This window comes from Diuraphis noxia, unplaced genomic scaffold (genome assembly GCF_037042655.1).
Source record: "Diuraphis noxia isolate RWA-SAM2 unplaced genomic scaffold, SU_Dnox_SAM2 contig0002, whole genome shotgun sequence".
Classification (NCBI taxonomy): Eukaryota; Metazoa; Arthropoda; class Insecta; order Hemiptera; family Aphididae; genus Diuraphis; species Diuraphis noxia.
In genome coordinates this window covers 37,149,546-37,293,724 of record NW_028301712.1, presented here as the reverse complement: position 1 = coordinate 37,293,724, position 144,179 = coordinate 37,149,546, and the positions used below count along the sequence as shown (strand labels likewise).

Sequence of the window (144,179 nt, the reverse complement as noted above, 5' to 3'; positions counted from 1 at the left end):
AATATATTATATTCAATTTAGATGGCATTGTTATGATGTAATTTATAAAATACGTCTTATAAATAATTTATATTTAATTAAATTTAACATGATAATCGCATTATTTTATGCATTTTATGCATTTTTCCTACAACTGTATACAAATATTGAGCGCTTGCTCATTTTCCATATTAATATGCATTAAACAGTCAAACGTATATAATATGTAAGTACCTAGGTTAGTATAGGTACGTGCGTTGAATCTATACGAAGTATTTTAATTCAAATAGGTATACGTGCAATAAGTAAATAGTTCGTTAACGTGGAGTAAAAAACATGTGACTATAGTAAAAAATAATGAACTCGAGGGAGAAAAAAAGGCAAAGAAAAATCTCGCTCCTTAAGAGGATTGGAAGCGATGATTGTCTGTCATTGTCCAACCTCATACGCGGAACATAGGTAAGACATTTTAGAGCTCACATGAATGAGTACAGTGCTTAAATAATAGACTATGTAGGTAGTCCGAAAAATGACAAAAAATATGCCTCATTGACTGTGATATAGTCACCAAAAAACATAATACACGAAAGTGCACTTACACTTAAAAACTACCTATACATTTTTCATTTAATTCAGTAAAATATTAATAGCTATGTCTTCAAATAAAATCATCGAAGTTCCATAATGATAAAAAAAAATGTGTCATATAGGTATTATATAGGTACCTACGACAAAATAGTTAATTTTACTATTTTAGTTTATTTTCACAAAGTTAATAACTGTTTGTCTGTTTTACTGTAATAATTAGGTAGGTATACAAGTATTGAGTAGGTACCATATTAACCTCAATGATTTTTTTTTAAACGGGTAAAAAAAATTATATAAATATTCGAGTATCTCGAATATGTATTAATATAGGTATAGAGTAAATATTGTTTTAGTTGCATTTTTTTCTGTTTATTTGTATTTGTATACGTAATATATAATTCATGAATTAATACTTCATAGGTAAGATAATTTTTTACCTACCAGGACATTTTAAGAAGGACTTTAACATGGAAAAAAAGGTTTGATTCACATACAGATATTTGAAAATTAAATGTTATATTTTCTGTGTTAATTAATATAATATAAATTATTATTATAGATAATAATAATACATATTTTAAAACTATATTAAATCATTTTCCATTTAAGATAATAATGTAAAAGTAATAAGTTATAACTCAACTTTTAGTTTCTAACGTAATTTAGTATGTGAATCAACATTCTCCAGACTTCAGAATAATATGTCTTTCGAACTTCAGTAACAATACAATTTCGTCAATTAATTTTGACTTTAAGTATATCTGAAATAATTTTTGATATTATATTTTGTTTAAATAAAATACGTTTATTATATAATACATAAATATAATTAAACTTAACATTTAATATTAGATGCTTTATGTATTTAGTGTGCTTGTTGTAAGACAATAACTTCATAAATATAATTTTATAAACATATTACATAAAATTAGATAAACATTATGTAGATATAAAAAATTAGATACCTACCTACACATGATAATATAAATAAACCCTTTCATTTTTGATTATTTCCATTTTACCATTTTTTATGTTCTCAGATTAAAATACAAACTGTCTATAATTATGTATATAATTAACCTAGTGTATCTACTTACTGATCATGAATAACTTTGATGCTGATAGGCGCTTAACTTTTTTTAAATTATCAATATAAATTTGAAAAATTAACTTAATATTTTGCGTATTTTAGAGTTACCTTTGGGCTTTGGTGGAGTTCGTCTGCTTATAATAACAGTGTGTCAGTGTCATCAAATTTGTGAGCAAAGAAGTACAGCATTTAACATTATTATCACATACAAATCAAAACAACATTGTTAAAAATCAATGGTTAACCATCCAGCGGTGTAATGACGTTGGAGGGGATAACATAATACTATAGAGAAGACTTTTGGAAATTGATGAGCCATAGTTATGTAATTATTTAACAAATGTAAATATTATAATTTTTAGATAATACTTAAGTACTATGGTAAATTTCATAGAAATGATACATAAAAATAACCAGACTCTCTTATGCTTTCTAGCTGCAGTTCACGACTAAGATAATATTACTTCGTAATAAACACTTATCACAATTATATTGAAATATCTGTGACATATCAATGCAATTTAGCTCTTAATCGATTTTTGGACTTTTTCGGAATGCCATGTATTTCACCGAGTTAAGATTGATTTTTAGGCAATCAGGAATTGATAGTCGGACTTAGTTTCAAAGTTAAAATCTTTTAAAGATATTTTAAGTATTTTAAGTCTATGCACATCATTCATCAAATCTACATCATAACTTTATTAAAAGCATATGTAATTATTTAAAATGCATTTATACATGTGCTTACATCATATAGATCGTGATGGATGAACTAAAAAATGCTTATGATATGAACCAACTATATTTGTTTTATTTTATGTGGTGGAAGAGGGGTGAAACATTGTCATGTAAACATGGAGCAAATTACACCACTATTGCGACTTGTTCCAAATTTCCTATCTCATTATCACCATTGAAGATGATTTGGAGCAACTTGATTCCTGGTCACCTTCTGTTAAACTAGTAAGAAAACCTTCCACTACAAACATTTTGGAGTCAACACGGACAAGTCGTTAAGACCTGCAGGAAAAAGTGGGTATAATGGCATATAATTCGTTTACTTTACACACTTGAAAGTCAACATAGCACTAGGTACATACCTTATTAAAAGTGAAGATATATTTTTTTTGCACTCAAGGGATGACTTCCAAAACGCATCAAAGTGGGGTGAATACTGAATGAACGGATATAAAGTTAAACTTGACGTTAGCTCCGGTAAAATAGATATTATTCTTAAATCTTTCTTTAGAGACCAAACGACAAAAATAGTTATTTTAAATCTGTCTGTTATCGTCAAAGTTCACAACATGGCCTGTATGTCCACTATACTCGTATGATATTACATTAATACGACACATTTCTTGACGTAACCAAAACCCTTGTAACGCTGCTAAAAATGAGTTGATTTAGTTAATACTCCGACTGGTACTATACGTATAGTATTGGTTGAAACACAAATGTACGCTTTCAAAATTGGAATTGTTTTCAGATCTGATTACATTGATATAGGCACAGCAAAATCTACACCACAATAATTTTCGAATGCACAATTTGTTAGAAGTGTCCTTCAGACAAATCACCCATAATTGGTCCCATAACCGTTGGTTTCACTCTGAAACATTGTAAGCATTGATGCACGTTAAGTATATCGGGTAAAATTACACCCATTTTAAGGTCAAATCCGCTCTCTTAACCGGTGCAACACGATTTTACTTTTATCGTATTGCTTTTTTCTAAGATGAAAATGGTAAAAAGTGCACAACCATGTACACTTTATATGCCCTGCGTGGTGCCCTTGCAGCTTTAAACATACAAAAACAAATATTATGTTGTTATAAACATCCGGTATGTATAATAATCAATGCTTGCGAATCGGGAAGGGTCCCAGAGAGACGGGTCACTCACAAAATATTTAACAAGTCAAAGTATAAACCTCTTAATAATATTATTCAAAAAACAGAGGTTTATTGCACATGTTTATAAAAGAAACGTTTAATTATGACTTATAAATTACGATTACAAAATATCTGGTATTAAATTTGTTTCTAGTAGGTAAAGCCTACTAAGCGGCGTAAAATTAAACAATAAAATAACTATTCATAAAGTTATATACGTCATAATTATTGCATGAATAGTAACCTAACATTATAGTTTTGTAACTAAATTAGAGTTTCTCTCTACACATAGGTAAATTATTATTATTAAAATCTCGTCAGTGACAGCTGCAGAAGCGTTCGTCAACGACTACGTTTCTGCCCGTTTGGGGTGTCAAATTATAAAACACAATATGTAAGTATATAAATAAATTACCTACGGCGCGCTGAGTGTGCCGCTCGCTCAGAATTCCGTCCCTCGAATGCCACGCGTAAATCATTAATGTAAGATTTAAAAAAAAAAAGTGACAACCGGCCCAAATGGTCCGCTTCATTCACGAAACAATCCACACGTGTAGCCGTATGTGTACCTATATATATTCAGACTGTAGTGTATATATATATTATGCATGCGTCGTCTCTCCGCCTAGACGACGTTCGCCTTTACATATCTATTTTTACGAAGATTTTTGGTAGGTACGGTAACCACGCGTGCGGCTAGTTTTAATGCTGTGGCCCGAAGCGACGTCTTGAACTTTAGGTACTAACCTATAAAATTTTAACTACCAAAAATTATTAGAAGACTATAAGTTGTCCGTGGCCGTCGCAATATTATAATCGTTATGCACACACTAGACACACACACACACACACACAAACACACTTCGGGACACATTGCAAACCATTATACATATAATATGTACGTGTGTAAACTATTTTTTACTTATAGTTGAGTTATCTTGCCTCTGATTCTAGATATATAAATAATATTTAAGACTGTCGTAGACCACAAGCATGAAATTCATGATTACTATAATCCCACTTTGAATCATTCCTGTCACTTTTGAATTTTTGATCGTACATTCGTTTTACTAAAATCATCAACTCTTTTAAAACGTTTTATTAGGTACTAACATGATGTCATTGTACTATATAATGTTTCACCTCTCTCTCTGGTCTTTGTGCGCACACGCCAACACTGGCAGAATGGCAGATTTGTGTTTAAAAGAACTAATCTTATGTTGTTAACATAAATGTTAGAATGAATTGGACTGTTTTCAAACTTATCAAGTTATGAATATTGTTTCAATGTGTAGAAAATTATACAATTTAAAAATGATCATCCATCGCATAAAAATTAAAAACATCGTAAGGAAGCGATTGTACTTCCAAGAATGTGTCCGGCGATTTGGCAAACATAATATCGACGCGAATAAGAAAAATAAAAGAGAAGGTGGTGACTATGATTTGGCAAATCACGTGACCAATGACGATATTCCATACAGAATATATCGCGGGCTTATAGATACGTACTATACATCCGTAGTGCCGTACTGTCAATCGTAACATTCGATTCGGCCAACGATTGTAATAATACCTACACATAGGCGTAATACCGGAAGTCGGTACCTGTGTCACCCACCGAAACAACAAAATCGACTCCAATTGAAACGGCGTCAGACATCATGGATACCATGCTGGTACATGACCGTAACGTGGCCCAGGTAACGACGTCATCGGAGACTGAACCCTCAGCAGATATCGTCCAAACAGTCATTAGCTTTGACGAGGATGATGAAGAATTATCCATGGTCAGAAATAGTTTCGGGGAAGTTGTAGGCAGACTAACCAAGGGAGCAAGACGATCACGACCATCACTCCGTCGGCCTCTGCTGTCGATCGGCGTGAAACGATTCGGTGTAGTTGGCAGAACTCTTTGTTGCTGTCGCTGTGAAGAATAGCATATTACGCTATTATCGCGATATCGCTCCATCGTTTCCACTTCCCTCTCCATCAGTTGGCACAGAATAACACAGACATTAACTCACGAGGATCGAAGAGCGAGGTACCTACTTACGCAAGAGAGTAAAGTTAATGTGCATCACCACTCCCACATCTTCCACGGCTTTTCACCTTCTTGGAACACTGCTAACCGGGAACTTGGCATTTAAGTATCTGGTGTTTTTATCTTCAACACACTAAGTATCTGTGTCACTGCAGTATCCGACATCCGTCACTATCGCGGTCGAGCTCGCCTGCAGAAGTCACAAGTCATCGCACCCTGCAGAGTATTATGTGCACCCGCTATCTCCCACCCTGGATCGGTTGAATATAAACAATGAGACCGAGTACATGTAAAGTTATCGAGAACACTCCTCCTCATCGTATAAATCTATACCATCTGTCTTTTTGGTTTGTTGGACAACGTATTATGTTTGTTTTTTGTTAGGTACTCAATTATATTAAGCATCTATATATACAAATATGGTTTTTATGCATTTTAGTTTTGTTTCTGTTTAAAATTTTTGTAGAATAAAAAAATTAAGTACACAAAAAATATTATTTTTATTTTCTATACATAATTTAAGTGTTCACGAGGTATATAAGTATAATTTTTTGAAAATATATAGATTAATATAGGTACAAAGGTACACGCATATATATTATATTTCTCATAAAAAAAATTATCACGTAGGTATATTAATTGTAAAACAGTAAGCAAATGACCTGTAAGACAATATAATGATATACACGAACTATGTTTAAAGTAAAGTAGATAAAATAAACATAAAAGGCCGCTTAGTAAGTATTACCTACTCTATTGTTTATCTACTAATCAATAATTGTCATCGACATATTTTTGAAAATTTTACCAAAATTCATTTTTATTCATCTAACAACATTTTTCAAGGTAGTTTATTTCCTATGCATATTGACAATTGCATTTTTCAAAAACCATCTGCAAGATGTAAGGTTTACAAAATATATGTATTATGTATTGACAAAGGATTTAAATTAATTATAAAAAACCATTTAATGAGCTTTCAAAATATTCTAGAATTAGAATAACAATGTTATAAAATTTAATTTTACACACCAAGTGAAAATAGTTATGCGGCTTAATTAGGTGCTATTTAATATGATGATAGTATTGGTTATTATTGGCTATTGCATCTATTCAAATAATGGTATAAGAAAAAATTTTTTTAAAAGCATACAATTCATATACTATACTTGCATATATAGGTACATAAATATTAAAAAGCATAAGTAATTCATCTGTACTTAAGTGATGTATTAATGTTTTTTCGAGCGAAGTCGAGGAATTTTTTTATAGAAGGTACCTGTGACCTGTGTATTTTTAAACATTATTTTCTCCAAAAGTTAAACTCGATTTTCAGCTATGAACACCACACCTATTTGTTTGTTCCGGTCGATTAAAAAAACCACACATTACACGGGACATGAACGCACATATATATTTACAATATATTTATAGGTACATGACAAGGTATCTACCTACACGGCTACACGTGATTTGAAAATATATATAATAAAATTATATATATATTTATTTTGTATAACTATGTATATAACATAATATACATTATACACATCTATGTGTAGTACATAAATGAGTAGTATTCGAATTTATAAAACGTCATGTACATGTCTAAAGACTATTTATTTTCGTGTGCATGTTCGAAATGATACCTAGATGCAGAAGAGGGACGGTTCTGTAATGAAACAGAAAAACAACGAAAAAAAATGACTGGCTACGATATAATAATAGTATCCAAAAATAATATAAAAATACATAGGTAATTATAAATTATAATGCTCTTCTGACTATCGTGGATACTCCTTCCTAACAAAAAAAAATTTAAACAACAACGAAATAAAGCACATTGCACAATTGCTATAATTATAACCTTTAAGTACCTAATAATAAGTGCAACATTCATTATAATGATGTAATATATTAATATGTATCAGCATAATTAGAGATATCAGTGATGAAGACCAGCATCCTTCCTTGGGCATTCAAACCGAATTATTATAAAATGTTCAATATATGTTTAATAATTTATAATTGGATACCCACCACCTACAGAACAAAAATCACATATTTTAAGAGGCTTGGGAAGCCAAGCCCCCTTTTAAGTTTATTGAAACTCACCAAAATATTTGACAAAACTAAACCCTATACTACAATAATATGGTAGATTTAAGTCAGAAATAATATTCTCAAAATTACTGTAAAGTTGGAGTAATATTTATAAGGTATAAATTATTATTAAAAAAAATTATAATCTTTATAATCTTTGAATAATTTTTAGTTAAAATATAGGAAGCATAGTTGATAAGTAGACTATTTTATCTCCCATTGTTTGTACAATTACCTATGCACTTTAGTGCCATTTTGAGCAAGGTAACCCATAAAACAAATTTCAGGTTTAGCTATATTATTTATTTTGAGTGTGCAGGGAGAAAATGTATAGGTAAGTCGATTAAGTAATATTAAGGTGCTTTATACCCATAAATGTACTTACCAAATACAACTGGCTTCCACAATATAATATAAACTCATTAAAAGTACCTTAGTACCTACACATAATTTTACAAAAATAGTAATAATATTGTGATGTTTTCACACTAATATAGTTGGCATATTAAATAAAGTTTTTGTCACCATTTAACCCCCCCCCCCCTCTTATCCACCAAAAAAATTCCATGTGGCCTGGTAATGATTTGAATTTACCAATATTAGGTACCTTTTATTTTGTTTTACACGATTGTTGTTTTGAATTTCTGATAATTATCAAGTAACATTATCAGCTGATTATCAGAATATAATAAACGAATGACAGTGAAAATAAATTATAATGCCGATGCCGTGGATGCCGACGCATTGCGGCGATGACGAAAATAATTTGCTGAAAACAAGTTTAGTTATTTGGTTATGTGCTATACTGCTATGACGCTATGTGCACATAACGAATGGGTACATCAATGCCATTATTACGTGTGTTTCTCGACTTGTTTTAATTTTATCATTCTAAGGAATATTTTAATATTTTAATTTTTATCATGTAATATGTAAAATTTAGGCACAATTAGCATAATATGCGAGAAAAGTAATACAAAAAATGAGGGAAAAGAAAAAAAACAGGCGAGAAAAAGGTGATTAAATAACCCACCCATTAGTGACACTTTAGCTGTTGTTAATAATGTTAATATGAATCGTTACATTAATTTAGAGGTCGCGACACCAGAATCTTTTCAACCAGCGTTGTGGATTTCCAGGAAGATTTGGGATGGAGAAACATTTTATAAGTGGATTGTAGTGATTCGCAAGTTTGAGGTGAAATCTGTTGTAGAATGTTTTGGCTTCTTCGTTAATTGTTTTTATATGAAGGTCGTTATGGAGCGTAAGATTTGAAACGAAATAAGGGGCATTTGTAATTTTGCGAAGTGAAATATTTTAGAAAGTTTGAATTTTGTTGGTATTTTATTTTTTGACTGCTCCCCAGAGTTGTAGTCCATAAGTCCATATAGGTTTTAAAAGAGATTTATATATTATTGTTTTTGTTTTTAATTTTTTGCATTGGTTAGAATAGAGTGATTTTTGAGTATGCGGGATTGTGAGTTCAGTTCTAAGGAATATGAAATTAAAAATATAAATTTTTGAAAAAAAAATTGTAACTAAAAATAATAATATTAAACACAGTAAAAAGTATTTATGAATTTATTTAAAATAAAAAAAACAAATTTACTGATCAGATTAGATAAAATGATAAAATAATCACCTAAAGGATTTTAATAACGTACTGAGACAACTGTTAAAAAAGCAACTTAAAACAGTATAGTTACAATTCTTATTTAAAAAACAAGTTTGTAACAATAAATATAGAAACCATATTATTATTACTGATTGTAAATTATTTATGTATATAAAGCACAATTATAAATTAACTTATAATTTTATTGTAAGCAATGCAGTGATATTCCAAAAGTAAATTATTTAAACACTTTACAGTTATACATATTATAATATTTAAATTATAAGTATAATAACATAAACTCAGTAATATTATCTTTTTATAATTATTAATATAGGCTAGATAACAATTAGAAAAATACTAATACACTAATTTCTATTTGGTATTTGTAAACTTCTAATGATAAATTTTGATTAAATTTTTTTATTTCGCTGTGGACACTATGATGTGTATGTATGCTAGTTTGTTTTCTAGAATTTATATAAATTAATTGGTTTCATTTAATTTTCAAAAAAAAATATATCACTTAGATTAAAGAAATAAAAAAATGTATCATTATTCATTTAACAATTAACAAAAAAAAAACTATTCATTCTATTACAGAGAGACAAACAAACTTCAAAACCATTGCAACATCTTAATGATGACAAACGTATATATTAACAAAGCCTAATTTATAAACTTATATTTTTTTATACCTATATAAATATATATATATATTTAATAATATAGAAAAAGTGTTCATTCTGATGAAACTTTTGAATGAACACTATTAATGCACCTTTGATTTTTAATTATTGAGATGTAAAATTTGTAATTATGAATAGTAATTCACACGTTGACTGCCATGGGAAAGCATCCACACGGTATTAGTGTGTAAGAGTATTTATGTAGGCAAGTGGTGTCAGAATGACACCTTGTAACAACCTATAATTTTTTTTTTTATCAATAGAAGAATAACTGGGGAGTTAAACTAATAATGAATACTTTGTGACAATGGCATAGAGAAAATTTTGGATCAAATGACATATCACTTGCCTTCAAAATATTAAACATTATATAACAAAAAAAAAAAAAAAAAAAATGTTTTAATTCAAAATCCGGAACATCAAAAATAGAGTTTGACTCTGTGATCTTGCCATGTGATCGCAGACAGTCCTAAAGCAGTCGACGTTTTAAGTATCGTCAAAAACATAAAACTATACTCACGAAAGAACGGGACCGTGTCTCGACCAAAATCGGTCATTCTTGCGCATCCCCACACCGCACCGCACCACAGCACTACAATAACGACGACGGTCGTCGCTGGTGGTTGCCGGCGGTCGTGGTGAGGAGTAAACGGTGAGCTCTTTCTACATGCGCGAAACGGTCCCGTTCTTTCGTGAGACATACTATATAAGTTAACTATATGAAAAAGTAACAAATAAAAAATAATTTGGAGTATACTTAAGGTATAATTTTCAATAATTATTTAATTATTTTAAAATTCCTTTTCATCTAATTTAACCAATAATACAAACAACACAAATATACATACCAAGTAGTTAATAAATGAAAAATACTCTTCTAATTAACACTCACTATGAGTGGTCTGTAACATTAAATGAGTTGCAGTGTATTTAAGAGATGTTCCAAATGCTTTATTAATTCCTATATTAAGAGGACGCCACACCCGCATGTGTTGTCTTTGTCGTACAAGTGCGTAGCATAGCAAATTTTACGCTCAACAGATCACGTTTATCTCTGTTATTTTAAAATTTAGAGTGAATTGACCTATTATAAAAATTAAAGGCAAGATTATTACCGAGTGCATCTCATAGGCTTTTTATTATATTTTGATTATAAGCCGAGTTATGAGTATTTTTAGATATAAAAATTATTTACAATTTTAAAATACTCATTACTCACTTTAAAATTAAAATATAATAAAAAGCCTATGAGATGCACTCGGTAACAATCTTGCCTTTAATTTTTATAATAGGTCAATTCACTCTAAATTTTAAAATAACGAAGATAAACGTGATCTGCTGAGCGTAAAATTTGTTATGCTATGCACTTGTACGACGAAGACAACATATGCGGGTGTGGCGTCCTCTTAAGACTTAAATATAAAAATTTAATAATCTACATTTTTGTCAAAAATGAAATAAAGTTATTTATATTTCTGCATCATTGGTACATGAAATTAATTAAGGTTAAAAATAAAATATTTTAATGAATACTTTTTTGAAGAGGGGAGGGGGGAGGTATGATGAAGTATTATTTGTATTCCAATTCTGTTAACAAACAACATTTAGACGCATCAATAGTTTCTCATATCTAATAATATAATATACAAGATAGTAATATCAATATAATAAATGAATAAAATCTAGCTAGAATTTTCAAATGTATACTATGAACTCTTTTAATAATGAATACTATAAAACATATGTATAAGTAGTAAAAATATATGTAATTTTTTTTTATAATCAAAAGTATAATTTAAGTATATGACTACATAAAACAAAAACTAACTTGTAATGTAATCTTAAGTGATTTTTTATCTTTTGGTTTTTAAATTATACATTTTTATCTGAATTAAATAACATAATTGTATTTTAACCATCTCTGTGTCAGCACGGAAATTCGGTTCTCCTTCAAATTGGACAACTAACAGTTGTATAATTTTAAAGAAGTCCATCACCTACCAAACTTTCATACTAAACAACAGCAGGGCGTACTTCACATTCACCTTTGCTCAGTCTGTATTCTGCCATTTTTGTAATACCGTGATAATGAACAAATGCCGCAAGAATAACAAGTACATGGAATATCTGATGACTTTGGAACTATAAAGAAAAAAAAAGACATAATAATCTAATAATAATAAATAATATGTTTTCTAAATTTTGAAATTTTTATAATGTACACATTTTTGTTAATTTATTGTTTGGAATTATACAAATATAATATTAAAATACATTTCTGTTGTTAAGTATTTATTTAATCACCTTAAAATTAATCTCAGCCTATATTTTAAAGTCATACACTTATTTTCCAATATTTTGTTAGAGTTCTAGTTCTACTCAAACATTTAATTATATTAATAATTGATAGAAATTATAAAAATTTAAAAAATTAAGAATTATTATCACTATAAAAATTTGTACTTGTTTGTTAACTGAATGCTACAATAACATATAAAATATAACACCTCACCACCACCACTTCACCTATCATGGTATTTCTTATATACCATTAAAAAACATTCAAATCAAAATAAATAATAATAATATATTGTTCACAACTAATAGTAGCATAGTACAAAATTAATATTTCAAACTAAAACATAAATAACTTTAAAAAAATAAGACAATTTCCTAAAGATAATTAAAATATAATGCAGAAATAACTCAATAAAATAAGTTTTTAATATTTCTTAAATTATGTTAATAGAGTAAATATTAAATTTTAGATTAAAGACTGCTTAAGTAACATTGCCTAGTGGTGGGCAGATAAAAACAAATACTGAAAAATTATTCAATGAAAAATAGAGATGAACAATGTTTCATTTCAATATCATCTCAAGAGAAAATTATAAATTTATAACCAACACTGAAAAAACTTTTAAAAATAAATTTTGAACATCTCATATCAATATTAATACAGAATATAGCATTAATAAAATTAAAATTTGAGAAACTAACCTTATTGGAGATTTTAATATGGGATATTGTTAATAGAATGTGTATTGTTTCCAAATGAACAACTTATAAAATTACGGTTTAGCAGTTCAAATATTGTGTTGTTAACTTAAAAATTAGAGTGTTAGGCCTTTTATTTAAATTTGAAGGTAAAAATAAAATTATTAATTATAAAATTATAAATCTGTGTTCTCTTAAGAGGACGTCTCACCCGCATGTATTGTCTTTGTCTTACAAGTACGTAACATTGCAAAAACTGTTTTGCGCGGGACAGAACCGAGAATGCTACAGTTATAACTAAAAAACGAAATATTCACCACATAAAAAGGAGAATTTTGTTTGTGTAATATCGTTTTAATTTTTTCGATATCAGAACTACAAAAAAAGTTATTCATGCTTAAAAAACACAAAATTAATATATTATAAAACAATAAGAATTTTTTTGTATAAGTGATATCGAAAAAATAAAAACGATATTGCACAGACCAAATTCTCCTTTTTATGTGGTGAAAATTTTTTTTCTTAGTTATAACTGTATCTTTCTCAGTTCTTTCCCGCGCAAAACAGTTTTTGCAATGTTACGCACTTGTAAGACGGAGACAACAAATGCGGGTGTAACGCTCTCTTAATAGGTTTTACAATATTTGAATTTTTAAGCAAATTGTGAGCATTTTTCAAAATATTTGAGAATGTAATACAATGTTCCACATAAATTATTATTGCCAGAAATTAGAAAAAAATACTATATATACTATATAGTACTAAAGCATAAATATAAAATAAATTACTTAAATCACAATAATATCATCAAATAAGTTAATAATATAGGCTAAGTAGACAGTCTTCACTAAAATTTTTTATTCGTATACAATGATTTTGAAACATTGAATTAAAATTTACCACATCTATTAGTGACTCTTTAAACACCTTATGTACAGCAGAGTGTTACACACTTACCTGCTTTTTATGTCTGAAGGCAATATATCAAGCACACAAAATGCTCTGATCATCTAATCTGATAAAGATTTTTTGTAAAACAATTGGATTTAGTTGGTACTTTTGAAAGTCGAAATAGAAAAATATCAATAATTTTTAAAATAATTGGGAAAAACTAAAAATTATACATTTGTTTAAATAATATTATTAATTATTATAATAATTGTTTGGTAACCTTCATTACTAAAAAGTTAAGACAGTTCTAGATCATAAAATAATCTATAAATAAATTCAAAACACTTTTAGCACTTCCATTACAGTATCTACTCAATGACGAAATACACTCAATGATGAATTTTCCTTTTCAAAGAGGGGCTGAAGTCAAAAATCAAAGTATTATTTCTACTCCAAAATGTGATGACAGACACAAAATAAAAATAAAAAACTATACATCATTGTAAAGTTAATACATTCCTCACTTCATTCAGAATCTAAAAAATCGCCCAACTACTATGATTGATCAAATTATATATGAAAATAGATAACTTTCTATGTAGTTTTGTCATTGGTCACAGAGTTACTCTGATACAATACAATACATATTTATATATATTACTATGTATATTTATATTAAATGAGCTACATCACTGTGCCATGTCGGCATGCGACTATCAATACATTTGGTTTCGGTTTGGAAGGTCTATGCTCCAAAACGAAGAACTTGCGTTCTACATTGTAACGTTTTTATTTTTTAAACAGCACAAACCAATAATTTTTAAGAATTAAATGAAAAAAACAAAAAGAAACTTATGTTTACTAACTGATAACTTTAATTGTATTTATGTTATCCAAATAATAAAAATTCTAAAACATAGATAAAGTTATTCCCTATACATAGTAAAATTTTGGTAATTCTACTATAAATACAGAGCAAGGAAAGTTGTCTCGCACAAAACAATCTTAGCTATGTTGTATATTTGTAAGACGAAGACAACACATTTAAGGGTAGCATCCTCTTAAGAGGACATGATATCTGCATGTGTCTGCATCTTACAAGTGCATAACACCAAATTTTACGCTCATCAGAACAGAGTAGCTATGTTAGTTTAAATTTTTGCAATCTTAAAATACTCATCACTCGCTTTAAAATAAAAATATGATAAAAAGCGTAAAAGGTTGTCTAGATAATAATCTTTCCTTTAAATTTTAATAGAAGTCAACTTACTCTAATTTTAAACTATCAGAGCTACACTTATTTTCCTGAGCGTAAAATTTGCTATGTTATACACTTGTAAGACGGAGACAATACATGCAGATGCAGGTATCACGTCTTCTTAAGACTAAACATAAGAAAACTTGTTCCTATAACTTACATTGTAGGTTATGATACCTTTAATAGCATAATTCCAATCACAATATTAAAGTAAAAAGGGCAGTTTCTACCATACACTAGTTGTATTAACTAATATTACTATTAACTCAATATATTACAGTATATTCTTACCAATAAATCACATTTTCCAGGGAAAAATCTTTCTGGTACTCTTAATGCATACAACAAAGCACCAGAGATGTACAAGAAACCCATGAGTAATAGCCATCCGAGACTAATCAATGTAAAGTTGGAAAAGAATCCTTCTACAGCTCCATAGTGAAGTGCTGGTATAACACCAATCAATCCAAAGGTAGTAAAAACACCTGTAAATAAAACTCGGATTAAATTTTCCCCTGTAATCATTTTATTAACAAACAGAACAGCTGAATAGAAAAATTGTTATTACAATTATTTAAAAAATTAACAATAAATAATTTTGTGATTCCAAATAATAAACTAAATAATAAAGGATATTTATGTATGTAATAGTAATTACTACTAAGTAATAACTTAAGTCCTGATTTGTATGCAATACAAAAGTTTAAGGTAATATGAATATATGCATAAAAAAACATTGAAATTTGCAATTCTTTGATAAATATTAAAAACTGAATATTGATTTTTGGTCAAAATTTAAAGGGATAAATTAAATTATATCATAGATATAAACTTAACAATTAAAAAACACTGGAATAGGTTGAAACTTTTTTTTCAAACTTTCTGTACAGCCGGACTACAAAAGACAAGCATAATATAATGAAACATTTAACTAAACAACAATAAGGCATACAAAAATCAGTAGAAACTTAATAAGTGGTTTCCTTTTAATACAATCGTCTATACCTTTAAATTTACCCAGAATAGAAAAGATTTTTATAATCATGAATATTTATGAAATAAATTTTTATAATTTCTTTTGTTTTTTTTTTATAAACACAAGCAAAATCAAAAAAAAATCATCCTTTTCTTTTATAAATGCAAACATTTTCTTACCCTAAAGGCTTAAAATATACATTTATATGCACTTCTAAACATCTTTCAATGTATTCTCTGCCAAACAAATCTCAACTATTTTTATTGTACATAATATTCTCAACAAAAATATATGATATTTGGACATAAAAATCGAGATAGATACAATAAAAATGTATTAAAAAAGAAAATCCAAGATATATAGAAAAAATAATTTACCAATAGCAAATTAAATAATGTTGTGTTATAAAAATATAAAATTAGTAAGTTTCTTCAAATATATATTTAAAACATTGTAAATTGTATTATTATTTGAAAATGTATTACTTTAGCAATAATGTAATATACTCTGTTCAATATAAGGAACTTAGCCATGATGGTTAGGTTCCTAAGCCTACAACCAACTAAATTTACATGGATAACGGTACAGGGTAATTAGTAATAGCATTGATTATAAACTCTGATATTATAGTATTTATAATTAATGGTAATAATCAAAACTAACTAATGATTTGTATATAATTAAGCATATTTTTATGATTAGTATACCTGCTCTGAGTGGCCTAAGACCAGGATCACTAAATTTGTCCCATAGTGCTACGACCATTGCCACTAGTCCAAGTGCAACAATCAGTACTAAATACAATATCCAAGAATATGGCTCACAATAAAACCCATAGTATAACCATGGCACAAATGATCCCATAATCAGTATGGCAATTCCACAATAATCCAACCTTAATAAATGAATTAGTAATTAATTTACTATTAAAATAATAAAAATAATAGTTTTACTTGCTGAAAAATTTGCCAACAGTTTCTGAATGGCAATGAACAGTATGAAACACAAATGAAAAACCCATGCAAGTAATTGCCCCAATAAAATATATAATGAAAACTAATTTATCTTGAAATGATAATTCTTCTTCTGGTCTAGATGCAAAGTATAAAGTCATAACAAAAAATGCAATACATCCTGTAAAATAACGGAAATTAGTTTTTATTCTATTTTTTGCATAATATTAAATATGCAATTATTCATTTTTATATCACCTAATAAATGTGTCCATATATTTCCAGTTTCAGTGTGAATTCGAAAAATAGATTGAAAACAAGCTTGAAACGAATTCAATGGTGGCCTGTGTCCTGTATGCAAGAAATCATTATCCTGGAGCCATTGAGGTAAGTTGTGGAAATTACACACATTCCACATTTTGCGACCAAGATCACGGGCTTGAGCAGCAACATGTTGAAATTCTGCTTGGGCCATAGTACTAATATCCATGTTTTCATTAGTTTCATTGGATAAATTACATGCCACCCCCTAAAAATACAATGTCATCCAGCTATTATTTTATTTAACCAAGATATAATTATGTTGAAAAATTTAAAAAAAAATGAAAACAATAAAATTATAAATCCCTGTGAAAAATAATAATAAAACCAGTGATTGTATGTATAAAATAAATCCTTACATCATTGTTTCCATCTGAAGGGCCTGATAATAAATCGGTTTTCTCCGCTATTAATTCATCTGATTTCTATAAAACATACACATAAAATAGCACACAAAATGCAAACGTGATCAGTATTATTTTTTAGTAGTTCATTAGGTAAAAATAAATTCTAATTTTTCCAGAGCTTTTATTCAATTTAATGAATTAAAAATGTTTTTTTGGCAAATTTGTATAAAACTTTAATAAGTAAAAATAAAATAAATATCTTTTTTATTTTAGTGTCATAAACCTACCTTTTTTTGTATGAATAAATACTAGGTATAAATGTATAATATAAATATTTTTATTGAAATAAGGTCATTTGTTGTGATTAATAATTATGATTATTATTAGAAAAAGATTTTAATTTTCTATACAATTATTTAAATGTTAATATATGGGTATTTATTATTTATGAATAACATTAAATAAATTAATTATTAAAATAATATTAATATTTAATTAAAATTGATAAAATTTAACATAAAAATTTATAAAAATCATATCTTCAGTATAAAATGTTAGTAGCAACATGATTGACAATTTTGATGATGCGAAAACAATTGGAAACAATGTACATTTTTAAAATTTTTGATTTTAGTAATGGCCTATAATTGTTAGGACTGCTCACGCACTTTCTATATTAAAGCAATAAAAAAAAACACAGAATTGTAGGAAATATGCCTTTATTGACAAAATATTTTAACACAATATTATAAAGCAATTTGATAAATAGAATTAAATAAAATTGGTTATCAAAAATATTTTGTTATTTTGTTAAATGGAAGTTCCTCTTAACTATTATTACTAAAATATGATTTAATAAAATAAATATTAAGTTATTTAACTTAACATAAGCCATACTCAACTGTATTCATCTTATCTATATTCAAACTACATACAAATATGTGTTTAAATAAAAATCTACCCTCCCCTTTAATTATTTCGTTAGAATATTTAATCATTGATACTATTAATATAATATCTCCATTACAGAACAGAATTTATTTATCATTCCTCTGAACGTTATATTTCAATGTTTAAGGAATGTAAACAAATACATTGAACAATAACTTATCTAAATTCTAAATCAACATCAGATTTAGGCATTATGCATAACAGCAGGTATTTTTCCAGAATTTAAAATTTAACTGATAGATTATGTGCAACAAAGATTCATAGTATGAATAGAAAAAACACTAATAAACAGAGAATGAATTAACTTTTACTTCAAAATAATTACAATAATACATATTTTAAAATATGAGATAAAATTATTCTCATAATAAAATTATTGCTGAATACATACAAATAATTATTGCCATATTATGCTTTACTAACACTAGTAACATGAATTATTCCAGGGCATTAGTATTATTATTTTAGTACAAAACATGTATTTTCGGTGAATTTTAGTGATTATAATAGTATACAAAATTATTATAAGTAATACAATGAATTTGAACAAGCTTTTAAAAAGCTTGCTACTGGAACCCTATACTTTCCATTAATACCTAAGGCCAAAAAACAATTATTTAGAAGACATTTTAACTATAAATACATACACTATTACTTCATGATATAATATTTGAAATAATAACAACTGAAGTACCTATATCAGAGCTGACAATATAACAGATAAACAGTTAATACTTAATATAAAATTAGAAATAAATTATATATTTGACCTCTTTTTCAAATTTAAGATTAAAATATCTACTACTATTAACCATTTTTGTAGTTCTGGCGATAACTTAGACAGATATATATCTAATATTCATATTCATCTGTGATTTTTGATTACCTGAGATTAATTTACCACAAAACAGTGTTAAAACTAAACATAACCATTTTTTTTAAATATTTTAATATTAAGATATCAATATTATGATTGTTAAATTATTAGATATTATATAGCTTTATTAATTAAAAAATTTATAAGAAATATACTTACATTGTTTAAATCGGCAGAGGGTATTTTACGATGTCTAAGAATACTATTCTTTTTTGCTGTAGAAGGATTATCGGCTGCATTTTTTTCAGGCTTTGTAATTGTTTCAGTCTGTACATTTTCGGACATCTTGATATTAAATTCTATGTCACTCATCAACCTGTAATTAGTTAGAACTGATATCTTCAAACAGATAAGATAGATTTTATATAATGATTAATTTTGGGGCCTTAAATTTAAAGTAGTCAATGTTAAATTAACCACCTATTTTAAGTATTTATAATTAAAGCAATTACATTTATTTTACAAATTGAAATTACTTGGTAGTTGGAACTCTAATACAGAGAATACTATAATAACCGCATGTATAATGAATTTTTCAAACTTGAATAACTTTTTTGTATTATAAATTTGCGCAGTAAATGATTCTCCTATATATGTAAAAAATTTCCCACGTTCTTTGCAGTGAAAAACAGGTATTGATATGTTTTACATTAGTAAAACGAAGATAACACATACGGGTGTAGCATCCTCTTAATAATTTATAACAGCATTTATACACATTAAGTATCTCTATCTATCACTCAGTTTATAATTACATGAAATACTTAATAAATATAATCAATTTAGGAAATCTAAGCTGCATTAATAATCAATTTCAGTAGTTGAATTTTGACCTTCAAAAGTGTTTAATTCAATTTTTGCTAAACAGTTAAATTTATAATATTTATTAAAAATAGAATGGATCAAAATTGTAAACCGCCATTGTTTTAAACCTTGAAAATGTATGTTCACAAATGTTTTCATACATAAAACAAAAACATTTTTTCAGATAATTAATACAGACAATGTAAATAAAACTACTTTTAGCTAGGTACCTATAACATAACATTAGGTACCTGATATTAAAAAAAAAAAATGATTTATTATAAACCAATACTATTCATCTTTTTACATTCTATGTCTGTCATCCATTCCACAAATGTATTAAATCAACAATGTATTTTCCTATAGATAAATATCAATTTAGATTGAAAATTATTAACACCTATGAGTTTTGTATACATTTTATAGAAATGGTATGCTGATAAATGATCAACATTAAAAAAAATAAATAAAATAAAATAAAATAAAATAAAATGTCAGATATAACTTAAAAACTTAGATCAGAGCTATTTAAACTATGCGTCATAATGATGCCATGAGTATTTGTAGTTAGTAGTTGGAGCTTTACCACAGAAGGGAAAAAAATAATAATGATGACACTTAATGTATTGTTTAATTTCAATTTTATATGCATAATTATTAATTATTAATTTATTGTCTAATATAATTTATGTATTTATAAATTTAAAATACACTTTAAATAATTAAATGTTAGAATGTTATGTTTCTGAATCTTAAATAACTTAAATCATCAAAATGTTGTGAAGAGGCAAAGGAACTGTGTGATGAAGAAGTTTGAATACCTATGGTTTAAATGTGATATAAATCAAGTTTTACCAGTTTCATTTTTTATATGTTAAGTTATATTACACATAAAATTCAGATTTGATAGTTTAATACATCAGATCTGTGGCAGGTATAAGCAGTTTCTAAGTGAAAGGACTTTTTATACAAAAAACAAACTTGTAAAATTGTAGTAATAGGATGATAAAAATTAAAAATTAGAAGACGAATCAGTTTAAAGATATTTATAGTACCTAAAGGTAACGTTTTAAGTTATTTTTATCATGTTGTAAAGCTTTTGCTGTCATTAATATTATAATAAGGTTAAAGTTAACCATATGTATTTTCAAAATAAAATAAAATTCTCATATAGTATTTCTTATGCATCCTATAGAAACAGATATCCTAATAATTTATCAACATAAAATATAATAATATTAAATAATATAAGGTATTATATACAATTCATCAAGTTCAGAATGATAATGATATTCTAAGTTCTAAATTTAGCTTTAATATTTCTTTTAAAAGTACCGTAGGTATCTAAATACATTATATTTGATACCAATCAAAATAATAATTAATACTACTGCATTATTAATATTTTTTATTAATTACATAGTAAATAATTCTAATGGCCATCATAATTTCATAATTTTAATACCGTTGATAAAAGATTACAAATAAAACTACTTCTTATATATTTTCAACTAAAGTAAAGCAAATAAATTATAAAATGTAATAATTGTTCAATTTAACATAACAAAATCTTTCATACACAAACACAACAATATTCAGTACAGACACATATACAGGATGATTTTTTTATCATGAACCACTCATTATTTCAAAAAATATCAGTTTTTGAAAATATTTTTTTACAAAGTTTCATGTTGTTAAAAAACAATGTTTTTATTAAAAAATTACATTTTTTAATATTTTTATCCTTATAATTTTTTGTTTTTTACTATTTTGAATGACAACCTAGAGTTTTAATTTCATATTCCAAAGCCAAATATTTTTCTAAGTATTTTGATACGTAAAAATCGAATTTTGGACGAGTAGTTTATGAGTTATAAGTATTTAAAGTTTAGATTGGCGAAGTGGAGTGGTACGGGGTTACCTCACAAAATGTTTGTCCACTACTCCGTATAAAATACTTATAACTCATAAACTACTCCTCCAAAATTCGATTTTTACGTATCAAAATACTTAGAAAAATATTCTGCTTTGGAATATGAAATTAAAACTCTAGGTTGTCATTCAAAAAAGTAAAAAACTTAAAAAATTATAAGGATAAAAAATATGAAAAAACATAATTTTTTAATAAAAACATTGTTTTTTTTTACAACACTTTGCAAAAAAATATTTTCAAAAACATTGATACTTTTTGAAATAATGAGTGGTTCATGGTAAAAAAATCACCCTGTAGATAAATTAATACAATAATCTATTAGTTGTGTTTTACTGTTTTAGGCTGATTTTATCATATTATATTAGTGATAAAAGAATTCTTTGAAATTAAAACTTAGTAACAATCAAACTGTTAGAAAAATAAATAAGTAATTAATAGTCAACTATTATATTTTTAACCTTTTTAATCCTACAATTTTTTGAAAATAATAGAACAAAAAATTCTTTTAACTATTTAATCAAAATAATAATAATAACAATGATAATTATTGTAACATAGATTGTAACCTACTTAGCTTTTTAAATAATTTAATAATTTCTATTAAAAACTGTTAAGAGGATGTGTTGTCTCTGTTTTACAAATGCGTAACATGGTACATTTTTCGCTCAGCAGAACATGTGTAGCTCCGTTAACTTAAAAATTAGAGTGAACCTCTTATAAAATTTAAAGGTAAGATTATTATCTAGACAACCTCATATGCTTTTTATTTTATATCAAATTTAAAGCGAGTTATGAGTATTTTAAAATTGTAAATTTTTTGTGCATCTTAAAATACTCATAACTTCCTTTAAAATTTAAATATATTAAAAAGCATATGAGGTTGACTAGATAACAATCATACCTTTAAATTTTATAAGAGGTCAATTCACTCTAATCTTTAAGCAAACGGAGCTACACGTGTTCTGCTGAACGTAAAATTTACTATATAATGCACTTGTAAGACAGAGACAACACATGCGGGTATCACGTCCTCTTAAGTCATAACTAAAAATTATTTAAAAGATAATATATTTTATAACATCTTATATATTATAATTTATAATACTGGTACTTATTGTATTTATCTCAAATTTTAATATAAATAAATTCAGAAGGTAATATGCTTTAAGAGGACGTGATACTCGCATGTGTTGTCTCCGTCTTACAAATACGTAACATAGCGAATTCTACACTCAGCAGTTCAAGTTTAACGCAGTTAGTTTAATAAATTAGAGTAAATTAACTTCCCATAAAATCTGAAGGTAAGAGTAAGAGTATTATTTAGACGGCTTAGTGGGCTTTTTACTATATTTTAATTTTGAAGCGAGTAAGATGTTAAGATGTACAAACAATTTACAATTTTAAAACACTTTTATAGCTCACTTCAAAATTAAAATAAAGTAAAATGCCCACGAGGTCGTCTAAATAATACTCTTAACCTTTAAATTTTTATAAGAAAATTTGGTATGTTACACACTTGTAAGATGGAAACAGTACATCCAGATATTACATCCTCTTAACTAAAAACTAAATTAAACACAATACATATAGTATATCTAACAATATTTGGATAAATTAATTACATTAAATAGTAAATAACTACAAATTTGATCTAAGAATTATTTAGCTTTTAACATAGTGAAGTTAATTAAACAAATAATGACTAACAATAGAATTTATAATATAAGATTTTAGTAAATAAGCATGTAACAATATAATTTTAACAAAATATATAGTTATCCAAGTGAATGCCTACCTACCTAAAATATAATTGTAAAAGTGGGAATTCAAGATGATCTAAAATTATTATTTTGTACAATGTTTCTAAGGAGCTTTGTATGCATGTTTTATTGTTTTTAGTTTAATGATTTAATCAATAATCAATTTTTAAAACGCAAAAAAAAAAGCAATACAATATTTGTAAATAATTACGGAGATAATTACCTAATACTGATAATTTTCAACCACTTATTATGATCAGATTTTTCAAGTAAGTTGATATTTTATTAAATAATTACTTATACCTATAGGACAATATTTGACTTAATGATATGAACTATTCTTTACTAAATAATCTATTCTGTGATAGTAGTGTTAGTTACTAACAAAGCATAAATATATATATATATATATTTTCTTTTTAATTATGTATTATTATATTAATACAAAATATAGGATGAAGAATAATAAATCATTTTTTTAAGCATTAAATAAACAAATCACATATATATAAATATATTGTAGCTTATAATATTGTAACGCTTTGAGTTGCTTATATTGATTATAATCGACATAACCAACCTATGATGGTCAATAAATAAATTAACATCTCAACAATATATTATGTGCATATAGTTAATTATCTCCTATGTAGTTTTTTTTTACGTTCATTTAATATAGGTCTACAATAGAGGACTCTTACAAAATGACAAAGTTCAACTGAACCAACATCATAACTTACGCCACTTAGACACGAGTATCCGGAATTTTTAATAAATACTGTATTTGGTCGCGCTTGACATCACAACAGAAAAAATTTAAAGTGCAATCATATTAATAGAAAAAAACGTACCTGTTGTGATTAATTGAAAAGCTCCGTCGACTGGCCAGGAAATCTGAAAACCGTACACTACTATTACTCGATAACAGTCGTCGGCAATCGATCGACCGACGACGTGCAATAAATTATACTATTCGTCCGCTGTAAATACTAAAATATATTCGTTGCGGTTCGACTACAAAACAGACAAGTTACAACGTGTTATCACTACGGTCTACGACTTACGAGAGAAATGAACAAAATACGTTTTAACAATAATTTTATTACGTAAGACTCGTAAGAGCCTATGTGCGCAACGTTCGCTGAAACGAGTATCGAATATTAACGCCGTTATCAACAATGACAACAAAAGTAATTCTGTGATAATACTTTATACTGAAATGAATAATGAGGTTTGGTGAATGGTGAGTGGTAACCGGTACTTGGTAATCTGGAGGAGTCGGTTGGTCCAGCCTCCGGGACCCGGGGATCTGTGAATCTGTGATCTATCACTTATGACTTTTTTAGTCACTTTGACTTTATCAAACTCGCGAGTCGCGGAGCTGTAGCTGATGAAAGACACCAGGGGAAAATGAGTAGCCTAGGTGGTCCGGTGATTGGCGATACTATGTTGTTCTGTGGTTGGACATTGGTAAATAATATACCACGAAAAAAATGAAAACCGCGGGGGAGGGGGCTGCTAGAAAAGACAAGGAAACAAAGAAACCAACTGACCCGAGCGAGTTTTGTGACTTAGTGAGTTGAGTTTGTGACGCACGTGAATATGAATGTCACAGAAAAGAAACTATTATAATAGCTAATACAGTAATATGCGGCGCGGCACCAACAAGAAATATCAAATAATTATAATGATATAATTTGGCGATAACAAAATGATAGTATTCAACCATTTCGACCCGCTACCTAAGTGTGTATTTTTACAGAGCGGTCATTGAACATGATTTTAACGTAAACACTCATTATTTCGGGAACTATAAACATTTTTGAAAAAAAAAAATGTTTACCATTTTTCACTGTTAACATTTTTTTTAATGTTTTACTATTTTTAATGACAACATATTATATTGTCATAGGCGCCCGCAGGGGAAGGGGCAAGCTGGGGCATTTGCCCCCCTGGCTTTTTCAAAATATTTTTTTTAATTGAATGTTTTAAGATAAATTACTATATACTATACAACAAATTTAAAGTATAAAATAAGTTGTAATATAATAAAATATAATATATTGTATACGAGTATAATAAAAAAGGTTCTTATTTTAAAATACCTAGTAAAATTATAATATTTATCCTCAAATCCTAACATTGCCCCCCTAAAAAATTTCTGCGGGCGCCTATGTATATTGATAATTTCTTATTAAGCAGAATATTTTTTAGACAATTACGAAGCATAGAAATTGAATTTCGATGGATAATGTATGAATTAAGTACTTAATAAAGTATTTAAGCTTAGATAGGTGATGCAAGAGTACAAAATGTTGGTCCATAACTCTGTTTATGTGCTCATCTAAACATTAAACTCATAAATAAAATATTTATCACTAATGACCTACACCTACTTGAACTACTCGTCAGAAATATTATTTTTATAAATCAAAAAATTCCGAATAATATTCTGCATCATAATTAAAAATGTATTTTAAAATTATTTAAAAACTTAAAAAATTACATCGATTAAAATATTTTTGGTTTTCAAAAATGTGTCTTTATAACCAGTAAAAATCATGAAAAAATTATTTTTAAAACCGTCAATGTCTTCTGAAATTAAACACTATTGAGTGTCTTATGTTAAACCATTAAATGGACACTCCGTATACTAAATAGTAAATAGCAATTAATGTTGTTGACCGTAGTAGGAGGAGAATAACGTAAACTTTACTGAAGAGAAGTGGGGAACGATTCTTACAACATTATTAAAACCAGTTAAATGATATTAAAATATTTTAATGATGTTATGGTTTTTATTATTTGTGATCAACTATCGTAATATTTACATAATTCGACTCAGATTTATCATATTATGTATAGTCGTAAAATATATGAACACGTTGTTTTTAAATAACTGACAATTAACTATATACGAATACGAATTACACGAGTATATTGAGTAAAACATAAATTTGTAGAAGTGAGAAAGTGTGAAATGTGAATGTTTAAATCTAACCGTAGTTTTCGAGGAGTGGTTTTCCTTTTCTTGCTTTCTTGCTATAATATTAATATATCAAACATATTCTGTATATCATTTTTATCAACCGGTAAAAAATATACAGGCCATGAAATACCGGTAGTTAAAAAACTTCAAAGTAAAAATATGATCTGGAAGTCTAAAATTGTTAGAAAAAAAAGAAGAAGGCCTATAAAATTTATAGTCATGAGTGAAAAATTGAAAATCAAAGACATAAAATTCAATTATTCCAATATTCAATAATCCAATGTACCGTGAAAGTACTTTTAACAATATGAGATGATGAAAAAAATTGTATTTTAATGTTTGTAACACTGCATAACTATTTAAGATCACGTTTGTGATAAAAATTATTGAACAGTGTTGTCACCGAGAAAAATAATATATTATACTTTCTAGTTTCTATGTTTCTATCTCAGTTCTCAGATGTAGTACTAGTAAAAGTAGTCTAATTCTGTTTTTTTAATTTTCCTAGTGCTGTGGCTAATGATTTATGGGTGCTTGGTGTATATAATATGTCTCTAAATAGCCTAATTGTCTAAATGGTTTGTCAGTAACAAACATACGAAAAGAAGTAAATGTAACCGTGCAAGAAATACCATAAATTTTCTAAACAAATTCTATCAGGAGAATGCAACTAACTAAATAAGATTGGTCAATATAATAATAGACAATAACCTCTTAAATCTGCTTAAATTGTACATACATACTTTAATATACGTACTTGGTTCTTAAATTGTTTAATCTTAATTAATATATTAAATCTAATGTACCAACTAAAATGTATGATTTTAGTGTTATATCTGGTGGGTCCCTCTCTCGAGAGATTTCTGACAACGCCACTGTTCAAATCAGGGCCGGTTTGGGGAACTATGCGCCATGGACAAGGAAAACTAATGCGGTCTCTATTATATATCTATGGTTTAACTGGTTTAAGTTAAGTAATTGAATTAAAAAACTAATATCTGAACTCTGAAAGCGTCGTGTGCTGTCACCCAGCTCGTCTACCCCTAAAACCGATCCTGGTATGAATCGAATAACCGATTCTTGTTCGTTGGACGAGTCAGAGGTTAGGAGTGTTAGGACGGTTAAATTCTATCATCTTTACCTGCTGTCATAACACATTAATGTTAATTAATATGCCATCATTTTAATATGTTCTCAGGGTTTGTAAAGAATAATCCACCTGAATATCTGATGTAATAATATTAAGTATTATTGGAATTGCTTGACATATATTTAAACACCTTGATTGACGATGGCGAATGAAGATAATATTATACTCTGCTCAACTTAACTTTAAATGCTTAGGGCACGGATTTTAATATAAAAAGTGAATGATTTTTGGAAAAGTCTCAGAAATGCTTTGCGAGTTCTAAATCTATTTCATACATAGGAATCAGAAACAACTATTTGTCATTTTCGAGTATTTTACTAAAATTGTGATAATTTTAAATGCATATATGACGTTTTATATATATTTTTAGGTTAAAATTAAGACGTGGTAATCAAACAATTTTGTTCCAAACCATAGACGCAAATAGTGTTTGAGATTTGGGGGGGGGGGGGGCTGAAGCCCTATAGCTACTGAATGAAGCATTTATACAAGTAATTAACACCTACACATTTTTTTTTAATACAACATAGGTATATCTTAGACTGCGTACTTAATTACAACATTGACTGAAAATAAAACTAACTAAATATTTTTTTCAAATGTGCTATTTCATCTACTTATAATAGTTGTTAAAATTATATTTATAATTAAATACATTATACGACACATAACTTTTAGGACAACAATAAGAATTATTAATGCTGTAGCCTGTAAGTATGGCTTTAGAGCAACAAGTAACGACCAAATATTATAATTATAGAACAAATTTTTATTTAAAAAAAATGTGCCCAATATATTTTTAGAGCTGTATATTCGTCGATTGGATTAAGCAAATGTATTTAATATTAATATAATATAATAATAATATATTTCAGTATCTACTATAATATCTTTTTCGACATTAAATATTGCTAAATTAGTAAATCGGCCCTGAGTCATGTTAGCTCAGACATATTATGTGTTGATCCTTCTCATAGTTGAAAAGGACCTTTCACAAGTGGCCGAGCTCACTGGTAATGTACTAATGTTACAGGCTGATCTATTCAGCTCTTTTGCAAAGGTGACTTAACAGTTATTTGTTTTAAACAAAACTTTACGGGGTCAACTACGAAATCACAAATTTCATAGGTTAGGTTAGTTGTAGGTTTGATATATAGGCCGTTGTGCCTCATTAACTCTATTGGAAAGTTGTTTGAGAGGCTATTAAAAGTGAGAATAACGCGGCATCTGCTGGAACAGCCTGTTGGAATTTCTGAGTATCAGTTCGGATTTATGAGAGGTAGATCCACCACACAGGCGATCGAGGCTGTCATGGATATTGTAAACAGAGTTGGTAGTGGCCAATTGTATAATCGCAAACTGTGTGCACTAGCTTCGCTCGACGTCGCTAATGCATTCAACTCCGCACCGTGGGAGAAGATTGATGCAGCTCTAATACACAAAAGGTTCCCAGCCTATCTCATAAAAATGATTAGGTCGTATTTTGATGGGCGGAGTATTATAACGGAGAGTGGACGGCGCTTGGTGACTACTGGTGTACCTCAGGGCTCGGTCATTGGACCAATACTGTGGAATATATTTTATGATGGTTTGATGCGGCTGGAACTTCCGGACGGTGTACAAATCGTGTGCTTTGCAGATGATGCGGCGGTGGTTGCCACAGGGCATACTACCTGGATGTTGGAGAAAGCCATGAATGACTCCCTACAGCTGGTCTCTACCTGGATGGAAGAACAGGGACTATTGCTATCAAGCAGCAAGTCTCTTGCAATAATGCTTACAACGAAGCGAGGCTACGACAAGCCGACGTTCAAAATTGGCGACACGGTTATAGAACTCTCTAACGATGTGAGATACCTCGGTATGCAGCTTAGCTCTGTGCTGGGCTACAGGAAGCATATTGAGGTTGCAAGTGACAAGGGCACGAGAACAGCTTCGGCACTTTCTCGCTTAATGCCCAACGTTGGAGGACCCTCTGCCGCAAAAAGGAAACTGCTTACGACGGTTGTTCATTCTCAACTACTGTATGCGGCACCGATCTGGTGCGACGCACTTCAGCACGAGGTCAATCGCAACAAACTATCTTCTCCGCAGAGAAAGATGGCGCTGAGGGTTGCGAGCGCCTACTGCACGGTGTCGTACGCGGCTATAATGGTGGTAGCAGGCATAATACCCATCCATCTACTCGCAGCTGAAAGATCAGATGTTGAGCAGGCAAGGAGAGATGGCAAGGATCTAGCTGAGACTAAAATGGAAGCGAGAGATAGAGCGATGAATAATTGACAGGCTGAATGGGACCGGAATAGTACTGGGAGTTGGACACGCAGGCTAATACCTCGAATCGATGTGTGGAAGAACAGGAGATGGGGTCAACTTAGCTACCATATCACTCAGTTTTTGACGGGGCATGGATGCTTCAACAAGTATTTACTGCGATTTAAGAAGAGGGAGAACGCGGTGTGTATGTACTGCGATCACCCGAACGATGACGTCGAGCATACATTTATCTGATGTGACAGATGGTGGCAGGAAAGGCGTATCCTGGAAGTGGAATTGGGAAGCGAACTGAACCCGGAAATGATGGTGGAGTGCATGCTACAGTCGAAGAAAAAATGGGATCGAGTCGTCAAGTTCATTACAGCTGTCATGACAAGGAAGGAGGTAGATGAGAGGGCTGTTCAGACAGCAGCAGCAGCAGCAGCAGCCATACATTAGATTAAATAATTGTACTGTGGCTCGAAGAGCAAAATTACAGGGGTAGAGCCCTGTTATGCATGTAATAGTAACGTAATACTGTAAGGGATTGTGAGTGGGGGATTTGCCCACCACATCCCAACATATGTTGTATGTTTTGATTAATAAAAGATGGTCGACAGGGGCAAGGAATGTGTCGCGAAAGCAAACAGTGCGCCCCTGTCGATCGGTGCCGTTTCAAAAAAAAAAAAAAAAAAAAAGGTTTGATGAGGTGATTACCGAATTTTCACTAATTGACAAAATTAATTTACCGTCAGTATAATCCGCCACCATGGTTTGAGGCGTGGTGGGCTGATCAGGGACATAGATGTTGAATAGAGTTGGAGATAGAATGCCCCCCCGTGGGACGAAAGCATTAATTCTGGTTCTGAGAATGCAAAGCGATAATGCCGATAATGTACTTGGAAATGTCGATCGATTAAGTAAGATTTAATTAGGAGAAAGAACGGGTGGGGAAGAAAACTTTTTAGTTTGAACAGTAATCCGTCATGCCAAACTCTGTCAAACGTTAGGGATACATCAAGAAAGACACAGGTACAGTAAAGTTTTTTTCCAACGAAAGCGATGTTGCATCGACAATCCTATGGCCTTGATGAATGGTACTATGCGAGGATCTGAATCCGTACCTATTGGGTGTTCGGCAGAATATTGTTCCTGACAATATGTGGATTTATTTGTTTGAAAATAAGTCTTTCAAAAATTTTAGATAAGAAGGGAAAGAGACTTATTGGCCTGCATGTATGAGGATGGGTCGTCCAAAGGTTTATTAGGTTTAGGAAATAGTACAATTTTTGAGAATTTCCAAAGGATTAGGAAATAAGAGAGTCTTAGACTTGCATTAAATATATATGTTACCAATACTATTGCTTTTTTAGGGATGGATCTAGCTACTTCTGCCGTTATTATAGGTCATAGCCCGGCAATTTTTTTAAGGAGTATTTTTGGATAGCCTCTTTGAACTCGGTGGGCGGGAAATATTTTTCAAAATGATTGAAGATTGAGGGAAGATCTAAACCAGCCTTTATCTCATCAACACATTGAGGAAAGTGTGATTTAAGAACTTCGGCTTTATCGGTATCAAAAGAAGCAAGTGTATGGTTAGGTTCTTTAAAGGGGTAGGAGTTTTAAGACTAATTAAGTTTTTGGTTTCTTTCCATAAGCTACCATCAGAATATAAGAGATTGATTAGTTTTTGTACAAATGTATCCACTTTGTTTTTAGCTAGTTTTTTTTAGGGAGTTAGCTAATTTATTATAAACGCTTTTGTGTGATGGTAGTCGCGTGCGTTGATAAACTGCTTTCGCTCTACGTTTTTCCATTATTAGAGAGCGGATCTGTTCAGGAAGAAGAGTCTGCTTCTGCATTGACTGCTTGAAGTTGGTTAAGGTATTGGATAAGGAGGCAACATGATTATGTTTATAAAAAACTTTTTGTAATTAATGTGTTTTGAACTTTTTTTTTTGGATATATTGTAATTTATAATGAATGCATATTGCATATACCTATTAACAAACATAATTGGAAATCCACTATTTTTATAGTTACTTTCTATTAATATCTAATAGATATCTAAATAATTTCACAAATGTGTACTGGATATAAAATGGATATTTGAAATGCCACATATAATACATCCACTGGATAAGTTGTGTTATGTGGGTGTAGTTGTGTATATTTGGGCGGCGCCGCGGAAGCAATTGCGAAAGCAGATCCCGCGGCGTCGTCGGTTAAAACGGAAAAAAAAAAAAAAAAAGTTGTGTATATTTATTTATTTATTTAATTATACATTGTACTCTGCCATCGTCTATTTTACAAGCTAGCTGATCCCTTGCATATCGTTGCACCTAAAAAATATTATCTCAAAAAAGTTGTCATATTTTTGGGTTAATTCGCTGTAACTGTAAGTGCAACTCAGCCATCCTGGTAGCTAATTAGCTGACCTAATGAACTTTGTACACAAATAAGCTATTGACTGTTGAGGTTCCTCGTGAATGTAATATCAAGTAATAAGCAAATAAGCACATCGACGCCACTGTTAATATTTACCTACATTATGTTTATATATTTTATTGTCACATACTATATGCATCTCCTGTATTCAAATTAATTGTTGAGCTATAATAGTCTATAATAGAAGCTAAATAAAACAAAAAATTCATTTTTATGTGAACCCCCAACATACAGGGTTTTTGTTAATCCAGGAGTATCATCATTTGATATCTGTTAGATTACCAAGATCCTTCTGTATAGTATTTTTATAAATATTGTTAAAACAATAAAGCATGTGCACTATGTATAAGGTTTCAAAAATCAAAAGAATTTTATATTTCAAATTTAATTTACTTTTGATAAACTGGAAGTTAGATTTTGCTAAATTAAAATATTTTTAAATATTTGATAATTTAGTAACCATAAATGAATAATAGATTGATTTGAAAAATAACATTATAAGCTGGCATCAATTTAAAACAATAATATTTATAAAGTTTATAATATACAAAGTATTATAAAAACAATATAAAATAGGATGATATTACATTAAACCTATAACAAAATACAAATAATATTAAAATACAAAACAATACAGAAAATTATTATAAATCTCTATCTTTAATTATAAATTAAATTAATTTATATCTTAATAAGACTAACATATAAAACAACTTTATAAATAATACAAAAATTAAATTACTATACCCTAACATATATATAACCTAACATAAATAGCTAAGTAATAAGAATTTTTAAGTAAAAAATGAGAATTTACTATTCATTCATGTATGTATATTGATACCATGGACATATTATATATATTTTTTGTTATTATCAAAATTTGCTAAAAATTAAGAAATACATTATTTTTATTTAAATTTACTAAAAATTTAGAAATACATATTTTAATTTAAAATTACTAAAAATCTATAATAATACATCATTTTTATTGGCTAATATAATAAATAAATAATATATATTATGATAGTCAAAGGTTAAGCACACATCATTTTTATTTTTTTATTGGCTAATACAATAAATAAAAACATATTGTGATAATTGAAGGTTAAGCACACATTTTTTAAGCATCCTTTCATGATTTTTTAAATAAATACATTTAGAGTAAATTTTTTTAATGTGATATCTGATATTAAATACTCAAAATACTTTATTCAATCTATTTTAAAACATAATAAAAAATTGTAGAAGTAGAAAAGAAAAAAATTGCATTTTACATATGTGTGTCAATCTTCATGTTTTCAACATCTAATATAAGTAATAAGTAACATTTCATCAATAATGGTATTAATTTATTATCAGTTAGATATCTATACTTATTAAGTGTCATATAAATATTTATTTCTTTATGTTACCTAAATAAAATGTGTTTAAAATCAGTAATCAATAGAAATCTGTTAATAAGTAGCATACAAAGATCTAAAGACTAAATAATTGTTATCCATTTATAAAACAGATAGTCACATACAAATGTATTATAATTATTAATAGCACATATAGTTAACTAAAACTATTATTTAAATGATGCAGATCAGTACACAGAGTTTTAAATAAAAAATAAGTTAAGAGGATATCAGTACACTACTATTTATTTAATCTTACTGAAATACTGACCCACCCGACATAATAAATCTGTGTTCAGCAAAATCAATTTTTGAAAGTGTATTGTTCAATTTTTAAACTAGTTATAAATATTATCTCATTATATGTGATAGTAGGTATCATTGTGCATTACTATTTTTCTGCAATAATTAGGAAGATAAATAACTTGCATAAAAATTAAAATATTGTAAAAAAACCAATGTACAAAATAATACAAGTATGACATTGATAATAGGAACATATTAGTATTAAAACAAACAATATAAATATGGTTTTGCTAAACACAGATTTGCCATTTTGTGTATGGATTGATTGGATAGAGAAAACAAAGTGCGCTGATATCCTTTTAAGCAAACAGTACCTAATACAAATCTATTTATCTAATCTATATGGTTATGCATCTTCACATATAACATTTATACTATTACAATTATTCAACCCATACAGTGCAGTCATTATAACTGTAAAATATGATATACACAATACATACCTAAGACACATTTAAAGTTTATATTAGAATAATATTTATATTTATAATTTATAACATTAATCGAGTCAACATTTAAAATCCCATCGGACAAATTAGACTCCACAAGCTATTGGCAGTATCAACTGGTTAAAGAGTTATAATTACCCTTTACAGATCAAAAACAACATCAACAAAAACTTTCAAAGGTAACCCCACCTATTTTTTTTTAAGTTGCAGAGTAAAATTATACTAACAAGTTAATGACTTAACAAACAAATTCTTAAAACTTAGTTAACAATACAACCTTACATAGTTATAATTGTATTTAAATATTGTAAACACAAACCAACCAAATAATTTACATAAAATGATAATTATAAATGGATCAGATATAATGAATTATTGATAATTCATGTTTTCATACTGAACATGGTCTATAGATTTATTAATATGCATATAAAACTAATAACAAAATACAATTAAAATCATGGCAAGTGTTAACATAATACAATGAATGTGTTCCACAATTTAAAAAATATAAATTGGGCAAGGAGAAGAATATTTAAAACTTTTATTGTTCAAAATTATCATAGTTTTTAACAGTAACATACAAAATTTGTATATATATTTTTTTTAAACAATTCATAATTTAGTAAATTATATATATATATATTATATAAATACCTTAAAATAAATATAATGTATTTATTAAAAATGCCTTTACTATTTAATAATAATTTAAAAATAGATATTAGTTTAATCATATTGATATTTAAATAAATAACTACTATATTTAAATACAATATATTGTTCAAGTAAACTAAAATTAAAAATCACAGAACTTTTAACATGAAAAATTTTGAAGAAAACTAAATAATGTATTCTGGATAGAGAAACACAGGATCTTTACGTAATCACAGTTGGAGAAGTACGTCCAGTAAATTGTACCAATTTAGAAATCTCCAAAGCTATCTGTAATTTAAACATTTTGTTAATAAAAAATTAATACAAAAATCAAATATTAAACATAATTTATTTTAAATATGTAATATTAGTGCAATTTTTAAAAATGTGTACCTAAAAAACCTAAATGTATCTTACCAATTATTTTGCCGAATTCCATGTAAAAATATTATTTTGTGCCTGACTATTACTGCCATTATTTTTATAAACATTTAGTATTCAGTTGAAAAATTGCCGTAAAGTATTCATTTTATAATTTTTATTTGTGTACATAAAATAATAAAACGATTGCTAATTATACTTTATTTTGGCCACTCACATTCCAAAACCTTGGCTAGGTCACTATAGATTATTTTTTACAACATTATTTTTCAAATTCACACAATTTATGTTTATTATTATTATTATTATTATTTTTTATTGATAATAAGGCTTCAAAAACAAGGTCATTAGCCTGAGGTAAGTTTACATTGTTATATATGTTTAATATTATTTATTTGATTTTTTATTATTTAAAATTTTCCATAACTTTCCTATTAGTTAAAATATTATTATAATAATGTGTCTGCTTTCATGAAATTTAACTGTACCTATTTCCTAAATTAGTTTAATGTTACATACTTGGACAAGAGGATTAAGGGCCACTTGAGCGTCTTCTAAGATATTTGATGTTGGTGGTTCATATGATTCAGCATATAATCGAATGGTAGCACCACTACTGCCAGTACCACTTAATCGAAATACAAATCTAGATCCATCTTCAAACAACACTCTTATACCCTGTTTATAAATTAGATAAGTACATCAATAAATCTCGATTTTTGTTATAAATAAGTTTATTAATTAAGTTTCTCAATGAAAATCACAATTTTTTATGCTCTAAAGAAAAAATCAACTTGCCTGTTTTTTAGTGACACTCTTATCAATTGGATCACAATATTCAAAATTATCAGCTTGTTTAAATATATAAACCTTTGAACCATAAATAAATTTCTGTCCCTTAATTGCAGGATCAGTAACTTTTTTTTCCAAATCTGACATAAGTTGGTTAGACGGTTCGGATTCACAATTTTCATAATCATATCTGGTGAAGTAATTACGTCCAAAAGTTTTCCAGTGATTGGTAAGTATAGTCTCTACAGACTCTCCAGTATTGGCCAACACTGATAACCATGCTAAAACAGCCCATATACCATCTTTTTCACGAATATGATCAGAACCAGTTCTAAAAATAAAATTTAAAACATCTGTTGTGAATTAACTTGAAAACATGTTTGGTACTTCTCAATATTACCCAAAGCTTTCTTCACCACAGAGTGACAAACGACCTGCATCCATTAAATTTCCAAAAAATTTCCAACCTGTAGGCACTTCAAAAATTTCTTTTCCTAGCTTTGCTGCCACCCTACATATTTTATATTATTATGTAAAAAATATATTTGTAGAGATGGGATACTGAGATACAGTGAAAACTGTTTATAACGAAACTCGTTACAATGAAAAACTCTATATTACATAAATAACAATAAGTTAACTTATAATGGTTGGTTTGATTTAAAACCTATTAATTACTCTCAATAACGAAAGAAATCACATGGTCTGTTGAGATTTGTTATAGAAAGTTTTCACAGTATTAGAAAATATTTTACCTATCCACAGCTGCGCCTGTTGGCATACTTCTTGCAAATCCTCTGACACCGTTTACTTTAAAATAAGGGATACATTCCAGATTATTTGCTAAAACAGCCAACGAATCACTTGGGTTGATGAAAAATGCCTTTTTACCCAGAATCATGTTACGATCCTAAAATAAAATTTGTAAATTTAAAATTAGAGTCAAAATATGTCTAGTAAGAAGTATCTTATCGTACTGTAATGTATTGTTTTTTTTTTTTTTTAAACCATAGCCTCAAATAAATTATCATAATTTTTTGTTTGAAATATTTTTCTATAGAACCTCAAACCCAATCAACTTAAAAAACTTCCAATTTTATTCTATTTAGTAGTTTACAAATGTACTCTTAACCAACATCATTAAATTTAGTCCAATACCCACAGTAGACAGTTTTAGCTACAGTCCTGCAGGCAATTCGTTATAGCATTAAACATTATTATTTTTTTACAACTAAACCAGGTTAAAATTGTTGCTATAATCATAAATAGGTACAAAATTGTAATTTTAATTTATTATTAATTAATTATGTTCATCTTGTAAAATTTAAGTTAATAAGTAATATGTTGTTTGTAATCAGTATATCTTGAAAACTAAATTATTTAAACAAATGTCAAATGTCTAACTCCAATTGAGTTTGAACAGTTTTTAATATTTGTGTTTTAAATTATTAATTAATTTATATTTAAACTAGCAAAAGAACACACAGATTCTACGCATCCCAACTCAACATTATTACTGTGACTGATTTTATTATGATATAGTGTTACTTCCCATAAAAAAAGAACTGATTTCCATTTAGTGTTCTCTCACTGGACTGATTATAGTGTATAACTGTCTAAGTAAGTAATCTGTTCAAATTAAAAACGTAGTATGCAGCCTACTTACGTATAAAGGAGCAACAATACTTCACAGTATAAATTAAACACTCATTTGTTTTATTAGTTCATAGAATTTCAAATCACATTAAATTGTATAAAAACTTACACCATCTCCATCAAAAGCAGCACCAAGGTCATACTCCCCTTCTTGTAATGCTTTAACAAGGCCAGAAGCATAAGTGAGATTAGGGTCAGGATGAAGCCCACCAAAGTCGGTTAAAGGTATCACATTGATGGCATTATTTGATGGTGCACATAATTCTTCAATAAAAATCTTCTCAACATAAGGTCCAGTAACTATAAACAAAGTATTTTTAATTTTTATAGAAATAAATTATAAATATAAATTATAGACTAAACAAAATTTAAACTGTAAAAGTATAATTATATTAAACTAAAATATGTCGAATCAATTAAATTGAGATTATTCCAATTAATATATTTTATATTTAATACCTCCATTCATTGAATCAATAAGAATATTAAAAGGAGCTTTTTTATTAGATCCTTGAATTAACTTTCGAATAACATCAAAATCAAAAATACTTTTCATCAACTGAAGGTAATCCACAACTGAGTCAATGACTTCTACTTCAAATTCTTTACCATTAACCTAAAAATATTATATTATATTAAACTTTCAAGTTTATGTATGCATGTTGTATAAATTGTATACTTGGAAATATTGTAAACCACAATAATCTATAGAGCATTTCAAATGTGGTACAATGCTATAAGAAGAGATAGTTTTGGTTAGCTCATAAATGGTATCTGTAACAGATTCTGGAGCAGGACCTTTAAAACAGAAAAAAATACAATTTTAATATTAATATTGGTATTAGTAAATATTATTATAACATATTTTAATAATTTGTGCAATCACAAATTAAAACTCACCTCCATTGGCTGTGTTGTATTTAATACCAAAATCATGGTTAGGACCTCCTGGGTTATGACTAGCTGTAAGTACTATGCCACCAGTTGCTTTATATTTTCGAATGATGCAGGACACAGCTGGCGTTGATAGAATTCCTTTGTGTCCTACAATTAATTTCTTTACCTAAAAATTAAACGAACAATAAAGTTTTGAATTGATAATTCATGTGACAAACAAACTTAAACTAGATAACTCTAATAGTTTCACATTTAATAGAATTTAATATTACAGTATCATAGTCCATAAAGTATTAGTATGTTTTATATAGCAAACTTCATAATGTTCAATATTTCGAATTAGAGATTATTTATAGATTAACTGATCTCTTTAGTATTTTAAGAGAAAATGTAGAAGCCAAAATACCTATTTTCTTCCTAATTATTTCATATTATTATATCAATGACTATTGAAAGTCAACTTCATTTATTTACATAGTTAATAATTTATTACTGAGTAAACATTTAGATAATAAATACCAAATTATGTACATAACAAATACATTGATATTAACCAAGTTTATCAATTTTAATGACTATTTTTAATATTGTCATTTACCATCAATATCAAGGCTTATTTAATATTTATTTCAAAATATGTTAAACATTTTTTTCGAAAATAGTAACACAAAAGTAAAAATATGTTTTTTTATTATTAATTACATGGCTACACTCTTTTTTTTAAGCATAATGCGAACAATACAATATAATATAATATGTAGTATTGACTATCGGCCAGAGCAGACTTGAGATTTTTATAATATATATCTAACTACTAAAAAATACGATATAATTTCGTAAGAACCCATCGAAATTTTAAATAGTTTAGGGAGAGAGATAAAATATACACGTGAATGGCAATATTATAATGCGCAAGTACCTATCTAATAGTATAAATCTAATGTAGATTGTAGAATAGAATCTATTTCCGCATTAATCGTATAATGCATATTATGTGCAGTAAAAATTTAATAAAATTAACTAAAAATAATGTTTCGACGTCCGCCGCCCGTGTACTTATCAATAATGAATATTGAATATAGGTATTATACTATTATATTACGGACATTTACCTGTCATTTACCGGCATCAATAGGGAGGGAGAAGGTTATATTATAGTTTATCTTTTTATTATGCAGATAAAGATAACACGACGTCGTAACTCATAATCTATTCATAGAGCTCTGCTGATAATGCGTGCACATTAAGCTCATTGTGAAGTTTCATGATTCATAAAATCCAAAAAAATAATATTCAATAATTGTAATTCTAACTCTGCGTGTATTTCGGATTTGAAATCGAGGCTTTAACGATAGTAAACGACTTCAAGAAAATGAAAAAAATGCTTACTTACTATATATATATCAGGCAAATAATATAATAAATATTCCGAGCATACGTTTTCTAGTATCGAGCAAAGCTCGTAATGTACTACCCATTTAATAATACGTCTTACTGGTACATTAATAATATTATAATGACGACATTCATGTCTCACCACGGTATTATTGTGATAATATGTACGAAAACGTCACGAAACCTTAAAAAAAAAAAAAACCCCAACATGTCGCGCCCTACTGTAAACAGAACGAACGAATAAGAACATAACGTTTAATTCTAAAACATAAATGTACATTTAAAAACAATCTTTTAGGCGAGTATTGTCTATAATATTATAGTATTATCACAGAACAACAACCTATATGACCTATGTGAGTGATGCAGTATTGACCAAAAGCAACAGTTAAACAGTAAACGGTGTGGGGTTTCGTGGGAAGGGAAAAACGAAATCCGACAGTGGGTTGTGGGTGCCTGAGTTAGCTGAACTGTTCACCCTAGGTACTTTGGAAAAGATTTACAAATCTCGACGGTTCAAGGGCATTGGTGGAAACAATAATATTATTGTAATAACTGTATTGGCAAAGAAAAATTGTTGCTCGGCGCCTTTCTTAGATTTCCTTCAATCGTTACATTAATTTCTAATGATGTAATACTATGTTACGGTCACCGTCACGTACCCCGTTGGCAGCGGCGATTTTAATTATCACGTTCACGGCTTCGGTGCAGAAGAACCGACCGTCGCCGCCGACCACCAAAGTGCTGCCGGTGGCCGACGGTTGGATGGCGCCGAGCACGGCCTGCACGAAGTTCTCCGTGTAGTTGGGCTGCTGGAATACTTTGACGGCCTTGCGCAGGCCGCTGGTTCCGGGCTTTTGGCCTTCGTACGGCGTGGTCTGCACTATCACCGATTTCATGGCGGGACGGACGATAGACGGAACGGGACACGAGCTGGAACTACTGCAATACCGATGCACTCTGATGCAGCGTGCGGACAGAAATGAAGCGATCGACGTCCGTAACGGGCAAGCGATGAGTGCGGAATGACAACACTGGTCACTGAACAGTAATGCTGTTGAACGAACGAGATTACGAGAACCGTAAACAGTACGTCCGTGGGTTTTGACGTCCTCCAGTGCGTTCGGCACGCGCACGCCGCCGTCCCGACAGCTGATCGACGTCTGACAGTGGAGGGGGCAGATTCAAGGTTGTCAGTGACGTCTTTTTTAAACAATATCGTATCCCGCGTTCTGCCTAGTTGACTGTTGTCGTGCAACACAGTTTCCTTCGCTCGTAGCTTTTTTCGCACTTACAAAAACTTATCTACACAAACCTTACTTTTCAAGAAGTACTTCCAATCTGTTGAATATTTTCTCCTGAAATTCAAAAAGACTTGTGATTAGTGAACAATGAAATTTTGTACCTACGGGACAAACAACTTTATGTAACATACTAACATTACTCATGAGTGTATACATTTAATAAATTAAAACTTGAGATTTATACAACATAACGTATATTAGGTACCTTGTCGTCCCTTAGATATAATTTAATTGAATATTCCCATTCTCAAAAAAGTTCTTAGGTAACGTAACTAACTACTAATTACATAACAAAAACAGAAACACAGGTACATTATGCTTAATGTGTGCAACAGAAATGTGCATTGAGCAGTGGCATATTTATGGTGGGGGATGGGGGATGGGGGATAGATCCCCCTTTGGTATCTTATTTGTTACATATTTATAATATTATGATCTCGATGGAGTTAACTACCCTCTCTCCTTAAAAAAATTAAAGGTTTGCTAACGTATAATATCCTCCCCTTGAAAAAATCCTAAATATACGCCACTGGCATTGAGAATGTCTTATACTATTCTTTCTTATCCTTTAAACTTTTAAGAAACACGTTATGAAGTAAATTAATACTTTTTTAAAGGCAATTAGTTTTCTTTCATATTAAATCTGACATGGGAATCTATGCTCACGCCTCATGAGTCATGAAGTATCTACAAGACTCAGATTGTTGGAAAAATGCAATAATTATAGGCAATGAATATGAGATGATATATCATCTAAACTATAGTTTACCACAAGCAACATGACACGAAATCACGTGTACTGTGTAAAATGTTGGTAAATACGTATTAGCTTGATAGCTTGATTATACATAAACTATAGGTGCATATACTATATTAGACATTAGTATTCATCGAATAACTAAAATACAATATTTATAATACTAATGACTTATGATAATTCATAGTATATTATATCCAATATAAAGTCGACGAGGTACATGTCAACACGCTCATGCTACATGTATAAATGTTGTTTTAATGTCATTTCTATGCCTAAATAAATGTAAATTAAAACTATATCACGTGATGGGTACCGCGTATGCAGTTTTCACAATAGTGCGTTTGAAATATTATTCCCATGAAATTTGAGATAGGTAATACCATCATACTCCATACACCATTGTAGTATTAAACTATCAATAAATTAACATAAATTGGTTAAACCACAGTATTATACCTTAATCTTTGACACTAATATTTTGTTGGTTGAATTGGCATCAAAACAAAGTTTGACGTTTCCATTTTCCATCGGAATAAATATGTTTTATAGGATATTTAAAAAATAAAACAAAAACTAAGTTGTGTATTCTTAAGCATATTTTGACGATTTTAACTGTTTATTAGCATACATGTTCCGATCATTTTTAGTGCAACAAGTCATAAAGCCTATTATTAACATTCACTATTAATTGCGATTAACAATTCTTAATAAGTGAAATTGATTTAGTGAAGATGAAAAGCGATTTATCGTAGTTTCGCAATTATGAATTAGTATCTATAGCCCTATAGGTATACAGAGTGTCTCAGAAAGATCCGAAAAAAAATTATACTAATTAAACATAATATGACAAAAATTGTTAATATTATATGATAAGTAAATAATTTAAGAAATATACTTTCATATAATCAAATTCCCAGAAATCACATTTTTTTTAAAGTTATTACGTTTAAAATAAATCTAACAAAAAAAAAGCGGAAAAGTGGATATGGCTCTGCTGTACCTACAGTAGGTATTACGAAAAACGATTCTGAGCAAAGATGGTTTATCTGTCTAGAATATATTATAGATTATTAAAAATTTTAAAATCATAGATTTAAAAAGAACATTTTTATGAATTTCTAGCTTCAAATAGTTTGCGAATTTTCATGATCTTTATGTATATTGTAAAAATTCAAAATTTGAATGCTTGTAAAAAAAATTGTGACTATGTATTTATTTTATATTTCAACTGCTATTGTAAATATATGTTGGGAGCCTCGTATTAAATTTTCAAATCTTAGATTTAAAAAGAAAATTTTTTTATGAATTTAATATCTACAATAATTTTTTTTTTGAGTTACAATAAAAACTCCATAAATATTCCTGATATTTCCGATTATTTTGAAAAGTACTGCATCACATGTTTACTTTTAATCATTCCGTCAGAATTCAAACCTACTTCAATTTAAATCTTAGATTTAAAAAGAAATTTTTTATGAATTTCTATCAAAAATAATTTGAACATTGACGTAATTTTTACGTATTTAGTCAAAATTTGAAATGCTTATAAAAAAAAAATCGTGCCTATGTATATTTTTAATATTTTTCAACTGCTATTGTAACGATATGTTATTATGTTAGGTGTCTTGAATTAACTTTTCAAGCTTTTTCAAGCTTTTCTACCTAACAAATAAATTTTTATCGATATTTATAGAAAAAAAACTAAAAAAGTTGAAAAATTAAAATGTCAGTAAACAGCTCAAAACAAATCAAAATATTTGATGAAACTATTATCAAATGTAAAAAAGGCTATATAAACATTAGTGAAAATTTCAAGTATCTGCGGTCATTTGTTTTAGAATTACACCAAAATAAGAAAATCGCCAAATGAGATATATAGTGAAAATCCAATGTTGTAAAAATTTAAATTTCAAACGCTCAAAAAAATTTAATTTGAATTTCTGGTGGACATTTTTTTGGTGATAAAGATTGAAAAACTTGTAAGGAATCTTGTATTGAATTTTTAAATCTTAGATTTAAAAAGAAAAATTTTTTTATGAATTTTCAATATTTAGCTTAAAATAAAGCTTTGCAAATTTCCGTGATTTTTACGTATTTTGTCAAAATTCAAACTTTGAATGCTCATAATATGAATTTCTTTTATTTTTCAACTGTTATTGTAACAATATGTTAGGAGCCTTGTATTAAATGTTCAAGCTTTTCTACCCAACAAATGAATTTTTATCGATATTAATTTAAAAAAAACTAATAATGATCGAAAATTGCATATCTCTATGGCCTATAAATAGTTCAGCTTAAGCCGAAATTTTTGAAAATTGCATGGTGAACAGAATATACATATATAAACATTCGGTGAAAATGTTATGTATCTATGGTCATTTGTTTTAAAGTTACATCAAAAACCAAAATCGATTTTGTCTAAAATTGATTGTGCGTAAAAATTCCCGTTTTCCCTTAATTTTTAGTTTATTTATCCCAATTATCAAGAAAAATATTGTTAATATTTTACTTTTAACCCAGCCCCCCTCCCCAAAGGTTAGGTCACCAAAAGTACCAACTAGATTCACTTTCTGATCGAACGAGGTACTGAAGTCGAAAATCGAAGCATTTTACTGCCCCAAAACGTGATGACAGACACAAAAAAAACACGCGCACAAACATCATTGAAAAATCAATACATCCCTCGCTCAGCTCCGCTCAGAATCTAAAATATTGAATTTCGAAAAAATTCTAAAAATAAGCAACTTGCTTTAGATAAAACTTTTACCATCAAAATTGTTCTTATAATCAGATTCACAAATTGGCTATTTTATTTATCCAATATTTTTTCATCAATTTTCAAGTTTTTTATTTTCAGTATTAAAAAAAATATGTATATACTAAAAATGTCGCGCAAGTGTGTATGAATTATATTGAAAAAAAATGTATAAAATATTATATGTATACTACAAAAGTTATTCCATAATATGTCAGATCATCATGATGATAATGATGATCATGAGACGTTCTGTATATTATCTACTTAGTATACTAGGTATCAGTCATCAGTATTATCTACAACCAATTGGCGCAAATATTAGAGGGGGGCTTGGGGGGGGGGCTTTGTTCGAAATATCAAATTTACTATACCGGATATAGTATACCCGATAGTACTGGGAGGTGGTAATATCCTATCCCTAACAATAAAATATTGAAGCCTCTCCCCAAAAAATTCTTGTTACAGCACGGAATACTAAGAAAATAACTAAAAAAAAAACAGTAAGATAGTAAGAAGCAATAACTATAATAAAAATATATAATTAACTAATATTAAGTAATATATAGTAATATATTCTCACAATCTCAGAAGTCTATGGTATAAGAATGTTAAAATACCGAACCGAATTATGAGCATATGATAACATAAATACTTTTCTTTGAAATAAACAATTAAGCTAAATAGGTACTAACTGTAGTATAGACTCATACCAGCGGCACTTGCCATTCTTGACTCTATAGTATCCTGGTATAAGTTAATATGCCAATATGGTATATATTTAATATTAGTTATGTATGGGTATTTATTATATATAGAGTCTATACCCATGTTATCGGGTAACTAAATGAACTATGAAAAATCGTGACGCATTTCACTGCTCAATGATTATTGAACTGATTAAAAAGTGTTTTGCGTTTGCTATAATATCAGTAAAATATGTATGACTTCTTTCAATTAAGGTTTATATGTTATTATATAATGTCGCAATATTTATTGCCAGTCACAATTATAATGAATTTCAATATTTTTCTTTTCTTTTTTTTCATTTCATACCATATTTATTGAAAAAAATATTAACAATGTTTCCGAAAGCACTCACTAACTAGTATATAATTACCTACCTACCATCGGTTTTTATTCAAACTCTGAAAGTAATACCTATAAAAATAAAACGCATATTTTTTTAAAGTCAACGACCGCTCATATAACTTATCAGAGCAAAATAATCAATGTATAGAGGGTATAAATTATACAGGTATAGTGTATTAAATAATAAGTCTTCATTATTTCGTTGCATTCACTAAATCAAAAATATATTTTTACGAGCCCGTGGAGAAAATTAAAATTAATTTTACTAATTTATTTATTAGAACTAAAATGCCGAGCGGCTATTATAAAATACAACGTGTAAAATAATATGACCGACTTAATATAGAAATAAATAATGATAAATAAAATAGTTATAACAAAAAATTGATAATTTATACAAATGCAAAGGCTATTTTAACAGCTAACAAGAGTTCGTATTAAACGGTTGCCATAAAATAATTGTATGCAAACTGAGAAATAATACGTTCATAGGTAAGTATTTAAGGTGTAGAAAAAGATCATTCCATAATCCATATTACTCAATCTAAGCATTCTATGTAACGACTCACGGATGATTATGGTTATAGTGAGTTGGAATATATAAAAGGAGTTTGAAATTATCAATCACATTTAAACTAAACGCTTAACCATAAAAAGAAACACTTGAAACTAGAGCAATTTAAAAAGAAACAAGTATTTTTTAATATTTACAAAATGAAATAATAAAATTTAAGAATCCTATTTTATTCATAAGTATGTCATATAATATATAATATGTATTATTAAATATCATCATTTATTTATTTATGTTTCTTTTTGAAAGCAACTCGCCAATGTCTAACAGAAATCTATTATGGTTTATCTACCCATATCTTCACTAATAAAAAACCATGCAGATCAAATACGGTGCAGAATTGAAGAAAAAAATCTCTTCCAGAACTCTTCCACTTCCATTCCTACAACATTCTTCAACACTTCAACCTCATCATAATGACAGTATATTCTTTAAATATGTAAAAATTCATAGTTATTCCCCGGCTGCTTTATTTAAAACCTAAGCAGTTATCATCTGATGGCTGACGAAGTCCAGCACTACTTAGTACTTATAAATATCCCCCATTAAAAAATCATAAGGTTCTTATAAATCCCACCTCAACGGAGAATTTCGATTATAATCTTATTCGCTAGACTAATCTAGCTTCCAGATATTCTGCAGTCCTTATTGTGTAAAAAATTAGTTATAAAGCATATTTTTCAGTTATTTATGAGGAACAGTTAAACAAGCAAATATATATATATATTTGCTTGTTATATATATATTTAAAACAGTATTACAGTAAGTAAGTTCTTAAATATATACATAAATGGGTGAATAGGTCCTACTTCTGACAAGAATCAATTACAATTTATTTGCATTGAACGATTTAGTTTTTTTTTTTAAATATTACAATGTTGTTTTTAATTTTTTATACAATTACACTCGCTATAATTAACTATATCATAAAATATTATTTAAATAAAATATAAAATACACAAATATACAAATATTATGTATTGACGTATTGTGCATTAATAATATAATGTTTACCTATTATAGTATAATAATATAGGTATAGGTTATAAAACAACTAGTACGTCTTGCTTACTGGTTACTGCAATATTAATGATGACAATAATTACATAATACATTTTAGATAAGATGTATTAAAGTAGTAAACATAATATATTTTATTTATAGTCTATAGTATTATTTGTATCTATCATGTATAGGACATTCATTTAAATATGACCGAACGCGCTAATACAGTACACATAGATTAAATATAAAACCACTTTAATAATATTCAAGAACTTTATAAAATAGTGTTAAATAGATAGATATATTTTTAAACATTTATGAGAAATGTGTAAAAGTAGTTGATGTGACATAGATATTATTGTACCAATGTACTATATGTATAATAGTATATTAGTATAATAGGTAATTTGTTCAGCTAATAATTTGGCGAGTGCTTAGTGAAGTTAAAAACCATAAAATTATATAGGTAATACAAGTATTCTCGAATTGAGTATTTTTTAATTCATTATACCTACGAATTTCTAGCAAAAGTAAATATTTTTTATATCGACTTATTATATTAGGTACATTGATTATATTATTATTATGTACATGGTTGACGGATGATGATCGATGGAATTTGGAATCAGATTTAGTGTTGCTATCTATAATGGCCAATAATCAATAAACATACAGCCGTATAGATATGATGGTTTAAACACAACCATTATACTTTAAAACTAACATGAAACTATACTATACATTGAATATTAAATAGGATCAAAAAGTCACCTAGACACAGAAAACAAAATTCCAATCAAAATCAGTTGCAATGATCACGAATATACAGGAAAAAATAATATTTATGTGGCATATTAGTAGATATAAAATAAAAAATAACATAATTGCTACATTAATTAATATTGATTACAACAATTTAAACGCATTTATATACTATGCTGATTGCTAAACATGCATACTAATGATCTAATAATAAAGTTTTAATTTTAAATATATCATGAGGAATTGGTAATTGGTATATTATTCTATATAATACTATGCTTAAGGCATCCGGCGATAATTTGAAAAAATACATTTTATGGGACTAATGATCTTCTTTTATAGAAGCAACCAAATTTAATTTTTATTTAATTTTTTTTTTTCATTAATTGAGGGAAATATTTTACGTCCTGCATTGAAACTGAAGTTCATTTTTAATATTTTAATCTTAAACTTTTTAATTAGGATTTAAAAAAAGTCAGTTTGAAGCTATTTTTGCAAACTCTTTTAAATAATTATTTTAAATCAAATAAAAATAAACAACCGAAATAAATTTCTGAACTTTATTTCCATCAAAGTGAACATTTACCGTACGACCTCTTCAACATAAGACAATTCTAAATATTTCTAATTTCATCTTACGCCGTATTAAAGCAGATTTAAATTTTCTATACTCAGATTTAAATGATTAACTAGACATTCCTAACCTCTTTTATTTACGCTTAATAAGCTTCAACGGGCAAGTCATCTACCTACCTATTATGTATTCAAGTTTCATATATTAATAATGGTAATTAAAGATCTCATTATCATTATTTGTAATATTAATGGACCTCAAATACTTTAAAAACCTAAACTATGGGCTATTACTACTGGACTACTCTAAACAAAGTGATTATTTTAAAGATAAATACTAATTTATTCAATAAGTGAATTAATTAATTTAGATATATCCTCATTATATTATAATTTGAAGTTTTATAGTAGATAATATATAAATATTATATTATAATATAATTTATTTTTGAGCAATGGCCCAAAAATACATTTGCAAAATTTTAAATTAAATGAAGATAAATAATGTATAATATAATATTTAATGTATATTGTAATTTGTAAAATACATTGTATAGTGCTATTCTCAATATTGCCAATATAATATATTCAATTTATTTAATAATATAATAATATGATAGCTTTATGTTATAATAAGATAGGCAACTAAACTGACATCAAATTGAAAAAAAAACTGTGGTTACTGCAGTGTATAATAATATTAGTCAAGGTTACTAGTGTCTCATATATAAGTGGATCAATGTAATGAATGTAATCAATGCGTTAAAATTTACTAAACCATGATTATACGAAAATCATTTCAGAACAAAAATGATGCAAGTAATTTATTTTCCCATATAATATTGTATTCATGTAGAACAATTTTTTCCCCAAAACATCACATACCTAGGTTAGGTTATTTATACAATATTGTATACCTAAAAAGTCAACATCGAAGTACTTTAAAAGGGTGTAATAGAGTCTTGGTAAAAATAGCTAAAAATTAAATTAAGCTCTAAATATTTTGAAAATGTAATTATATATAATAATAAGTACTAATTTGCGTATTGACGATAAAAGTGTTAAGTCATTATACTTCATATTCTTTGAATTATAACAAATACCATATAATATCATTGTAAAATCATTGTATTCATTACTCTATTTATAATTTATTAAAATTGTAATACAATAAATAATTTAAAATCTGTTCTTTATATTAACCTATAAGTTAGCACCATTCACTATTCAACCAAATGATAAATATATATTTATTTTGATTATGATTCCAGTTCAGATCATCATCATATAGTATGTTAGGTTAATATTTAGATTTTAGTTAATGGTCACTATTTATAATATAACAATAAATAAAATTATGGAGTTATAGTATGATACATAATACTATGATAGGTACAACACATTCAACTATAACAGTATCAAACATTTTCCTGAGATTCACATTCACTAGGTCAGAGGTATTCAAACTGTGTGTGGCAGCTCCCAGGGGCGTCGCGAGAGTTTGCAAAGGGAGCCGTTACAAAGCACCGTATACTTAGGCCACCTAGGTCTTGTATAATTATTAAAAATATTATTTGCAATCATTATGGAAATGAAAACGACACACCTTATGATGCGACCATTTGATGTTTTATTTCTATAGTACTAAAGTCACTGTTATTATCATCTATGTACAATTTTGGCCATACTGTATATCCGTGTATTGTTTCATTTTTTAGATTCTGAACGAAGTGATGAATGTATTGATTTTACAATGGTGTGTTTTTTTTTTTTTGTGTGTGTCTGTGTACAGCATAACTAGTCGAAATAATGCTTCAATTTCAAATTTTGGGGGTGGTTTTCGATGTAAAAGTGAATATCCTTGGTGCATTATACAAGTCAAAAGTGAACATTTTCCAACAGTTTTCAAAAAAATCGAGAAAAACAAAAAAAAATGACAGAAAAACGGGAATTTTTACGCAAAACCAGTTTTCGACTAAATCGATTTTTATATGGTTGTAATTCAAAAACTAATCACTGTAAATACTTGAAAATATTTTCACCAAATGTTTATGTTAGTGTTATCTATATACAGTTTAATTTTCACAAATTTTTGACTTTTTTTGAGTTATTTATAGACCACTGAAATTTTCAATTTTTTTGAAGTGCCGGTAAAAAAATTTTGAATGACCAAAAAAACTTGAAAATTTAATACAAAGTTCCTTATGAGTTTTTCTTATTGTAGTTAAAAAAATTAAAAATCGTAAGTCATGATTTTTTTTAATAAGCGTTTATAGTTAAAATTTTTACGAAATCTGTCGAAAACGCGAATATTTGCAAGTAATTTTTAAGTTACAAAATCATAAAAATGTTTGTGTTTATAACTAAGGATTAAAAATACAACACTAAGTTTTCCATAAGTTTTCCTTCAATTAGCTATAGAGAAAACTCGAAACATCATTATAGGAAAAATTTTAAATGCGTTTGAATTTTAAATTTTTACGAAATAGCGTAACGATAACGATTTATCCTGAAACGATTTAAAATATTTGTTATTATTCAAAAAGTATATGTAGTAGATACTTGACAATTTTACCAGTTATTAAGATTGGCATTTTCTTTACATGATTTAATTTTCAAAATATTTTGACTTTTTTGAGATATTTATAGACAACTGAAATTTTCAATTTTTCAAATTTTGTTTTGAAGTGTCGATAAAATTTTTTTGGCCCTATCAAAATACTTGAAAATTTAATACAAAGTTTCTCATAAGTTATTCTTATAGTGATTAAAAAATTATAAGAATACATAGGCACAATTTTTTTTTATTAGCATTTGAAGTTCAAATATTAACAAAAATTCGTCAAAACCAAGAATATATATTTTTTTATGTCTGTCATCTCGTTTTGGGGCAGTAAAAGTGCTTCAATTTTTGACTTCAGTATCTTATTCGATCAGAAAGTGAATCTAGTTGGTACTTTGGTGGTCAAAATTCATTCTTATTTTTCTAAATAATCGGGATAAACAAACTAAAAATTAAGGGAAAAACTGGAAATTTTACGCACAATCAGTTTTCGACAAAATCGATTTTGATTATTGATGTAACTTTGAAACAAATGACCATTGATACACGAAATTTTCACCGAATGTTTTTATAAGTTTATTCTATCAGCCATGAAATTTTCAAAAATGTTTGACTTATGTTGTACTATTCATAGGTATAATATGCAATTTTCGATCATTATTAGTTTTTTTTAAAATTAATATCGATAAAAATTTATTTTTTGGGTAGAAAATATTGAAGATTTAATACAAGGCTTTTAATATATTGTTACAATAGCAGTTGAAAAATAAAATAAATTTACAGTCACAATTTTTTTTTATAAGCATTCAAATTTTGAATTTTGACATAATACGTAATAATCACAAAAATTTGCAAATTGTTTTAAGCTAGAAATTCATAAACAATTTTCTTTTTAAATCTAAGATTTGAAAATTTAATACAAGATTCCTTAAAAATTTGTCAGTTTCTATCACAAAAAAAATGTTCACCGGAAATTCAAATTAAATTTTTATTAGCATTTGAATTTCAAATATTGACAAAAATTCGTCAAAACCATGAATATTTGCAAATTATTTTGTAGTTCAATATTCATAATATTGTTGGTATTTATATCTTAGGTTATAAAATTTAACACTAAGTTTTCCATAAGTTTTGCTTCAAATAGCTATAGAGAAAATTTGAAGCGTCATTATAGGAAAAATGTTTTGGGCGTTTGAGTTTTAAATTTTTATGAAATCGCGTAATGATAACGATTTATCCTCAAACCATGTATATGTATATCTATGATAATATAAAGTATTATGAATTATGATAACTACATGCAATGTTTTTGGAAAAATTGATTAACCATGCCTTATTCAAAATGCGTTCTAATTGAAAAATAATTTATTTGTTTCAAAATAGAATATATGACAATATTTAAATATAATATATCCTAGACTGACAAATCATCTCCGTTCAGAATCGTTTTTCGTATACAATGATACCTATCATTGCATTCAAATTTAATCCCATCCATTACAGTAACCTACTGTACAGCAGAGCGACATCCATGACTTACCCGCTTTTTCATAATAATTTGGGAGCCGTAAAAATATTGTGAACACCCAAAGGAGCTGTGGGATGTAAAAGTTTTAAGTTTTAATACCTCTGCACAAGGTGGATGGTGTTTAAATATTTCATTATAATATTAAATTCTGTGCGAAACGATAGATAAGAAGCAACTTGGTGATTTTGCAGGCTACTCAAATATTTTGTGAGTAATACTTTGCACCTCTTCTTGAAGCAAAAGAGCGTGAAGAATAGTAATCGGAAACGGAAAATACAAAAATAGTGAAACATTAAAACGCGATACCAAGCGATATGATATTATTAGCTGAAGTAAATAATATTATTGGGATTTCTATAGGAATTTCAATGAACGGAATAGGAGGTATACCTACTATCAAAGAATAATTTATAGATATATTTTGGTGGAATGCTTCGGTTTGTATCCTTCTAGAATATATTATTACAGAATAATAATATGTTTTAAGAGGACGTGATACTCGCATGTGTTGTCTCCGTCTTACAAGTGCATTATATAGTAAATTTTACATTCAGCGCAGAACACGTGTAGCTCCGTTAGCTTAAAAATTAGAGTGAACTGACCTCTTATAAAATTTAAAGGTAAGATTATTATCTAGACAACTTTATATGCTTTTTATTATATATTAAATTTAAAGCGAGTTATGAGTATTTTAAAATTGTAAATTGTTTGTGCATCTTAAAATACTTATAACTCGCTTTAAATTTAATATACCGTGTGTTCAATTTTAAAGGTAACAGGAAATATTTCGATCGTGTGACCTTGAATTTGATTCGGGGTTTTTATACTGCATATAGGACTTATAAATACATATTTTTTTAATAAATTCAAATTTTTAATTTTTTTTTATCAGCGCATGCGCAGTAAAATAAAAATTTCTTAAATAGCAACCACTACTTTGGAGACCGGATTTCGATTTCTTTATTTTTTCTGAACAACTTTGATCTTTACAGTTTGTTGATATCTTCAAAATTGCCATTTTTATGACGGGCGGAAGTTTTAAAATAGTTAATTCGTAAATATCGCATTTTTCAACGGTCTATCTTAATTTATAGGTATTTATAGGTATTATTATAACAGTTTATTTTTATTAAAACTACTAAATGATCTACTACTATTATCTTAATTTGTTTTTAATAGTATTAAGATAGACCGTTGAAAAATGCGATATTTACGAATTACTATTTTAAAACTTCCGACCGTCATAAAAATGGCAATTTTGAAGATATCAACAAACTGTAAAGATCAAAGTTGTTCAGAAAAAATAAAGAAATCGAAATCCGGTCTCCAAAGTAGTGGTTGCTATTTAAGAAATTTTTATTTTACTGCGCATGCGCTGATAAAAAAAAATTAAAAATTTGAATTTATTAAAAAAATATGTATTTATAAGTCCTATATGCAGTATAAAAACCCCGAATCAAATTCAAGGTCACACGATCGAAATATTTCCTGTTACCTTTAAAATTGAACACACGGTATACCTAATAAAAAATATATGGGGTTGTCTAGATAATAATCTTACCTTTAAATTTTATAAGAGGTCAGTTCACTATAATTTTTAAGCTAACGGAGCTACACGTGTTCTGCTGAACGTAAAATTTACTACATAATGCACTTGTAAGACGGAGACAACACATGCGGGTATCACGTCCTCTTAACTTATATGATTTATAATTTATATGTATATATATATAAAATACTATACTATAGAACAATACTATTTATTAATTATTAGCCATCATGATCATAGAGTCCGTTATTTTAAAATTCAATATACAAGATTTATGGATCGTCTTATCAATAAGATTTATTTTAATTTTATATTCATAAATTTCCGAATCACATAACAATTATACATTACAATAATACAATAACAATATACCTATCAACTGATCTGTATTCGACACATAGCATAAAACATTAAATATAAAAGATTAATATGTAATGGCCATAATAAATTAAAGACATAGTCTATTGAATTAATATATATATTATATATTTGATCTTGGTAATCACTAATAAGTAATAACAAAAGTCGGACAAACGAATGGATAAATTTTGCATCATAACATTCATGCGTACATCGTACACTTAAATCGCCTTTACGAGTAACTTAAATTCAACCATATTTTGAGTCATATACAACAATTAAAATATAAAGGTTATAATATTAAATCGACCAAGTCTACTTAAATATAAACATGTTAAATCCATCTTCAATAAAAATTGTATTTTATTTAATCATATCTAACCTAACTATTATCTGTAATGAGTTTAAAGTCCATTTTACGGATGTATGTAACCTATTAGTAAGTAACAACATACTTCTTCTAATTTACTTATATAATAATTTTATAAACATTTGTTATTAAAAATATATAATACTTTTTAGAATTAAATTGCAACTTTAATTTAAATTATAAAGCTTATCATAATTACAGGTAATACAATTAAATTTATTTAATTATATGGGAATACTAACTTTATTATTTAAAAATTATAAACAATATTATGTAACCACTATCCAATATAGGTAATTACCAACAATCCAATAAACATTTACTATATTTCAAATTCATAAATAAAAATTTTAATAACAGATCGTTAGAGCTTTTTGTAAGATACATTTTTTGGATTGAGTTATAAAGACTCATTAACTGTAGTGATAGATTTAAGAGGTTAAATGAACCTGAGGCCTCCATGGACCGTGATTAATAAGCCTAACATATAGGTTTGTAAGCTAGGTATCTAGACCAATTTCTATAGTTTTAACGTAAAACTTATGAGTAGGGCTCGGAAGTTGTAGGAATTGCATATTGTTCTGTATGATCTCAATTTATAGCAGACCTAGCTAGAAATTTGAAGTATACAATTGTGAGTTAAAAAATTGAAAATTGAAAATGCATATTTTGCCAATTTTAGCTAAAAAGTGCATATTTCATTAATTTTATACACATATTATGCATATTTCATATTTTTCTAAAAATAATTGATTTTTTTCCTTCTTAACCAGTTTATTTCAACTAATATTGAATATAAAACTCAAAATGACCAACGAAGGTATTTATTGTCATCGCCATAGTCAATTACGGAGTTAATAACAATAATAACAGTGATGTACTGATGTGATACGCATTTAGTCTATCACGCTAGTATGCCGAAATACTTATTTGTAGTAGGTACTATCGTCGATAAGTTATCGTAAATATAATGATGGTTTTTTCTTTTATTGTTACTGTTGATTGTACACGATTGACGTTTGACAGTGACAGTTTCGTTTTAGACGTCGTATTGTTAGTAGGTGAAGTGCGTATATTTTTGGAATTCAGAATAATAATTTTTGCATATTTAACATGTTTAATACATATTTTCCAATTTTTTCGTGCATATTTTACCTTTTTTAGCTCCTACAACTTCCGAGCCCTACTTATGAGTAACAAAATTTAAAATTTATTTGAACATATTGTGATATGAAAGAGAAAATTCCTAGTGTTCCAATATTTATAATCAAGCAGTTTCTAAAGCAGATATTATGTTAAATATTTATGTTAAAAAGTGTGTTTATAAAAATGTATTGAATATTATTTTGAAAAATATATGTTTTGAGTCTTCCCTCCAAAAAAAAAAAAAACAAATCCTAGATCCATATGTGGGGAAATTTTATTTTTAATCTGGGCTGAATAATATGTCAACGCTCTCTGAACAATAAAAACTCTCACCTCCCTTCCATTATATAAACTATAATAATAAAGATGTTTATATCATAGGTCATCTGAGATAAGTTTCTGTTCATACCATGCCGCATGTACATATATCGGACGTCACCTATCTCCAAATAATATAAAGTCAAACTAGTCACAAACCAATGACGGTAGTAATCGCATGTACCTACCTTAAAACTTTGTACCTCAAGCGTTTATTATAATAATACTATATGTACAATAGGATCTATGGGCCATGGAGTGTGGCTATTTTACTCTCAGAAAAATTTATGTATAAGCATGCTACAGTAACAAAATAATTACTAAGATGACTCTAAACAGTCTAAACATATTTGATATTACATAGAATATAAACTGTATAACTATGGTAAGTAAAATTCATTATATTTTTTTTTACATTTTAATTATGAGTTAAAAATTATAAGAAGTATAATAACTAATGAGTGAAAAAACTGCTTGATGCTTGAATATTATTAAAGTAGTGTTATTTATTTATTTGATCATCACTTTTATAGTTTATGCGATGGTTTATTATTTATATTAATTGACATTTAAAATCAAACATAGACTATATAGTGGCGAATAAGTACTATAAATACTATTTGATTTGACTAAATATGTTATGGGCTATGGGTATATTGGCTAATATATAATAATATGTCTGAGTATGCATGATGTACCTACCTATATGTTAACGAGTTAACGGAATATCGCAGTAACATGTTATTCAGCTTCAATGATCTACAAATATTGAGCAGGCCGATTGGCCATGAAAATTGTTCAACAATTATATTTTTAAGATTGCATAAACTACGTTAGTGAATACACGCACTAATACAGTACCTACATATCGTAAAAATAATTAGCAATTACATTTTTATCACACAAACGTATATGTGTATTAGGTATTCATAATATATTTATATGCCAATCGATATTTGGTGCTAACTATTACTACTAACTATAGGTACTGAATTTAACCTGGCCTTGTTTTCAATCCCAGTTTTTGCATAAGCATTGTTATTATCTTCTTTTTTCTAGCCACGCCTCCTTTTGCGCCTTTGACCAAACTGATTTATTTAAACGATATGCATATTTTGCCCGAAAATTATCTACGTCTACTATACTATAATATTGACGCGCGTGATTCCATAAAGTAGGCTATGAGAACAAGGTGAATAGAGATTAAGGGTCATTGTAATTGATAAGATTTAAACAACACAGCATAGCGGTAGCAGTATAGTGTAAATGGAAAAATAAATAGCTTCGAGAGAGTCTTACAAATGCGTTAGATATGTAACTATGTAGAGTAAATGCATTGCAATTTATTATTAAGACAATAATCCTATTAACTGTTTTTATTATGAACACTTAAAAGCAATGGGTCGAGTTTCTAAGAAATCGTTTAAAAGATCCAGTAGACCTAGGGCTAAGTCTATGATTACGGATTGTGAAATCCAACCACTATTAAACTCAGAATTAAGCAGAACTAGCATAGCGTAAGTCCAAGATTTTTATATTATATTATAGTAAGTACCAATAAAACAGTTCTACTTTTTTTCAGAGACAATGGATTCATATTCAAATATGATTCGGAAAACAGTGATTTAGAGAATAATAAAACACCTACTACTCAGTCTAAGGCCAATGAATTGCTATATCCGTATTATTTGAGGTATGCTTGTCATTCAGATACATTGTTAAATACATGTTCTACTTCTAAGTAAATATAATAATAATTTATTAAAATTTGTAACATGAATGTAATAATTTTTCAGATCTTTTAGCTTGGACTATGATATACTTAACAGGCCAAAATTTTATCGAAAATTACAGCCTTACATTCCATTAGGTGATACTGTAAGTTTATAATTTCAATTTATAATTTCACATAATCGACGAATTATTATTTTAAAACAAATATTTAAGTTGAGAACTAAAGTTATAAATATACAAAACAAAATAATAATTTTAAGTAGAACTAATTTATGCTAAAGAACTATCGTTAAGACTACTTAATTAATCATTAATATTTTAGTGATTTATATAATAACTTTAACCTAACATTTTATATTTTGTAATTTCTTTATAATTAGTGTATATAATTTATAACTTACATATAATACTTACTAATTTTTTTATTTAGTCCGAAATAACTTAATAAGTAATGAATGAATCGATAAAATATATTATAACCAAACTAATATTTACGATCAGGGACGGCACTAGGATTTGCGGGACCCCGGGCAAAATAAATAACAGTCACATTACATATTATCTTATATAACTAATTAATCTCTGAACAGTATAAAATATAATTTCAGAACTGCGGGGTCTTAATTATAATATTTTAAAATTATGGGGCCCGGGGCAACTGTCCCGATTGCTCCCCCCCCCTTGCGCCGACCAAGTTTACGATAAGAATTAATAAACTGACTATTAACATTATTTTGCTACATGCGATAAATATAAATCAAAATAAAATATATTTAATTGAAATAATATATTTAAAAGAATTATTATTATGACAAATAAATTTAAAAATGGTTAGGTTAGTAATAATAAATACTATTACTTATTAATTACCTATTATATAATATTATGTGTGTAAAAAAATTAATGAAAAAACATATTTCTATACATCAACGTTTATACACTATAATAGCTAAATTTTAAGCACATATAAAAAGACTAAAGTACCTTCTAACCCCAGTGTAATTTCTAATGCTTCTATACCTATAACAATAATAGTTAGGTGCTTTATACTATTACAGGGGTCTTCAACCTTTTTATGCAGCAGGCCACATATTATTTTTTTTTTTAAACTTTGCGGACTGCAAACGTGTATTTTAGATAAAAAATAAAATTCAGTTTTATTATTACAATTTTTAAAATAAGGTAGGTACATTTAAAATTAAAAATTATTAATATTATTAAAACATATACCTATATAGATAAACATTTTTTTTTATTCCAAATTTTTTAAATCGCATATTTCCGATAACGGATAGCTTAACTTTTATAATTTTATTGAACTGGAAAATGTGCATGCTAAATTTAAAAAGTGATGGTGGACCGCATATTATGGCAGGGCGGACCGCGGTTTGAAGACCCCTGTACTATAACATGGTATTAGTATTATGCGTCGAATTTTGAAAAGAGAAATATGATATAATAAGCCTTGAAAATAGTATCGTATTCTACTTTTTTGACGTAATATTTTGAATATGAATCAGTTGATTGGGAAGAAAAATATCCGTACCTAATTTTGATAATATATTTTTGAAAACTTTTAGTCGTATATTAATGATAAGAATAATAATATTAGTTTATCATTTTCTAATTTGAATAGCCAATTTTGACAGGTAATTTTAAATGTAACTAATAATTAATATTTAATAAAGTGTTAGTAAAGTATTAAATTTAATGCGTTTATTATTTATATCTTAAAAAAATAACCTAACAAATATCATTATAAAATTAATACCTTCACTCAGAATCTAAAATGATACGAACTCAATAAATTATTTCTTTATTTAAGAATTGTAAAATAAAAATTTAATAATTTTAAAATATGATAACTGATGGTAAAATATGCCTAATTTCTCTGGATGTATAAAAATAAAAAATTAGGTTGTTATAGGTATATTTAAAGATTATATACGAGTATTTGTCATACATTACAAATTAATTTAAAATTACAAAATAAAATTCTTATAATGTCATATAAAAATAGCAAATAATAATTAAATTTAATTAATGGAAAATATATATTATGTAATAATAATAATAATAAAAACTTGGTAGTTTGATGTAAGCATAGTATGTTTTCAGTTTTGAGTGTATTGAGTGATAGTAGATATATTAATGAGTAAAATGAGTTACTGTCATGGTTTTTTAAATTTTAATTATTATACTAAATCATTGCATGAAAATTACAATTCTGAGCGGAATCGGCGAAAATATATAAGAATATTTTAATATTTAATAATTTCATCACCATTATAAAAAATAATAATTAATTTTACAATGATGTGCAATTTTTTAAACTTTTTTTGTTTAAAACTTTTAAATTAAAAATTGGTGATAGATTTTTTTTATCATTACCTTTTAGAGCAGTAAAATTCATTGATTTTCAACTTTGGGTGTAGTTTCTGATAAATTTGAGTTAGGTTTGCATGTGGCAGTTTACCAATTGCGCTTAAAATTACCTTTTCGTGTATTAATTACGCTCAAAAAATTTTTCAATACCAAAGGAAAACTTATTAGTTAATTATATAATAAAATATAAATGATTACACTAACTGATTTTTTTGAGAGTATCAATATAAAATATATGTGCATAATACATAATATAATATAAATTAATATTTTTTTTCCATAAAATAACCGACACTGATAAAAAATATATTTTAACCAGTCACTTTAACTTATAATAAATTGATCAATAAATAAGTTTTTATTTTTTGGGATTAGATCGCACAACAATATTTTCATATCTGCAGAAAGTAGTCGGTAAGGAAATTTGAATACAAGCGCAATTATTGATAAATTTACACTAAAATACAAATTTTGTTTTGTGCGTATTGGTCCATGTCTAAGTTTGCCATTCATCATATTTTTAGATCATGTATTAATTTATTTGTACTTTGTAGTAGTACGTTATAGTCAGGTATACCTGCTTAGTGCTTACTATTATTTGTTCTTAGTTTAGAATTATACAGTATAAGTTCAACAATATCTTTTTTAATGACCTCTTTACATGTTTTTGTATCAGATGACTGAGACCATTGAAGTACAGAAGAGAGGAATTAAATAACCACTGTAATATAAATAATGTTGTGACTTCATAAATTTAAGTAAAATTAGTAAAATTACGCCATGGGTCGAGAAAATTCAAATATTTTGTGAACATTTTGAGTATCTACAATAATTTGTTTTTGAGTTAGTGAGTTACAATAAAAATTCCATAAATATTCCTGATATTTCCGATCATTTTGAAAAGTACTGCATCACATGTTTACTTTTAACCATTTCGTCCGACTTCAAACCTAATTCAATTTCAATGTCATACCAGAAACGAGAAACCACCTTTAAAGTTAAAGATTGAAGCATTTTTTTCTCAAAAAGATTGTGGCGTATACAAAACTATAATAAAAAAAGAAAAGACATAATTGTAAAGCCAATATAGGCACATTAATTGGCATATTATTGCCTTGATTAAAGTTTAAAATAATTTATTAATACAAACTTAAGTAACAAAAAAAGCGGGTAACTCGTGGATGTCGCTCTGCTGTACCTATACTATTAAATTATTGTATACGAAAAACGATTCTGAGCGGAGACGGTTTATCTGTATAGGATATATTATATATTATTCAAAATTTTCAAATCTGATTTAAAAAGAAAAATTGTTATGAATTTCTATCTAAAATATTTACACAATAATATATAGGTATTATATAGCATATTTGATAAGGGTTACAATAATACATGAGCACATGAGTAAGAAGCCACCCACTATTGACACTTGACTGGAAGTTGTATGAAACTAGCTATATTTATAAATACTGATTCATTTTTTTTTTTTTTTTTTTTTTTTGATATTAGTTCCCTAGCAAGTCACGGCACCAGCTCCTTTTTAATCGACGCTTGGGGTTGCCAGGTAATGTTTAGGTGGATAAGTTTTTAATGAGTGAGTTTTGGTGTGTTTGCAGCCGGGCATGAAAAATTTTGTGGAAACGCATAGCTTCTTCTGTCACGGTTTTAATCGACGGATCATTATGTATAGTGTAATTCGAAACAAAGGGTGTAGCATTAATAATTTTCCGAAGAGCAATATTCTGAAATTGTTGAATTTTGTTAGTATTGGACGCTTTTGCTGTACACCATAGTTGAAGACCATATGTCCATAGAGGTTTGAGTAATGTTTTATACATAAGAACTTTAGTTTTTGAACTGGAGTGTTTGTTATTTGTGAGTAGCGTTCGTAGTATGCGAATACGGGCGTTTAAGGCAAGTATTTGTATACGGATATGGCTATTCCAAGTGAGGCACTTGTCCAAGTTAAGTCCAAGATATCTAACTGCGACAGATGTGGGGATAAGTTTATTATTTAAATAGACATTAGGACAAATGGAATGGCATAAAGTGAATGTTGTACGTACTGACTTATTGGGATTAAGTTTAATGCGCTAATTGGTGTACCATTCAGACTTTAGGTTGAGATGAGTTTGAAGATTTGCTGAGGCATAATCAGCTATTATACAATAGTATTTTAGGAGATAGGCTGATCAGAAGTGTAGATATTAAAAAGAAAGGGAGAGAGGATTCCACCCTGGAGAACTCCAGCTAAGATTTTCTCGAATTTGGATACTGAGGAACCAAACCGGATTTGAAAATGACGGTCGCTTATATAAGACTTAATTAATAAAAATAAGCAGGGGGAGAGAAATTTTTTTAGTTTAAAAAGTAATCCCTCGTACCAAACTCTATCAAACGCTTGGCTGATGTCGAGAAAGACACAAGTGCAATAATACTTGTTTTCAAGGGAGCACGAGATTGCGTCAACTAATCTATGTAGTATGTACCTGGTGTATTGTATTATGCGCTGATTGAAAACCAAATTATGAGACAGGTAATATCTTGTTTCTAAAATGTACGGTAACAGTCTTTTAAGTATCAGTCTTTCTAGTATCTTACCTAGAAAAGGTAATAGACTTATTGGTCTGTACGAGGAAGGTAGATCAGGTTAGATTAGGTCACACATTCATGATTAATATAATATTATCATTTATAAATATATAACTTACTTAAAATTTAATACTTTGAATAATGAATACATTATAATTTTTAAGTATTAAATTAAACATGTTAAGAGGTTAAGAGTCTTATTTAAGTAGATATATTTACAAAATAATTAGTGATTAATTTTTACAATAGGACTCGTCGTGTCACTTTGTTAAATTAACTAAATTTTTTTAAATATTTTTTAGATTACCAATGAGCCATACACTCAAAATAGTATAATTACCATGTAAGTATGTTTTTGAAATATTATATTTTATTAATATTCATAAGTAGGTATCTGTAATATAACTAATATAAGCATAGGCGCAAATCGCAGGGGGCTAAAGGGGCTTAGCCCCCTCAATATCAGTGTCCTACAAACTATTAAAAACTCAATAATTTTGAAATTTCATTAGTGTACATTCTTTTTCTATCATTCATATACCTATATGTATGTATTTATATAAAAAAATAAAATAATCACAATTAAAATATTCAAAAATATTGTGTAGGTACCTATATGTATACTTAATAGATACGTAGTTTGAAGATTATGTAACTTTTCATGCTACGGTATAATAATATATTAGGTATACCTATAATGTTTTTACGATAAATACAATAGGTGAGTACCATATTGTACCAATATGATGCCATATCTCGCATTTGTATCCACGGATTTTTTTCAACGTATAAATAGTCATGCAGGGCTTAAGCCCCCCTCCCATTTCCCACCCCCGTAAAATTTATCCAATTTGCGCCTATGAATATAAGTATAATCAGTATTAAGTAGGTATAGGTACTTACTTTATTATAGTATATATTTCGTGTAAATTAATAAATCACAATTCAAATATTTTTGAACATCGTAAATAGCAGGGGATATGATACAAATATTTTGTGAAGTAAAAAAAATATGATATACCTACCTAATTTGTTCGGTCGTTTGTCGTATTTCATGAAATCATGATACATATAACGATACAAACGTTTCGAAATCTACAAAACGATAGAAAATGTAACATAATAAATATGTAGTTGTATATATACATTTTTTTTTGTAACTTGTAAGTTGGAGAATTGTCACGGTATTTTCTAAAAGAGTTAAAAACAAATCTTCAAGGTATTTCAACAATTATAATAAGTTACCATCTTTCATAAATAGTTCTAAACATTTAACAGCAGATTAAATTGAATTACTGAGGGTTTGAATGTGTACCTACAATAATCGAAAGTTTGGGATTTTCGAGGTTAGAAAATATAAATTCGATTAATGTATGACCAATATTTAGAAAAAATATTTTTAATTTAACCATTATATAAATACACGATATTTACGGATATCCGTTGTAACCTTTCAATTAGAGACACGTGGGGTGACTGGTGACATGCAAAGATGTGTTCATCCATAATATTTACAAATACATCATAATAGGTACCTACATATGAGTCCAACATGTGTCATATATTATACATAATGCACAATGCACATCTAAAATTGAGATAAAAAAAAAATTAAAGGATTTTAAAATCGTGCACGCACTCATTTTTTCTATACATACATTATATTATGTATTTATGTGTATTATCCATATAAATTTACTGCTTATACATTAGATTACATACTAATTATTATCATACCCACGTTTATTGACTACTCTATATCAGCTAATATATATGCTCGTGTGCATTACCTTACTATTCGGTGCAGTCTGACGTCTGCTGTCGCAGTGTCATCCTCGCTGAGGTTGTGAATAAACGAACGATCGTGCCGTATATATTGTTAGAGATAGAGGTTTGTCAAGAGGTAGTGAGAGACATTGTTTAAAATGTATACACTGATCAAAATAATCCACAAAATATTTTTTACTGTGGTTAAAAGAGTCACGGAAGTCGTAAACGAGCATGTATATTATATATATATTTATATGTGAGTGGGTAAATATATAATAGAGTGACCGCCGACCGGCCGGCCGGCCGGCTCTCGATGAATGGGGGTAAAGTCGCGGTGCGACGTCGACGGCGGAATGCGCGTGATTCCCCGAAACCAACGTGTAGACAGTGGTGGCGGCGAAAAGGGGTTTATTGATCTGCCAAACTAACCCCGGAGAGTCTGGGGTCGTTGCACCTCACGCACGCCGGGTCTACCGACGAGTAGGGTTCAATAACCCGTAAAATGCAGAGTTTCCTTATATACTTGTATAAATTATATTATAATATAATAGCTTAGCGAGTAATACATAGAGCACTCAGATATTCAAAATAAAAATACATAATAACACATTATATACATATATATATATATATATATATTATTGGAGTACCAAATAGAAGTTACTATGCAGTTAAGAAACATGATAAGAACAATAAACTTCAAGAAAATCTGGAGTATTTAAAGTTATTTAAAAGGAGGAATCAATAAATTGTTGGTCAGCTTTAATTGCGCCGTGAAGAAAGAGCTCGAATACGTAGGACTTCGCGAATAATTGAAAAGTCGTGGTGTGAAGTTGGGAAATTAAGAATACAAGAACAATAGATATTATAATAAAAATCTATTTTAAACATTTCCAAGGCGAAGCTTTGCAAGAAAAGCGTGAAAAATAACCACACCATATTTTAAAAGAGGCCTAACGGCTAACATATAAAAAGTATAAAGTTTGGACTTTCGAAGACAGTTGGCTGATTTAAAATCGTTGTCGTTCCGTTTAATGAAATCAAAAAGACTTTTAGTATACTTCTACGAGTTTCTACTATTTACGGTAACATGTATGTGATGTTCAAAATAATGAGAGAATGTAGACAAAAACTCGTTGGTGTTGAAAATTATTCAGAAAACAAGAGAAAAATGGAGGTGAACGAAATCTGGAGAAAAAAGTAACACTTACTCAATTTGAAAGTTGATTGCCAATGTTGGTGACCGGAAGACTATTTTATAAGCTATATTATATATTATTCAAGTATGCATTATTTGAGGTCAACAATTTGAACATTTAACAACATTCAACTATCGGTCATTCGGTCATAGAGGATTATTGACAAATGTAATTAATAACATTCCATATAGTCGTGCCATGTTCCATCTTCCATTTTCCATATATTTAACTATTTAGGTAACACAATAACTACTTACAATACTCGCTACTGCGAGATTCATATACTTTAGATACGATATAGTAAAAATCCGACTTTATATAATCTTAAGGCGGGTTTCCACACATTCACGTGTAGTGTGCCGTATAAACTAAAAAATATGTTCGGCAATCCAAGAACACCGCGGTAACGTGGTTAATCGTGTTGTACAAACACTCTGGTATATAAAAGCTTACCACGGGTATCAACCAATCACAGCACAGAATTTTTATGCACGCGCACACGAACGGGTATAGAAAAAACCTGAGGCCTTTCCTGAAAGAAAATAACGTTTATAATCTTATGGCCGACGTGGGCACCTCTATCGTGGTATATAATAGTTACCGAAACGACTGTAGTCCTCTATAATATTTATGTGATGTGCGGCGTGCACTTTAAAACTTGTGGGATTTCGCTAACGGGAGCGACTATATTAAGTGGCCCATACACAATCAATATTATCGTCATCAATTGGTATCAGAATGGCTCAAATCAAAACCGAAATATTTGCGAATTTTTAGGATTTGACGACAACTACCCGTTAGAATAATACAGGGCCTCCGTGACTGAGGCCCGGCGTTCATTCAAATAATTCCTTCAATATATAATAGAAAAATGCTTCGAAATTAATTGTTATTTAAGAGGGGCCCTGTACCAAGACCAAAAATATGATATGGGGTTGGGCTGCGTTAGAAATATGAAGATATATGCATTTTTAACCTGAAATATAAATTTTAAATAATACACACAAAACGTACATACATTTATGCATAAATAATTAATTATCATATTAGATCAGCGATTAGAGCCACCCGGCACTATATAAATGTTTAGCTATACACTGTCGAAAAACACGAACAATCATTTTAAAACATTAGATCTTTTGTCGTCATAAAAGTATAATACCTTCCAACCGACAAATAGTATATGTTCACAAATCCGCGATTGTATATTTTTCTTGTAGACAAATTACTAACATAATGTTAAATGACGAGTGCCGAATCATCATGTATGCAGATATTTATTTGACTAGTATAGATCGATCAGACTAAGTATTATAAAAATATAATATTTTGATTTTAGTTTCGCAATATGGAACACAATAATGGGAACATCCCTATTAGCAATGCCTTGGAGCGTAGAACGAGCAGGACTAGCGATGGGATTATTATTAATGTTCGTCATAGCAGCACTATGTTTATACACATCTAATCGCATTCTTAAAGTGCAAGTACTTCACGGTAAATATATTTCAAAAACCATGATTAAATGGCTCACCTCCCACAAATAGAATTGACAAAAGACAACTGATAGGTACTATTAGGTATATACATAAAATATATGTGACAATAACTAAAAAAATTGATAAATATTATTTATTTAAACATAAAAAATGACTGAGCGATAAAAATTACATTTTCTAATATTATAATGTTCATTCATTTTTTTAAGGAAATGATACCGGCGAAGTAGCACAATTGAGCAAAAAATTACTGGGCCCTTGGGCCGAAGTTATAGCGAAATTATTCTCGTTTATAATTTTACTGGGTGCCAACATAGTGTATTGGATATTGATGTCGAATTTTTTATATTATTCTGTCGGATATATTCACGGTAAGGGAAAATTGTAATTTTTTTAGACAAAATTATTGTATTATTGTAACCCACTGATAAACCTATATATATTCATACATTTTTGGCACGGATGCAGATTTACTCTTTGCGGACGAAAGCACCGGGTTGTTCGAATTCAACACTACTAACCGTAAGTTGGTATATTTAAATTTAAATCCATTATGCATCTGAATAAATTGTGTTTCGCCATAAGTATCGACTACGTTATTATGTGAACTTTTTAAGGTTTGAAGTTCGGAATTATGTGCAGTAGAGGTAAAATTTCAATAAAAAAAAATTGGTGGTTTGAACCTCCTTATTTCTCAGTTAATCCACAAACAGCATAAATTATTCGGGTGCTAATTTAATAAATTGAGGTGTTAATGAAATTAATCAACCCTTCCTCTCTCAAAAAAAATCATCTCACACCATATAAATTGCAATCATTTCGTTTCAGTAATATGCCCAAGCAATGCGGGCTACATAAATGCTACGTCCAACACGACCAGGCAGTTGACGTTATACGAACAAATTTGGGATCTCAACACGACGGTGCCGATATTTCTCGTCGTGATCGTTGCTCCACTGTTGAACTTTAGATCGGCCACGTTTTTCACAAAGTTTAATTCTTTGGGTAAATTATATAGCACTCCGCTATACACGTGGTTTAATTATATATAACAGTCGTCTTTGTCCCACAAGTCGGTGAATTATATTTATATATTTACATAATATGTTGTTTTTCGCTCGTTTATTCTTCATTTCAATTGGGCCAATGACTACTGATTAATATTGTGCAATAATTATTCATTTAGTTTTTGTGAGTATTTTCATGGGGAAATATACGATAAACGTGTTTAATTTACGTTTCCTTCAAATTTCAATGTTGGAACAATTTATCTGGTAGGTAGAATCTACCTGGTAGATAATTAAAAGTATATTATTATAATTTAGTAGTTTAGTACAATACACGTCATATACAGTTAAAAATTTTAAAACCTTAAATGCAGTTTTAAAAGAAAAATTTAGCAGGTACTTATAATTCAGTTAAAGTAGGTATATTATATACTTACCTCCATACAAATAATGGTACCAAATCTTTAAAAAAATTTGTTGTAAATATATTTAGTGACACAGGGACAAACGCGACTGAATAATTTGTATCAGTGTATAGCAAACAATTCACCAAGCATGCTCATTCCATTTTTTTTCTACAGTAATGCAGACAATGCAGTTATTCAAAATCTGATTTTTATCATTTTTACATTTATTTACAAAGATCGTGTATTTAAATTTATTTTTTTAATTTTTGCTGAAAATGTATCAAAATCATAATTCAAACGAGTGGTTTAAGAGTTAATTTTACTCATTATATTTGTATTCTATGGATAAGATGCTCATTGCTCATGATAATGTGTTTGGAAAATGTGAGAGGCTGTAGCTATTTGGAAATTTTAGTCATTGATATTAATCTAGCAATATTTATAGTTAGTAAAAATGATTCAAGTATAATAAATACTAAATCCAATGAAATGATTTCATATTTTTGTAAATCCATTTTTAAGGACTATTATTCTAAGTTCTAACATTTGATAACTGGGAAAATATATATTCGAATTAGGTAAAAAAAAAATACACACTAAATAATTAATATTTATAATAAATAATAAAAAGTTTTCATTTGAAAACAGAAATTTCTATCTACACTAGATAATCTTAAGTGGCTAAAATAGTACAAAGAATTTCAAGAATTTGAAATTTTAAGTGCATATAAAAATTCTAGTAATTATAAATTGAAAATGTTATTAAAGAAAAAAGGAATGAGCATAATAATTGGTGAATCACTATGTAGAAAACTTAAATATATTTAAATTATTTTCATAGGAACTTTGGCTGTACTGTATCTATTCATATTTGTCATAATAAAATCATATAGTTGGGGAATTAATATGTCTGCACCAACAATAGAAGGATTAACAGATTATTCTGAATTTTATAAAAACACATTTCCTGCAACATCTGGAATGCTTACATTATCAATGTTCATACATAATATTATCATTACAATAATGAGAAATAATGAAAATCAAAAACATAATGTAAGTAACTATATTTTTATTTTTTTAAATTAAATACTAATCGTGAGATTTTTTCAATATATTTAGGGCCGTGATTTATCAATAGCATTCACACTTGTTCTCTTAACTTATATATTGATTGGAATTACTTTCTATGTGTGTTTTCCATTAGCTAAATCATGCATCGAAGATGTAAGTATATTATAATAACTACTAGTATTACAACTGTTTTCTAAAGAACAAATTGGGACTAAAGTACAGAGCTCACTAACAGTCAATAATATGACTTATGAGCTATAACTCTAGTCTCTATTGTAGATAATAAAACACAATGATCATTATATAATACATACAACATAAATTAAAATTTTAAGATCCAAATTCTAACAAATTATTTTATTACCTACTTAATAAATGATTTAATAATCTAACCTAATCTGTTTTTCAATCTTATAACAATAAAATAAAAATACACATTACTTATTCATTCACCTTTGTAGAATACAATTAGTATAAATTGTTTTTTTTTTGAAATTTAGAACAGTTGAAATTGGCATAACTATTTCTAATAATTGAATAACATTTGTGTGCATAAACAGATTTAATCCTATAAAATATCAAACATTTAATTAATGATTTAAATGGAGTTTATACCTACATATGTTTACAAAGCAAATCACAACATAAAATATAACAAATCTGTGTCAAAAAAACAGTTTTGTGTTGTTAGCTTTAATATTGGTGAATCTCTACTTGTATTTTGGTCTTTTACAATATTTTAATTCTTAGGCATGTTTTGAGTATTTTAAAAATGCAACATTTTACATACTGATAACTTGCATAACTAATTAAAATATCATAAAAAATGAATGTATGTCACACAAATATAAAAAATGTTCTTATACAATTAACATTAAAGCTAATAACACAAAATTGGTTCTATTAAATTTAAATTACATAAGTTAAACCAAGTCCAAGTGTACAGCTGTATGTTTGCAGAGCTGGGCCGATCAATAGCGGCGCTCCTGGAAAAATAAAAATTTGCGCCCCCTCCCTAAATTTTCAAATTTAATTATATCAAATTTTGCGCCTCCATTCCTACTCCATTTTTTGCGCCCACCTTACCAGGCCCTCAGCCTGGCGCTGTATGTTTGTAAGACAGTGACAATCCGTGATGTAGTGAAGAGTACAATATTATTTTATGCATGTACCCTTAACAAAAATTGTGGTTTGCAAGTACACATCTCATGAACAAGATATTGTATTATTCAGTAAATAATATTTATTAAATTTTTATATCTAATGAGAAAAATAATAAGCATAATTTGTTTACTTATACAGCAGTCATCTGATCTGCACACAGATATTCTGTTAAAGAATTTTTTTAAGTTTAATTATCAGTAAATATATAATACCAATATTTATCAGGTCATATTGTATATTATATAGATGAATAAGTGGATACTCGTCAAATACGGTGTCTACTAAAATTCAATGTTAAGGGTGAATTGTGAATATACAATCCACATCCACATATGAAAATATTCGTTTTGTCCACCAAACATGTGGTAGATAGCATATGGGCGAGTACTGAATTGTTGGGGTAGAGGATATTTTTCTTTAGATAATTTTTTTCAAAATTATTAAGGAGTATACCCATACATTTTTTTAGAATTTCATTGCTGGAGATAACACCATGTGTGACCTCTTAATGTTGTACCAATCGTAGTAAAAAAATAATAATAAATTGTTTGACACAATTTATGTTTATAAGCATTTAAAGTTCAAATGTTTAGTTAAAAATTAATTACTTGTATCAAAAAAATATATAATTTAAATATAGATAAAATAATATATCCTATGCTGACAAAACATCTCCATTCAGAATCATGTTTTGTATACAATGTACCTGTCATTGCATTCAAATTTAACACATCCACTATAGTGACCTACTCACCATCTCTATTATACAGCAGAGCGATATCCACTTGTCCACTTTTTTGTTTTTACCATCAATATTTATACAACTAAGTCATAGTTATAGTTGAGTTGATACATTATAGTAGTTGAATGTTGAACTACACATTATTATTAATGATTATGCTTTAAATTTTTAATTATATGTATTTAATAACAAAAATAAGTCAGTTGCTAACAACTTTTGTTGTTTTTTTTCAGAACTTTTTAAACAACTTTCCTAGAACAGATGTCTTTAGCATTATTGCAAGAGTTTTTCTTTTCTTTCAATTATTGACAGTCTACCCTTTGATATCATACATGCTACGAGTACAAGTGTTCGCAGCTCTTGAGCTATCAATATACCCAAGCGTTTTACATGTTATCGCACTCAATTGTTTTGTGATTTTTATATGCATATTATTTGCAATCTTCATGCCACATATTGGAACAGTAATAAGGTTAGAAAATCCTTATATTTTAGATTGTGTATCTATGTTTTATTAATTAAATCTGTACATAAAAATGTATTACTGTATTTTTTTTAGATTTAGTGGTGCAATTTGTGGATTTGTCTACATATATACATTACCAACCATGTTACATTTGGCATCACAAAGAAGACGCAATCTTTTAACATTTGGATCAGTCATTTTTCATGTTTCAATATCATTAATTGGACTAGCTAATCTAATTGCTCAATTTTTTGTTTAAAAATAACTTTAAATTTTGTTTAAAAAAGTTTAAAGTAAAAATTGTAAATTAAAAAAAAAACATTAACATAGCCAATTTATTTTCATATTCATTAATAAGTTGTCTTTAATTTTTCATTAAAGACATTTTTTTTTTTACTGTGATCTCTTAGCGATAAGAGTGTGATATCCATTGACATTTCATTACGTATTTTTTTTTTAACTTAAGTTATTTATTTTAACTATTATTTATTATACACAATCTTGTTATACATAATAATGTATAATAAAAAATAAAAATACATTGAATTTATTGATATTATTTGAATTTTATTTTAAATGTTCTGATACTTGTAGGAAAATTATATACTTAAATTGTGTATATTATTAAATATTCATTGTTTAGATCATTATTCATTACCTACTAGGTACTAACTACAGTTTACCTACATAATAACTGAGTATGAACTGTTAATGAAATATATATTGAAAGTATACATAAAAACTAATAATTAATTATAATTATAATAAGTATAGATATTTCCTATATTTTTTTTTAAATATAATAATAGTATCTGAGTTATTCAACTAACAAATTCAATCTTCACTGTTGTAATATTATATTATTAAACCCACTTAAATTGTTTAAAATATAATTGTTATCAATTCATGATTTTATTAATTTTCCTAATTTTAAATTGAAATTAAAAACAAATATTTTCATTGTGAATATTTGATCACAAATTATTCATTTTATTTGTTATTTTACTATACATATAAAATATTATGTCAGTTTGTCACTTACATAATATATTTATATACATTTTTACACTAAAATAAATCACATAAATAACACGATTACCTATAAAAACATGTTTTGATGTATTATGTTTTGGTCTTAGATATTCTATAAGCCCAAACTCTGTCAATTCCTGTTCCAACGACTAAATACGGTTCTAAATTTGGGAGAGGAAAGCGACAAGCAACTATTACTGTTCCCTCAGACAATTCCGCGGAGAACTTTTTTTCTAGATCCAACATCTATAAAACAAAATATTATTTTTGAATAGATAGTTGCTATGTATAGTTAAATTGTATGATCTTAATTATTTAGTATGTGGTTATGGTCTTATGAACGATTACAAACACTACTATATATATACAAGTATAATAATATATAAGCAGTTCTGCAGTTTTACATTATCAATACCTAAAATTATGATTTTTGACAAGCTAAAAATTCTAATTAATGCTATAAAATATTATTAAACTTATAATATAATGTTTAAAAATATAATTTATGATGTAATACTTTAGGGTTGCATACGAATGTGTTGCAATTGTATTTTTTTTATTATGGATATATATATATATTCACGGAAAAATTTTAAATTACTACTAACCATTTCTTCAACACCAAATATGACAATATTTGTGAACGGTCCTAAGTTATATTTCCACAAATCTGTACGAATAAATTTTGGAGAAGGCTGAATTTTAGATTTCATGGCGACCAAACGTGAATACATCACTAACCAAAAGTTCAACTCTATACCAACTGATTCAAATCCTGCTTTCGCTGTATTCATAACCTATATTATAGTTGTAATTAAAAAAATTAAAACTTTGAAGTACAGTCATAAACAATTATAAATTCATTGTGTATAAAATATTTATTTACATACTATTCTTCCATCGCCACTGCCCAAGTCTACTAATTTTCCTTTCCGTCCTTTGATTACATTCAGAACATTTTGGATTTGTAAGTTGGTTGCAGGAACATATGGTAAACATACTTTCCGTAAAGCTGGAGATATGAACGGATAACAAATTATGCTCAATGCAATGGAAATACCACCTAAAACAACCAATAACAATAATCTGTAGGATAATGAATACTTTTATGTATTGTTTCAAACAATAAACCTTATCGATTTAAATTGGTGGGTACTCAATAAGTTCGATAAAAAAACATGGAACATTGTAAATACTTAAGAGAAATATATACATAGTATACATACATACCAGTTAATCCCACTAAAAACAATCCTCTGAGGCTTCTATCATTTTTAACTGACTGCACATTTTCAAATGATAGATTTGTATCAATAGGAAAATCACTGGACATACTGAAAAACCCGTTCATGTAAGTGCTAATTTTATACATAAATTTATACTTAAAATATAAACTCAACTGTTTTTACCTTATTACCATGGTTTGGAGTTTATTAAAATGTTTAGTTTAAAAACACTATAGTATCCTACAAACAAGAAGGTAGATATTTTTAAATTGTGCCATACGTATTCATTTTTTTTTTTACATACATATAAAAATACATTCTACATCAAAGTCTCTACCCTATATACCTATTACCTATATGTGGGCAATGGGCATAGATAATATAATTTGATAATTGATTTATATATAATACTTATCTCAATACGATTTTATTTCATAACACCGATACGATCAAGATTACTTACTTCAGTGTTTAGGTTTAGGCCCGGGGTATCGTAACAAATTGTTAATGATTAATAATTATTCAATTACAAAACATAATTTGCTGACTAATTCTCGACTCTTAAGTCTAGAAATCCAAAATTCTGATTACTAACTTATTAAGTAATCTGTTAATTAAATAGTAACTCAAAACAATGTTTTATATACCTATAAAAATAATAAATATATAATATATAGCACAGAATATTACAATATATAACCAAAGCGTTGTTACTCGTTTTTTACTATATATAAAAAAAAATAGTTTACTATTTTTTTTATAGGGGGTAGTTACTTTCTTGTAGGGATGGGTAGTTCGTGAGTGAGTTGATTCAAAGAGTTGACTCTTTTAAGTGAACTGAACGAATTGAATCAGTTTGCTTTAGTTCAGTGACTCAATAACTCAGTGTTACCACTGATTCACTACAACTCGTGAATTTGTGTTATCACTTATCAATTCATGAATTATGGGGTGATACTACGGATTTAGATTTACTGACTCAGTACTGATTCATCTAACTCTGGCAATTCGCCTTCACCACAATCTACACATACTACATGTCTACATAATAAATAAATATATTAAGATGATAGTACACACTACACAATAATATTATTCTAATATGTAACCATATACGTTACGTAAGGTATGTTAGTAACGCGTATGATGAATTGGCCCATTATAAAACTTTTAGGTAATAACATTATCTGTGTTCTCATGTTGGTTTTTTACGATATTTTAATTTTTAAATGAGTTATTTTAATTTTCAAATATTCACACTTAACATGCTCATAACTCATTTAAAAATTAAAATATTGTAAAAAACCAACATGAGAACACAGATAATGTTCTTACCTAAATGTTTGATAATGGGTCAATTCACTCTAATATCAAAACTAACAGCACACTATTGAATCTAGAGAACGAAAATTTGCGATGTAGTACGCGTGTAAGACGGAGACAACACATGCGTGTGTAGCGTCCTCTTAAGAACTCATGAGGCACATATAACATTTTAAATTAAATTTGTATATAAAATAAAAGTTCAAATTAATTCCTCATTGTATAATATTTTAATATTAGTAAATACACAAGTATATGACATATTATTGTATTGCATTAAATGACAGAAACAATTTAGTAAATTAAAACTAATATTGAATAAGGTCTTCATACATTTTTATAAATCAATAGTTCATATATTTAGTGATAGATAATCTAATATACTCTGAAGTAACTCTTAAACGAATTGTCATACGAGAGTTGTTTAATTTAATGAACTGATAACTTGGAGTTAATAGGAGTCAATGGAAATTGGGAGTTGACTCACTGAGTTGACTCCCCGAGTCAACTCATTTGAGTGAACTGAGTCAAGTGAACTGACTCATGTTATTGAGTTGAAAATCCCATCTCTACTTTCTTGTTATAATGATAACCATTAACCGTTTGAAAACTGTAACACAGAATATAACTGTAATCACTAACACAGAATATCACGTGCTCGGTTTTTTTTCTTATCAAAATTTATTTTGATTAATTGGGTGGAGTCCAGATAATACTGATAATAGATAATTTGTAAAATATTATTAACTGTTTGAGTTAAATAGCGAATAAATAAAATTGTATTTAGAATATAGATATGAAATATGAATTTCTTTATTGAATGACGAAATCGAAAACGTCATTTAAGTATTTAACGTTAATAATCATCTCATAAAACATCAGACTGAAACTTAAATTATAATTCTTTAACGACTTTTATTATCGCCCAACTGGATCATTAATGTAAGTAGACGGATTACACCAATATGGAACACCTATATTGGCTATATTAAATACATACCACTTAATATATAACTAATATTAAAGTAATAGATGTATAAATATTTTTATTATTTTACTATTGTGTTAGATACTCGACTCAAGGTGTCACCTCCAAGATATTTCATTTGTCTACTACGTTTGAAAATGTTTGAAAATATTGATACTTGTTTGGAGAAATATATTCCACAGGAAGAATTAAATCATGTGCAAAAGATCTTGTACGGAAAAAAATTAGAGTAAGTTTATTTTATGGACTATGAAATTGTGATTTGATGATTAAACCTTTAACCACAGACTACACAATGTTTATTATTTTTGTAATATTACTCAGTGATTAAAATGCAAAAAATAGAGGACACATAACTCAATTTTTAAGGAAATACCCATGAATATATATCCTTATTTCATAATTTGTTTACTTAGATATTGTATACCGATTTTGAAAAGTGATAACTAGTAGAAGACTTTTAGTACATGCAATAGTTTCTTTTAAACATTATTTTATTTCTTAAAAAAATATATACAGGGTGATTCTTTTAAGTGGGTAAACTAATTATCTCGAAAAGTATTTACTTTTTTCAAAATATTTTTTTACATGGTTTCAAGTTGTTAAAAACCAACGTTTTTATTAAAAAATTATATTTTTAAATATTTTTTATCCTTATCATTTTTTAAGTTTTTTATTTTTTTGAATGACAACATAGAGTTTTAATTTCATATTCTAAAGCAGAATATTTTTCTAAGTATTTTGATTCATAAAAATCGAATTTAGGGCTAGTAGTTTTTGAATTATAAGTATTTAAAGTTTGGATTGGCAGAGTGGAGTGGTACGGGGTTACCCCGCAAAATGTTTGTCCACTACTCCGCTTGTCTAAACTTTAAATACATATAACTCATAAACTAATCGTCCTAAATTCAATTTTTATGAATCAAAATACTTAGAAAAATATTCTGCTTTGGAATATAAAATTAAAACTCTATGTTGTCATTCAAAAAAGTAAAAACTTAAATAATGATAAGAATAAAAAATATTTATAAATATATTTTTTTAATAAAAATGTTGGTTTTTTAACAACTTGAAACCATATAACAAAATATTTTGAAAAAAGTAAATACTTTTCGAGATAATTAGTGTATCCACTTAAAAGAATCATTCTGTATATATAGTATAATAGTTTTGTTAAAAATTAGATAATTCTTAATTTGGTATTTGTAATAACTGTTCTAGATATAAATTTCCACTTAGAAATAGTTAAAGAAAAAAGATAATCTCTATTTACATAGAGGTTAATCCACCTTATTATTTTAATGAAAATGACAATTCAGTATATATGAAAACCAAGTTGTATTATAGTTAAATATTTATTTATGTGTGATACAGTTTTAATCTAAAATAATAATCATTTAAGTAAACAATGGTTTTAACTTTAAATTTTACACTTTTCAGGGAACTTAAACTGCCAGAGTCGTGTATAAATAATGTAGATAATGTGGAAGTTAAAGGTTTCAAATTTGATAGTTTAACTGAAGAGTTACGGGAAAAACGGTACCTATTATAAATGTTTTTTTTTTTAAATTATCTTAGGTTATGTTGTTGTAAATGTGGTTTGATTATAAATTATGAAACATAAAGTGTGGCAAGTAGGTAACCCTCTGCTGTACTATAGGAATTGGGTATACTTAGCTGTTAAGCAATGACCACTGTTGTGTTGGATTGTACTGAATGTTAAAAAAAAATGTTGCCTACATATTTTTTAGATATTTGAATTTCAGTAATAACTTCTTAAGTGGAATCTTCTTTTAAATTTTCAAGCTTTTTGACAGAGCTTAAATTCAATTGATTTTTAAATCAAAATTTAATGAAAAAAATAAACATTGAAGGTATATCAAAGAGAATCAAAATAATTTTAAAACTGTACAAAGCATAAGTTTACACATTTAATAAAAATTGCAAGTATCTGCTATTATTTGTTCATGAATTTCAACAAAATCAATTTTGCCAAAAACAATTTTTGTGTAAAATTCCTGTTTTCCATAATTCTAATTAGGTTTTCTCAAATATTAAGAAAAGTATTATATATTCTGTACTTTTAACTCTTCAAAGTACCAACTAGATTCACTTTTTTCCTAGAAAACTAAAGACTTATTACCTCAAAACAACAGACAACAAAAAAACATAATTGTAAAAGCAAAGCGTTTATTGTTCAGCTCAGATTCTAAATTGTCATGTTATTAAATAAAATAATTTGAAAAAATAAATTTTACAAGGATTGTAAGAATTGGAGTTATTCAAAATCAAATTGTTCTTCCAACAACAGCTCCTTTAACTGAACAACGAAACGCTATTTATCAAAAGATAAGCAAAATAATATCACTTGCGGCTGAAGCTAATGTGAATGTGTTATGCCTTCAAGAAGCTTGGCGTAAGACAGCTGACAAATAACATATACTATGTATATTTCTAAATAAAATATACATTTTTTAGCCATGCCTTTTGCGTTTTGTACAAGGGAAAAATTTCCTTGGTGCGAGTTTGCTGAATCAGCTGAAACAGGGCCAACAACATTATTTCTCAAAGATGTGGGTGTTGCATAATATAATAGTTCTTACGTTTAAAATCTAATAAACCATATCATATTATTCAATAGATCTGCAAACAGTATAACATGGTTATCATTTCACCAATTCTGGAACGCGATGAACAAGAGGTTATCTGGAATACAGCTGTAGTCATAGATAACTTTGGAAAAGTGATTGGTAAACATAGAAAAAACCATATACCTCGAGTGGGTGACTTTAACGAATCTACTTATTACATGGAAGGAAACACGGGACATCCAGTTTTTGAGGTACATAATTTCTTAAATTAAACTAGAAAAATATAAACGACTTATAGTGGATTAATTTAGACAGCTTTTGGTCGAATTGCAATCAATATTTGTTATGGGCGCCACCACCCACTGAATTGGTTGATGTTTGGATTGAATGGAGCTGAAATTGTTTTCAACCCTTCGGCTACAATTGATGGTCTAAGGTAAACATGAATGCTTAATGTAAAAAAATATTTAAATTTTTTTACAATTTTTAACTTATTATTACATGTTGTAGTGAGACACTTTGGGGAATTGAAGCTAGAACAGCTGCAGTTGCCAATAGTTATTTTTCTTGTGCCATCAATAGAGTGGGTACAGAAACTTTCCCATCAGAGTTTACTAGCGGTGATGGCAAACCAGCACATAAGAATTTTGGTCATTTTTATGGATCGAGCTATATTACTGCCCCTGATGGTACAAGAACTCCTGTAAGACATTTAATTATTTATTTTGAAATCTATTAAAATGATTTTAATAAAACCAACCTACCTAAATAAAATTTAGTTTTGAAAAATTAATATTTTATTATTATTAAGGTTTTGATTATTTAATACTCCAAAACATAAATAAAATGTATTGTACAGCTTATGTTTAGGTTATAAGATTTGTTAATAATTGTAATTATGAAATAAGTGCAACTCATAATATCATTGTTTATTTTTAATTTTTTGAATATGAAAAAAATATGTTATTTTTTCTTTAATATTTTTATTTCTTTATTGATGGAAAAAACTAAATATTAAAAAACAATCTTTATGCAGGTACATAAAAATTACGATAAATACTTTGGCTAGTACAAATAAAAATTATAATTTACTTTCTATAAATATAACAAAATAAACATGTTTTACATTTTATATAACTCTAATTAACATTAAACTAAAATTAATTTATATAGTATTTCTTTTGTCATTTGTAAATCTACCAGTGATTATCGTAAATAAATCATAGAAACACTGTTAATTAAAAAACTGTTCAAATTTATATTAATTTAGTATTTGAAAAATCAATAATTTCAAAAAATTAAGGCATCTATAGTTATTTAATTATTTTTGTATGTTTTATATTACACTTTTTAGAGCCTCTCTAGGACTCGTGATGGATTGTTAATTTCAGAAATAGACTTGAATCTTTGTAGACAAGTAAAAGATCATTGGGGTTTTCAAGTAATATTATTATTTTGAAATTGTATGTATTATTATTAATTTTTTTATTTTCAGATGACCCGACGACTAGATTTATATGCAAATTCATTGGCAGACATTGTAAACTCTAAATAATTATATTCACTTAAAAAAAGATTATCAATAGTCAATAAATTGTACACCTTATATAAAATTCTATATGATATTATTATAAATATTTAGTATATTTGTTAAGTTTATAACACATTGTAATTTTTGTTTTGAATAATTTAAGCATACTACATTGTACAGGGTGATTTTTTAAGTACAGGGTGAGGCGAAACAGACAGTGCAGTTTTGAAAGGCTATTAAGAAAAAACTACGCAACTTACAGAAATTATATTTATTTAATTTTTTTCATTACATTATGCCGTTTTATGTATCAAGTTTTAAAAATGACATCAGAAAGATGATGGCCGCCAGCAGCGATACATTGGTGAAGGCGATTTCTGAAATTTTCTACTGCATTTTGACACATTTCGACCGGTATAGCGCCAATTTCCTCCCTAATTCGGTCTTTGAGTTCTTCCAAGGTGTGAGGACGAGGTTTAAAAACCTTTTCCTTCAGGTAGCCCCACAAGAAAAAATCACAAATGCTCAAGTCTGGTGAGCGCGCAGGCCATCTCAAATCACCCCTCAGAGAGACGAGATGTGTAGGGAACATCTGTCGCAGCTTCGTCATTGAAACTCGAGCAGTATGCGCTGTAGCCCCGTCCTGTTGGAACCAGATGTCCCCCATATTTATTTCTTCCATTAACTCTTCCAATTGAGGTTCAAAAAAATTGTCCAACATGGAAACGTAATGTTCAGCGTTGACAGTTACGGTTTGTCCATTCTCCTCAAAAAAATAAGGCCCAATCACACCAAATTTTGAAATCGCACACCACACGGTCACTTTTGGAGAGTGAAGAGGTCTCTCATGAATTTGCCGTGGATTATTTTCTGCCCAATAGCGAAAATTTTGCTTATTCACCGCCCCACTGAGATGAAAGTGAGCCTCGTCACTACTGAAAAATGTTGACCTCGCATGGATCCGGTTCAACATTTCTTGTGAGCAATTCATGCGATTTTCATAGTCGAGTGGACTCAACTCTTGGACAATCATAATTTTGTAGGGGTGGAAGAATAAATCTTGGTGCAAAATCCTCCTTACTGACCGATTAGAAATGCCCAATGCAATGGAATGTTTCCGGGCAGAACGCGTAGGCGACTGCACAATAGCTTCACTCACTCTTATCAAATTTTCGGGTGTTCTTGCCGTTTTGGGTCTTCCTGAACCTCTAAGTCTTAGTGTAGATCCAGTTTCTTCAAATGTACGCACCCAATTCGCGATAACATTACGGTGAGGGACGGGATCATGACGCGCAAGGTTAAACTGCAGCCGGAACGCTCGCTGAGTTGCGACGAACGATCGGCCATTTTCAAAAAACGTGCGGACGGCAAAGCCACGATGTTCACCAGACCAAACCATGGTAATGACTAATGACTAAAAACGGCATGGACTGCCCGACGAAATGAAACCACCATAATCGTAATATCCCCACCACACGTGAAGTACCAACCTAACAAAACTGCACTGTTTGATTTGCCCCACCCTGTATGTCACCCCCATTTTTCAAATCAATAGTACTTTTATTTAGATTCCAATTTTTAGAATTTTTAATTAAACTTAAAGACCATATTTTAAAATTTATAACATATTTTGTTCTACTTAAGGATTATCCTGTGGCGATAACAACTTCTATTTTTCAAATGAGAACCCCCTTTTTTACTGAAAATTATTTAGTGGATAATTTTTTTGAAAATTTCGATGTAATCTAAATCAAAATTCTAATGGGTAGTTTTTGAGTTATTAATTTGTTAATACTAATGATAATCTTTAAAAATGGTTTTGTAAAAATAAAACTCTATATAATCTTAGATATAATATTTATTATACTTGGATCGATTTTTACAAATTATTTATATTGATAAATCCATTGTAAATGCTTACTTTTTTAAATCGACTAAGCTCATTACCATAGACATATTATCCTTAAAACACAGTGAGTAGTTATTAACCGTAAACTCAAAGACTACTAGCTTGAATTTAGATTTAGATACATAAAAATTTTATAAAAAAAATCTTAATTAATAAAACATGAAAAAGGAAGATTCCTATTTGAAATACAGAAGTTTGTATTGTCACAGGATTATCCTTAAATAGGTACAAAAAATTGTAAATGATTCAAAAAATAATCTTCAAGCGTATATTAAAAATTCCAAAAATTTGAATTTTAATACATACGTATTTTAACTATTAAAACCGGAAGAGCATGGTCAAAACATTACCCTATATCACTTATTCCAAACATATATATATATATATATATATGGGTACTGTTTGAAGTAATTACAATTTTAAAACATAACTGTCAATAATAATCAATAAAAAAATCAATATATATCAACTGCACAACCTTTTATACTTTATTGTATTTCAATTTATATTAAGCATTTAACTGAGGATAGGACTAAGAAATTCATAACATTTGTAAATATCAGTTAACTTGGGGATATAGCGTCATGGGTCTATGCGGGTCGGGTAGCTTAGTGGTAGAGCAATCACCCGACAAGCGAGAGACCCGAATTCGATTCTCGGTTTTTGACGTCATTTCCCCGGGAGAAGTTAACACATTTGTTATCCATCAATCCTTGGCCAATCCCCTTTCACTGTTTTCTGGTGTGTGTCAGTATCTATACATTATTATTTTATTTTTTCACAAAATTCTGGTTGATGGTAATGCACATAATTTAAGTGGTTGAATGTAACTATAACCTATGCTTCGTTAAACAATTAATGGACATAATATTTGGAGTTAAAAGGCCATATTCCATAATCACGGAAAAATAAAATATTTCAATGCAACAACATATTATAGAATACAGCCATCTGGTGTTAAATTAAATACCAAAGACAGGCTGATGTTGCATTAAAATATTTTCTAATTATTTCATTACCTTTTGTTGATTTAGTATAATTAATACAGATTGTTTATTACTTGTATAAATAAAAAAAAACTCATTGGATTGGCTATTGTTGCATTCCACCCTTAATTTACTTATTTAGAAAGTCAGAACAATGTACTTGTTAAAAAGGTCAACCTTGTGTTATTAATAGTAATATTAGTTTGAATTCACTAACTTTCAAATTTTAAATTAAGATAATACCTGTATCACAACGTTGGATATTTAAATTTTTGAGTAAATTATTACAGTTTAAAAAATACTTTATTTTTTTTTCAATTAAAGTTGATTTATTGTACCTGTTTTTTAGTATTTGAAATACAGGATTCAAAATAAAGAATAACATTTTTTTTAAAACTTTAATCAGTCAGAAATATAATATAATTATAAAAGTTATAAATGAATACAAATTGAAAATACTTATTACAATTTATGGTATTTATATGAATAGTAATTACTAATTGCTATTCATATTATTCCTTTGAGAAAATTTACAATAAACAAACTTAAAATACATTTTTATTTTGGATATTCTAAATAAGTTGAATACATTGTATATTCTTGAAACAACGTTAAAAAGATTAAACAAATAATACATAAAAATTATTTCTCAATTAATGCAGCATAAACACGTTTGAATGAAGAGGCAGGTTTGTTGTACAACTGTAAAAAATAATAATTGTGATCTATAATCAGAATTTTATAAAATAGATGAGTATGATTATACAAGGTAAATTTCTAAACAATTAAGAAATATTTTTGTAGACAAAAATCTCAATAAATGTACTAAACTCAATTGTTTGTAAAAATAAAAGCATTCCAAGAAAAATTTTAAATAAATGGTCTATATTTTAATAAGATGTGACATCAGCGTCAACCATGTCAAAAAATAAAAAAGGTAAATAATCTTATGTGATACCATTTAGAACGAACTATTGACATGTGTAATGGTTAAAGGTAAGTATATAGTAGTATAGTACTATGGTAAAGGTCACCAAATGGCGGCCTGTGTAAAAATTGTATCTGGCCTGTAGACAAGAGAAAAAGTAAAAACTGATAATATCCAGCGACACGGTAGTGTCGCGAGCTAAGTAAAAAAAAAAGGAAGGCGAAGCACTCGACCGTGTATATATACAGAAACCTAAACATTCCCATTTAATACGTGTTAATATTTTGGTATTCTTTATTAAAGGCTGTAGGTCTAATAAATGAACCAAATAGTTAAAATGAGATATCAATCGATCGAGAAAATCATAGGCTACGTGCTTTTATAATTTTAAATAGAATCGGTTGAATAGTATTTTAGTTATGATCAAAAAACTGTGGATATTTAAGTGATCATTTTATATTACTTTCGCCGCCGGCTGCCGTATTAAACGCGTCATGTTGACGGGACGAGTGAGAGGATTCTTGCGACGGCGGCGTGTGTCTCCCACTACTATTGCTTCCCCCCACCGCTAGACACATACAACATACTAACACGCGAACATGGTCCACAATCGCTTATCAGTTATCGGTATCGGTGCATTCTGTTTTCGTAATTTGAAATTTCGTTCTTTCGTCTCGCGTCCTGCGTACGAGCTTGTTGTCGGCGTTATTGTCTCGTGTCCATAATATTATTATTCAATGCACGTGGTATCACCAAACCTAACCGTATCGACTATCTATCATTTTCCATTGAGCATTTTATTGTTAAATAATATATAGTCGTTATATTAATAATTATTATTATAACAGTCTTTATTATAATTTATAATACTTTATTGTGACTGTCTTCATATTTGTGTCGAATTGTATCTACATTAAAAATGGTAACTTAACTCCAAAAGGCGCGAGATATGAGGAAAAAAAATATCAGGAGTCTACTCAATCTAAAATCGTAGTTGAAAGTTATAATAGTACTACTATTAAACAGTGCAGTATTAACACGGTACATGAAGTACCACTAAAAAGAAAGAATCCAAAATCCAAACAGTTATTTCCATTTTATTAAATATTGAAAAATGTACCAATAGATCAATTGGTAAATTAAAAATGCCTCTGGTTCAAGGTAGGTGTACTGCAGATAGAGTATTAAAATGGGTGCTGAAGTATAGGAAACAAAATGTACTTTTGTACAGAACGATATGTTTAAACATCTTAAAAAAATTATAAATAAGACATTACATCATAATAATGGAAAAAAAAATAAAAAATATCTTGACCCTAATAAAAACTAATGATATCTCAACAAAAACACTACGTCAACTCCGTGTAAAAAAACGCTAAGTAAAAAAAAAAAAATATATAAATGCAATAAAATGTGTGATATAATGTGGAATCTAAGTAAATAGTTTAATGAATAAAATGTATGTATAAATAATTAATTCAAATTTAATAAAAATTGGTTATTTATATTAATTTATAATATGAATTATTTTAACTCAAATTGATCCAATTTTGGTTTACTTGGCCGGAAGATTCAGTCTAAAAAATGTATAGCCAAGTACTAATAGTTTATGTAATAAATAATGAAAGCACCATTACAATAAATAAATTGTTTCCGGCTAAGTAAACCAAAATTGGATCAATTTGAGTTAAAATAATTCATATTATAAATTAATATAAATAACCAATTTTTATTAAATTTGAATTAATTATTTATACATACATTTTATTCATTAAACTATTTACTTAGATTCCACCTTATATCACACATTTTATTGCATTTATATATTTTTTTTTTTTTACTTAGCGTTTTTTTACACGGAGTTGACGTAGTGTTTTTGTTGAGATTATATGTTCTGATGTAGTTTATCATATTTTGTTCATTGGTTTTTACAACCGCCTAAAATTTTAATGGTCCACAAACAATTTCAAGATTTCTTATTTAGCCATTCAATTTCATAAGTGACCCCTGTACTATAGTATGTGCATGGTTGAAGGGAAAGTTCTTGGTAACACCACATTGTTTGCTCATAAACCCAAAGGATATGAAGGTATGAGCATACACAGTCTTGGCAATCAAGAACATACAGTACTGTCACCAAGGACGTCAATATCAATAAAAATAATATTTTTGCGCCAAATGTTTTGATTGCATCCTGAGATGCAGCACAATTAAAATTTAAATAACTCAGCAAATAATTGTTTATATGATGGCACAAAAATGTTTAGCCCATCAGCCCATACCTGATGTTTATGAGCTATTCTATTCTATATTTAGAACTGAATAATATTGTACTAACCTCACCAATTCGATTTAATAACATTATCTGATTACATTCTTCTAATGCTCTAGGCCCTAAAGTGAACCAATAACTAGTTTTTTCTGGATCAAGCGATACAGTTGTATCGTCAGTAATTTTATGTTGAAGATATTGATCTTTTACAAATTTCTGAAACAAAAATTTGTCATATTTTAAATATTATATAATAATATGATGTATATAAACATAATTGAAAAATAAACAAGTTCTATACTAGGCTCAGTTGGAATAAATTAAAGCCAAAAAACTTAATTTCCATTTTTAAAATAACAAAAGCATATTAATAACTTGTAGCAAAATTAGATAATTCTATATTCAACTAATTAAAACCAAAATAGTTTAAATATATATATATAAAATTTAAATAGAATAATTTTAAGTAAATTTGATTTTTTTAGTCATATTTAATTCTTAAGTTAAAAAAAATAGTGGTTCCAAACCGGTTCTCCGTGAAATTGAAAACATTTTTTCTTTCCAAAATATGAAAATAAATGAATAAATATAAAAATATTCAAGACAAATAATTTTTAGTTTCAACATGTACAATAGTGTTTATACTACAATACAATTTAATACTTTTCTTTTGATTGATATGTAAAGTGTAATATATTATTTACTTTTTAAAATGTGCAATTTAAAAATTATATATTATATTTAAGTACTATTTTACAGATGTGAACCAAAAGTCTTATAAATAGGGTTTGGATTTCAAAAAAAGGTTGCAAGGTAATATAAATAATGAAAAAAACCCCTTAAAAAGTTAAAAACAACAAAAGGTATTAATAACTATTTTCTAAATTGTCATTGTTTGTGATTCATCCAACAGTAGTTTTAAGCTACTTGAACCTAGCTATCAAAAACACATCTTAATTTAAAGGTAGTATGGCTTTTTTGTATTTTGATAAACACTGAATTTAATTGAAAAACACATCCTAAAGCTCTTTTGAGAGAAAATTAATTCAGATTTTAGTCATTTTCATTATTTAAAAAGTAAAAACATTATTAAAATTTAAAGTAAGTAGTTTATATAAACATTGGTTAACTAAATAAATATTTACTCCTTTAACAGTTTGTTTAATCAGATCCATGTCTAAATTGAATTCCAATGCAAATCTCTCCAGTATATTCCACATTTGACCTGAAAAATTTTTTTTTTTATAGGTTCAGTCATATTGTTTTTGTTTATAAATTGAACATAATTCTTATAATTAAATCGATATAACAATTTTGTAATTAGAAAATAAAATTTATAAAAACCTTCGCTGATTGGTGTACGAAGCATAACTAGAGCCCCTATTATTGGCTTAAGTAAAACACGATACTTTGATTCTTCAGAAGAATCAAAGTCATGAGAATCAATTTCATCTATATTATTTACAATTATGAATTGTTTGTTGTCATTTTTAATATAAGCTATTGAAAATCCAAAAGTCTGAAATGAAAATTTTTCAATATTAATAAAATTTGCACAAAAATATACGTTTCTGAAATAATTACATTTTTTAAAGTGTTTACAACTTCTTCCATAACTCTTTCATAATTTTTTCCAATATTGCGACCCTTGAAGACAGTTTTCATCAGGTCATCTTTTTTAATGACACCTTTTGTTTTCATGTGCTGCGAAATAAGGTACTGAACACAGAGGATAGTGGCACTTTTATTAGGATTTCTAAATAATGAACATATAGTTTCATAACAAGTAAATAACTATTAAATCATTAACAAATAATTGTATACCTATTTGGTATTTTATGAAAATAAAATGTATAAGTTGAGTAATTTCTTATTAAATTATTAGATTATTAAGTGATCAGAATACAGTTATAATAAATTATTAATATTTTATGATTAATTAAGAATTATTTGATACTCACTCAATTTCGATCGAGTCCTGTTCGTCTGACATAATTATCTACAACTTATAAGGCAAGTGAACCAGTGTAATATTGGAATGGTATTTCGGAAATAATAAATACCGTATTTAATTGATTTTTTCTCACGATACTTGATTGAAATAAATCTATATTAATATTTAATAATCCCAAATTTAAAAATCATCTCCTAGTTCTCCTACACTTATCTGGTATTGGCGGATTTGGCGGTCGTTCTTCTGTTATTAGTGTTATCACTTATCGCTTAACTGTTGGAGGGAAAATGGAATATGGAAAGTTTCAATTTTCTGTGCTCAAACCACGATCAGTCGGTTAGTGGTCACCAATTCACCATAGCAATTAGCAAGTTGCTAGGTAATATTACTAATATCGTATTGCCTATTTGCCTGTACTTAGATTAAAACCATCGGTAGCGTTGAAAACATTCAATGTACGGTGTTGATGATGGCAAAGGAACCTTTAGTGAGCCATGCCCGTCACCTGCCATCATATCGTGTCCGGTCCATTATATATTTAAATCATTAATCTTGATTTTTGGTGAGACCGGTATGTGTTATGGCGTTATCTGCATAGATAATTTCTTTATGATCTAAGGTTATCTGCGACAATTGTTATCGTTAAATATGATAACAAATTAAAAAACGATAAATTGAAAATTCTAATAATATATTAATATTAATTATCGATAATTCGCATTCCAGTTTTATTCCACTGTATTGTCGTCCGTTGAAGTCAACGATTAGTGTTGACGAGTGTAAATATATCTTTTGGTTTTACTCGTTTGATATTTGTCCTCGGTTCGGCGTTTATTCGAAAGTCGCAGTGGATTACGACTTACGAGTTAAATAAAGTCATCATAATCACAAGCTGTCGCGTACCATGAACAGAAGCAGCTCGACAGCACTTAAAGAACATTTCGAAGACACGCGTCCGGGGTTCAGCGCATACTTGGACTGCTTGACGAGATCGTACGGCACCGGGTTTGGCGCGCTGGCGTTCACGTTCGCTGTGGTGCACGTGACGCAGCAGATCGTCATCAAGCGGTTTCCGGTGGTGCGCAATACCCACTTGGCCGTTTCTACAGCGGCAGGCGCGGCGGCTTCGTACGTCGCGGCCAAAGACAAGGTGCAAAAATGCCGGGACTCTTGGGCCGCTTCGCACGAACAGTGATGGCTAGGCGGAGTGTCCGTCTCGTCAGGTGGTACAGCGGCGGTGACGAAGACGGCACCAGCAGCGGCACAGACGACGCCCAAGTCAGAGATCTGATCGACCGACAGCTAAAACTGGCGCCGACCGGCGGTCACCAAGTGCTGGTCGTCCAGCCGTACATCAAATGGGGCGCCAACAAGGACAGGAGCACGAAGCCAGAAGTCAAGGCGGACGAGAGCCGGTCGCTGGTGCATACCTTGGCCGAATGGTCGGTGACAGACACGTTATTAGTAGGCCTCACGTCATACAGAAAGCATACGTTTTTCGGTCCCGGCAACGTGGACGCGATCGCGCTCCGAGTTGCCCGCGATCGTCGCATCACAGCGGTGTTCGTCAGTGTCAACGTACTGAAGCCGGGTCAACATCAGCATTTGGAACACCGTTTCGGCGTGCCCGTTTACGACCGGTACCTGATGGTGGTGCAGATATTCCGCAGACACGCCGTCACTAGGGAGGCCAAGCTGCAGGTGGCCCTGGCTGAGCTACCGTACATATGGTCTCGGATACGCGGTGCGCAGGATGGGTACGCCGAGCGGCTGGGCACAGAGGCGGGCCAGATAGCCCTCAGTGGCAAACTCGCGTTTGATGATAAGAAAGACTTGCTCAAGGCATATGAAAAGAAGCTCAAGAAGTTGGTGGACAAGCTGAGGAACCACCGCCAACACCTGCGTCACAATAGGACTAACAAGGACTTACCCGTTGTCGCCGTGGTCGGATACACTAACGCTGGCAAGACGTCGCTAGTCAGAGCGTTGACTGGTGATGCAGGTTTAGTGCCTAAAGACTGCCTGTTTGCCACGCTTGATGTGACTGTTCACGGGGGAGTGTTACCGTCCAACATGACTGTTCTCTATATAGATACCATAGGTTTCATATCAGATATACCGACTAGACTTATTGAACCGTTTGTCGCTACGCTGGAGGATGCAATGTTTGCCGACGTTATCGTCCATGTACGAGACATGTCTCATCCCAATGTTGTGGTACAAAAATCTCACGTTGAGAATACACTAAAAAGCTTGAGCATCAACCCAGACTTATTAAACAGTGTGATTGATGTTGGCAACAAAGTTGATCGTCTAGATAACTTAGAACATGATGGAAGTTCAGTGTTAATTTCTTGTACCACTGGGGAGGGTTTGGATGAGCTCAAGAAGAAAATAGAAAGCCAAATAATTAAAGCTACTGGTAGAAGAGCAATTAAAATTCGGGTCCGTACTGGTCGTGACGAATATGAGTGGTTAAGAACACACACAGCTATTGTCAATATCAATACAGACGGCGATTATTCTGTGATGGAGGTTATTGTTACCCAATCTGATCTAGATGTGTTTAAAAATTTGTTTATAAGAAAGAAAATAAACAATTAGTTGCACTGTAGTAAATGTTTTAAACAATTGTAAACATGAAATTAAAAATAATTGACTAGTCTTTATTGTATTAAAACAAAACAAAAAAAAATACAAAAGTAAAAGTTGTACATTTATAAACAGTCTTATTTTTTATAGGATTACATAACCACAAATTAAAATAATAAATCACAGCAAATAAAATAAATAGTTAAAAAAAATTGTACTCCTAAGTTGTCCAACCTTTGTCACAGGATAGAATCAACGAGTATGTTTGTGATGGAACCAAATTATCCTGAAACAAAACAGATAGATATTAAAATAGTGTTGAGAAAAATAAATTCCATGTAGATACACTAACTAGACATAAAAAAAAAAGTATTAACAAAAACGGATCTTTCAATTATTTTTTTATTATTTTAACAAAATAAATAATATAGAAACGCGTAGTGTTTTAAATAATTTATATTTATGCATAAATTAACAAATTAAATTTTAAAGATGTACCTGTTATTAAAATATTTTCATTCAATTTTGATTTCTTTTTTCCTTCATATTATTGATGTATTACTGAGTTTATAGTAGTTATTTATAACTTTTGTATGATTTTTTTTTTTGTCAAAGGCATCAGGTTAATTACAGTAACATTTGACATTATTAAAACAACTTACCACATTTAAAACATAATTATAGCACTATTTGTTCCTATGAAAATATTATCACTTTCCAGGTTAAATATGTTATATGTGGTGAAGAGCATTAGACTTCACTATTTTTTTTTTTTTTTTTTTTTTTAACAAAATTAGAGAATTATTCTCTAAAATAGGGGTTTCCAAAGTCGCCCGAATCATCATCAATCAACACGATAATAATTTATACGCATTTAAAAGCATCTCCACTTCTCTTTAAATTGGTTTTCGTTTGCTGAAAGTTAATTTATATCATAAATGTAATGGCTATATATCTTATATATATACGCTCCTAAAATGATAACATAATGATCAATTTAAATATTATTAATTATTATCATTTATCACGTGTTTTTTTTTATCCAGTACATGTTTTTCGTAGTGAGGAATAAGGTTTGGGTCGTGCAAATATTTGGTTATAAGAATTCACCTGAAACTTTATTGTTATCAATAAATTATTAAATATTGTAAGGATGATGTGTATATATAAATAATTATGTTACAGCTGATGTGAAATTTGTGGTCAATGCTAACATCTGCCAACAATACTGACAGTTGTTCACATAATTATTAACGCGTGTAAAGTTGAGGCAAAATTTTTAAAATTAAAAAAATAAGCAAGAATTAAAATATACTAAATTTAAGTATTTGGTACATAATATTGCAAGACGTGGAAATAAAGAATACAAAATATTTATCTTTGAAAATGTTGTTATTCCACAAGATTAAGTAGACACAATATATTTGATAATAAATTATAATTGATAACCTCAAATAACTTTCTTATTTTCAAAACTTATAAATACAATTTATATTATTGAATATTTAAATGAAGGCAAAAGCCACAATATGCACATCATCCATAACACACAAATATATAACAACTAATTAAATCAATAGTATATATTGTGGGAGTAAATATAGTATAAAATGTATATATAGTAAGATCAAGTAAATTGTAAATATTTTATTTTATTTTTTGTAAGTTATTATTTTATATAAATTTTGTTATTCCTAACAAACTACAATATTATTATAAATCTAAACATCTAATGATAGCATTAGTTTATGCGTAATCCATATTTTTATAATAGAATGATAAAAAAAAAATAATAATAAATAAACTGTATAAAACAATAAATACTACAAATATTTCTTCAAATTTATTAATTAGTAATTACATAATATATAAGTGACATTTTAAAATGAATCCACGGTTCTATCAAGTTTTAATCAAACACATAAATATAATTAAATAATAATTAAAAGTATTATATTAGTCAATTGTTTTGTTATTATTATAATAATCATCATCAATCACTGGGTTCGAATTTAAATTTTATACTTTTATAATAAATCAGCATCTGTGATATCAGCAGAAACAGGTGAATTTTAATGTAAGCGGATTATTACCTCTGCCACAATAGAATTTTTTTTATAATTGTCCTAACGTTTATTTTTGTTATTATGAATATTTAATTATAAAATACTTAAGAGATTGTGTTTTAATTTGTATGAATACAATTTAGTATTTGAAAAATAAATATTTATAGAGAATTTTATTTCATTATTCTTTCATTTTAACAATATTATATAGGTAAAGGAACTCAAATATTTTATTAATAGTAATAACTATTATTAATTGAATAAAAATATATTGTGGCAGTGGTGCTATCCTTTAGTAACAATGTATGTTCTAAGTATCTATAAAAGGTAATAATCAAAAATACATCAAAAAATTATAAACATTTTCCTACAGACAAATTTATATTTAAAAAAAATAATAATAAAATAAGTAGCCCAACAATATTTGATATAAAGTTATAATAATAATCTAATCAAGAAGTTTTGTGCAGAACTTGTATTTCACACTTCATTTTACAAATTATATTATTTAAATTGTATTCCTTACACAGTTGTTTAAATTAAAATGTTTTATCTTAAGAAAAATATGATTTGGAATTCAACATCCCATGTAATACACAACTTTTTTTGGATGTACAATACTTTTATGTTTTATATACGAATATAAAAAAAAAATATATATATAAGATAATCTTAATTTGTTTTACTAAGTGGAAAATTATTTATGAGATAATTATGAAATGTCATATCATTAAAAAAAATTATTCTAACCAATATTTCTCTTTGTTGTCAATAGGTATTCATTTACATTAGAAATAGTCCTGACAAATACCTGATTATTTTTGTCTGGTATATGGGGCGTTGCGACCTCCATACCGACTACCTTGATTACCAGTCGGTTTGGATGGTCCACTACTACCGCCAGTATTGTAGTTTTTCCAACCACGTCCACCACCACTTTGAGAATTATCTAAAATAAAAAAAGGGAAGTTACAATTTTGAATATAACATTAAATATAAATAATATAATTGTTTTACCTTGTGAATACGAATTTCCTGAGTAGTAATCATCATTGCCACCTCCATTATATGTTGCTACACCTCCATACCTATTAAATTAATTTATTATTATTATCATTTGACATTATTGAAACAAACAAATGATTCATTATTAAAATTTATAAAATAATATGACTTTTTACCCAGAATCAAAATGAGAATAATGAGATGAACCAGAATCACCATAGCCACCGTTACCAGGATAAGCATTTGATCCCTCCATTGCTGATCGAGCTCTATCCAATATGCTCATTACTTTGGCTTTTCCTGGAACTGGAGCTCTTGGCATACGAGGTGGCTGAGGTGGCATTTGGCGAATTACTGCAGGTGGAGGTGGAGGTGCATGAATTATTGGTCCTGGGTGACGAACAGGTGGAGCACCTCCAAATTGTTGCATTTCACGTGCTTGTTCTTGTGCAATTTGATCATTATGGTCAGGTATCAAAAACTTCCTAAGTTCAGCAAGTGCATAAGCAAGACGAGCATAAGCTTCAGCAGGAGGTGCATAAGCAGTAACTTGCACATGGAGTTCATCAGCAAGATGCGCAAACTTTGGGTTTAATGAACTTCTCATTTCATCTTCCTATAAAATATAAATATATTAATCAGCAAATTGTTGCAACTCAATACAAAGACAGTAGACGCCGCATACTAGGAACACTTTGAGACCAAAGTGAAATATGTCAATTAACCGATTGGTTTATACATGTGTTTATATGGTATATAAGGCTGGTAAGTCCCGGGACAATTTGTTTCAATAACGTGATTGTATCAATTATCTGAGTTCCTAATAAGCTGTTTCTACTGTATTTGATATTCATAATATAAATATTATCATTCGATTAAAATACTGCTTTATAAAAATATATGATATATGAAAATGTGTCAACAATTAATATGGAGCCTACCTACAATAAAATATTAAAAATTTTATATTTGTTAGATATTCATTCACTTCCTGTATAAGCACCTATAGTAAAAACTAAACACATACTTTCTCTTTGTTACGCATTGATCCTTTGCCCAATATTGCCATTTTGGTCATAGTATCTTCTTGGAGACGTTTTAATGAGTTTCCTTTAGGTCCCAATAGTTTACCAACAAAGTTGAACTGAAAATGTAAAATTAATTACATCATTTTAGAATAAATATGAATGAAAATCATTAAGCAATTTATATATGTTAAAAATTAATACCCTTGGAAATTCTTTAGCTGGAACCATAATTTTGGCAGTTAGCCGAATAGGTTTATCACTATTAATGTCCAAATAGGCAGATTCTGGTTTGCCATTGGTGTTTTGTGCTCTGGCAATTTCTAGAATAAAAATAAATAAATTGTACATATAAAATTATAGAGGTTATTATTAAAAATGGTATTTAATAAATACATTTTTTAACTAGTTAATTTAATAAAATATGGAATAATTTATTTAATTATTAGGATATAAATATAAAATTTAACAACTTAATAACTTGCTTTCATGGGATTTCACTTATTGGTTATATTTCCAAACGTTGAGTAATAAGGTTAAAGACAATCTCAATAGCATTTTAGCCTGCAATGTTGTAAGTCAAGTACCTATATAAGTTGAAGTTTCATGTTAAATAAGAAGTTTTAAATGATACCTAATGATTTTAGCTAATTTTGTGAAATTTAGTTTTATTTATGTAATAAGGAGTTGAATATCCTAGCATCAATAAATTTTATTGCTCAAAAATAAGTTTTAGAAAGATTGAAAATCAAAAGTTTGAAGATTTGGCTTAGCTGGTCCTACAATATTTTAATACCATATGACAAGAGTTTAAGGAATGGGTGTAAGTGTTAATCAGTTTTTGTTTGAAGGTGAGATATTTAAGAGCATGTCTAAAATTATACCTATCAATTACTGAGTTATCTTTTTTGTTTTATTTTAATTACTAAGTCTAATGACAGAAAATTTAACTTGTATCAAACCTGGGTACCTATCTATACATTTATTACATCAATGAATTAATATTAATTCTGTTGCAATAATATAATGAAGTGGACCTAAGATGATAAAAACCCTTGTTTAAACTAGAAAAAATATTTGTTAAGGTATATCTACAATAAATATAGGTATAGGTACCTACCTAAAAGGAACTTTATATTCAAAAGGGAAGGAAATAGGTGCTTACTATTTCTTGTGGCATAGGTAGGAATCCGGGTAGGAATAAAATCGAATAGTTAGTAAATACAGTGACCAATCCACATACAAGGCAGGGTTTACAGTTAAAAGTAAGTAAAAAATTAACTTCTGTAAGTACGATGACATAATAGCGAATTACTAACCTTCGTCGATGAGCTTCATCGTGTTCAAATGGGTGGCAGTGTCCAGAGCGTACTTCTCCTTGACCAGGGCCGACACATATTCGTTAGGTTTGGACTCGGAAGACATATCTCCGTTGGCGCCGTCATTCATTTCGGTTGAAGACATGTTCGGGAGAAGGTGGTGCACTTAAAACACTAGGGCGAGACGGTAAAATAATAATAAAATATAATTGTCGGTACGAAAGTGTTTTGACTTTACGGCGTTCGTGATTAGTGCTTAGTAAACACACGACGGTGCGGCGGCAGCAGGTCGGCTGTGTCAAAATTGTGTGAAGAAAAAGTTCACGACGGAGTTTACGATGTCTAGCGCGACGTGAATAAATGCGTGGTATGGAATAGGTGCAAAACGTGACGAACGACCAAAAAATAACTAATAACTATGTACGAGGATAACAAATCACAAATGAATTTGGTTAACTGGGGAACGCGCGTTGAAAATGGCCGACAATACAATGAACCGTGAATAATGAATATGTACGTACCACACTACTGCGGTAAGGGAGTGGGGGTTAATGTGCTGTGGCGGGTTGTTGTCGGTGGGACGGGCTAGCGGGGAGCATGACGCGCTAATCGGTCGGGCGCAACGTTTTGCAACGGTTGCATTACGTTTGTAAATGATGAAAATCGATACCACACAACCATGCACAACCAACGGGGCAACGGAAAGCACCGCGTAGCATCGAGTAGTGATCGACAGATCGCAGCACTACTTATGCCGAAGAATTTCGTCGTATGTGATAAACCCTTTACTGTGTGGGGTGGTACGGTTCGGTGAACATCGAGTGTATCGACCCCGTGGTTGCGTGGTTGACTCGCGTACTGATTACGAGTATGGCATACCTACCCACCCGCACCCCACAATAATCGTCCAAGTCCACCACCCACCGAAGCCGACGTGTCACTCCGACCGTGTGCTAAAGCTGCGGCTGACTTATAGGCTTAGGGACAGATCAAGAACGACGATTTGGTGAGAGGGAGAACATAAATTTGAACTCGAATTTGAATGTACGTCACATTTATCTTATACTTGCAATTTTCGAATCCGTCAAATCTATAAATTATTGTTTGCGCTTATACCTAATATTTTTAAATTATTGATTACCTACCACTGATGGTGTGTAATATGATATTGTATATTATATGATTACAGTGATGCAACTAGATGTAAAATGTTGGGGGGGGGGGGGTTAATCTGTTGCCCTCACCTGGTATTAAATGAAAAGTAATCAGGGGGCCGTTGCCTCCACACCCCCATGTATATTTAATTAAAAATAAAACAAAATTATACAATTCAGTGTCGGCCTGGTCAAGGCAGCTAGGCAGCAATCGCTGCCTGGGCCCCAGTCTTTTTTTAAAAAAGCTTGAAGAATATCCTATGGATTTATTGATAACTGTATAACAAAGTTATCCAATTTTAATAAAGATTCCGTATTACTTGAATTGAAACAATTTGCCTCTCATTATTTTAATATTATTCCAAAAAAACATGGCATAATGAACAATAATGATAGTGAAGCCAGTGAAGGTGATAGTATAGATGAAGTAATGACATCTGATTCAGAAGATGAATTTGACCCAATAAATAAATATATTTAATAAATATAACTCAATAAATAAACAGGAATTACAATTCCTGTTGGAAATGCATAGCTTGTGCTTTTAAAATTGTTACCCAACTATCTTGTCATTCTGGTAGGTATGGACAACATTTTGTATCAAGTTTTTAAATACATAATGCTATTGCCACCAACTTAAGTCACTTGTGAAAGAGTATTTTCCAAGCTAAAAGCAATTAAAACAAAATTAAGATCGTCACTCAATCAGCAGCATTTAGAACCACTAATGATTATGGCTATAGAAAAAGATATTAGGTACCTTAAATGTAGACAAAATAAAACTAATAGATGACATAGCAAAATCGTCAAAAGAAATGACAAGACTTTTAATATAATATATTTAAAGTATTTGTTTTTTATATAAAACTTAAATACCTACCTGTAAATTTAGAATAAGAGAAAATTTTAACTTTTTTTTTTATTTAAAATGACAAATATAGAATCTCTTATGTATAATGTATTATATTTTTCATATTTATGATTAATTTCATTTAATTATAATCAATACATTTTGTTTAGTATGGGGGCTGGGGCCCTTCCAAATAAAATCCTGCCTGGGCCCTTTAGAACCAGGCCGATGACAGTATACAAACAAGAAATGTATGAACTGAAGTTTCTTTGTTACAATAATAATTTAAAGTACGATCTTTGTATTATTTTAGATTCTGAGCGGAGCGATGAATGTATTGATTTTACCATGATGTGTGTTTTTATTTTATTTTTTTTTTTGTGTCTGTCATCACGTTTTGGGGCAGTAAAAATGCTTCGATTTTTGACTTCAGTACCTCGTTCGATCAGAAAGTGAATCTAGTTGGTATTTTGGGGGGTCAAAAGTGAAAAATTCTTAATAATTATCTAAATAATCGAGAAAAACAAACTAAAAATTAAGGGAAAAACGGGAAATTTTACGCACACTCATTTTTCGACAAAATCGATTTTGGTTTTTGATGTAACTTTAAAACAAATGACCATAGATACATGACATTTTCACCGAATTTTTATATAAGTATATTCTATCCACCAAGCAATTTTCAAAAAATTTCGACTCAAGTTGAACTATTAATAGGCATTTGAAATTTTCGATCATTATTAGTTTTTTTAAAATTAATATCGATAAAAATTTATTTGTTCGGCAGAAAAGCTTGAAAATTAAATACAAGGCTCTTAATAATATTATATCTTATCATCCATCTGAAATAGATATTGGTTTCATAAACGTTGTCTTGGTACCGTTTAGATGAAATTTATTTTTTTAAATAATTGTTAAGTTAACTGGTTAGCGATTAGTGATTACACAATTCATTTTTCGCTATAATTGATATCAATAAAATGATTATATTTCCCTTAACAATTAGGTAATATTTTTTATAAAGTAGTAACATTTAATGATGAGATTTGTATAACACAAAAATATTAAATTTAATCGTGTTTTAATTTTATGATGTTTTAGAATTATTATGTTCACACAAATAAATTATTATTATTAAATAGTATATGAGTAAGATTTAATAGGGCCACTCAATCTGCTTATGCAGCATAAGTTTAAAGAATATTTTAGTAGAAAAACTTGTGTATAGGTACCCTCATATTAAAAATGTGCTGTTGTGTAACACAATTTATTATAATAGTATAAAATATTAGTAGATTTTTAATAACTAAACATCTGTATGGCCATACTTTAAACAATATAAATATAATTTTGCATGGCCGTTTAGGTAAATAATTAATTAATTTCTTATACATTATAAATTTGTAGAAAACTAATTGAGATGCTACAAAATGTTAAAAAATCTAATAGCCCAAACATATTTAATTGATTAATATTTCTGAAAATATTTTATCAGTTTTTATAATGTTACACATTGGTCCACAGTAACTTCTTATCTTTTAAACTTTAACAGTATTTTATCATTCATTTATGGTTTTGACTTTACCCAGATGTAGTCAAAATCATTTCTCTTATTTTTTAAACGATCAACAGAATCTATTATATTTTGTTACAATAAGTGATCGTCTCAAGTATGTTTGTTTGTATTATACTATAATTAAAAATAATTGTATTTTATTAAAAATAAAAAGTTGAAATCATAATATTGAATTGAATGACAAATTAATTTTGTAGGTACACAATGAGGTTTCGTTTTATACATTTTTCATCGTTTTCCACAACTGAATACATGTGGTTTAAGATTTAGACATAATTTCAATGAATCTATTATTATAATCCCATTGTATTGGGGTGATTGATAGAAATCTGTTTGACTTCATGATCAGGTGTATCAATACTTTTTGTAGATTTAAAAAAAAATTATGAAAGGCCAGAGATTTTTATGAAAAATATTTTACATATTAGCATAACAATGATCAAAAATTTAATTTTTGCATTTTTGCATTGCTGTAAGCCGAACCAGTGTCTGTAAACCATTATGCTGTCTTAACTTGTTCCTGCCTCACAAATGTGTGCCAAAAGTTAATATCCACACATATACATATATTCATGTAATAATATAACATATGTTCAGTTAAACAAGTAGCAGAACAGTCAAAACTGGTGTATATTATCTATAAACCCCAAAATTATTTTCGCATACCTTTATTATTCATATATATGTATATATATATAGGGCAATTATAGGCAACATAAAATGGTAGATAAATGAGATTTGAATACAGTTTTATACTTTTGTTCATAATTATAAACACAAACTTGACGTTTTTGATTTAACATAATACATGGATATGGGAGAATTTATTATTCAATTCTATTTTTATTTTTAATTTTTTATTTTAGAAGGGAAGCTGAAAAACAGTGGGGGGGGGCGAATTTCACAAGATATTTACGGATCATTTTATTAATATAATATTTGTCATTATTATTCAGGCCTGAATATAGACATATGATAAAATAATATACTGATATGACATAGCACATAGATAACGTCCAGGCCCTACAAAAATAGCTATAATATAGGACGTGTCTTCTTTTAACGTAACCTACGCTGGAACCTAACCTATACTTATAGTAATATACTGTAATATATTATTAAATTCACATGTTTTTGCAATTTATGTGTGTAATTAATAATTTTCATCTGATTTATGACAGGTATTTATGACCCGGTGACAGACGAGTGGCAAACCATATTATTCTAGTACTGTGTAAGTATAACCATGTTATAGTGTATTAGTGTAAGTTTCACGATCGCGGATCATTGCAAAACTTTTGGGCCCCAATGCCGCCCCCTCTCCTCAAACACAAGCTTTTCTCTCCACGGACCTGCATCTGGTGAGTTCGTTGCAAAAGTTCTTGTACAATAAATGACATATTTTTAATATAACATCTATACCTACGTGTTTCCACTATCGTACACGCATGGTTTGCCGATATATTGTTTCGTCAATTTCCTTCTCTTTTCGCCACCGAACGTTGCGTACTCTCTCTACTTGCGTTCACGGAAATACAGAATAATATAATATTAGGCCAATAAGATAATTGTGAAATTGTGAAATATAATTTATAAACCTATTTATAAATTATATTTATGTTTTTTAGCTATTCACTTGTAAGTCGTTTTAGGGTATCTGCTATAACTAAAATTCTAAACTACAGAATTTTAAATTGGTACGCAAATTCGCATCTTGCGTGGTAAAAATTACAACAGTTACTTGTGTAAACTGGTCACTTTGTCTTCCATCGAAACTGTATTGGCAATATTAATTATATCAATATTATAAATATATTATTAAATACTTTGTTTACCAAAAGAAGTATTTAAAATAAATGTGACACTATATAGCATCTGAAAACTATTTGGATGTACAAAATGGTTGCAATATCTCACCACAGTCAATACTTCAGGTTTCTCCAGGTTTATTTTTCGTCAGATAGTTTATTAATTTTCATTAAAACAAAAACATAAATTTTCTGTATTTCTTTTTTCAAACTAAAATAACTGAATTCAATGAACTGGGACAAGCAATACACGAACGAGTAAACAATATTTAGGTACGCTAAAATGAAATATCACACTGTTGTTTTTTTATATTTTCAGCATCACAGGGTACAAAGCAACGTTTAGGGTTCCACGTTATTAATTGTTCTCGTATGTAATTAGCGTGTGTCCTAATAGCGATGTGATTTTATCGCCACTCAGAAGCAATTTAATAGCTTAAGCAACTGAGTGTGGATTATAAGAGTGCAAAGTTAATATAAAAATAAAATCATAATAGAATATAATTATAATACAATCAAAACAAATATCATTTAATATTTATTATTAAATTAAGAATGATCAGTAAAACAACCTTGTAGAAGATTTATTCTTGAGATGGATTGAGTATATCAACTTTTTTTATGCCTAAAGCTGAATAATTATTCTTTCTTTTTGAAGAGAATATTGCTTTTTTAACTTTAAATTAATTTAAATAATCTTATTTTTTAATTTGCCAATATAGAAAACCATAATATGACGGATGAACATCGAATTAATGCCATTATTTTATGTGGAATGTCTATATATAACAACAATTCCAAATATTAATATAAAATAATGACTTATTTTTATTACTTCCCTTATTTGCTCTACCAATGTAGGTATATGTGTTTTCGAGAAAATCTACGGGTTCGGTAAGTGAATTATGATTTTTTCATAAAACTCCGTACCAATTAGCAAGTATGATTCGAAACAATTAATAGTTTTATTTTCAGAGACATAATGATGCCAATAGTTTACATATAAATGTATCGTGACTTGTAGAATTTAGATCTTGGTAAACATGTATCATAGCATTAAGGGTGGAGTTTCCAAAATCTAACAAGAAAAGTTTTCGTTTAAGATTAGGATTAATTTAATTTAATGCTACAGGCATTCCCGATACCTATGTATTCTGTGGACCTGTGATATATACCGGACAAGAGAACGTAAACTAATTTGGCACCAAATTTGTATCTATAATATATAGTTTATACAATATCATGAGCAATACGTTAAGTTAATGAAAACATTTTCTAATACATGAAAATATGGCATCAGCAAACTAATATTTTACTATTATGCAATACATTATATACATCTTCATAGTTTTTTAGATTCTGAACGAAGTGAAGAATATATTAACTTTACAGTGATGTATGTTTTTTTTGTCTGTTATCACGTTTTGGAGTAGAAATAATGTTTCGATTTTTGATTTCAGCCCCTCTTTAAAGGAAAATTCATCTAGTTGGTACTTTAGTCAAAAGTAAAAAATGTCTAGTAATTTTCGAAAGCGTCAGGAAAAACCACACAAATGTAACGAAAAGACAGGAATTGTTATGCACAATCAGTTTTCGACAAAATTGTAAAAACTTGAAATTTTCACCAAATTTTTATATTAGCGTTATCTACTTTAAAATTTAACACAAAGTTTATTTCAAAAATCGTTAGTTAAAATTTTCGTTCATACCAATAAGCATTTAAAGTTCAAATGTTTACGAAATATGTCAAAATAGCGAAAATTTGCATGGAATCATGAAGTTTAAAATTCATAAAATATTGTGATTTATAATACCTAAGGTTAAAAAACTCAACACAAGGTTAACCATAACTTTTTCTTCAAATAACTGCAAACAATTTTCCAGAGTCAATATAGAAAACATTTTGTGAGCGTATAAAAATATATTATAATTTAAATATAGGTAATAAAATATAGGATATATTCTTACTCTATGATATAGACTGACAAATCATCTCCGTTCAGAATCGTTTTTCGTATACAATGATAGGTACCTGTCATTGAATTCAAATGTAACACATGTATTATAATTTTTAGCAACCTACCCTCCATCTCTACAACACAGCAAAGCGATATCCATCATTTGCCCACTTTTTAACGTTGATAACAATAAAACCTTTGTGTTATCACAATTTTCTTCAAATCCGACAAATTCATATTGTACAATTGCTTTAAGTTTTTGTATAACCACATTTGGAACACCACCTAGATCAATGTTACCGGATAGGTGGTTTTGAACAGGGCTGACTCGCGGAGGAATCGATATACCTACGCTTTTTCCTTAATAAAATAAGGTAAGTGGATTTGAAGTCGGTAAATTTCGTTCCCCAAAAAAGGTCACAGTCATATACAATGTAAATTGCGGTCCGGGTATTTTTGAATTGTACGTAAATTATTGCGTTCCTGCAGGATATTGTATTTATTTCCAGTTGGAAACGTATACGAGTATGTTAGCTCGAGAAGCTATAGGGGACAAAAAGTAAAAAAATTACGGAAAAATGAAACAAAAGGTATATATTTTTCTTTTAATTTGAAAATGATAATGGATCTAAATCAAAATTTGAATAAGTAGGTAGTTTTTGAGTCTGAAATTGTTTGAACTGAGGGTAATAATCTTTAATAACGGTTAAAATATATATATAATTTAATCTAGTCTAGTTAATATAATATATACTACACACTACGAGCAATTTTCACAAATTATAAAATTCTGATATAGGTTAACTTTAATTAGGTCCTATAATTTTTAAATCTTTAAACATATATTATTATATTCTTAGTTCATAAAGCTATTTATTTATTAACTATATTATGTATAGGTATACTTGTTTGAATTATTTAATTTTTATCTAAATCATTTGCAAGATTAACGTTATTTAAATGATTGTCATGTATTAAAAAATAATGTTTGTACCACCATAGTCCATAAGACATTTCTTAGATGGCATAAAAAAAATGTAGGCATTTAATTGTTCTTTGATTATATTACGAGTATACTACCCACAATTTTTAAAAATCAGAATTTGATTAGTTTAATTTTTAATAATTACCTAAAGCAAATGGGAATGAACATTATGATTTATGAACATATAGGCGCCTTTAGAATCACCATTCATCATATTTCATAACATTAAACAGTCATGGATGTGTGTATATAACTATATATATATATATATAATATAATATTTTTTATAAAACTATGGCAACCGGCATGTACAGGTTGTTGGTTATTCATCGTCGTCGTCCATGATAATTTTTACTACAATACGCGCCAATTACGGTGCCTTCGTTGATTATTGTAACCTATATATCGCTTATTAATTATTAATCTTAAAGTTACTAGTATATAATATTATTGATTATAATTATAAATAACAGTATTTATAATCAATAATTATAGGTATACAATACATACATGATACATACCTAACAGAGGTAATGTCCATTGTGAAATTAACTATTTTCTAGTATTTGATCGCAATATTATATTCGTTAATATTGTGTACATTATCATTTATCACTTAGTGATAATTACTAATTATGAATAATATATTGATGAGTGACATAACATAACATATTTACACTCAATGGTATTAATATGTTATATGTAAAACAATGACGACAATGCAAAGTCTGATATCGTATTTTCCGACCAAATATATAAATGGTAGCCGGTAATAGGTACCTACTTATAAATGCTCATGGTTATGGCGATTAGTAACAATATAATTAATAATTCATTAAATCCATATTGTCCGAAAACGCACACAAACTTCCAAAGATTAACTTTCAAATTTCAATGTTATCGAGTCCCAGCTGAATAAAACAATAATAATACACTTATACAATCATTACACGGGTAACGACGTTAAGATAATTATGTTTATCAATTAAATATAATTTATGTCTACACTATAATATAGTCTATGTAATTGTCGAGTAGGTAAGTGCCAGGTTTTGTTTAATAAATCTAATAAACTAAAACGCTTTATGGTGTTTCAGTGTTTGTGTCGGAGCGAGTTAAATATGTGCTATTCCTTTCCAAAACAAAAACAAAATGTTGGTTTAACTCGTTGTGAGTAAAATTGATATAATTTTTGTTCAAACTTATTCAATTAAACTTATACAAATAATTTACTCATGGCATGTATTGTAGGACCTATTAGGTAATACAATTTTTAAAATAATCTCAATATATTTGAAACATTAAATGATTTATGATTTAAATATCAGATACTGGAAATCACTATGAGACAAGACCTAAAATATGTAGTTTTGTAGTGATTTTGTAAATGGAATGTGTACGATAGTATAAATTAAATATTATGATATTCAATTTATGCAATGTCAATAAGTGTTTTTTTGTCGAAGTGTTTGATTTAAAATTTTTTTTATACTTACCCCTATAACATGGTCAGTATTAATCAGGAATGTATTGATAAATAATTTAATATTTTTCTAAAATGTATCTCAAAAATGTTTACTTGCTATGCTATAAATTCAGTTTAAGAGGACGTCGCATCCACTTGTGTTATCTCCATCTTACACACGTACCACATACAAAATTTCCATTCACTCGTTTCAATAGTACCTATGTTGTTAGTTTTGAATGATTTTATATTAGGGTGAATTGATCTATTATAGGTAAGATAATTTATCAAGAGTCCTGCATAGGCTTTTGTTTTCAAGTAAATTATGATCTTTTTGAAACTGTACATTTTAAAATGATCATAATTTACTGACTAACAGTTATATCTATAAAAGCCCATGTGGAGCTCTAGATAATAATTTTACAAGAAATAAGATTTATATGGACCCCAGGTCACTGCAACATAAAGGGAAACGAGAAGGCAGACGAAGCGGCTAGAAATGCAGTCAACAGTCCTGATGGTGAAATCATTCCTTTTTCCTCACTTGTAGATATAAGAAGAAACATAAACAAATACTGTATTGAATTGTGGAACTCACAGTGGCACACGACCACGGAAAATAAACTAAGAGAAATAAAACACTCTGTCGTACTCTGGCCGAAATACACTGACATAAACAGAAAAAATGAAGTGATTCTTAATCGACTCATAATCGGTCACACGAAACTGACACACGGACATCTTATGGCAAAGACTGATCCACCCCTTTGCCCAACATGCAATACAAACTACTCCATCAAACATATCATCATCCACTGCCCAAACTTCAACGAAGCTAGAAAAGATTTCAACATCCCAGACAACCTGTACGAAGCAATTGGTCCATTTTCAAACTTTCATAGCATAATTTTATACTTAAAAAAAATAGAATTGTACAATAGCATATAATCATCTAATGTAGAAATTAACACATGTAAGCTAATAACCTATGTAGTTGATGCTTAACCAATAAAAAAAAAAAATAAAATAATTTTACTTTTAAATTGTATTATAGGTCAATATTCACTCTAATATCAAAACGAACAGTATACTATTGAAACCAGTGAACGAAAATTGTACGTACGTATTATCACGTGTGAAAACAATACACATGCGAGAGCAATGTCCTCTTAAAAATATACATTTCGCGGGCTGAGAATGAAAAGGTTCTATGTCCACTTTTTTCAAAAATCGTTTTTTTGCATTTATTTGTTTAGTTTTCAATTGTGCATCTTTTGATTCAAAAATGTTGTTTTTAAAATTAGTACTTAGTGAGATATAGAAAATGAAAAGGTTCTATATCATGAAAAATTACAGAATCGTGATTATAGCTGTAGCTCGATAGAACTTTCTTATTCTGATAAGTTTACATAAGTATGAAAAGGTTCTATCGTCATGTTATTCAATGTTGGTTAGTATTAAAAGGTTCTATCAATAATACACGATGTCGTTGATACGATAAAACAAAAATTACAATAATATCGTACAATATTTTTGTAATAGCGGCCAGCCGGTATTTATAGATTTAATAATATTGTTATAGTTTGAATTTTAAAACTATTTGCTATATTGTTATCGATTTCAATTGCCACCAATTTATGTTTATTATTTTGTTTTAATATTTTATTAAGACAATGACGTGATACTTAATGTGTTTTATTTATGTATTATTTATTTGCTCAAATTGTTAATAATTATTGTTTTTGATTAAACATTAAAATAATGTAAGAACATTATGTTATTATAATTATTCATGTTGCATGTGTCGGTAACACTGACAAGAAGAAAAATATTGTATAGCACTACAGAAAAAGAAAAAAGTTCTATGTATAACATATCATATAGTTGGAAGAATGAAAAGGTTCTATACAGAGAACTTTTTTCTTCTTATACACATTTTTCCCAGTTTTTTGGTTTTTATAAAATGTACGGATGATGTCCAATATTTAATACTCACAATGTATCTGACAGTAAATGTATTAATTTATTTATTAAAATTATAGTGGTATTCATTAAATGAACAGAAAAAAAGATATTGGGTATCAAAGTTAAAAATCGCTCTGCTGAACAATTTGATATTCTGACATAGAACCTTTTCATTCTCAGCCCGCAATTTGTTGCTTACTCCTCAGTTCTCAAACAATTTGTCATTAAAAATAAATAAACAATTAATACACAAATTAGCCACACTTTTTTTAAAGGTAATAGATAATTTATTTATTGGCCAAAAAAAGAATATACATTATATTGAATGCAAAAAGAATAGATAAAAAGTTTGCTATATTAAACTATTAACCTTAAGTTATGATTTAGAATAACCACTAATTTATTCAGTAGGTATACATCTGATTCTTCGCTCTGAATGATTTTATCTCATTTATTTTCAGATACTATAATAAGTAATACTAAATCGAGTAAAATAATTAACATTATGTATAGATTTAGGTTTCCTAGTGCCGATACATGTATGATATATTATATATTTAATTATATATTTACATACCAGCTAAAAATATGATTATATTATGATTATTTTCAGGTTTTCGAGCTGTGGAGCGAGTCATGGGTAACCATAGAATTTAAAAGAAAAAATATTTATTAAAACAAACAATACAATAATACACTCTTTGCGCACCCCATTCACTACATACCCACCAACCACTATATACATAGATAGCATTTAAGAATTAATATTTTTTTCACGTACCTATACTCATTTCTATATAGGTAAATGTTATTACGAGAATATGCTCAAATACATCCCTTAACGGCCTTAACTGTTTATATTAGAGGAATTCTTTCAGAAACTTCTCATGAAAGATAATTTAAAGCCCGAAAAAAAACAAACAATATTTTATTTGTTTAAAATTGGATTATTCTAATCGAGAAACACATTTATTTTATTTTATAAATTGTAATATATATATATATATATATAGAGGGCATAGGTACATAATAATCGTCATTCATTGAAAATTAATACTATAATATTCTTAGCATATTATATATTATGTTACAGGAAAAAGTCGAAATTGGGCAAACCTAGTAATGACCACCCTCATTCGGGCAAAACTGTATACTGACTTTTGTCGTAAGGGCAAAACCAAATAATCATAAATAATACAAATAATAATTATTATTATTTTACAAAATATATAATTGAATACACTTAAATAATAATAAAATATAATGATATTAAGTATCGTATGAAAATTAACAAATAATAATATTAGGTACTCTTATAAGTTATAATGTTAAAATAAAGAATTAAAAAAATTTATACATTTAAATATTAAACTTCATTTGAGCAAAACCGTAGCGTCTTAAATAACGTCTGCACTAATATTAAATACAAATAAATAATTACCATAAAATATTGTAAAAATATAATTGAATAGGTACGCATAAATAATAATAAAAAAATTATATTTTTGTTTATTTTTTGCTACACATAATAGACGTATTTATAATCGTAATGAAATCGTACGATAAAAATCACTATTTGTATTTAATATTTTCGAACGTATATTATAAGGCACGACAGTTTTTCCCTTTCGATAAAAGTCAGTATACAGTTTTGCCCAAATGAGGTTGGTCATAACTAGGTTTGGCCGCTCAAAACCGAAATATGACATTTTGCCCAAGGATTGTGGGCAGTTCGCGTTTTGACCGGGCATTTCTGAGGTTCGCCCGATTTCGACTTTTGCCCGTAACATATATATAAGATGCTGTAGTAAATTAGTAAATGCGTAAATAGGTGCTAGTGAGTTCTGCTACAAAACTATAATAGTATTTAGAATATACACCACCTACTCAACGTTGATACATTAGGGGAACATTGGGGCATGTATTATGTATTTATATAACAGATAAACTTTCAACAATATTATAATATCATTTAAAAAATGTGTTTGTTATAAATCCATCTACTTTATTTATATATATAACATCTACTTTATAAATGGTTTATGTGGCTATTTTATTTATGAATTACGCGAACCTCATCGTAAACTATTTAGGAGCATGCATAAATATTTTATTTTAACTGAATAAAGTATACCTTATATAATATATTATATATTATTGCCTATTAGCTTTATTTGCAGAGATGAAAATACGATCTCCTGGTGCATAATATATCAATTTACAATAACATATGTTATGGATAATCCACATACATTATGTATTTTATATATATTATTTAGTGTATTACTGTATTATGTAACATGTAGTACGTAGGTATAATATATAAACACATAATACTAGGTATATAATAATATATTATGTGTAGTATTCCAATAAGAGGTTCAAATTAGGAGGACTTGCGGGAGCTAATCCCCCCTAAATTTTATCAGCCCCTGAAAAAAATTTAATGTCATACACATACAATATTATCAATATTAATAAAGTGTCCAATATAAGTAGAACTTCAGCCCCCCCCCCCAAATCTTAACATAATATCGAGACAGAAAGACCGTATAAAATTTAGAAATTCTATTATACTTACGTGTACCTACATATTTCATCTATGCATTCGATATTAGTCAATAATATAAAAATAGAAAACAATTCAGAGCACATAATGTTATAATATATTATGTATACTGATGAGTGATGATTAGAAATGATATTTTTAGTTTTTACGCATTATAAGTTAAGGGCTTTAAAATTTTATGAAATTTATTTTCTTGGAATATTTCATTTATATGAATAAATCTTGAATCAAATTGTTTTTATATCAATTAACTTAGAGTGAGAGAATATTTTTAAAAGTATGTTTATTGTATGTGAAACAAAGACTAGCCGTTAACATACAACGTATAGAAATTACTTTATTATATTTATATATAAAACAATAATATAAAGAGTAAAATTTTTAGTTTTGAAATATTTCAATCAACAAATTTCTAGTGAAGTATTTCGAATTCAGAACCCTAATAATATTTTACATGTATGTTAAATTTTGTCCTGGATAAACCTGCCTGTTTGATCTATAATTTCTCATTAACGTTTTCTTTAGTCCGTATAATTATTAAAATCGTATTGGCTATCTGCCCATTGAATATTGAAATATTAACTAGATTCTGCAATTCATACAATACAATATATATCATAATTCATAACATATCTTATTGAAGTTCGCATCCGTCATTCACAAGTCTCTAAAACTATAATAATAAAAAAAATGTGATCCAATAGTGATTTTTAAGTTTAAGTCAGTTATACCAATATTTCAGACCATAAAAATAAAAATAAGACAATGCATTTTTGTAATGTTAATTTCTAAGGTTACAGCTTAATATAGCTTTATATATAGAATATACTCTAGACAGCGTTAATTCCCAGCCAAGTTTCACCAATGGGTGATTTCTTAATTCAAGATAAGTATTCATGTTACTATTATACTATCATATATACTTATTGTGCTATGTTGTATAGATTGTGTGTATTTCAAATTGTAAAATAAAAAAAATAAAAAAATATATAGAATATAGATATATTACACTAAATTTATTAAAGATTAATTTATAGGACTAAGGGATGTTGATTGTTTATTTTAGGGTTCAGTTGGGTCATATTAAAATTAAATTGCTAAAATTATTATTATTTAAAATTTAAAATTATGCAAAAATGAAAGTCGATTATGACGTCGTCAACTCTGAACCTCTTTTAATTTTCTTGAATAGAAGTGTGGAAGGTTGACGTATTATAATAAATGATGCGAGAAATAGAACGGAAACCTCTTCTTCACTCCTCTCACCATATATTTGTAGTCCTATATTATTGAATATTTCCCTCAAGAATAAAACAATTTTATTTGTAAAAGTTTGAAACTATAACTAAGTATTTATTCTTTAACTTTAAAAACTTCGAAGCTTAAACCAAAAATTAATTTGCAAATTGGATATTTAAAAAAGGGTATTTATGGTCTTTTTGAAAATTCAAAGTGCTGGTTTTAATCAAAATCGGTTTTATAAATAAATTTTAATACAATAAATAATAATTATAATCATAAATCTATAATAAATAAATATTGTGTTATTATATTATTATTAGTAATGATAAATGGCCATTTATTAAAGCCATTATGTAAAATATTAAGTATCAATAAATATAAAGTACTTACAATAATGTGATAAAATAGGTACAATCAGTTACAATTAGAATCTATTATCTATATATATATATATATACCGTGTGTCCCAAAAAAACAGAGGCCACTTTACCACTCATTACCATGAAAATATTTTTCAATTCTGTTTGCGGGAAATTAAACTAGACTAATGTATCATAAATTTCTATGACTTACAATTTTTTTAACTCATGTATCTTGCGCATGCGCAATAAAACTTACATATTTTTTAATGGCAACCTGTAATTTGAATATCATATTCAGGTTTATCGATTTTTTTCAAGCCATTTTGATGTATCAACTTGTGTCCTAAACCCAAAATTGACTAAACTAGAGCTATGGAGAATTTAAAAAATTAAAAAATTAAATTTATTAAATTTTTTTTTTCTAACTGTAGTACGTACTTATTTTTTTCTTTTAAACACCATGAAACAAACAATCAAAATTATTATTATGAAATTAATTAACTATTTACTATTTATGAATTATTATCTTATTTTATTATTACACATTGACGATTCGAGTTTTCTCTATAGCTATTTTAAGGAAAACTTACTGGAAACTTAGTGTTGTATTTTTAATCCTTAGTTATAAACACAAAAATTTTTATGATTTTTCAACTTCAAAATTACTTGCAAATTTTCGCGTTTTCGCAGATTTCGTAAACATTTGAACTATAAACGCTTATAAAAAAAATCGTGTCTAACGATTTTTAATTTTTTTTAGCTACAATAAGAACAACTCATAAGGAACCTTGTATTAAATTTTCAAGTTTTTTTGGTCATCCAAAATTTTTTTACCGACCCTTCAAAAGAAAATTATTATAAAAATCGAAAATTTCAGTGGTCTATAAATTACTCAAAAAAGTCAAACATTTTTGAAAATTAAACTGGATATAGATATCACTAACATAAACATTTGGTGAAAATTTCAAGTATTTATAATGATTAGTTTTTAAATTACAACCATATAAAAAAATCGATTTGGTCGAAAACTGGTTTTGCGTAAAAATTCCCGTTTTTCTGTCATTTTTTTTTTTGTTTTTCTGGATTTTTTTGAAAACTGTTGGAAAATTTTTACTTTTGACCTCTATAATGCACCAAGGATATTCACTTTTACATCGGAAACCATCCCCAAAGTTTGATATTGAAACATTATTTCGACTAGTTATGCTGTACACAGACACACAAAAAAAACACACACACATCATTGTAAAATCAATACATTCATCACTTCGTTCAGAATCTAATATTATCTACTAAATAATTTACAGTAAAAAAGGGAGCATCTCAATTGAAAAACAGAATTTTGCATCGCTACAGGACACTTCTTAAGTAATACAAAAATTATCAAGAATTTGAAAATATGGTCTTTGACTATATTTTAAAATTCCAAAAACTAGAATGAAAAATATATCATTATTAAAGGAAACAATGGGTGTGAGCATGCTTGGTGATCACTCTGTAATGGATTTTTAGAAAATGGTATCAATTCTTCTACTTTATTTTGTAAATCTACTACCAAATATCCACCTATCTATCCAAATATATTTAACTATTATATAAATGTTTTAAAATGACTATCTCTTATAGATATCCGAAAACAATAACAATAATAAAAATATTGTTTATTTGACCAACCGACTAATAAACGAAGAGCTTGAATATTTTATGGTACTATTATGTAGCGGTGCACTAAGAAAGGATTTTTCAAAATTCGCATTCTAAAGAGGTTAAAAAACAAAGGTTTTGATATCCACCACGCTCGATTCATGTGGTCGTTAAAGGAAATAAAATATTTTTAGTTTATAAAATTTTGTTATAGATTAAAGATTATAAATATAGTAGTAGTAGAAAATAGTATAAATTATTATTATTTTAAAATATGAATAATAGTTCGCCACTGGATACATAAAATAAAACTGCTATTATGATTGGATATAATTATTTTAACTTGTATTTGATATTTTGTTACTATCATTTTACCCACTCGGTAATCTCAGATAAAATACTTTCCTAAAAAAATATTTTAAGGTAATCAATTATTTAAAGTTAAAATGTATTTAAAAATATTACAATAAATATTCAAATAAGTAGTAAAAAAAAATTATTATTAATCATTTTTTTTTCGTTATTTTTTTATTATATTTTAAGTAATTTACAATCTATACAACATATTATGTACAATGAACAAATTTGATAATTAATGGTTAGTGACATCACAATTTAACATTTTTGGGCAAGCCCTCGCAGCACCATCCTACCCGGCCTGGTACATTTTCAGTATCGTGAGTTTTTTATTTTTATAGGTCTCTAGGCCACTGTCTTTTCGGTCTTCTACGTGCATCACCAGGAATTGAGGTGGAAGAAAGTTGATTTATTAATGAGTTACTGTGAGAGTAGTTTGTGTGAAATTTAAATTAATATAATTTGTCTAATTGATTGAGTGAAAGAATATTTTGTTCTTTGTTTAGATTATTGTTTGTGAAGTTCCATAGGAAGATGTTATTGGTCGTAGGCAGATGGATTGAAAAGCCTGAAGCGTTTTGGTGTTTGATGGTTTTGCTGTGCCCCATAACTGGATGCCGTATATGTCCAAACTGGTCAAAGTATTGATTTGTATATAATAAGTTGGGAAAGGGAAAGGGAAAGTTTGGATTTTAAAAGTGGTCTACGGATATGAAGTCTGGAGTTAAGTTTTATGTGTGGGCTACAGGTTTACCATCTATCAATAGTTAAACCAAGATATTATTATTAATCTTAAAATAAATAATTATTCGTGTTGTTCATATTTGAAACGACTGGTTGGAATATTGAAGGTAATTTTGTTTTAAAAGTCTGCCGTACGCTGTCATGTCGTAATCAATTGCTAGTGGAAATAAACAAATACGGGATTAAAAAAATAAATGGAGTTAATAAACTGTACCACAGTATTATATATATATATATATTTTTTTTTTTGAATTTTTAATGGTTAGCTACCTAAGACAAAACAATAAATATAATAATATAATAAAATTACTTATAGATTAAAAAAAACTAATCGATATATTTTGACGATTCAAAAAAGGTTTAGATCAATAGAAAATAATATGTGGCTCGCTGTACAAAAATGTTTTGATATAATAGATTAAATCAGTTATTTTATAATGACATAATAGCTATTTAAATCATCATTCATCACCGCGCGCTTATTTGTTTATTTCTGCTAGCAATTGATCAGCTGAAAGAAAAAAGTTACTTTTCAATATCCGCTGATTTTAAAATTACATCTTTACTTCTTTTCTTCTAAAGTTTTAAACTGCACTCTTTTACTTGATATTAAATAACAAATTGAACAAAGTTTGAATCATAGGTACATGGTGGAAAAAAAATTGTATGAAATAATTTTTTTATTATTTCCTTTTTGTTTAAGTTATTCTATAATTTGACCTGTACCTATAAATGTATTTAGATTATAGCAATTAGCTGATACCTTTAAGACATAGCCCAAAGGATAAAGTCAGCTAAGACCGGATTATGGTCATAATATAAGGGAGGCTATTACTTTTGGTGAAGCTCTTTTATCTGGAACAATTTCATTTTTTTTATTCTGATTTAGCTATTTGTAATTAATATTAATTTAAACAAGTATAGTACATTTATATATTTTAGTATAATCACCAATAGTATATTTTAATATTGTATGATTATTATTTTATTTTACATCAAACACAATTAAATTTTAAATATGTAGATATTAGACAAGTAATGGAAAATTATCCTTTTTCCACTCTAATCTTAGGTCTTGACTCCTATTCTGACTATTACATAACAATATAAAATTATATCAGTGGGTATTTAAATTAGAACTGATTTTAATCTTATTTTAAATACCAAATACAAGGTATAAATATTATTATTCAAGAAACCACAACAACCTCTCATAATGTTACTCATCTTTGTATGTCATTATAACCAGGGGCGTCATTTGGGGGAGGGGGGGGGGGGGGTGACAGGGTGTGCGGTTGCACCCCTTACTTTTAGAATGCTATAATTGGCCTGCACCTTGCTGAAGCCTAAAATAATGCACGAGCCACGAATGCACAATTATTTATATGATTAAAATCAAATTGTAATAACCGATCTATATAATGTATGGAAATAATTAAATGCTGCAGGATAATATACATATACGTATACGTATGTATATCTATTTTTATATGGCCTGGTGAAATTTCAAAATGGCCTGCTTGAAATTTCGCACACCCGAAAAAAAACCTGAAATGACGCCTCTGATTATAACTTATAAGTTTGACAGGTAATATTTCTCTACTAATGAATTCTTTAAAATGACATATGTAATGTCTACAATATGACTTATCAATTATATAAGAGCATTGATTATAGAATATTCTAAAATCAATGATAAATGTAATGAAATTTAACAATTATAACAGATTAAATTTTTTACTAAAAATCAAAATAAATTTTCCGAGTATACCCAAATTTGTATCTTAAATGAATATTTATATGGCTCATGAGTCATGAATGTATACCTAATGTTGATATTTATAACTAGAACTAATAATAGTAAATATTAATAATATATAAGTTATTATTTTAGTGGAATTGAACAGAAGCGCTTTTAATCAATTCTCGATACTTATCCATTATAAAAATAAGAAATAAGAAATCAAAATAATGTAGAATAATTCAATCAAGTAAATGTGAAAGTATTATAAACTTTGCACAAATATTCTATAGAAAATTATGTGTTGTTTTATTCAAATAAGGAAATAAATAATTAATACAACTGATCCTTTGGTTAATTATTTTAAGGTCAAAAGATTTTATTGTTATGAACAATTAGAAAAATATCCCTTTTAGAATGTAATATTTGTATGCTTATAATTATTTAAAAATGATGTATAAACAAAGGGTGAAGTTGTGAAAGCTCAAAGATGAATGTTATAGGTGTATACAATACGGACAATAAAAATCATTATACAAAATTCATGCAAGAATAAACCCTGTTTTTTATTAAATACATCTACAGTATAATGGTTGTCGTTAAAATAATATTGACCTTAGGAAATCAATAATTATACATTCCATTTGAAAAATACTAAAAATTAAAATGCTGAACTAAATAATTCCCCTTTATTGAATAGAAGAAAATCACTACATTAAGAGTTAATTATTATTTTATATTCATAACTAAATCGATCAATACTGGTTTTATATTTTTATCCACTGAATAAAGTTTAATTTTTACTCTGAAATTTGATTTTAAATTTCGATATTCCCTATCCAACCGTTTCTTTACGGGCATGAACAAACAATATTATTTAAAAAATATTTTTAATGAGTTTCTTTTTAAATGAAGGAGTTATTCTTATAACTGCTCAGGGACTAAAAAAAAAACTCAAAGAGTATATTATATTTGATGACATAGCTTGGTGACTTTTTTTTTGAGACACTAAGAATGAACAATAGCTAGGCACAATAAAAAAAGGAACATATCAAAACAATTCACAACTCGTTTAATTCTGTCTTCTAGTGTTGTGTAGAATTTTATTTAATGGTTTTTAAACACAGCTTCAATAGAAATAAAATGTACTAACAAACTTTAAATGATTTTATATTAAGGCCATTTTAAAGTTTACATCAAAAAACTTAATTCTTATACCAAAGAACAAAAATAAAAAATACGTCTTTGAAATTGTATTATATTTTTGGATATCATATTATTCAAAAACTTGAAAATTCTATTTATATAATATATAATTTTTTTCAATTCCTATTCTGTTTAGGATTTTATAATAAAGTGGAACATTCATAAATATAATTATATATTTTTCTAATTTTAGTAATAATTCTAATGATATTAAATAAATATATAATACATAACCTAAATTTTGAAAAACACTCAACTATAATTAACTGGCAATAAAAGTTCATAATACAATTCCAGTATTTTTATACACTGCAAAACTTAATTTAAAAAAATTAATAAATATCAAGTCTTGTAAAGAGAATTAAAACTGGTATTAACCAAATCTGAAATTTTATATTTTTGAAAACCAATAACATCATAAAGATCCCTTAACTATTGTATAAATAATTTAAAAAATGTTGATACATTGGGTCCTGACTGTTATGTGTGACACGAATAAGCTGTTAGGTACTTGTGCAATAATATTTGCCATATATTAATTTATCAAGTCAATGGTCTAAGTAGGTAATGTTCGTTGTTATCGATATTAGGAGTGCTTCTAAAGTATAGTGCAGTATAGTTGTTGGAGTTTCTGAAATCAGATATAATAAATGATACTTTAAAAAAGCTGGACAGGATACAAAGAACGGGTGTTAGGTGTTCGTCACGCTACACTCACCTCAGTGTAAAATAGAAACGTGTTGAGATATTAAATTTAAAAGCAATGATAAATTATTGTACCTATTATAGAAAAACGAATTCTATGCCGAGAATCGAGATTGGTTTGAATTGTGTTTCTGACGTTTTATCACAATTTTTTTTTATCGCAGTTGGTAGTAGTTATCCATTACCCTAAGAAAAACAATTATTATCCAGTTAAAATCGAAGTTGCAACAAGACTCTATTTACAAGCATACACTAGTTACCTGAAGCCATGTTAATTGAGATAAAATTAAAAAAATATATAATCATTAATTCATCGTAAATAGTAAATTAATTTACCGTTTGATACAGTGTTTGAAAAAAAAATAATAATTTTATTGGCATTATACTCTAGAAATCCAGTGGTTCCCAACCTTTTTACCACCACGGACCACTTCGACTATATTTTATAGGTCGCGGACCACCTCAATTTTACGAAAACTAGGAAAACCTTTTTTTTAACAAAAATTTATCGAAAAATGTTAATTTTTATTATTTTACTTTACTTTTTATTACTATACTTTTATATATAATTATACTACTAAATACTTTAATTAGGTCGGTAAAAATTTTACATTTATTAACAATTTAATATAATACAAATTACTATTACTAAATTTTGTAGGTATGGCTCGCGGACCACATCACGAGGTCTCGTGTACCATAGGTTGGGAACCACTATAGTCTAGATAGATACTAATGAAAACTTTCAATTAATTGATTTTCCTGCTAATTTGTATACAAAATATAAAAATATAATTTCAAAGTTTCATTAAGTTACCTAGGTATATTTCTTAAGTTCACTGAAACTTATCTTATCTTTTAAAAAAAAATAATTTAAAATTAAACCATTAAAAATATATTTTAGAATATCTACAATGATTTATTATTAGGTAGATAATTTCAATCATATAACTATATATCTAATATATGTAAATTTACATGTGTAATTTATAATATTTATAGCGTTGATCTTAGCATTGATATTAGCTGTAGTTTCTGTAATTTTACAGTAGGTATTGTCGGTAGGTGCCAATTTACTTTATATTGTTAAACATATCCGTCTAGCAACCCTAGATGTGATAGATTGAACACTAAATATAATATTAGAAAATTATATTTTGTTTTTATACTAAACAAAATAAAATTATTTTAGTCGTGAGATTAATTACGACTGTTGATCGAACCTTATTTATTTATTAATTTTATATTTGTAAACATACATTTTTAGACACATACTATTTATGTTTGTGTTTTTCAAATATTTAAATTTAATTAAAATTAAAATTTTTGTATGAATAACCACATTAGGTTTATCAAAAGCGTCAACTTTACAAATTTAACTATATTTAATCTCAGTTAGTGTATTTCATAATGCCCTGGGTTTTGAAATTATTATATGGGATGCTTATAAGCTGTGTCACTGAAAGTTGTGAAGTGCTTTATATAATCCTTTGTGTCCTAATGATATCAATGATTAAATTGCATTTATATATTTTATAAATTAAGATTTAAATTATTATATCACTAGATAGCGTTAATATCGTCGCAACAACAAGGGTAAACGTAAAGCAGCCCTTTCATAAAGTTTAGTATAGGTTTAACTTTTCAACGGAATTATATCACTTGAAACATACTCTCGAGGATATTACATTATATATCGTATTATTTGGTAAGTCAGTATCAATTATGTAAAAAATACCTTCGTATCATAGTATTATATTTATCATATATTTTTAATATTATCTATTGTCTTTATTTTCTATTGTCCGTGTTATTACCTACTCTAGTTTTTGATGCAAATACGAATAAGAATACACAACAAAAATATTATTTTTATCACTATAACTTATAATTTATAAAATTGTATTATAAAATTGAAAATGAGTTTAAATATATAATTAGAACACAGTAAATTTTTTTAGATTTATAGTTATTAAGTGATGGTTAAAAAGATAATAGGATTTTTAAATTTGTATGCAAAATAATACCTAATGTAAATATTATAATACATAAGCTTATTTAGTTTTTAAAAAACTAAAATTTTTATAAAACGAAAATAGACACTAATTATTATTTTATTAAATTTTTATGAAAATTAGTTTTCAACATTAAGTAAGTAAGTAACAATAGGAGCTTACTTCTTATTTCATATACCATATTATACGAGTAATATAATATTGCTGTCGTAATAATAATTCCATTGTCATATGGCTGCTACTATACAATCATCGAATTTAGGTGTCTAAATGATATAAGAGATCTAACCTAATTAATCATCAATCACTTAAGTATCTAAAATAGGTTTTATATATAATGTACAAGCGCATTCAATCATACACAGTATACCTAATATATTAAGATGTTCGAGCAATATATATGTTAACGGTTAGCAGGGCTATAATATATTATAGTCTAAAATCTAGAGTATATATTATGATATGTAAACACTAAACATCAAAGTCGATAACTATTTCAGACGGGAAATGTAGCCTACTACAGGCCACAGCACCATCAAACCTGTCATAGATAATAGATTCAATTTTTCATTATATTTTTTACTTAATGCATTAGATACATAGTGAGAACAATCAATGATGAAATAATTTATGGCAGGACTCACAACTATTTTAAATCTCGCGATGTAACCTGTAAGTTAGTTTGTTAGTATTTAGAGCTTGTTTATATGTGCTACTATTACTATAAGTCATGAAAGAATTTATATTATCGAATATATTTAAATATTTAATACATATTATTATTACTTACAACTATTTCAAAATAAATAATAAATATTCACTCAATCGTTTTTCATATACTATGAAGCACAATAATATGCAATAGGTAGAACATTTTTTTTTTTTATAAAATTAAATTCTAAGCTTTCGATATTTCAGGTCTTGAACGATTGTAGTGATTAATTCACCGAAATATTTACGTATAATATAATTTCAAACGGATGATTTATCGCTATCATGTCAGATATGGATATTGTAGAAGTTGACGACGAGAATCAATTCCACTGCAATAAAAATGAAAATCTTAAATTAAGTTCTCAATCAGGTAATTTTATGAAATTAAAAATTAAACGATTTATTTGAGTATTAAATTAAGTTACTGTAACTGTATTTGTTTTTTTTTTTTATCTTTATCTTTATAATTGATAATTATTTGAACATATTTTTAATGAATTGTTTACAATAACAAAAACAAAAACAAAATATAGCTTACTAAACAAAAATAAAAAAGAATAGCAATATTATGAATTTAAAAATATGGCATAACAATTACAACCATAGATAATCGCATTCAATTATTATCGTGTCTTAGACATCGTATGTATTGAGTAAAAATAACGATTTTGTCTCATATTTTAGCATTAAATAGTTATTGTAGCGCCGGGTTAGCGTGTTAAAGTCAAATTTACGATGGTCGTAATCATAAACTAACGTTCTGTACCTGGCACAGTATTACATTTTGGATATTCGCCAACACGGTGTTGAACGATAAAAGCTGATCGCACCTACAAGTGACAAATTTAATTTAAAACTTTTAAATGTTAACTCGTCATTATATATAGGTGTGTAAATGTTAAATTGATAAAAATCACAGTTAGAAGTAGACAAGCACAGAATAAAGTGACGGAGTATGATGGGCACTCTTAGCCGTTACCTACCCATAACTCATATTGCTTTGCTCGCATCGGTGTAAACCAGAGACTAGAGAGTATTTTATTATAATATGAAATTAGAAAAAAAACGATGTTAGTAGTCATTGAATTAAAAAAGCGTTTACGGTCAGATTTCATATTATCCAAAATTGTTAAAGTTTTTAGGTTTAAACGAGAATCGTACATTTTATTGTTTTTGACTTTAGCACCATATTCATTAAAAGCGTATTTATTGCTTACTTTAAAGTAAAAAAAAGTAATTGAAATTGATTTCTGAATATTATAGTGTTTTACTATTATTTATATTTATTAAATGTTCAATGGATTGACAGGGCTAGATAAAACTTTTCAATTACTTTTTAAACAACGTAAAGTATAATATATTTATTATATTTTATAGATTATACGTAACTATAATGTTTTTGTTATGCCAATAACTCCCTTGTTCGCTAAAAATATAAATTGTTAATTGTTATGCATTTACTGCCGTAAAAATATAAAAATCATTAATCAATGTTAGTTTAATAATAACTGTAGTAATTTAAAAAAGGTATTCTTATAATTATAGAAACTAGGAATGGAGGAAAATCGGAGGGTATTCGTCGAATGGTGGACATAACCCGTGACAAACCAATTAAAGTTTCCATCAGGGTAGCTGTGCCTGTAAGAGACCATCCAAAGGTATGCACTAGGGATTCATAATTTACAATTTGATGAAGGAAATACTTATTAGTTATTATACATGTTTTAGATTATAATTAATCCGTTAACTATATATAATATATGCTAGTAACTAGTATATAAATATGATGTATCAATATTTATGACGGGTTTTAGATATTAATATAATTTATAAATAAGATGTTTTATTCCCAAAATTGTGTACATATCAATACACACCGCAACCAAATCATTAAACGATTTAATACTCTTATTATTTTTTTTAGGTTTTATTATAGATAATACTTGCTATAAAATTTATCTAGATATTGAATTTAGTATTATGGAAAATACTAAATAGAACAAATAGGTAGCTCATGATTAGGAACAGTGTACAATTTTATACTCATATTTCAACCACTGTTAAATGTAAAATGTATACGTATTACCATATTTCAATGCATTGGACGATATTGTAATGTTGATATGGGTGATAGGCCATAACAAGATTTTATGACTGCACCCTATCGATATTGTTGGAATTTATTAATGTTCCCGCATTTCATCGAAATTTCGATTTTACATTTAGGATTTATATTTATATGTGTATAAAAGGAAACCACTGAAAATTATACATCTTATTTTTGATCACGAATTCTTTTTAAATTTTAATATAGAAATTAGTAATTATGTACTTATTAGGTATATACTAGAATACTAAATATATTTTATAATATACGAGTATACTAGCTATATCCGTATATCATATAGGCATTCTTAAAACAATTTCAGTTAATATTTTGTAATTAATTGATGAACTACCTACGTATTTAACAGTGTTGCAGTATCAATGGTTATTTAAAGAAAATTAAATTACTTTAAGTTAATTAATTGCAGATCACACAGCTGTAGTCTGTAGACAACTTAATCAACTATATCGAATGTGTCCCCTCACTTAAACACACATCAGTTTAGTCTTTAGTACTTCACATATCAGCAAAGTGTATAATGTATAATATACAATATAGATATAGATACATATACAATATACATGTATAATATACTTAGCACGTAAACAGAATATCGTATAAGATAATCATCGTTAGTGAATCCGGGTATGTTATACATTAGCCCCCTCCAAATTTTATTTTCATAAAAGACTCTACGCTCGTTAGAACACCTGAGCTCGTTATGGAATAAGGCAGTCTTATAAGGCGAATATTTATGCTAACGGTAGGTATAAAATGTATTATTCCATACAAAAACGATAGGCAGGTAGATACTTAATTCATATTAAGCGTATAAAATATAAATATATTATATGAATGTATTATATTTTGCTACTTGTTTTATCAGTTATAATTTTAAATTTAAACATAATATATAATGTGATTTAATGCAAGAATAACATTAGTACAAACCAATAGTGCATATACCATATATAGAATGATTCACTATTCATGCTCAGCCCGTTTACTTCCTCGAATGTTCAGTTATTCAAAATATTATTTTTGGAATTTTTAAATTTACCTACTTAACAGTCATATTTTCAAATTCTTGAGATTTGTTGTTTACTTTTTTAGGAGTGTCCTGTCTGCATTCAAACGTCTATTTTTAAAATGACTTCCACCCTTTTAAAATGTAAATTATTTAGTAGGTAATTGTTCTGAAAATGTTGAAGTACAAAAACAAAATTCAAACGAGTAGTTTTTGTGAAATTTAATTTTGAGTACTAAGGATAATAGATCCATGATGACAATGGGTTCGGCTCTAAGCCAGGTATTTGAAAATTGTAGTAATTTTATTATAATTTATAAAAATGGTCCAAGTACAATTAATACTAAATCAAATACTATATTTACTTTGTATTATTTAAGAACTATTTTAAGGACTATTATCCTTAATATAAATATTTTAATAAATGAAAAACTACTTTTTTTAAATTTCGAATTAGGTACCTACTAAAAAAATTTAAAAAAAAATTATCTACTAAATAGTAAATAATAATATTATAGCGGTGAAGGAAAGGGTTCTTATTTGAAAAACTAAAGTTTAGATCGCCCCATGACACTCCTTAAATAAAAGAAAAAAATTCAAAAATTTGAAAATATGCTCTAAGTAGGTATATTTAAAAATTTCAAAAATCAGAATTTTAATACATATAATATTAAATAAAAAAAAAATGGAAGTGAGCATGCTTGGTGAATATTACTTTGGTATTTAGGAATAATATGTCAAGATGTTATATTGTAATATTATTGCGTATAAATTGTGTGTTATTTTGCATTAAGAATCCCAGAATTCAGAGTAATAGCTGAGCATAATAAGTTATAACTGAGCGAAATGTGTGATGTATTGATTATGAATTTTTTTTTACTTTTTGTTAGTATTTACCTTTTGAAATAAAATATTTGATTCAATCATAAATACATTGAATTTTTCTGTAATGCATATTTGATTTAGTTAATACTTTGGGGGAAAGTCAAAACGAAGAATTTTAGAACTTTAATTGGAAATAATTAACGAAAATCAGTGGAAAAACGTTGCACATCAGTTTTTGATATGATTTTATATGAAATTTGTTATGTTTTTTTTCAAAACTTGAAATGTAAGCCATTGATCTCATATTTATATCAGCATACATAAAATAAATTGAAAATACTCTTGCTCTTTTTGCACATTTTTTTAGACGTTTTAATTTTTGAAAAATATCGTCTTATTGAATCAATAATTTTGGTTTATTTAACATTTAATCCAAATTTAACTAATCTATTAAAATGGCTCAAATTAATACATTTGAATTCTACTGTACTGCAGTAGAAATAAATTCCCTCGTTGTTTTATTTTGAGTTAAGAACTATTTTTACGTTTGTATGTTTTATAAACTAATTTATATTTTCATAAACAAGAATGATACTAAAATGCGATTTTTTTAATGTAATTATGTATTGAAATTAATACAAATAATTATGAAAACATTTTTTACATCTTATATATATATTTTATATTTCTAGTTTAATTTTGTGGGGAAATTATTGGGACCAAAAGGCAACTCATTGAAGAGATTACAAGAAGACACCATAACGAAAATGGCCATACTTGGACGTGGATCTATGCGTGATCGGAACAAGGTAATCGCATTATTGTTCTTAAGACTTAGAACCTATTATTATTTATTGGATATTGGTTAGAGTAGACAATTAATATAGCTATTACATAGAACTTATACGTATCTACGTCGTACATAATATTATACTCTATGCTAGTCCACGAAAGTTTAGATATCATCAACTTATGTATAATATGCGTAAAATCGGGTGCGTCAAACACATACATAGATTTAAATAAACATAATATACATAATATTGTGTGCTGATCACGTGCACGCTTCAGTTGAGAAAGACGAATACGCAAATACGCTTGATTACCTGAGGGTATAAGATGGGAAATTGTATTAACTACTGTGTATATAAGCGTGTCAACAGCTAGTGGGACAAAACGTTTTTCTGACACACGTTTTAATTTGCTCCCGGAGTCTTGAGCAGTATGTATATCCACAAATCACTAGTCCAAACGTACTGTGGTGAAATTGAAAATAACTACAGCTTTAAGACGAAATAGGTAAACGTATGATTCTTTGCGACAATATTTAACCCGAAACCCAAAGCTATTTTTCCAGTTACGAATTTTTATAGTTAAACGATATACATGGTTGATTTCACATGCACGTGATGAATCCGATTTTCACGTATGAATTGCTACATGTATTCGAATATATAACATTAATACATAACATAATATTTTACTCGTATACACATTACACCATATACTAGTGCGCTGTTTCTTCCGTTCCATTTTTATCGCCGAACTTCATCCCCTCTATAGGGACTACGATGTGCCGGTCGATTATTATAATAACCAATATGATGTAAAAGTATGCTTAATACTTATAATAGAACTGTATAGACGGAAAACTGCAGCAATTCCTCCGGGGCGTACATAAAATCACATTCAGTATAATATGATATCATATAAATGAATAATATCGTAACAAATAATCTCGGTCCTTTCTTTAACAATATTTTATTCATAACATATTGCTTTGTACGCTGTTAACTATACTATAAATACCTACATGTCCTACGTGTAGCACCATTATATAGGTTTATGGGTGCTGGTACACAATAGGTATATGTTATAAATTTTAATCAAAACTCATACGGCATTTATACGTTGTACATAGGATTTAACGTTATTTATTGAGAATTTTAATAAACTTATGTAAAAGTCTGTCGATGACAAACAGTGGATATTATTGATAACATGTTTCTTTTACAGTGTTATAATAGGTGGATTTATTATTTATTATGGTATGGTGTATAGACTTTAGACATAATTTGATAAATATATATACCTACATATGACATATAAATACATAGCCTTAGAAATGTATACTTTATATTTATATATTATATGGATAATAAATATTGTTTTAAAATTTAAGCTATGTGTAACTTTCAGATACACAGATTTGATTTTTTTAATGTTTAGTAATTTATATTTTATACCTTTAGAGTTATAAATAATCATTTTATTATGACAAACAATCGTATTTATAGAGTACTTAATAGTGTTGCACACTTATACTGTGCAAATGTGCCCCTCTGGCTGGCTAATCGCTAATGTAGGTTCCTACTTACGCCTTCGTGCATTCTGAGTAAAAAAAAAAATATAGAACGAGATAACCAAAATTATCTTTTAACTTTTAAGTAATTACTTTAAAATACATATGTATTCCAAGTATATAAATCATACGTTTATGAATAAAATAAAATATAATACACTAATACAGCAGAAAAAATAAAAATAAAAATATTTTCGTTAAAAACATTGGATATTCTTATAGAAGCGAGTGTATTAGTTTTTTTTATAGCATATAAAGGTAATTTTTTTAATCACCGTAATTATGTATAAATAATGTAATGGCTTATTTTATTATACTTTATTAAAATTTATTTTTATTTTTTGTGTTGGTACCTACCCATAATTTCTTTTAGCTATGATATTTGCTTCAAAAGTTAAAAAATTGAACATATATTGTTATTGAATGAGCCAAGAAGTTTTAAATTCTTAAAGGATACTCCAAAAAATGTTGATCATTTTCTAGTAAAAGTAAAGCCTCGAAAAACGATGTTTTTCGAATGCATTGATTTATCTTACTTTCAAAGTTTCAAATATAAAGCACCTCCCAAGTGATACACTTATCTTACTTATAAATAAATTCGGGATACCTATAAACCATATTCGTATATAATATATTATTGTCAGGTGCCAGCTATTAGAAACATTTTTTACGAATAGGTATAAAGTGGTTTCAAAATTGCACAGGTGACAAGTATTACAGTTTGTTTATTATAAATTATAGTACTCAAATTAATAATTATTTATGACAACAATATATTATTAATTATTATTATAATTAAGAATAACTAATTAATAAGTTAATAATTAATAGGGCTGAGAATTTAATGCCCCGAAAAATACAAGTATGCCTTGAGTCTTAAAATATGCAGTTTAAAAAAGCATATAAAAATTTATAAATATATTTTTTTAAATATTAATTGTATTATATACAATCTATAATGGCAATCACATGTATCATGTATGTAATATATTACACAAAGACTTTAGGATATGAGGAGAGAAGTTACCCGGCAGTAACACTCAGAATATAAATATATAATTTACAGTAAAAAAAAATATATACAACGGAAATGTGTTGAAAACTATATTATACTATTAAAGTGAAGTTTTTTTTTCAGGAGATACTAAAAAAAGACACTAATTTTTATCACCTCTTTAATTATTTGTAGAAATGAAAACGGCGGGCGATGAGTACTCCATATCTTCTAGACATTTTACAGACGACTTTGTACTTTTACCAATATGCTATTTTTTATTACAAATACACGTGGTTTACTACAAAATTTACGTTTGATTCAAAAATAAATTATGAAAAATATTATAAAACATTGAATAATGCCTTAGAAAATTGAATTTATCAAAAAAAAAAATAATAATAATAATAATAAAAAAATCAATAAATAACCAGGATTCTCTAAAAACAATTTCCACTACACTACGTGTAATGAAAATATACACATAAATTCGATTCATATACATCAATTAAAAATAAAATTTGGGTAGTCCAACATTTTGATACAACAAATATTTGAATAAAGAGTACCTGATCATTAGTCACTTGGTTTCAAAGTGGCGAATAAATTAAAATAAATTGCGAATAATATTGTTTTAGTGTTGTTATACTGTTATAGTAATAATATTTTAGTATCAAAATGAATCGTAAAATGTTTTCCCCTTGGGTACAGCACTATTTCGCCCTTAACGCTGCCACCTTCTCACTCTATCCTGATTACACATAATATACTGAATATAAAAATTGTATATTATTTATACATACCGTCTATGTATGATTAGTTAAATTATATTTTATAGAGAATCGATACGTATATTATTGTATATGTATTTAATATAAATAGTATAGGTATCTATGTGTTCACGACTGTATACATACCTATAATCTTGTAATCAAAATAAATAAAGTAGGTATAAATATTAAATTGTCTTAAATGTTTAATAATATATGTAATCATGGGTGTAGGTTTGCTGTATACATTTGTATTTATATTATTATTAGGTATCTACTGCTGGCTAGTGTCATATACAAAAAAAGTGTTCTGTACCTAATTATAATTATTAATAATGTATATTAAATATTTAAATATGATACTTAGTAATAGAAAGATATGTTATTTATATCCTACTATTCAAAATGAACTATTGAAGTTTAGCAAGTAAGATATAACTATGAAGTCTTAAGTGTAAAAGTGAGTTTATAATAAGTTTAAATATCATGAACAATATGACTACTAGAAGTAATGGTAGATACATAAAAGTTTGTTCGTGTAAGGAAACAGAAAGCTTTTGATGTAGGGCTTAAAACTTACTGTCTAGTCTTGTATATAATATTATATATTATTATATAATATAGATTCCTTCAGTAGTTCACTATTTCTATCAGAAATAAACATTTTCAACAATGTTTCCTAGACATCATTGTGATTATCTTTTAGAACAATTTGTTTTGTACTAAAATTTTTGTTTTCTTTATATATTATTGTTAGAAATAAGCAATATAACTCATAACTTATAAAAACAATATGACAGTCTTAATTATTTATCGTGATAATATTTTTTTTTTTTTTATCAAACTGTCTTTCAACATATTACACACATTTAAAAATATTTCTAAATCTATTTTCATTGCAGACAAAATTATTGTTTTATTTTTTATTTTTAATGAACTAAACATTGTTTATCAAAAATAAATTTTAGCAAATTACCTACATGCAATGCAATCTTTTAGAATATAACAATATATATATTGACAAAGATTCGCGTAGTCTCACCATTTTTGTGTTCGTATATAAATTAATTAATAATACAATTTTAGTTTTAATATTATGTTTCTTAAAAATCTGAAATGTCTAGTCTATAGAAACATGTAATTTAAGACTCAACTTATTCATTTCCATTAAGCTTAATTAAATAGTAAAATGCTAGACTTTAAGTATATGTGGTTAGGCGGTTAGTTCTTGTGTTTGAGTAACTTAGACAAACACGACGATACTCCGTGTAGATATTTTTATACGTTATAATTTAACTGAATTTATAAATTGTGTTTAATGCATATTATTGAATTACTTCATAGAAGTACTACGTTTTTTTTAGTACTTGAAGTACTAAAAAAACCGTAACTTAACGTTGTATGCAATTTAATTTTTAATTTATTGTTTTTGAGGTTTGTTATTGAATAGTTTCCTCTTCATGTGTTATTTTTGTAAATGTATAATATACACTATCTTTTCCTCTTTATTACTAATTGTTTTTGTTGTAAACAGATTGAATATATTTAATATTTAAATAAAAAAATGAAAATAATTGTTAATAGTATTTAATAATATTATTTATATACCTATATTTCGTTTTAAGGAAGAAAAATTAAGAAATTCCGGGGATCCAAAATTTTCTCACCTCAGAGACGACCTTCATGTTGAAATAACAGCCTTTGCTCCTCCAGCAGAAGCACATGCCCGTATCGCATATGCATTAACAGAAGTCCGAAGATTTTTAGTACCGGTAAGTTTTAAAAAGTATTTTTATGCTAAAATTGTGAATTTAATTTAAATAATATATACCATTATGAATGATGTTATAAATCAAATATTGAATTCATAAAATTGTGTACATTAAATTAAATTAATTTGCATGAGGTATATGGTGGTATATGGTGGTATATGTATAATGATTTATACATTTGTTATTATATTATTATTTATTATCCTTACAGTATTATTAATAAAAACCATGATGAGGAATATATTATAGTTAGTTCTGATTAAATATCAATCCATTTAAAATTACAATATTAAAGCCTTTGATCATATTAAGCTTAATTTATAATATAATATATATATTATATATATTATTGTATATTACGGTCAAAGTGTATTATTGGACGTTGTAATACAATGCCTGAGAAATGTATAAAACGCACAATTTCAATGGACAATGTGGAAAATTATACTCTTTGCCTGGACATTGTACAAAATGACCAAAACATAGTAGGAAAATGTAAAGAAAAATGTATGAAACGGGTTTTGTTCAATTAATAGATGTACAATTATTTATTTTATATGAATGTTAAAAAAATAAAGTAATATTATACAGAGCATGTTTACCCCCACATTTTCCTTTAATAATTAAATTATTCAATTTTTCTGATTTCTGGAATTTCTAAATATATTTGAATACCTAAATTTTAAATTATTCAAATTTCAGCGAACTCCAGACTTCATCTTCTGAGACCCCTACTAAAATCAAAACTTTCGATATACAAATCGATAATCCGCCCGGCTTGGCTCTATGGCATCCAACTATGGGGGCCAGCAAAACCATCAAACACCAAAACACTCCAAGCATTCCAGTCCATATGCCTACGCCTAATAACCTCTGCCCCTTGGTATGTTACCAATAGAAACCTCCATAAAGATCTGAACATGCCAACCCTTAACGACCTAGCCAAATCCTACTCAAAATTCCACTCAACGCTCCGCGCTCATTCAAACCCCATCATTAAAAGCCTATCCTCTACCATCATTCCTAGAAGGTTAAAAAGGCAATGGCCAAGAGATCTCCTCAACATCTAACTTAAATAAAAAAAAAAAATTAAAAAAAACATTAAATAAATAAACTCAAACCCTAATTTCTGGTCAGGTAGCACTGCTGGGAGCCTTCCTCCTCTTGTTACTTTTTTCTTTTTTTTTCACATATTACTTATTACTCTGTCACCACACTTACTCATTATACACTTACATGTATAGATTGTAAATATACTTTATTTTTAATAAAAAAAAAAAAAAAATTATTCAAATTGTTCGTACTATACCGAATATTTTGTGACGATATAAGCTTTTGTTTTTTAAATGAGAACTCACCTTTTCCCTTATAACTGTATATTGCTTAGTGGATCGTTTTTTTAAATTTTAATGTGTTTAAATCAAAATTTGATCTAGTAGTTTCTTAGACCTTAATTATTAAAATGTTTGTACTGGATAAGGATAGTGGTCCTTAAAAATGGTTTTACAAAAGTAACAAATAGCTATAATTTTGAATTTAGTATTTATTATACTTGATTATTTAGCCATTTTTACAAATTACTAATTTCATAATGGATCAATATTAATTAAAAAATAAAAATTCTCCAATCACCATTACTAACCTCATAAAAAGAAAACTGGATTCCATGATGTTAACTAGGTACTGTTTTTTATAATTAAAACAAATTTTTGACTCTTACACCATTTATTAATATTTCATCTATTAATCTGCAGGAATATTTTCTTCGTTCTGGTTTGGCCTATTTCATAAAGTCCTGGTTTTGGAAATGTCATGGCTTCCAGTTCCAATGTAAGATTTTCACTTCATCTCGTATATACGGCACAACTCTTCGATAATCGTATTAATAAATTCTCCGCCATAATCACTGACCTCTGTAAGATACACAATACACGGAGCTTCAAATGTAGTAAAATATCAAGTTATATATATATATATATAGGCAGCTGATTTTGCACATTTTTTGTTAATGATTTATGTAAAACATATACCTAGTTAAATAGTAAATTAAAGCAAACCGAAAATTTCATAGGTTGAACTTGCTTATCAATCAAATATATTTGACGATGGGAATATTTTTCTGAATAAATTTTCATCGGTGTTACAACTAATCTATTTTTTACTGTCTTATCTTTTCTCTGACATAATTCACATGTATTTAAATATATCATTAAACATTTCTTACCTGCTACTACTTTGTTAGTAATGATTTTATATTTTGCATTCAGTTCATGTTCCATTTATTTGTAACTCCGTGACCAATTTTTAAATGCACATCATGGATTATTTTACTTCGTTATAAACATAATATTTATTATTATTTGGTTCAGTCTTCAATTACTAGTACAGTTAATTTTGTAAGTCTTATTTTTCTATATCATAGTGCTTCAATGATTTATAGCCATTTGTTCCAATTTTTAACAATTTGAATTGTAATATTTCGTTGAATTTTAGCACACTTTAACATACACTATATGCATTTTTCATTTAAATGAATATTAAATTCATCATAAAATTTCAAATCACCCATTCTAATATTACTTAAGTAAAATAATTATTTTAACGACATTTAAAATAAAAATGCTAATACAAATACGGCCGATCACTGATCAGTCGAATCATGTAATTTCAACTGATCTAAAATTGTATATTACGTAATATAGTTCACAGTCCCAATCAAACACAGTATTGCTATTGAAAAACAGTCAATATTTAAGTACTAGTGTGAGTAAAGTAATCGATCATCGTTATCATCGCAGAACAATTTTACCTGTATACCTAACTAAAGACGCTAACGAAGTAATGACTGGATACTCATCTCTCTGTGATAAATAGTTAGGTACAAAATACCAAAAATGTGGACAAGCGGGTACTATGCCGTACAGTAGTTATCGAGTAGTTATATCTAGTAGTTTATTATAATGTATGTTAAATTCGAATTCAATGATAAATCATTGTATATCATAAGCAATTGAGTCGTAGAGACAGTGTGTCATCTTAGCATACATTTATAAATAAATCAAATTTAATAACTAAAAACTGTTGACTACCGATTATCGTAAAACATTTAAAATCAAAAAAGGAGAATCTGAAAAATTGATTACCCAGAAAATTTTGTCACTACATAATACCCGAGCAATAGTAACCAAAACATATTAAATTTACCAGAATATGACAAACATTATGGGCATAATGCCCGAATGAATTCACTTTGCTCGTAACATGAATCGTGATATTATATTGTGCTTGCTTATATACAACTTTTATACTACCTATAAAGTTGTTTAACAGTTAAGACGTTCAAGATATCAGTTTATTCTCATAGTTTTGTTTATGTACAAATGTACAATATACAATATATAGGAACCTTATTTATTTAAGTATGATTAAATAGTTGATACCATACTATATGCACGTTATAGCCGTTTAAGGAAACCAATGTAGATAAATCAATATATCAGTGGTTTCATTAATTCTTTGAGGTTTAAAATAAATTGTTTATACCTAAATGCATATAATTGTATAGTATGCGCCAGGTGCCTACAGTATATTTTACCAATTGCCAACTGCAGGTGTCTGAAACTATGTAGCGATTTAGACTAAAAAAATATGATAATATAAAGAAATTAACGCAATCGTAATCAAATCGAATTAAATTTTAAAATTAGTTCATATTAAACGTAACAAAAATACGTATGCAAACATAATAAATACATATAGGTAATAGTTGGGTATATTTCTTTTATAACGACGTAGTTGAATAAAACGTGGTGTGAATTAAAGGGTAACTGGGATTTTACACAAGCGTTGCAATTATTTTTATTCATACCATTGAGTGGGACTGGGTTACAGAAATACATTCCAGTTGACTCGTTTACGATAGTTCACCGCTTTAAAACGAGAGAAAGAAAAAAATCCAGACCATAAATAAGATCATATTATAAACGTAGCATTTTTTGTTTAAAAAACCATTACATTTTTAATTACGTTTACCTTGCCCATTGACTTGCCGTTATACGATCTCGACTGTTAACAACTCAAAAAGACATTTTATTCGTCATTATTTTTTCAACGATAGTTCTACATAATCATTTAAATTTTAAAGTGTGTTGTGTATACTTTATTACTGGATGGTGCGATGAGAGGGGGTTTTAAAACTTAAATAACTCATTCGTAAATTGTTAATTAATACTTCCGTGTGCTCTGAAATTTATAGTTAACGGATATTATTAAATTTGGATTTATAACTACTGAACATGCCGCTCATCCGATTACAGGATTATAACGATGAAATACGACAAGAGCAAATGTGGGAAATGCAAATATTGCAGAAGGGATCGGGGGACGCGACCGATTCGGAAACCGGCGAGAGCGGATCTTCGTCTCATTCCGTAGACGATAATCGCCAAAATTACAGCGCCGTTCATTCAGCCGGAGACTGCTCGCCGGTGCATACTAAACACAGCAATTTCAACACCAATCAAACGATAATTAACGTATCAGGTACGATATAATATGTAATTTGGGCACATAGATACACAATATCGGGTCCAGTGGCGGATTGAACTTTTTTTCCCTCGAATCACGTTTAATATTTTTACACCACCCACCCTAAAATATAGTTATTAGTTATTACTTATTATTGTACATTATCTGCTGAGTACACAAATTATATTTATTATTTATAATTTAATATTTAAATACCAACCTGCAAAAATGGTCCAATCTACCTTTTCCAACTATAAGACCTACCCACCCAACCACCCATTAATATTTTTGTGAATCACGTGATTCAAATATACTCCCTTCGAGCCGCCACTGATCGGGTCGTCTAGTATTTTGTATTTAATGTAATATATTATAATATGAATAGTAGCTGCGTATACCTACAGTACTATACATTTTATATATCTTAAAGGTCACGACGATTGAATAGTATTAGTTTTCAATACAACGTTGTCTAAACTTCTCCACATTCATTAAATTTTACTAGCTGTGCAAAGATTACGTTTTCAACGGCCTATGATTACGTTTGCTACGCAATAATACCCTTATACTGCTATAATGCCATGTAGACCTTACCAATTTAAATAGTTTGTCTAAAATCAATTGGTTAATGACGAAAGTTTACATGAATAGTATTTCTTGTGTCACTACCTAAATAATATGTGTACAGTGTATTATAACATTTGTACAGCTTAACGCGCCGTGTTTAGACAGATTTATAGGCGCTTACTGTTTACCTAACTTAATAAGTGGAACTTTGAGTAAAAAGTTGTTTTCTGAGATCTAGCTCTAGCTAAAAGAGCGTTTCACAATTTGAAATAAATTTTACAAAATTCACCTTAATATTTATGGTTTCGATTATTTTAAATTTATCAGCACCTTGACATAAGCTACCTATTTTTAATAATTATAAGTACCAACTTACAGTATATTGTATACATTCTGTAATTAAAAAAACTATCGAAAATAAATACATTTAATTAAAAATTATAATTAACTTCATTATTTTAAAAGTTTTAGCTGCACTGTTTCATGCTTAGGTAGTGTATTTTACACCTTAAAATTGTTTTAGTATAACATTTAATTAAATCCAAACAAGAAAAATAAAGAACACTAAATATGTATCCAACGATCTACCTTTTCGGGAAGTGGTTAAGCTTTTGTTCTTATGGTTATATTTAAAATAATAAAAATAGAAACAATTTGTCGCAAATCAGTAGTCAGTATAAATTTATCACCTGGATGTAGAAAAACACGTGACTCCGAATAATTCAAATTTGCTAACGGAAACTCCAGGAAGGAAACGTCCTCTACTGTCTGGAGAATGTGCCAAAGTATCAATGACTCCATCAAAGAGAACAGTAATGGCAATTTTGGCTAGGGCTAGAACTGCGCAAGTACACGTCAAAGACATGGTCACATTTTCGCCACATTTTAATGGGTAAGTTTTACACTAATTACGTTTTAATTTAAGCTTTTTAAAGAAAATTTAAAATGTCCACACCAATGACACACATTTTCAATTTTTTCTTAGAAAAATAAAATATAATTTCGTTTTTACATTTTTTACTCTATTTTATATTTAGTGTTAGTAGTATAAATTTTAAGATGAAGTACCAACCTAGTACCTATAAATTTATTATATATCATTATGCCAAAACTTTTTTTATATCCATATATTTTCTTTTTCTTTTTATTGCAGGCTCGTTCAGACAGATGTATCCACATACAGAGAAAAGCCTTTTATCCCCACTACAAATCTACTTTTGAACTAAATATAATGTAATATAATATCTGCTTTTCACATCATCCGTAGATTAACCAATCAAACTTCTTGGTAGTCACGACGCATGAAAGTATGGGTCAATGTATTTTTTAATCATCATATTATACAATTTAAATAATTAATTTACATTTTATTTTAAAATAAATCTATTTTCATTTTAGTTGATTATGTGGTTTAATAATTAATTTTAAATACCATTAATCATTATGATGATTAGAAAAAAATGCTCAATACAATATAATAATAATATAATATATTTATTATTTATATACATTCTAATAGTGTTATAAATTTACAACTATAAAATGATAAAAATATTATAAAGTTGGTCATATACATTAAAGAATTAAATAAAAACACTTACCTATTTCCTTGTTAATATCATAATAAATAGGTACCTTCTCAATACCTATTCTGCATGAGTTTTATATTTGGGAGTTTACCAATTGCGCTTAAAATGACCTTTTAATATACCAATTGCGCTCTATCTTTTTTGGGTCAATAGACCAATTGCGCTCAGTTGTTTTCAGGGTTTATAATGTTATTCTACATTACTCCTAGTATATAAAAATACTTTTATAAAAATATGTATTATAAATAGATTTTTTCAGTAAATACAAAAAAATTATACAATGAACGTCAATATTAATAATATTTGTATAATATAAATCTATACCAAACCATACACATAGATACACCTCAATAATAAATAATTAATATGCATAAAAATATAAAAATATAATATGTATGTATATAGTACCATTGATTATAAATACTATTTAGGTATAATCAATGATAGTACCCATTAGACAGTGTGTGCCGTGTGTGGAATGTACAAATTAGGCAGATATATAGGTGGATAACGATCATTAATGATAATGAAAACTTGTTATACGAGTAATATATCTCTCAAATTCATACTTTATAATAATACGTTCGTTAATAATAATAAATAAAATATTTTATATTTCACCCTGCTACATCGAGTCGGGATAGGTATTTTTATCAGCTTGTCGTGTTTTCCCGTAATTTCGTATACGTTTTGCTTTAAATTAAGTATATTTGAATGTATATTAGTTAGCTATATTTAATTGTGTATATACATTTGTAACTTTTTCCGCCGTGTAGTAACTTACAATGTAAATAAAATATTTATTATTTTTTTTTTTTTTTGTCCATGTAAAAATAAGGAACCTAAAAATAATATAAGTAGCGCAATTGGTGTACTGGCATAAAATTTAAGCGACGCAATTGGTGTACTGACCTAAAATACAAATATTGTTTTAGGCGCAACTGGTCCATGCCCTTATATTTTATAATAATCCGGGTAATCATTGTAATGTAATATAATTCTAAACACACACAAATTCACATTAATTCATATTCATTTATTAATTTTTAGTTAGTTGTTGAATTAAATTTTCTGCAGTTTTTGGCAAACTGATACTTATACTCAATAATGTTAACTTGATTATTGTGTGTATATTTTGTACTACGTAGATGTATTTTATTTTATCTTTTATGTTGGATATGTTATTATAATTATTTATTTTTACCATAGGTACTCAGATATATGTTTTATTATAATATTATATATCATGCTAGAATGTAATTAATATAATATAAAAAATCAACATGTATTAACTATTAAGTTAATCTTTTCTATTGATATTTATGTGTAAATTTGAGATAATTTTTCGTTAAATTATAATAATTAATAACTAATCAGATGATTATTTGAGTAAAGTGTGGATTATTTAAAGTAACAATTGTATATTTGTATGTGACAAGCTATAGTCATCTAGTGGTGCCAAATGAAATTGAAACTGTCAGTTCATATCGTTCAATTAACCGGCTGTATGACATAAGCGCCAAAGGTACAAAAATGACCTTTCATTTGCGTCAAAATCTGTAGAACATCTAATCTAATATTGTATACCTGCTATACCCAACATATGATATAAGCGCCAAAGGTACAAAAATTACCTATCATTTGCGCCAAAATTAATATTTTATATAAGTATTAAGTTGGTAGTTATTTAAAAATTTCTATATCTTATAAAAATTATATTATATTAATATTATTATGTTGATAGTAAATTATAATATAGGTATAGGTACATGCACATCAATATTTAATAGATTTAATAAATTGGTTGATTTTTTATAAAAATAAAATGTCGATAATAAATTATAATATACATGCACATCAATATTTTATACATTTAATAAATTGATTGATTTTTATAAAAATAAAATGGCGAAATTATGAAATAGGTACAACAATATGTTATAACACAAACTGCTCACCCAGTCACCCACTGTCTATTTGACAATCTATCGTAATCAGATAATACATATTTTGTCGATTAAGATTAAGCGTTTGGAGTTTTTTAAATTTAATTCTGTTATTTAATTTCTGACGCTTTTGTACGATACGACTTGTTTTTCTTATCCCATTTTGGCGTTTATGAACGATACGATTTTGACGCTTTTGTACGATACGACTTTTTTTTTCTTATCTTATTTTGGCGCTTATGTCTTACACCGCAATTAACCTAATCATCCCTTCAAACGAATGAGAAACAAGTTTAACATATCCATAATTTAATAATATTCCTGTGTTCAATAAAATTATAGCAGCAAAATTAGGAAATATAACTCTATTATTTTACACACCCACTCAATTTTGTAAGCAGTTCAATTGAACTACCTGATGTACGTGTTCGGTGCCACTTAGTCACACACACCACACACACACACTAGGTAGGCTATAGTATAATTACTGTGTATAAATTAACAAAATTATAAAAAAAATTGAATTATTTTAATTCAGTGTATATCTTCTTAAAGTACTATCTATAACACATTAATACTATTATTAAATACCTACCTAGGTACCTAACATTAATGGTTTTTCTCGTTATATGTTATAATTCTACAAGTAGGTATGGGATTAGTAGATAAGTATTTATATGGGCTTACCCATATAAATAGAATGAGACATGTACATGTATAATATATCGTATATGTGATATACATTTTAATACATATTTTATTTTATTCATAAGCTATGAAATGTTATTTTTTTTATCATCTATATAAGAATTCATGTATAATAACATTAATAACAAAAACATATTAACTATTCAATTTAATAGAAATTATTAATGTTAATTGTAATAATTTAGATTAAAATTGAACATGAAGTAAATATATACGTCACTATACATAACATTATATTATAATAAATAAAACCAGAGCTGTGAATTTAATGCATCCGCATATTTCTTTTTGTTACATCGTATAAAGTATATGCATTAAAATTCATTTTGCATATTTTTGCAATTTTAACATTTTTTGAGTGAATTAAATTCACAGGCCTGCTGAATTAAAAGCTAATACTACTGTGAATAGTATGTATATTGTATAGGTAATTTCAATGACAATCATTTTTATTATCGGTAAAAATTCTTAAAAATAAACTTATTACGTATAATTATTTTAAATGTTACTTCTGTACGATTTTTCCTCTATGAGCCATTTAGAAAATTCGAGTCATAATCTTTACTTTATATACTTTGTATAGACTATTGATGTTAACTCGTCCAGGGTAACAACTGCACCGCAAGTAAATATTAATATTGCAATAATTGCTTAGTTTTGTTTTTTAAATTTTTTTTTTATTAAATAGTTTGCGTATGTTACACCTTAAACAGTTATACATGTATAAAGAGATACAGCGTATTATATATTACACCAACTCTTATATAATATATATTTTATACTTGTGTAAATAATCGAAAAAAAAGTGAAGTCTCCTTTTCGATGGGCGGTAAAATACGAGTCATCGGACGTGTAAAAATAAGATCCCTTAGGAATGGATGTTGGAATTTTTTATGAGAATAATGTAATCTGGTTAAAGTACCTATCCATCGGGGGCTTGCGATGCACTTATTTATTAAAAGATGGTCTAACCTCTAACTTTAAATCGCTTTTGTTGACGCAATTACATGCTCATAGATCCTAAGTTAGTGAAGTAAAATATAATATAGGTAGATTCATATACAAAAATGCCTATAGTATAATGTTGGCTGAGTCGTTTAATATTATCTGCAATGTGAATTTTTCGCAAAATTAAAATTAATCTATAAATATAGCCAACTCTTTGGTTTATAGAATATTGGTTCTCAATCTCAGACCTACCTACCAATGGAACTTGTGTGTATACAGGCATAACACAAAAAAAAATATTTATATTAATATTAGGTAAAATTCAAGGAAATTTAAAAGAGAATTCCGAAAATGGTTTAAAATAGTTAATATCGATATGTACCTGCTATTAAAATAAAAATATATATGTAATAAAATATAGTATCTATTATCTATTATCTACAATACTAATTATGAGAATCAAAGTTTAAAAAAAAATCATCACTTACTCTTATTATTAAAAGTCTAAATGTTGTTATTCGAATAACATAATGTGCATGAGCTCCCATTTAGGGGAGGGGGGTCAAAATAAAAAAAAATTCGAATTTAAGATAATAAAGATTTAATGTTATTTTTCACATATAAATGTATACATGCATGTTATTATAATTTTATTTGTATATTTATATAGTGTATTAAT

General features: G+C 27.8%; 10 protein-coding genes across 21 annotated transcripts; 5 read left to right on the top strand and 5 right to left on the bottom strand.

Annotated features, from left to right (window-relative positions):
* Positions 1-11,620: 11,620 nt before the first annotated feature.
* Positions 11,621-25,249, bottom strand: AdipoR (adiponectin receptor). Of its 2 annotated transcripts, XM_015508034.2 has the most exons (8): positions 24,926-25,249; positions 19,734-19,890; positions 17,759-17,824; positions 17,337-17,607; positions 17,079-17,259; positions 16,833-17,020; positions 15,441-15,634; positions 11,621-12,145 (listed from the first exon to the last, which is right to left on the bottom strand). In XM_015508034.2, the coding sequence occupies exons 2-8, from the start codon at positions 19,884-19,886 to the stop codon at positions 12,017-12,019; spliced, it is 1,182 nt and encodes a 393-aa protein (XP_015363520.1). In that variant the 5' UTR covers positions 19,887-19,890; positions 24,926-25,249; the 3' UTR covers positions 11,621-12,016. The 2 variants fall into 2 exon arrangements, with proteins under 2 accessions (XP_015363520.1, XP_015363521.1); XM_015508035.2 differs by lacking the exon at positions 17,759-17,824 and having other exon boundaries at positions 24,926-25,247.
* Positions 25,250-35,079: 9,830 nt separating this feature from the next.
* On the bottom strand, positions 35,080-66,267 carry Pgm1 (phosphoglucose mutase 1). The gene is made up of 11 exons (XM_015508021.2): positions 66,014-66,267; positions 41,516-42,211; positions 39,462-39,624; positions 39,241-39,359; positions 39,021-39,177; positions 38,671-38,861; positions 37,661-37,815; positions 37,306-37,416; positions 36,912-37,236; positions 36,633-36,791; positions 35,080-36,020 (listed from the first exon to the last, which is right to left on the bottom strand). Exons 2-11 carry the CDS (start codon positions 41,750-41,752, stop codon positions 35,955-35,957), a joined length of 1,683 nt encoding a protein of 560 aa, XP_015363507.1. The 5' UTR covers positions 41,753-42,211; positions 66,014-66,267; the 3' UTR covers positions 35,080-35,954.
* LOC107161566 (neutral amino acid transporter 9-like) lies at positions 57,678-74,110 on the top strand. Of its 3 annotated transcripts, XM_015508023.2 has the most exons (13): positions 57,678-57,897; positions 58,909-59,029; positions 59,095-59,205; positions 59,309-59,390; positions 64,526-64,566; positions 68,532-68,689; positions 68,901-69,062; positions 69,160-69,213; positions 69,520-69,696; positions 70,947-71,161; positions 71,228-71,332; positions 73,319-73,557; positions 73,645-74,110. In XM_015508023.2, the coding sequence occupies exons 2-13, from the start codon at positions 58,911-58,913 to the stop codon at positions 73,808-73,810; spliced, it is 1,629 nt and encodes a 542-aa protein (XP_015363509.2). In that variant the 5' UTR covers positions 57,678-57,897; positions 58,909-58,910; the 3' UTR covers positions 73,811-74,110. The 3 variants fall into 3 exon arrangements, with proteins under 3 accessions (XP_015363509.2, XP_015363508.2, XP_089075088.1); XM_015508022.2 differs by lacking the exon at positions 57,678-57,897 and having other exon boundaries at positions 58,774-59,029; XM_089218962.1 differs by lacking the exons at positions 57,678-57,897; positions 58,909-59,029; positions 59,095-59,205; positions 59,309-59,390 and adding an exon at positions 63,325-64,167.
* A 395-nt stretch (positions 74,111-74,505) lies between these two features.
* On the bottom strand, positions 74,506-76,725 carry LOC107161559 (ATP synthase subunit C lysine N-methyltransferase). Of its 5 annotated transcripts, XM_089218963.1 has the most exons (7): positions 76,584-76,600; positions 76,273-76,456; positions 75,993-76,049; positions 75,814-75,917; positions 75,474-75,646; positions 75,192-75,380; positions 74,506-74,829 (listed from the first exon to the last, which is right to left on the bottom strand). In XM_089218963.1, exons 3-7 carry the CDS (start codon positions 76,001-76,003, stop codon positions 74,674-74,676), a joined length of 633 nt encoding a protein of 210 aa, XP_089075089.1. In that variant the 5' UTR covers positions 76,004-76,049; positions 76,273-76,456; positions 76,584-76,600; the 3' UTR covers positions 74,506-74,673. The 5 variants fall into 5 exon arrangements, with proteins under 5 accessions (XP_089075089.1, XP_015363497.1, XP_015363495.1 ...); XM_015508011.2 differs by having other exon boundaries at positions 75,984-76,049; positions 76,273-76,725; XM_015508009.2 differs by having other exon boundaries at positions 76,273-76,725.
* A 1,148-nt stretch (positions 76,726-77,873) lies between these two features.
* pyd3 (beta-ureidopropionase pyd3) lies at positions 77,874-84,637 on the top strand. The gene is made up of 10 exons (XM_015508000.2): positions 77,874-78,074; positions 78,202-78,349; positions 79,561-79,659; positions 80,382-80,536; positions 80,599-80,693; positions 80,762-80,962; positions 81,023-81,147; positions 81,222-81,414; positions 82,066-82,152; positions 82,207-84,637. Exons 2-10 carry the CDS (start codon positions 78,258-78,260, stop codon positions 82,264-82,266), a joined length of 1,107 nt encoding a protein of 368 aa, XP_015363486.2. The 5' UTR covers positions 77,874-78,074; positions 78,202-78,257; the 3' UTR covers positions 82,267-84,637.
* A 1,042-nt stretch (positions 84,638-85,679) lies between these two features.
* LOC107161577 (melanoma-associated antigen B18-like) lies at positions 85,680-90,822 on the bottom strand. Its single transcript, XM_015508043.2, has 6 exons — positions 90,299-90,822; positions 89,922-90,093; positions 89,682-89,856; positions 89,483-89,562; positions 88,404-88,553; positions 85,680-85,839 (listed from the first exon to the last, which is right to left on the bottom strand). The coding sequence occupies exons 1-6, from the start codon at positions 90,328-90,330 to the stop codon at positions 85,780-85,782; spliced, it is 669 nt and encodes a 222-aa protein (XP_015363529.1). The 5' UTR covers positions 90,331-90,822; the 3' UTR covers positions 85,680-85,779.
* Positions 90,823-90,977: 155 nt separating this feature from the next.
* LOC149058414 (uncharacterized) lies at positions 90,978-91,486 on the top strand. Its single transcript, XM_089218965.1, has one exon. It carries the CDS (start codon positions 91,196-91,198, stop codon positions 91,484-91,486), a length of 291 nt encoding a protein of 96 aa, XP_089075091.1. The 5' UTR covers positions 90,978-91,195.
* LOC107161576 (putative GTP-binding protein 6) lies at positions 91,450-93,015 on the top strand. Its single transcript, XM_015508042.2, has one exon. It carries the CDS (start codon positions 91,450-91,452, stop codon positions 92,893-92,895), a length of 1,446 nt encoding a protein of 481 aa, XP_015363528.1. The 3' UTR covers positions 92,896-93,015.
* LOC107161571 (KH domain-containing, RNA-binding, signal transduction-associated protein 2-like) lies at positions 92,937-98,802 on the bottom strand. Of its 3 annotated transcripts, none has more exons than XM_015508030.2 (7): positions 98,299-98,802; positions 97,184-97,302; positions 96,982-97,098; positions 96,131-96,570; positions 95,967-96,037; positions 95,761-95,898; positions 92,937-93,169 (listed from the first exon to the last, which is right to left on the bottom strand). In XM_015508030.2, the coding sequence occupies exons 1-6, from the start codon at positions 98,441-98,443 to the stop codon at positions 95,765-95,767; spliced, it is 1,026 nt and encodes a 341-aa protein (XP_015363516.1). In that variant the 5' UTR covers positions 98,444-98,802; the 3' UTR covers positions 92,937-93,169; positions 95,761-95,764. The 3 variants fall into 3 exon arrangements, with proteins under 3 accessions (XP_015363516.1, XP_015363518.1, XP_015363515.1); XM_015508032.2 differs by having other exon boundaries at positions 92,937-95,898; positions 98,299-98,472; positions 98,537-98,801; XM_015508029.2 differs by having other exon boundaries at positions 92,937-95,898; positions 98,299-98,801.
* A 23,454-nt stretch (positions 98,803-122,256) lies between these two features.
* LOC107161561 (uncharacterized) lies at positions 122,257-142,351 on the top strand. 3 transcript variants are annotated; one of them, XM_015508014.2, is made up of 8 exons: positions 122,257-122,337; positions 123,563-123,728; positions 124,904-125,016; positions 128,010-128,126; positions 133,069-133,215; positions 137,532-137,757; positions 139,057-139,201; positions 139,463-142,351. In XM_015508014.2, exons 2-8 carry the CDS (start codon positions 123,641-123,643, stop codon positions 139,533-139,535), a joined length of 909 nt encoding a protein of 302 aa, XP_015363500.1. In that variant the 5' UTR covers positions 122,257-122,337; positions 123,563-123,640; the 3' UTR covers positions 139,536-142,351. The 3 variants fall into 3 exon arrangements, with proteins under 3 accessions (XP_015363500.1, XP_015363499.1, XP_089076632.1); XM_015508013.2 differs by having other exon boundaries at positions 139,009-139,201; XM_089220506.1 differs by lacking the exon at positions 122,257-122,337 and adding an exon at positions 123,302-123,316 and having other exon boundaries at positions 139,009-139,201.
* Positions 142,352-144,179: the final 1,828 nt, after the last annotated feature.

Bases quoted from the DNA above. Each gene is read 5' to 3' on its own strand.
- AdipoR (XM_015508034.2), bottom strand. From the start codon at position 19,886: ATGAGTGACATAGAATTTAATATCAAGATGTCCGAAAATGTACAGACT. The intron at 17,260-17,336 runs GTGATATAAAAA...GTTATTTTACAG, and splicing joins TATATGGACACATTTATTAG to GATGTATTGCATTTTTTGTT. The intron at 17,021-17,078 runs GTAAAACTATTA...TCATTTATTAAG, and splicing joins GTTGGCAAATTTTTCAGCAA to GTTGGATTATTGTGGAATTG.
- Pgm1 (XM_015508021.2), bottom strand. From the start codon at position 41,752: ATGAAATCGGTGATAGTGCAGACCACGCCGTACGAAGGCCAAAAGCCC. The intron at 37,816-38,670 runs GTAAGTTTTTAT...ATTTTATTTTAG, and splicing joins CTGCTTTTGATGGAGATGGT to GATCGTAACATGATTCTGGG. The intron at 36,792-36,911 runs GCAAGTTGATTT...ATTTATAAACAG, and splicing joins AGAGTGTCACTAAAAAACAG to GGTATAAGAGTGTTGTTTGA.
- LOC107161566 (XM_015508023.2), top strand. From the start codon at position 58,911: ATGGGTCGAGTTTCTAAGAAATCGTTTAAAAGATCCAGTAGACCTAGG. The intron at 59,391-64,525 runs GTAAGTTTATAA...AATATTTTTTAG, and splicing joins ACATTCCATTAGGTGATACT to ATTACCAATGAGCCATACAC. The intron at 69,063-69,159 runs GTAAGGGAAAAT...GCACGGATGCAG, and splicing joins TTCTGTCGGATATATTCACG to ATTTACTCTTTGCGGACGAA.
- LOC107161559 (XM_015508009.2), bottom strand. The intron at 75,647-75,813 runs GTATGTATGTAT...TGGTTGTTTTAG, and splicing joins GTTTTTAGTGGGATTAACTG to GTGGTATTTCCATTGCATTG. The intron at 74,830-75,191 runs GTTAGTAGTAAT...TTTGTTTTATAG, and splicing joins TATTTGGTGTTGAAGAAATG to ATGTTGGATCTAGAAAAAAA.
- pyd3 (XM_015508000.2), top strand. From the start codon at position 78,258: ATGTTTGAAAATATTGATACTTGTTTGGAGAAATATATTCCACAGGAA. The intron at 80,537-80,598 runs GTAAGACAGCTG...TACATTTTTTAG, and splicing joins ATGCCTTCAAGAAGCTTGGC to CCATGCCTTTTGCGTTTTGT. The intron at 81,415-82,065 runs GTAAGACATTTA...TACACTTTTTAG, and splicing joins CTGATGGTACAAGAACTCCT to AGCCTCTCTAGGACTCGTGA.
- LOC107161577 (XM_015508043.2), bottom strand. From the start codon at position 90,330: ATGTCAGACGAACAGGACTCGATCGAAATTGA. The intron at 90,094-90,298 runs GTGAGTATCAAA...TTCATTATTTAG, and splicing joins CAGGACTCGATCGAAATTGA to AAATCCTAATAAAAGTGCCA. The intron at 85,840-88,403 runs GTTAGTACAATA...TATTTTTTACAG, and splicing joins TATTAAATCGAATTGGTGAG to TTGTACAACAAACCTGCCTC.
- LOC149058414 (XM_089218965.1), top strand. From the start codon at position 91,196: ATGAACAGAAGCAGCTCGACAGCACTTAAAGAACATTTCGAAGACACG.
- LOC107161576 (XM_015508042.2), top strand. From the start codon at position 91,450: ATGCCGGGACTCTTGGGCCGCTTCGCACGAACAGTGATGGCTAGGCGG.
- LOC107161571 (XM_015508030.2), bottom strand. From the start codon at position 98,443: ATGTCTTCAACCGAAATGAATGACGGCGCCAACGGAGATATGTCTTCC. The intron at 96,571-96,981 runs GTATGTGTTTAG...TATATTTTATAG, and splicing joins CAATGCGTAACAAAGAGAAA to GAAGATGAAATGAGAAGTTC. The intron at 95,899-95,966 runs GTAAAACAATTA...TTTTTATTTTAG, and splicing joins AGGAAATTCGTATTCACAAG to ATAATTCTCAAAGTGGTGGT.
- LOC107161561 (XM_015508013.2), top strand. From the start codon at position 123,641: ATGTCAGATATGGATATTGTAGAAGTTGACGACGAGAATCAATTCCAC. The intron at 128,127-133,068 runs GTAATCGCATTA...TTTCGTTTTAAG, and splicing joins CTATGCGTGATCGGAACAAG to GAAGAAAAATTAAGAAATTC. The intron at 137,758-139,008 runs GTACGATATAAT...ACCTGGATGTAG, and splicing joins AACGATAATTAACGTATCAG to AAAAACACGTGACTCCGAAT.